Genomic DNA, 144,179 nt, shown 5'->3' with positions numbered 1-144,179 from the left:
TTTTAATATGACTACAAGTTGGGTTTTTGCGTATGGCTATTTTGTTCGCCAAATGCCAAGTTAGTCATCAATGTTGACAATGCTACATTTAAAATGTCGCTTAAGTTATCAAACTGCTCAAGAAATAAATAACATGTTTCTATGTTAACTTCGTTGTTTTATCAAGTAATTAGCACGCTGTTAAAAACAAGCGGTTTAGCTTAGCATCGTCCAAACAGGCCTTTCCACCGGCACCGCCTTGCTAACACTGTTAGCTAAGCTGCCAACGTTAGCCTCTGAGCAACAGAGCAATACCATGTGGAAGGGTAATAAAAAGAAACAGTTTCAAATACAACTCGCTGTTAGGTATCGCCAACATAACGTGTGGCTGTTGAATAAATGAACACGTATTGGTTTTTTTGAGGCGGATTTACCTTCGAGATTTGACTCTCTCTTCTCTCTTTTGTCGGTCTTTTTTTATGAATGCCAGAGGAAACTTCAAAGAAGGGTTTTAAGGGCCACATTGAGTGAAAACCTGACTGCGACACGGCAGCGCCTTCAGCAGGCCGGGGGAGGAACCGAAACAAATACAGTGGTTTTCAGACTCAATATATTTAAATTTGACTACCATAGGCAGGCGACAACAAATACAAATGAATCCGCCAACATTATATTGACTATGTTACACTTTAAAGTTTGGACAATTACATGTTCTGGTAAACTCTTAAAATGTCCCTTCTTGTATGCAGATACAGCTTTATCTGATACCAACTCTTGTCAAGTCTAAGGATGTAAAGTAATAACTAAAATAAAAGAGTGATAGTATTTGACTTAAAGTCACATAAGTTTAAGAGTCTTTCTAGATATGATAAGATAGGTCTTGAATCAAACCACACTTTTGCATTCCAGACAAATGGAGTCAATAATTATCATTTAGTAAGCTGGCAGAGACATCCACATAAAGTTGTGTTTTTATAAATAGTTTCAGCGGATATGAATATGTGATATAATAGTGCAAAGTGAAGTATCACAAAAATCTGTAATGAAAAATCTGTAATCAGAAATAAAGTGTATATTCTGAAATCTTAGTATATTTCATCCGTCTCATCAAGTATGAAGTTTCACTGTGAGGCTTCAAACACTATATACTTTTTTTTTTGCATTCCCTTGCATTTTTTGCATAAGAGAAAGATGGAAATACATTTCCATCTTTCCCCCAAACCAAGAAAGATTAACTATATATTTCATAATAAAAAAGACAATCAAATAACTTAACGGTATTTTTAATTTATTTACTTATTGTTCACAGCTTTTCACAACAAATTGTGCCTTCTGTTAGATAGTTGATGGGTTATTTAAAAAATGTTACTGTGTGCCGAGATACTGCACCCTCCATCGAAAATAAAGCAAATCATTAGAGATCTTTTTCCAAAACTCTTACCATTTGAACTGGTCCAGTGCCAGAGACACTTCAGCTCAATGTTCACATCCCCACAGATCAGAGAAATTGCCTGTAAACAATATATTTTGTAACTTGAGCAAAGTGCATGTATGTAAAGACTAAGTCAATAAATAAAAAGGAAAGCATTTTAAAGAAAGAGATGAAGACTGTAGCTTTTACATAGAAGGTAGACATTTTTATTTTTCACCTACTTTATACTTTTACGCCACAACATTTCATGGGCAAAAATCATACTTTTTACTAATTTAATTACCACTGTTTACATTTAACATATAAAAAACATGATATGCTTATATTTGAATACAGCCTATAAATAAACCCAGTGTTTTTACAAATATAAAGACAATCCCTGAACTACGATGGCATCTCTTCTGCAAACACAGGGCAGAGAGTGACAAGCTCCCTCCAACACTTGGAGCTCTGAAGCAGCATATCTTGAGGGTCCATGTCCAAACCAGGGTATGGGCACAGGCAGCCATTGCTCTGCAGGATCCGCAGCTGGACCCCCTGCACAATGGGTACTTCAGAGACTCAGATGGCAGGGTTGCCAACTTTGGGTACCTGGCTGGAGTGAGATTGTGATATCATGGGTTTAATTCGGTTTAATTACACATATGCGCACGACATGACTGCTATCGTGTCAGCAGCGGGACCTTAGCATATATATAGGATATATATACAATATATACAAATACACAATAATGGACACAGACTATAAAGGGCACACAGTTTCATTCACTAATGAAAGTCAAACATGTTTGTTTCCACTGTTGTATTGTGTGCCTGTCGCGATAAGCAATTAATTGACTTATCGTACGATAAATAAAAATGAACTCGATAACTTTTCTGACCTCGATAAATTTCCATTTACATGAGGATGTGACTAGCAGTTTGAAAGGATGTACTTGAATTATTATTATATATTATCATTATGTCAGTGGTCTAAAATGGTCATACAACGGTGCCGACAATATTATCGTTTATCGCAATAATTTCCGGGAAAATGTATCCAACAAAATTAATTATCGTGAGAGGCCTATACATGAAACACACACACACAAACAAATCTACAGACTTACTCCAAACTGCCAAATATATTAATTAACACACTCTCACTCTCATATACTGTACTCTTTGACTCTATGTTGGCCTAGTAGAACAATAAGCAGCAGACTTTTACTTTTTTATCATTTCTACTGGATCTTAGATCTGCGCATGCGCTCCAGAGTATTTTTGTTGGGTAATCTATGGTAGGGCTAACCCATACAGTGGTGGGGCTTAAATCAGTATTTGCAATGTAATTACATACACGCTCCCCCCGACAGTGAAACGCCATGCGTGAGGTTTAGATTATTTCCCTGTCTCAATCCAAATTGAACTGTATGAAATAAAAAGGCACATTTGTCTTGTAGTAAATAAAAAGGGCGACCTGGAGCCAATCCTGCAACAGGTGAAAGAGTTGACATGCTGAAAACCCAACCCCTGCAGGGGGGTCTGGGGGGATTCTCCCCCAGGAGATTTTTTAAAATCCTAACATAAAATAAACATTCTGGTACTCTCTTGAGAAGAAAAATAAATAAATCTATTACTACACATTTAAAAAAATGAATGCCATATTATTTTTTTGTTACTTTGTTCTGAAAGCTGAACCTGCTGCTCCTCACAGAGAGAAGAGGGAAGAGGCTGTGTGAATTACTTTACATTGTGGATATGGGTGGATAGCCCCCATTGTTCTGTGTGTCAAAATGAAAGACAGCCCACACACCTATCAATCATCAAACCGTGGGGTCTTATTTCATTACGTGTTGATTTCTATCAACACGTAATGTTGTATCGATGTATAGAGATGTACTACCACAAAAGTATTCTCCGTCGGGACTTCCTGCAACAACACCACGCCGTTATCGTGATTCTGATTGGCCAGAAGACATTATCAAAGATGTTCTATTGAGAAGACGATCACTACGTGACAAAAGTTTTCAAAACCGTTTCTAGTCTTCGTATTCTTGTTTTTGGCGTGAGAATAGTTTGGGCAGCGTGAGAGCGTGAGATTGAGAGTGAAAGCGTGTGTCACACGCCAGATGCGTGAGAGTTGGCAACCCTGCAGATGGCATGAAACCAACAACCACAGAGGTCCTCCCAGCCCCAAAGGCCATCATTGAGATGGTCCAATGCAGATGTAAATCTAACTGTTCTTCTGTAAGATGTTCCTGCAGACCTAATGACTTAGCCTGTACTGATGTGTCAGTGCAGTAGCCAGTGCCAGAACGACGATGATTCCCATGCCGTGATGGATGAAAGTGTTGATGATGATAGTGATGATGCATAGATGTGTATACATTTAGATGTCTAATGAAGAAGGTTGCTTCTTTTCTGTGGTCACAAAATGTGCATGTCATGATGATACTGAAGTTCACAATTTTAAACTCAGTTTAATCAGTTAATGTCAATTATCTGTTAAGTCCTCAATAAAAGTTATGTTAACATGCAATTTAGTGAGTTATACCTAATTATTGTTGGCACCATTGGATTCCTTGATCCTGAAAATGTGGGTTTAGCAGTTCAAATCAATGTTCAAGTCAAGATATTACAAAACCTACATTTTACGGCAGCCATTTTGGAAATTCCAATATGGCCGCCATATAAACACCTGGGCAAATGGAAACATGGATTTTCTGAATCCTTATACAATATCCTTTCCAAAAATGTATAGTATTGCAAATCCCCACAAAAATCCCACAAAAGTATATAGTGAACCTGACTCTTAAATGTTCTCCACATTGACAAACTACAACAATAAAAACCTCTTGTATGTATTTTTTTGTGACAAAAACAGGATAATATAATATTCTATAATAATAAAACACTGCAAAAAGAGCCAATCTGCATACTTCTTAATTAACTGCCACGGGCCGAGGCAGATAATTGGTCTAGCTTTTTACAGCGCCACGGCTTCCACAGATGAAATATTTGTATATATTTATTGTCAAAGCATTTAATGTATTCATTGCTATCGGGATGTTAAGAGCATTCCATGGAATATAACAAAAAGTGTTTCTGAAGTGAATTACCTACCCTACCTTTAACTTGCTGGGGGAAATTGAAAGCATAGTAGAGGCACACAATCCAAATATGAACCTGAAAATGAGCATAATGTTTTTTAAATGCAACTCCTAACTTATATAGGTTATAGAACTGGTAATTGACTTTGAAAGAGAAACAGTGCACACAATCCAAACACAGTTTCATCACTTTATTACAGTAAATGAGTCCATATCATACATACACAGAACAGAGACGGACAGGTTTGTGTTTCTTTCTCTCTCTTTCTCCATCCCTCCCTCCATCCCTGCAACACATCAGACCACCAGGGCAGAAAGACACCAACGTGAACAGCATTGGAGTAAAAACCATGAACTGAATGTGACATTTACACACAACTGAGAATCTGAAAACAAACAAAAAGTAAAATGTCTGAGATTCAGTCAACATTTCTGCCCATTGACAACTGATAGGTCCACACACGTCTCTGTAGCTCATCAAGTTCTGAATGCCATATGGCACGTAATACAAAATGCCCAAGTTGAGTACAAGCTGGATATCAAACTGTACATTTCTAGTCCAACTAACACTTTAACGATCAGGTCAGGCATGACAAAGCACTTTTTCTGAAAATGCCAGTGACCTGTTAGCTTAATCTATATCCTGTTAGCTTTTTTCTCAATACTGCACAGTAATTATATATTGCAATCTGTCACAACAAACATAGTTCTGTTCCAAAATGAGGCTTTTTCATTACGATAGCTGCTGTTTTAAGACGTTTTAGAGCTTAAGAGTATCAATTAAATCAGCAAAATGTAAGATTTTTGTCAGCTTGAACACATTTTCAGGAGTGACGGTTACAGTGACTGGGTGTGGTCTATTTACTGTAGAGAGACAAAAGGAGGGTTTTTTTACAAAACAAGGGGAGAAGGTGACCAAGGCCAAATGAAAATAATAAAACTAAGTGGGAAATCTTGAATTTGTTTAATTAGAATTAGCATTCGCCTAACAGCTCCCTCATGTAGAATCTGCAGCTTGTCAAATGTTATTTCTTTTTCAGGTATAACATGATTTACAACAATATGAGAGTAATACGAACATCATCATTTTATACCTTTTGCATTTATTACACTGTATGGATCAACAGTAGAAGTATAGTTTTGGAGAGAGATGCTGCCAACATGTCACGCCTCAGTACTTTTGATTTTGAAGAGGTCGAGCTGATGTTAAGGTGAATATATGATCCCCCAAAGTGAACACAAAGAGAGCATTTTGGAACAGAAACCCCTTAAAATGTTCATTCCACATCGAGGTGCTCCCACAGAGGACAGCGTTAGCAGCTACGTTACAATTTCCACTGGAATTCTACTAAGAAAGAGAGAGAAAGATCATCAACAAACATGAGGAGTAGGCTGAGTTTTTCTTCTTTGCTATATTTACATTTTCAATTGTGAAAGAAAAACAAATTATTTACAAAAATGCACAAACTAAGACTGCTTCATCGACAGGATGAGGGGGGGCGGGGGAGAAGATATAAACAACTCTGTAATAAAAAGTAAAAAGAGGAAAATAAAAATCAGTGATATTTACACGTGCGATAAGAGAAGGAGAGTGAGGGAGGGGGGAATGGCTTCTGAGATCGGAGGAAGAGACGAAGCAGACATGTTTGATTCCTCTGCGGGGGGGGGGTTACACTTTTTCATGGCCGCTGACAGCTCTGAGTGTGTCGCGCCCGCAGAGATAAACACGATGCTCCTGCTCTTTACAGCAAAGGAAACGGGAGGAAGGGGAAGAGAATGATGTATGCTCTCCACTCTCCTCATACAAAATCATTGTGAGTGTGGTGGAATCCAAAAAAAGCATTAAAAAAACCAAACATTGCTGCAGTTTTGAAGGTGGAGGCATGGAAGGATAGTATCAAATATACTATACTACAAGTGGTCTGCACTGCTTACTAAAGATCTGTACTGTTGACGGCTCTAAACCCTACAACACTGGCTGTTCAGACTGCACGTTGGAGAATGGTCACACACATCTGGACTTCAATATTTGAGAGACTCTGATAATACATCCTCCTTAACCTGTATATGCTGCTTTTTCTCACTCCTAATTGGTCCTCACAAAGATAAAAGTACAAGGAGCACACAAACACAGTCACCAAACAGGAAGTCCTCTGCTTCCAATTCATGTTTAACTATATTCACATTAAGCCTTCCACTCTCCTGTGTTTTTGTTTTGAAATTGTTCACATATTTCCAGTGATGGGAGTAAAGTAGCTGCGACATTATAATGCCCTCCTCGGCTGAAATGAACTGACTCCATCACAAAAACAAATAGATGAATTTACATGAAGTACCCCACCCTGTCGAGTTTTAATAAAACATTGAATCCTCCATCCCAGCATTATTCAGTTGCATTTAAATCAACATTCACCCAGCTCCTACATAGGCATTTCTTTCCTACACTAACATCAGGACAAGAAGTCTTTTTATTTGAGCTAAAATGGGAATTTCCTCAAATTGACCTTTTGATTAGAGAGCATTTTTCTTAAATCTGACAATACAGTTTAAGGGATCTTTAGGCTTAGTACACCTTTATACCGTGTCAAGTATTATATTGTGAAATTAAAACACATTTAAAAACAAGCCTATTGTTTTTTATGTATAAATACATGTCAACAGGGAGCCAACAAGTAAATATATTTACCACATTTAATTATTTTCGAAAGCTTTAAAATGTTTAAATGTAAAACAAATCAGACTTTTTAAAAGCAGTTGCCATATTTCAAAATGTTTGACTTATTAAAAACATTTTGACCACATGGAAGTTACATTTCTTTGTTTTGTAGAAATGTTTTTCTTTCTAAATTTAGTTTCATTCAAATGATTACATTAAAGCAGATTTGAATGGAACACACCTTTAAAGACTTTCTGAACCCAGAGGTGGACTCGGTTTTCTTTCTTGGCGGTTGGAAGAGCCGTACATTTGGTTATTGTCTTTAGCAAATAAATTCTGGAGCAATTTCTATAAGAAGCATTGATGTTGCGATACAGAATCTACTTAAATAGACAAGCTTCAATATCAATTTATGTTTTTTTATTTCAATTATTTAGGACAGTTTGCATCTAATCCTCAATTGAAAACCAATGTCTGTAAGACAGAACAAGCAGCGCACCTAACAGCGTCCAGTAATGTCCCACTACTCACATTATGACCTTTTTTATGTTGTTTGCTTCTTTTCTAAATCTGCACATCCACACTTTCTTCACAACAGGTCTAAACTAATGTATTGCTGATGAACAGAGGCAGGGTTAAGGAATATTTATCTGGATATAATTATATCCCAAAATAATATAATAACACATCTGCCCTAATGGAAGTACGATTGATCTTTTAAAAGACAACTGTGAATATGAAGGGGAACTAAATCTTTGGAGAATATCGGTAGATTGGAAATCTGGGAGAAAAATTAAATTAAAATCCGATAACATTTGCCAAAACTACCCGTTAACTGTTAATTAGGTACTGGCTACAAGTTGTTTTATTTAGTATTTTACACTGGAATCTTTTTAATGGCGCCCACCAATCAAAAACGCTGCTAAAAGTTCTGTGTGAAAAAATCTGAGTCCGATTTTGGGCTAATAGTATTTTTTAGGGAAGTAGAATATGCTTCTCCCACTTAGGGCGTGATGTTTTTTAAATGCCAGGTTAAGCAAAGTGAATCCATACAAACGTATTATTAACATACTACATGTTTAAGAGAGGGACAAACTTAGTATTGGAACGGTTAGACAATAGGAAGTGGTATTAGACCATTTTGAACCAAACAATGTGAAACATGGTGACACCAGTCCAGTCTGTTCAGAGTAATGCAGCCACTGAACACATTCACCTCCAACCAAACACTGCGACCTGCTACTGATGAGGTCTCCTACCCTACCTGCCACTTCATTCAAGAAGACTTCAGACCTAACATCAGGCTGGGCTGGTAAAATAATGTGGCTGGAGGATTAAGGGATTTATTATTCCCTGCATCCACTCTCCTGCCCTGAGTTGAATAAAACATCCTTTACCCTGATGACCTGTGGGGGCCAGTTCTGATCTCGGTCAGGCGGTGTACAGTTCAGATGCAGAGAAACTGAAGCGTATAAAAAAATAATCTGAATAATAAAACAAAAAAAACCTTATATAGACCAACTGTTGTGTGACCACATGACGCTTTCAATTTGCCAAATAAATAAAAACACAAATATTAAGAAAAAAAAAAAGTGAATTTAAAAAAACGTTTATATTACAGAGGACCAGCCCCCACTATTGAACCTTCACAGACCACCCGAGCAGCAGCGAGATGACTGTGTTTGTGTGTTTAACAAACACCTGCCATGGTTTGGACCCTGGCAGCTAAATAACTAATGTTTGTTTGTTCAATGCATTTACTGTACAAAAACAGATCATCTAAGAGGAGAGCAAGCAGCATGGAGGAAAGCAGGAGTGTGTATGTGTGTGTGTGTGTGTGTGTGTGTGTGTGTGTGTGTGTGTGTGTGTGGTTGTGTGAGAGCGTCTGAGATAAGGGTGAGGCTGGCAGGCAGGTGGGAAGCTGCTTCAGATGCTGTTCAGAGATCCTGGTACTGAGCTGTGTTGAGAAGAATCTGAACCAGTACCATCTGAAAAAGAGGAAACAAAGACAGTCAGTGTCACGGTTCAGTTGACAAAGGACCTGACAGCAACTTTTTTTTATATCTCTAAGCCTAATTTAAGACAGATGTAACTAAAAACATAGTTTGAAAAGATACATAAATGTGTTATTTAAGTTACTTTTTAATATCATTTTTATGAGAGGAAAGGCTTTAAATAGGACAACCCTTTTATGGTTGGAATAAAGGACTGTAAAGGTATTTGGAATCTTGAAAAAGTATTTGTTCACATTGGTTGAAGAGAGTGGTCGATTATAATCAGTGTCTCCTTATTTTAGAACCAATAAGGTATTTAACCGACAATGTGTGCATTCAGAAATCTCTTATTTCTGAACCAGTATTTCATGTCTATTCAGTTCATGACAAGTATTTCATATGGAATACTGCCATCTTGTGTTAGAAAACACCATCAATCTGGTTACATCAAGACATATATAGTTACAGAGCCGCTGACTACAGTGGTTGCCTCTGGGGCGAGCCAAGCCCCCAGACCCAATCAAAGAACAAAACTAAATTGTTTATTTACCTAATTGTGCACTGTTTAATTTCAGCACAGTGTTATAGTCTCCACTATGATTGCGGTCATTTAGAGTTGGGCTAGTTTCTCTCCTCTCCTTTTCCCTCTCATATGCTTTACAGAGGGTGGAGCTTTTCACAGGAGCTCTGTTTAAACAATGTGAGGTTAAAGTGCATGCAGAAGGAAATTAAACTGTGGCGATATAATTAAATGTGTTAAATCAATTTAATTATACATTGTCACTCGTCTTGATTTTTCTTGCAATAGTTTTCAATTTCCACCAAATCTTAACACTTTTTGTTCATCCGCTAGATAACAATGATATTTCAGTTCAATTATAAAAACATTAACAGAATAGTTTCTCACCGTGGGCGGAGGCAGCTGAATGGGAGCGAGCGTGAGGAGGAATGAGGGTCGAGTTCAGCTGGGGCTGGATGGACAGCTCTGCAGGGAATAAAGAGAGTTTGATATTTAATGATGAGTCATATCAGGAGGAGAGCTTCACACAACAATAGGGTAGTGTATTTATTTCACCTCCACTGAGTTTCAGCATTGCCCAAAGCAAAGCAGCAGGCACCACCTGATTGTATTTCTCTGAACAGATGGTGAGGATTTTGACAGTCAACACAGACCGTCATTGTGACATGATTAAAACGAAGACCTCTTCTGTGTATTTCAATGTGTTACTATTCAATCACAGAGGCGGCTACAGGGTCGCAAAACGTTGAAGGCTCTCGTTGTTTGAAAAGCAGAAGTGTTTTGCAAGTTGAACCAGCTGCGAACCGAACTAGCCCCAGCAAAGAGAGAGAATGGAACCAATTTCAGTGGAAATGGGTAACAATGTACCTGTGGTGCTGAAGTTGAACAGCATGGGCAGGTCTCGACCGCTGGGCAGTCGTGTGTTGGGCTGGCGCAGCTCGTCGAAGAAGGCGTGAGAGCAGGCCTCTAGAGGGGAGAACCGCGAGGCTGGCGTGTACTCCAGCAGCCGGGAGCACAGAGCGATGGCCTCGGGGGGGGTGCGGGGTTTAAACACCTGAACGACAACAAGAGTTTAAAATGATTTCCACAAGAGACAACATCAAGCCTCAAATTAAATAAACAAGTATTATTTTTCAGTTTAATTTGAGCAAATTGTAGAACCCCAGAAAGAAAAAACTAAAAAGCCCTTACAGAAGAGTTCTGAATATACAAAAAGAATAAGCAGGTATTAAAGTAGAAAGCTATCTGCTCTGTAGTAAATGTTTAAGGGCCACTTCTCTTGGTTTTACGTTGCTGCTACTCTTGAGGTGTCAAAGGGTTAATCGACTTTCAGAAGGAGGGCACTAAAGCCCTTCAACTCACAGATTTAAATAGACTGAGTGGGCAACAACACGGCCACAGGTACTCTCAACATTTGTTCTGATACACTGCTGTTTGACACACACTTTTGGAATAAAGACCTTTGTATATATACAGAAGAGAAGAATTCCTCTACCTATAACAGCACCGAATATGCCAAAAATATACAAAATATTGCTCTGTTTACCGATTTTCTTTCTCAATTTCCATACTTCCATGCATGGATTCATTCTACATGTCAGACATAAGGGGCCTGGTGAATACTGAGAGACTCTCCTGCTGGTTTGTCCTCAGGTGTTGTTCTTACCTTGGTCCATGGATGAGCTTTGATCTGAGGAAACTTGAACTCTGTGTAGTTTGGATTCATCTCTCGGATTTGTTCCCTAGTTGGGGTTCCTAGCACCTGAGAATAGAAGAGTATCAGCAGAGTTTCTATAGACACATATAGATGTGATTCACTGTGATTATTCTAGCAGTCTTTCATGATACCAATTCTTCAAAACAAAAATAATAAGCTATCACAATCTGGAATAATATCGTTCCGTGACACTCACTGCAAACAGGAATTACAAGTGGCACTATGATCAATTCAGCAGAGAGATATCTAATAATAAAACTACTAACTCACTACTGCATATATTGAAATATAGAAGTTATATATTGTAGTACAATGTGAACATTTTGATTTTAACCTCTTGTGTTTATTAAAATAATGTTATTTGATCTCTTTTGGATATCCTTAATGTCACTTTATATGTTTATGTAAATATTCATATTCTATTTTATATCCCACATTACTTCAACTTCTTATGTTTTTAAACACACTCACCTTGATAATCTCTACGAGCTGGTCCACCCCGCTGTCCCCGGGGAATATGGGCTGTCCGAGCAGCAGCTCAGCCAGCACGCAGCCTGCTGACCAGATGTCGATGTTTGCAGTGTAGTCCGTGGCACCAAAGATGAGCTCAGGTGCACGATAATACCGCGAGCAGATATACGACACGTTGGGTTCACCGCGGATCAGCTGCTTGGCGCTAAGGAAACACAAGAAATCAAGGTGTTGAAAATGTGATCTATTGTGGAGGGAATCAAGAGTTGTGAAGTTTTTTTAACTTAACAATTTGATATGGTCAAACTTGTTCAAGTCAAAGAAGATAAAGAAATAAATATTGCTGTGAGATACAAAGATGGCAACAAGCAGACCCTGTGATCTGTATCAGACAATAATGCTTACAGTGATCAGCCCTTTAAATCCTTATTACCCTTTTTAAGAAGTAGGTCTGCCTCTTTTTATACAATCCCATCATGCCCTTGGGCTGTTTGAAGTCCTAGACGTGAATGAACCTATTCATACGTTATATGTCGATTAGATACATTAGGCAATAGATACAGATCAGTTTAATTTAGGGCTGTCAGTCGATTAAAATATTTAATCGCGATTAATCGCATGATGTCCATAGTTAATCGCGATTAATCGCACATTTTTTATCTGTTCTAAATGTACCTTAGAGGAATATTTTTCAAGTTTTTAATACTCTTATCAACATACGAGTGGACAAATATCAGGGTTCTTACACCTTTTCCAAAGTCAAATTCAAGCACTTTTCAAGCATTTTCAAGGTGCATTTTCAAGCTTTTCAAGCATCTTACAGCAGTTGTAAATTACATATTTATATACACATACTTATACTCAAATGATTATTTCCCTACCTCACATTAAATCAGATGTTCTTTATGCTATAAACAACCAAATGTGTGTTTCATAATAGCATTCTACATGAGGATGAAAAATGTAAAATGTTAGAAAAGAAAACTAAGTTTAATATTTCAAAATGTGTGACCTATCTGTACGTAGACTGGGCATCCCATATAACCTGGCTGAGCCAATATAAAACAATCAGCCAAATAACCTTTCAATACATTATTGATTACTATTTTTGAGGTACTTTTAGGTTGGCAGTAAACACAAGTCAGAGGTAAATGGTGTACTTTGACTCCACTACATGTATTTAATACCTTTAGTTACTTGACAGATGTGGATGAATGATGTGAAATATAATCAAGTGTTAAATCAGACTTTAGTTCCACCTGGAGTAAATTCACAAGCTACCCTGCAGTATACAAAGTCATTCAAACTAGCTGCACCTTTACCAGCTTTGAGAACACTTTCATGATCAATCATTATAAAACATATCATATATAATATTTAGGGATGCTCCGATCGCCAATTTTGGAGCCGATCGCCGGAATCAGTATCGGCCGATACCGATATCGCTCTCTTTTCCTCTCTCCCCCTCTCTCTCTCTCTCTCCTGACAGCCCGTCAGTATCTCCTGCAGCTCACTGATCCAGTAATGAGCGACCCGACAGTAAAGAATAAATATATTTATAACTAGTTTAGCTTGTTCCAGAGGTAGATAAAATAGCTAAGTGTGTTAGGTCTAACTCTTAATGTGTGTTCTGCTCCGCTCACCGGTCCGTCACAGCGGGTGGAGCTGCAGGATTTCTGCTTCACACACACGTTGCATACCGCTATTTTATTGTCATTTTCGGACACTTAAAATACTGCCAGACTAGTGAAGCCATTTTGGCGAGCTTGTTTTGCCGCGCACAGAGAAAAGTGTCATGTATTTTACATGCAACGATAGCCTAATCTAAAATGCTCTACTATGGCGTACCTTTCGTGTGGTGTGTGGCTCGTCAGCGCAGACTCTCGCATCGTTATTGTTGCACACTTTGCAGGAGGCTACTCTTGGGCTTCGCTTGACCCTCGTCTTAGCCATGGCTTGTATTTGTCTTCTGCTAGCCAACGCTCGTTGAAACGGCAACCTCCTGGCATACTGTCATCTATCACTCTCATCAGAATGCCCAGGTCATACACGTAACAAAAACACTTGCCGGTCACGCGCATTGCGCGGGAAGGCCGGAGCGGAGCTGTTTTATGTAAAAGCGAAGCAATTAAGCGCGCTCCGACTTCTTTATTTTCTTTTAATCTAAAAAGCGAGGTAAAGCATTTACAATTTCAAGCACTTTATCCCAAATTCAAGCACCATTCCCAAAATTCAAGCACTTTTCAAACCTTGAAAACACCTCGTACAATTTCAAGCATTTTCAAGGATTTCCAGCACCCGTACGCACCCTGAAATATGCTTTATGCAAATGTTTGTTTATTATCATTGGAACAATGACACATATTCTCCTGAATATTCTCAACACAACAACCTGGAACCTCTCTCTCTCTCTCTCTTACACTCTCTCCCAACCCTGTGTACTTCTCTGCACTGAGCCAGTTGCTCAAACAGACAAGCCTGTTTACAGTTGTCGGCGAAATGCCGCTCCTCTGTCTTCATCTTCAGTCAAAGCATGAGACTGAAGTTCCCACTGTGGGTCAAAATAATGCGCTGTGATGTGCAGTCGACAAGTTGGATGCGATCCGAATGATCTAACGCAGCCCCTCGTCCTCCACAATGTTAAGCTGTAGCCACCCATTTAGTTATCGCTGTTGTTGTCCAGGTGTCTCCCCGGCAAACTTTCAAGCGTGGTCTGCCGCAAGCGGCTGTCAGCATCAGCTGTGTGCTTGGCTTGCTGTTTAAAACACCTTTTTTTGTATCCATATCTCTCGCTAGAATCTTCCACCATCCAACTAACAACAACGACGTCGTCAAGCTTTTGGGCTCTGAAACTACGGGGCGGGCCAAGGACAAATACACATGCGTTAATCGCACGTTAAAATAATTAGTGGCGTTAAAAATGTTTTGCGTTAATGCGTAACATGACAGCCCTAGTTTAATTACGTTTTTTTTTTACAAACAGAAACATCTTTATTTTTGCTGCTGTTAAAAAATATTTTACATCTGGTAATGCATCTCACCTGCCAAAGTCACACAGCTTGAGGATGGCAGTTTCTGGGTCTACAAGCAAATTTTGGGGCTTGATGTCTCTGTGACACACGCCTTGGGAATGGATGTAAGCCAGACTGCGGAACAACTGGTACATGTACACCTGCGGAGGTCACAACATAAGGAAAAAAACAGTTATAATTAAAAAAAATACAAAACAACAATTTGTTGCCGATTTTACAAGAGTTTAAAAATAGTATATAAAAGTTGCACGCCAACAACAAATTCCTAGACTTACACAAACATTTCACATTACTTAGACAACACAGAATGTCTTTGTAGTAAAAGCAGATAATTACCTTCACATATATGATAGGAATGATGCTCTTGGCCTTGTTAAAATGCCTGGCAACCCTGTAGACCGTCTCAGGTACAAAGTCCAGCACCAGGTTGAGATACACTTCATCTTTCTGTACAGCACAGGGCAGAGAGAGGTCATTTTGGATTTAAGAAGCCCTGCTCATAGTTTTAAGTTGACAGTGATTTTATAGTGCAAAGCATTGGGTGCCTCATATGGAACTATCCAATAGGGCTGTGCAATTAATCGTTTTTTGTTTTTTTTAAATCGCAATTACGATTTTGGCCTGCCACAATTACAAAAACAACATAATCGAAAAAAACAATTATTTTGCTTTGCTAGGTTGTGACAGTGCACTGCAACATATTTGATCTAATTTATTTTATAGTCTAATTTATTTATCATATTTATTAGCTTGTTGAAGTGCGCTCCAAAATATTTGTTGATCTTTTTTTTTTAAATTGGTATTTATTATTTTTGATATTAATTTAAATGTATCATTTATTTTATTTATTGGTTTTTCAGTGCAAGAGATCCAAAATGGATTTGTATGACCACCTATATTAATACGTTAAAAAAGTAGCGGCCACTGTGCTGTGTGTGTCTTTCACGACGAGGAGGGGTAGAGAGCTGCTGTTTATTTCTGTAAGTACACTTTATTGCAGATAGAAAATATGCTCAAAAATCCACCCTCCTGTGTGAAACAAATGCACCTTCATTGTATGTATTTTTGTTGGCTGTTAAGTTTGCCAGTGTCCGTGTTGTTATGGTCATGATTTGGACTCTGTCATCGACTAGAATAGCAACAATATTTAAAACGATATATTTATAGTTGTTGTTCTTGTTTTTGACAGGCCTCAACTGTGCAGGCCACATTTATGCTGTCTAGTTAAGTATGTTTGTAATGCACTTGAGTATGTTTGCCTGCATGTGCGCCCACTTGGTCCCTGAATATGACCATGCTATTTGATTTTCTTGCACAAAACAAAAAAAAACATGAGCTGTACCTTCTCTCCACTGGAGTAGAAGAAGAAACGTAGTCTGACAATGTTGCAGTGGTCCAGCTTCCTCATGATCTGAAGTTCCCGATTCTACAAAGACAAGAAAACACATTAGTGAGGGGGAAATCCAGAGAACAGACAGAGCATGGGAAGATTTCTTTAAAAAAAGAGACATTTTAGATACATAGAACAAACTGCCAACACGTTTAAATCAGCTTTAATAATTAATATAAAATATTTGGGTTTTATCATTATTGTACATTTTACTTTAATTGCAGTCTTACATTAACTTATTTTTACATTATTTTAATTTGAGTTCATTCTAAAATGGAGCAACTCTCACAAAAAATGTCCCCAGGAAAATACAAGTGTTCTGTTTGTGAATCAGCTTTAATAGTTGATTATAAATCTTAAAAATAAATCTTTATTGGTCGTTTTTACGTAACCTTTTTTTGGTTTACATATTTTTTTTCTTCTATTTTAACCATTTTTAAACTAATAAAACTAAAACACCTTCCTTTCATCTGTCCAAAAAACAGATGAAAGGAAGGTGTTTTAAACAAGCTTAGGTCATGAACAAGAGAACATGTGGATGAATATTACCTTGAACCTCTTATCCTGCAGGACTTTCTTAATGGCCACCATCTCTTGGCTGTCGATGAGGCGAGCTTGGTACACCACACCAAACGACCCATTGCCAATCACCTGCAATGTTTTCACAAAAGAGGGAACAGTCATATGCTGGACTGGAGAAATCAATGAACGTGATTTATAAGGCTATTGTTATTAACTTCTATATATACAATTAAAGTGTGTTTTGTCAGTGCCGCTTTGACAACAGAATTAAAAACTTAATTTAGTTTTTGTTAGTTGTCAATGTCTAAAGTGATGCAACCAGTTTAAAGTAGGACACTAGCAAATTGTGATATTGGTTTAAGAAGAGTGCCATGTTCACCATGTCACATTTTCAGGTCAGACGCAAGATAACATCAGCAGTGAAAGCCATAAATGTCAGCGCGTGGCGAAGTGATTATGGAGCCACTGGTATTGATCAACAACCTTATCATCTTCAGCCAGATAGATTGCAGTCACGTTGTGTAATGAGGTCATAAAGGTCTTCGTTACAGCAGCAGATTATGTTATAACATTGTACTTAGTCATAAAAACGTTCTTCTTCTTCTGATGACACTGGTCCTTGCTCACCTTGATGTCAGTGTAAGAGACTTCCTGTGGGCGGTCCGGTCCCTGACCTGGTGTGGCCACGACTGTCGTCACCTTCCCACTGTCTCCTGGAAAACAAACAGGAAACAGTAATTAATATGAGGCCATGGGATATATAGTGGTGCAGTGATAACATATGTGACCTGCTCTATCGAAATCAGTCGCATTGACCCGAAGACACATTTTGAGTTGTATACACTGTTGGAAAGAGGAGATTCCTAGCTTTCTAATGATATCAAGATTTTTGTTGTACTCCAAATATTAAGCAAAATACGTCACATTATATAATGACTGTCACCGAGTCATCATTTTGAGAAAAAGGCCTTCAAAGTTTCCTCTTCTCTGGAATCCATCGATCTGATTGATTATTAGCGGAGCAAATGATCAAAATAGTCCGGAGGGAAAATATTTCCGTTTGGATTACTGGTCTGGGGGAAGCTCGCGAGTGTGTGAGTGTATGTGTTTGTGTATTTTTGCGTTTGTGTATATTGTGTTCGTTTCCCGGGGAAAAGACTCACGAGAAACACCGGCTGTTGTTATGCTTGCTGTGACGTTAAGTTACTCCGTTTTCCGCTTGTAAATATGCCGTTACAAGCTTCATAGTCAGGTGTGCACATAACTTTTTGAGTGAGTTACTCAGATGAGTACCAGGAGACAGCGTTTGGTACTCACCCCACATGAAGCGTGGTGTTAATAAGTGCAGTCTTCCTCACTGTCCTCCTCAGTGTCTCCTTCACTGTCCTCTATTTACACTTCTTGCATGCTAGATGATGAAGATGATGAAGATGCATCTCCCTGTCTCTTTGTAAGCCTCCAATTTGCTTTCTCCAAAACTTGTTGCCAAAACTGTGAAGTCCTTGCATTTCCTGAGGCCAAGTTGAAGGATCAAATACTAAGAAATTATCACATGACTTGAAGTCATATCTGATTTCAGAGGTGGGAAGTAACAAAGTACACTTAATCAAGTACTGTACTTAGGTACAATTTAAGATACTTGTAGTTTACTTGAGTATTTCTATTTTATGCTACTTTGTACTTCTACTCCACTACAGTTCAGAGGTAAATCATGTACTTTTCTTCCACTACATTTATTTAATACCTTTAGTTACTTTACAGATGTGGATGAATGATGTGAAAATATAATCAAGTGTTAAATCAGACTTTAGTTCCACCTGGAGTAAATCCACAAGCTACCCTGCAGTATACAAAGTCATTCAAACTAATTTTTAAACACTTTAATGATCAATAATTATAAAACATACCATATACATTATTATGAAATGGACCAATCTGCAAAATGACTACTTTTACTGTCGCTACTTTAACTAGATTTTGATGATAATACTTTTCTAATTTTACTTGAGTAACACTTCTTCCACCTCTGTCTGATTTCAAACTCTTCCATTAACAGCCTGAGTAAGTTTGCAGCTGTGTGTTTTACTCCACTTTGTTGTAAATAAAACTGCAGCAGCTTGACCACAGAGCGTGAACGTTGTGATCAGCTGATTTTGCGCAGTTCTCCAGTGTGTGCGCGGGGCACAGAATGTGCACAGGGGAGTCTCCCACCGCAGCCAGTTGACGTAGTTTTGGTACAATTCTGTTGTACACACCGACGTTAACAGCAGCTCCGTCTGTGCACACGGCGACCAACTCTGTCGTCCAGTGATCTAAGCCTCTGCCTCCTGTGAAGCTTCACAGGTCCGTCGGTTATGTCCTGCGCGGCACGGCCAGCACCCAGTTCAATCAGTCATAGAAAGTCTGAAGATTTTAGCAGGGAGCGAAACGGCAAAGTGGCTGCTTAATGTCTTTGTTTTTTTTGGACATGTCTAATAATTTACTCCACTGAGTATTGACAAGAAACATGTGTAGGCGAAATATGTGTTTTGTTTTGATGACCTATCAGGTACGCAAAGGCGCGTTGTGACACAAGTGACGTTACGCATTTCAGATTGTTGCCGCGCATGCGTACCTGCGTACCAGTTATGTGCACCCCTGTTCATAGTTGTATTTATCATCTAAATTTGCCGAAACAAGTTTAATATTCTGAAAGCCAAGACTTTGTTTAATTGAAATCAGATGAAAACAAACTGTAACGGACCCTGCCGTGTTATCTATGATTACTATACCTTACATTCATAATTTCAGCCGGAGGGAGGGGGAGCTACGCTACGGAACAGCAGATTGCGATTGAGAGGTGCCTGTCATCTTCCCTTTACAAGCTTCACAAATGTATTTATCGTGTGATTTTGGAAATAAAAGTTTCATATTCTGAAAGCCAAGACTTTGTTTATTTAAAATCAAACAAAACACCCGAACCCCGAAAAAATAGTTTTTTCCGCAAATCCACGTTTATTTTGAAATGAGCCGTTGCGACTTCCGACTGATTTCGATAGAGCGGGTCACATATATTAGTAGGCCGACACGGAATTTAGCTTCACATAGGCTACCCTGACCAAAAGCACTGGGATTTCTTCATTGGATTTTGGAATATTGCAGTAAATAAGATCTCTGGCAAACACACATTTATGGTTGAAACATACATTTCCCACATACGTTTCCCACAGAATTTGATTCCATTTGTGGGGGCACTGCAACCCCCCCCCCCCGGCAAGAAAAGCCAAAGGCCCCTTAACCTATTCGGGTGGCCCACGCATCCATCCCCCCTTCAAATAACAAAATACATGCGAGTTCATGGCTACTGTAGCAGACAACGTTGCGCTGTTAATGAGTGAGACACACCGGAGTTGAGGATCTGTGGGGTTTATTCTCCCAAAAATATTATTTAGGCATTTAGCAGACGCCTTATTCTAAAGCGACTTACAATGACCAATTCCAGGGACATTCTCCCTGGAGTAACTGAGGGCTAAGTGCCTTACTCAAGGGCACACTAGTGGTGGTGTTGCAGGCGGGATTTGAACTCGCAACCTTCATCATCAGCCCACCTAACTATCCATTAGACCAGGGGTTCCCAACCCCCGGTCCGCAGACCGGTACCGGTCCGCGGAGGTGTTACTGCCGGGCCGCGAAATAGCTGTGAGTTTATCGTAATATTTGCAGAATTATAAATATATAAAAATATTTTATCATAATATTTTTTTCAAAAAGTGTTTAATTTTCGCACCTATGCCACCAGTCATATTATTTCATCCAGTAGCTAGTTAATCTTTCACCAGAAAATCGTTGAAAATGGCTTTTATGATGTTCCGAGGGATTCGGTGGCTCAGCCTAGGTCTCTGCCTCTTGTGCGCACGAGCATGTTACCGGTGCGCCAAGTAGGAAGAGGAGCACACAGGAGACAACCGTTTGATTGCAGACTGTTATGTTTATGTGGGGAAATGGTGGTGCATACATTATTTGAGATATATTTCAAACTCGGACTTCATTTTAAGGACATGTCGGCCAGGGGTGTAGACTAGAGGGAGCTATTTGTTTAAGCACCGGATTGGCAAAACAGGAGAGTAAACCAGTCTGCCTTGATCTATGAATTAATGTCCGGGACTCTCACGGTATCTGCTGCCCGCAGCTGTTTATAGAAGGAAACCCTCCTTCACTTCATGAAATGGCTGCAGCATCAGGAGGCAGCGGGACGTACTCGGTAAAGAGCTGTGCCTTTTTACGCACCGCCTTCGCTGTGTTTAACTTAATCAGAACAGTTTAAGAGTGACTGCAGGCTGCTACGTGTTAACCACACACACATCTACACACATCGAACTGCCCGATTACTCCCCCTTTTATTAGTTTTATGAAGGAGATGTCCAGTCAGTCACCAAGGCGCATGATGTGTGTGTGTATGTGCTCTGCTCAGCTCTGTGTGTTCGTGTCTGTCCGACACCGGCATATATGCGGCTGTTCCCAAAATAAATTAGTTTAATCTTAATCTCGATGTAGTGCTAAATGCTGTCGGGAGTGCACCGGAACGAACGACACTATCATAATATCTTCTGAAAACACACACACACCAGAGCACCACACACAACACACACCACACAACACACACCACACACACACACACACACACACACACACACACACACACACACACACACACACACACACACACACACACACACACACACACACACACACACACACACACACACACACACACACACACACACACACACACACACACACACCACACACACACACACACACACACACACACACACACACACACACACACACACACACACACCACACACACACACACACACACACACACACACACACACCACACACACACACCACACACACACACACACACACACACACACACACACACACACACACACACACACACACACACACACACACACACACACACACACACACACACACCAACACACCACACACACACACACACAATTTATCTGTTTTCCCGTTTTGGTTTAAAAACTGAATAACGTCGGTTTTTTGGTTTTCCGAAAAACCAAAAAACAACACCGGTTCTTTTTTAAACTTGTTAATATGTTTTGGATGCATATTGTTCTAGTATTTGTTCAGGCTGTTACATACAATTAGCCTCTGTTGCTACCTGCTGGTGGTGAGTAAATATTAAAATCAGTTAAAATTGACAACCGGTCCGCGATTTTTTTTTAATGTATCTACCGGTCCTTGGCACAATAAAGGTTGGGAACCCCTGCATTAGACCACCCAAAGACAAATTAAATACAAAAAAAAAATTAATAATTAAAACAATTTTTTTACGAGATCTATTTGTGGCGGACGATATTTAATTGTGGCGGCCCGCAACAAATGAATCAATGTATGGGAAACCCTGCATTTTATGAAAGCTGAACCATAAATACAATTGGCAGAGATGAAAAGCTAACGTTAGGCTATAAAAAAAAAACGACATGATGGCCACATGACTTCACGTCAGCACCACTAAGCCGTGGATCAAGCCCCCAGGAAGTGCGCCGGACTCTGTGCCCAACATTCGTTGTGTCCAAACGGCGGTACTGCAACATCCGTATCAGTCCGTGACGTCACCCAAAACAACTTTTTCCCCATTGACTAACATGGGGAAAGAGACGTCTGTAAATCGGTGGATATTTTTTTTTTTAACTAAATAAACTATTATTAAACTATTTTATAGCCCTTTTTTAGTTTTAAAATGCACTAAAAGCCGAATCTAGATTTATTTTCTCTCTCCATTCATTCTAGTGAGCCAAAAGTTGGGCCATTTTGACTTCATGCTCCAATGAGCAGCTCTCATAGGAAAGAACGAGACCCCGCCTCCCACGCTGTATCCAGTTCTTATTATACATCCATGCCGTGGACTCACTCGGCAGACTCATGTTTGCCCTGGTGACATTTAGTAGTCTAATTTAGCCACTTGGCAACCACCGTTTTCAAGATTTGTTAAAGTTCCAGACGTTCAACACTGGGGAATTTTTATACTTATTAAATTTCGTAGAACATAGTGATCATTTCGTAAACTTGTATTAACCACAGACATAATTTGGGGAATCTAACCAAGAAAACATTTTCTTTGAGCCATGGGAGCACTAAATCGCCAACTAATTTCCGGGTTTAGGACCGATTCCCGCACCACTTTATAAGAATTAGATGTTATGATTCAGAGCTTGTAATAGCAGGTAGTCTGTGAATTGCTTTATTGTGCTAATACTTGAAGTTATAGAGTGGCGAAGTCCCTCCCCTTCCGGTGGACCTCCATGGGACCTTATTTCGGAAAAATTATGTATTGAAGTCAATGGAGAGAGAAAGATTATCTTTCGATCCCGTTTGAATTGTGCCACGAATTACACATATGATGTTTGTCAATTTAAAAGATAATTTTGCAAGTCAAAAAAATAAAAATGTGTCGTAAAACTGTGAAGTAACACATTTGTTTGTGTGAAACGCTCAATGAACTACATCTCTGGTCTCACAGAACAACACACGTCACCAAGATGGCCGTCACTACTGTGAACAAAACGATTGGCTACCCTCACTATCACCACAATGAAACACATCCTGAAGAATGTCATGCAAAGCTGCCTGCCTTCGATTCTCTCTGAACTGCCTGGTCGTTTTAATGTTTAATGTCAACCATTTGTGCAGATAGCATGAAGTAGAGAAGATCGCTAGTGTTAGCGTTAGCATTTCTCCCCCGGGCTTAAATGGTGTATTATAGAATGATCACACCGGTGACAGTACTATTTAAAGGGTTCACGAAATATGACTACTACTCTTACTGTTTAACATGTTGGGTTACTTCATGTTACTTCATGTTAAGGCTAATAAAAATGACACGGCTGTAATGCTAACTAACGTGCTAGCTACTAGCTAGCTTGATCCAGACACTCCTGGTCCTTTCATCAGACGGGAAGCGAAAGAACGAGCAAGACCCATTGCTGGTATGATAACAACCTGGTACTAAGCACACAGGCATCTTGTTAAAGTTATCTTATCTTAGCCAGCGCCATATAGATAGATTCTATCTATATGGCGCTGATCTTAGCTATTGTGACATCACTTACGCGACTCTGGGATTTGTAGTCTTTCTAGTTGCGTATTTTTCATAGTCTTATATATTTCAACAGTTTTACGACAAACTGTGACTTTTTTGACATGGAAATGATTTTTTAAGATTGACAAACATCATATGTGTAATTCGTGGCACAATTCAAACGGGATCGAAAGATACGTTTTCTCTCTCCATTGACTTCAATACATTATTTTTCCGAAATAAGGTCCCATGGGGCGGAAGTAGATGGGCGTGACTTCGCCACTCTATAAAAAGTATTAAAATGGCCTCTAATCCCTCTAGCTCCTTATTACAAGAGGTAATGATATGAAACAGCTTTACAATGTAACCAAAGCCTTACATCCAACCCAGGACACTTTCCAGCCTTAACATGTGGGCTGTCTCTCCTCTGGCCGTCTGAATATGTAGGTTAATGACAGCCTAGTGAATGGATGGTAACTTTACAAAGCCCCCAAGGAAGTAGAAGAATAATGGCAGAGTTCATATCCAAGACACTGTGACTAATTAAACTGGGAACAAATCCAAGAATAGACGCTTCTTCTGTCCCGGTACACCGTTTTAAGTGACTACAGCCTTCCATACAAGGAAGCACACATATCATGACAATTCAGGGTGTACCTTTGTAGCATTTTTTATTATTTACCTTTTAAAAAAAAGGAAGATGTATGCCATGAAAGTTAAAAAAGTAAAAAAATACTGCCTCAAGATTTTAAAAAAGACATCAGGGTTCATATGTCGTCATCTAAAGTGTGGCTAAAACTCTCTCGGGTCAAGGGTTGTACTGAATGTGTTTTGTTTGTTTGTTTTTCTTTTACATTCAGGGCTTCTTTTGGAGTTTTCCAGTCAAGTTATGAATGTCTAACTCTTGATTTCTGGTTACTGTGGTTATATCAATGTAATGTAGACCCTACCTTGATACAGATGTGTGCTTTTTGTTTTTGAAACAAACAAACAAATATGGATTTAACCAGAATATTTTTTCACATAAAAACATAGTCATTCATCTTTTATATCAATACATTTTTTTACTTTGGACTTAACAGTACATTTGAAATGTTTTGATTAGTCTAAAACAATCTTATGCACTTGAATCTTAGTTTGCAAATAGTATAATATTCAGTGATATTCTCTTTGTACACAGCTTTAGCAGAAGAAGTGTAAACTCTATCATACTGATAAAACACTCTTCATCCCTGGACTCCAACTCCCCACAAGAATCTTATATGTTATCATTAAACAATTCCATAGCTTTAAAAGTCACATTTTAGGTTATTGTGAGTTTCCTAATCAAAAGAAAATTGGGATTACGCAACACACATCTAACTTCATAGAAAAAGACAGCACAGAGTCGACCTAGCAGTTTAAGGTGCAGAGACACTGTGATAAGCAACATCCCCGGTTGCAGTCTGGCCTTGGACTTCAGTTGCATATTTAAAACTCACATGTCCTAAAGATCAAATACAAGTAGAACTGACAGTTAATGTTTTGGTTGCTGACCTAGGAGGGTTGGCAGTCTCAAAGCACAAACAAATTGAAAGGAGAAAAGGTAAAGCTGAGGAGAATCGTTTAAATGTCATTTCACTTTTAATAAGAGATACAATTTTTTTTAATTCTGCTGGAGTTTTTTCGGCTCAACTTAAACTATAACAATTTATAGATGTAGTACAAACATAATTTATATGTAAAGCCAGTTGATGGTTATTAGATTTTTCTCTGCTGATCCATGCAACTATAATAATAGAGGAGCCTTTTATTCAGGTATTTGAATATGAGTTTTTTTTTTTTTTTTTGGGAGGGGTGCCTAAGTTGATTACATATTATCAAATGGAATAATTCAATGTATACGACAGTGCCATAGCTAAGTGTGTTAGGTCTAAAGGTGATGTGTGTTTTGCTCCGCTCACCGGCCCCTCACAGCGGGCAGAGCTGCAGGTGCTGATCTCTCTCTCGCATCCGGTTATACTTCACTCAAGTTTATGTCCAAATCCATCAGAAAACCAAGTTATGTTTTAAGCATGAAAGCTGTAGGCCTATCAACTGTTCAAACTGTGATCACCAGTTCAATACATTTGACAAATTCGACTTGGTTTCTATACTTATTTGAACATGTATTTATTATTTCTTTTTTTTGTAAAAAAAATTCCCATAGGATATGTACATTTCGGTTAATTGGTTAACTGTTTTTTTGGGGGTCGAATATTCAAATATACATTTGCTTTCAAATTCCCATCCCTAGTACATACTTAATGCTTTGTCTACCACTGAACAATGCACTTATTGATATGGCACTATTGCAGCCTGGACTGTACGTCCCGGTTTTCTTGTATTGTCTATATCCACGCACACACACATGCACTCACAGTAAACTGTCCTCAGAAAGTGTTCTGGTCACCCAATAGGCACACTGGTTGTATCTGTTACAGCTGAAACTGTGAGGCCTGCAGAGTGACCGGGTCACTGGGTTTTCCTAACTCAGTGACTGGGTTCATAATACACTCCCACACAGGGCTCCAGGTTAAAAGTAGGACAGATGGTTAAGGGATACGTTTGTGTCAACTGTCGAAGTTGCTGCTCCTCTTACATTTTTCTTGATGCATCAGCAGCCTGTACAGCGGGAGAGAAAGCAGGGCTCTTTTCCTGCTGCCATTCATTTTTCTCAGCATGAAAAACTACTTCCACAGGCTTTAAACTTCCCTGAGGTCGATAATCTATCATAATAAAGACGACGTCATACTCTGGCTCTGTCTGTTTTATTATTGTCTCATTGTATGCGAGTTTGGCGTTTGTGTCACACTCTGCTTCCTGTCATTCACCTGACATTCACAGAAGGAAACTCAAGTCTCACTGAGGAAATAATCCTTTACAAAACATGCAATTTTACAAACCCTGTCACATCCATACCCATTTTTATAAAATAGGTACATATAATTGAATTTGTTTTATAATACAAAACATTTATATCTACACAAACTATTCTGTTGCCGATGTTCTATTGTAATGTCTTCTCTTCATTCACAAAAACTCACTGTGCTTAAATGAATTTCACGTCTTAAAGCAAAGTAGTTTCAGCAGAAATAAGTTGACCTTATAAATATGCAGTTTAATGCAGCAAGATCTTCCAAAAATCAAACCAGGCCATCCACTCAGTAGGGAGAACCTCTGGTGTAAGCTTTACGTTTTTACAAACTATCTTTTGTTTTAAAGTTATTGTGGTCATGCGACAGTCTACCACAAAAACAGAATCAAAACATTGTCTACTTCCCAGTGGATCATGATAATGTCTTTCAGTAGATGAGCGTCACATTTACATAAAGCAACAGTGGACGAAATCTTGTGTTACCACCACTTTGTTGGTCATATGATTTTCTTATAAATAAAGGGAATCATTCACACTTAAGTAAATGTGTTTCTGAAATGTTTTACAGTTCAATTTAATTTGGGAATTCTACACACTTGTGCAAGTAGCTTTTTATTATTACTATGTGGGCAATGTATGCAAATGAACAACGCAACTTCCTTTTGTGTTATCATGCCAGCACTGAGAGCTCCCCTCTAAGTTAGCCAGCTTTAGGGCTCTTCTGAACTACAGATTGTAATTATGTGTATATTTCATTTTCCTACCAATCTTAATGTTGTAATGCTGAAATCAGACGTTATGGGCTGCTTATTAGCCATCATTTGGAGGAGGGGGCCGCCATAGCCGAGAGTCAAGCATCGCAAGCTGGAGAGGAAAGTGGTGCGATAAGCCCAATGCATGCTGGTTGTTGTATGTTTTTCACCTTTTAAGCAAATGGTCATTCCACCCCTCTTTAAGTCTTTTTTTTTGGGGTCATGTACAGCCCAGTATCAGGAAATCTTTCAGCGCTGAAATGCTTTAACCCGGACAACAACAAGAGTGTGATGATGATGTCAACCAGAGACAAATCCTGGAGCTGCTCCACCGACAGTGAATAATGGAACAACTGTCTGGATGCTGTCACAGCAGCCGTGGTAATTATACTGAGATGAGGGAAAGTTTTCTGGTTTACAGCTCTGAGCCCTATTTTTAAATCTCCCTGGGTGTAATATCTCAACAGTATACAAAACCTCTTTAACAAAAGGTCAAGTCATTCAATCCTCAGTTGTGCTCCTTAGTTGATATGAAATTCAAATTAGCAAATATTTTAGTGGAATAGAAATGTATTCATATCAGGACAAATGCCATCACATTAAAATAGTTCATTAAGAGTCATTCAAGTGCAGTACCACCTCTTCCTTTCACTGACAAGACATGTCTGGGCTTGTCAGTTGCTCCTTGTGACATTTACACCAGCTGCTATAATGTTTCAGATTCTGTATATCTACTGGGTCTACTCATCGCCGCAAACCACCTCAACACCAAGCAGCTGGTTAACAAACATTTTACGTAATCTGCCGGCCGCTCCTAGCCCATGAAGAGGCTGATCAGTAGTTTTACTTTGTGTAACCAAAGAAAAAATGAATAAGGTTGATCCACAAAGTTCACTTAAGAACTACATGTAACAAGATGCCACGTTGTGGAAAAATGGTATGAAGAGCTGTTAATAACAACAGAGGGACTTAATGATAACCCTTTTAATTTCATCCTCAAACATCCTCCACTCTACATAATGAGATCAATGGTTGGTGTGGCAACTATACATCTCTAATGCTCTATGTCCAATTTTGATTGACCAGTCATTCTAAATATCAAATTATTCTCTTTCATAAACAATTAACTAACTAGGTTAATCCATCCCCTTGAAATAGCCTCAACAAGGTCTCCCAACATTGACAATGTATCCATCATTCATCTTTACCAGTTAAAGGCAACATTTTTTACTTTAAGGGCCTAGGGCAGTGATGCTGAGGGTGAGGGTGAGCGAAAACAAGGCTACCCTGTTTTGAACTGGAGATGACCTCCCATTTGGGCTCTTATATCAAAGTTACACACCACTGCCTGCTAATGGATGATAAGGGTTGGATTAACACATGCAAACACACATACATATCTCCATTACACCTGTCACTATGGTGATAAAGAGGCATAGCTCCTTGGCATCCCAGTAGACAGCACAGCTCTTGTGCTGGACATGCATCACTTGCATCCTCCAGGCGTGGGCCACCTGCTGCTAAGCCTTGCCCCACAGGTGACCTTGGTGAACAGGCAACTTTACGTCCTGACCCTTCTGCAGACAAGCCAAGCTGATAGCCTAAGCCCCACTCTCAAACAACATCATCAAAAACATAACTGAATGCAGCATTCAAGCTAGTATATTTGAGAAGAGCTTGGCCACAAAGAACAACAGAGCCCCGTTTTAATGCTCACTCGCATTGACCACAGTGAAGTCAAAAATACCCGTAGCTTGTCATTTATCATAAATAACAAGATTCTTTGATAACATGTCCAACGTTTCAGTGGGTTATATTGATGGCCACCAAGCTGCTTAGTTTGACACCAGTAGGGGAACTAGTAAGATACAAAACAAGTGGCTAACATTAGCATGCTAACAAGTTAGCATGTTAGCAAGTTGGCTAACACCACTACACAAGAGCAATAACGACTTTACTCCGGGTTGCGAAAATTAACACTTGAGGGTATGTCTGAGGCAAAAGCACATAGCATAATATATCGAATACACATAGTCTGATAAAACCCGGTTGGATAATAAGAACTTACTGGCAAGCTTTAGGTTGGAGCATCCCGACGAGCTGCTGCCGGAGGCCTGCGCGACCCCGGACTTTCCTGTGCTGCTCCCCACGGCAGCGGCTGATCCGGTGGACGCAGCGGCGGTTCCTTGAACACCTGGCGGCTCAGCAAACGAGCTGGTCCTGGGCCGCCCGCTGCCGCTCATATCTCTGTGCAGGGGTCAGGGTTGTTCTTTCACTATTTTCAGCCTAGCGACTATTAATAATATACACCCGGCAGCGAATAATCGTGGAAAGACACCGAGAAATACCGCTCCCGTTGCCGCCGGCTGTCTGGGCTGATAGCTGTTGCTAGACACCTAGAAACAGACCGCTCGCAATGCCACATGGGAGATGAAGTTCGATGTAGCTGTTGCTCCGGTTTGCTGCACAGGCTTTAACAAGTCAAAGCAACTACACATTTAAAATGACTTAACAGTGGATATAGGCCGGGAATAGAGCTATAGTAACAGTATATATAAAAACATAACAATGATAGGCTTAACATTTTAGTGTTACGTCAAAATTCATCAGATACATAAATGAAGTTAACCCTTTAGTGGAATGATGCTCTCCACTTTATATTTTTTGACATTAGAGATTAGTGTAGCTCATCCATAAAGTACTTTGCAACCTTACTTTGAAATCTGTGAATAAGTACTTCTACTGCTTGGAATCCTATTAATGAAAATGGAAATACTTTCAGATATTTAGAAGGTTCAGCATCGTGATGTCTTCAACTAAATTTGCTTTTCAAATCGTATTCAATATAATCAGTGATATTATAATATGTTTTGCTTGGTTTAAACACCATTCTTATGCCAATATGACCTCAATCTAAAAGGCTACTTAATAAGCACTATTAACACTGTGATGCTTGATAAAGGTCAGTGTACAGTACACACTGTACGTTCCAGGGATTTGTTGGACTTGACTGGTGGGTCAAGTGACTGCATCTGGTAATCCTCTTCATTTGTCAAAATATATTATTTTTTTCGTCTCCACTGCCTTTTGGGGTGAAATAAATAATAAGCACATATTGCAATACATCAGAAAATAGGGAGGCTGTGGCTCAGTGGATAGTGTGCTGGACTTTCGAATCAGGAAACCGGAGAAGAAACACAGAGCCACAAGAGCAAGTTCGAGTCCCACTGCAGTCAGCATGTCGTTGTGTCCCTGGGCAAGACACTGCACCCCAAATTGCTCCTGTGGGGATTGTCCACAGTACTGAATGTATGTAAGTCGCTTTGGATAAAAGCATCTAACAAGTGACATGTAATGTAAAATAGTATCAAACTCAATGGTCACCTTCTGTGTGTTTTAAATAAGATATACATTTGTGTGTGAAACATTCAACACTGAATTGAAGTTCAAAGACATGAACAAATCCAAGGGCACAAGACATTGTGTTAGAACTTTAATATTTTCAATATTTAGTTTTTTTGTTGTTGTTTAGAAATATTGCACATGGTCAACATGCCTGCTTATGAGATAACACTCACATCGCTCATCCTAAAATTCCTTCTCCAAAGTAAGGACAGTTTATTTTTAAGCACAATCATACAGTGTACACACATACATGTGTGTGTATGCACATATGTCTTGGTGGGTGTGTGCATGTGTGCATGGGATTTCACATGCATGCAGATGGACACTTTAAAGCCCTAACCCCCAAATTGATAGTCCTCTATTACCTGTGTGTATTTATATATATTTATTTATAGTATCCTGAATATATATTTTATATATATCCTGAATCAACTGGGTTTGATAACAGTCAAGATGGCGGACAAAATAGTCATGGTGACTATAAAAATACTGTCTCTATTGTAGAATATATAATGAAGAATACAATGAAAAATATACTTTTGATGATTTTGCAGTGTGGAGAAAGAACAAGAGGTCGGTTGTGTTAACACACTACCCGCATGTGCCAAAACACACATACACACACACACACACACCCAAACACAGACCTAAATGCACATATATGGAAATACCGGTATATATATTTTTTCACACATCCAACTGTATACAGAGAAATAAAAGAGATACCCATGATAATAACTACCCCCACTCTTCACGAGGAAGCAAAGAGCCAAAAAGTGCTATTCAAAAATTGTCTTTGACTTTTAGTAAGTTATACTCTATCTCTTTGACAATAACAACAATTGCGTGATTCTTTTTTTGTTTTATACCATAGTTAAAGACAGTATCACAACAGCTCTTTCCTCTCACTGACTGACTGCACTGGTTTTAATATCTATGGCACAGAGCCTTTCCCCAAACAAAATAACGCACCCATTTCCAAAAAAATAAATGTCCTATTGCACCATTTGACGGGAAAGGATAAAGTGTTGAGAAGAGAGGGAAGAGGGGAGGGCTCCAGAGACTGCCCTCCAGGGCTGGTCTAGGATCTGCTTTCCCTGAACTAACCCTAACCAGAACCATCCTGAGCTACATAGCGCTTGACCCGGGACCAGTGCTTAAGGGCACTTTCTAACAACACTTGAGGGGTCAAGGGAGGTAAAATGGGGAGGAGAGGAAGGGAAAAAGAGTAAGGAGGAATAAGGTGGTTGATAACATACGGAACAAGGTTATTATTTTAACTACTAAAACAATCTCTAAAAACAATACTTTCCTGATTTAACTTGCGGCTAGAAGGGCCACACGAATTGTGCAAACACCTGATTTCAACGTTTTTACAAAACGACAAACGCCCCCTGCTCCCCCACTTCTTTGTCTGGTGAGAAATCGAAGAGAAGAGATATTGGGAAAGGAGGGGGGGGGGGGTGAGAACCGCCCCAGGTACAATTAAAATTGTGGGGGCGCAGACTGATTATGTCCCCCGTCTTTGTCCAGAGTTTTTTTTTTTTGTGATTTTTTTATGCCGGAGAAGAAACACAATAGAGCCACAAGAGAAAAACAGGCCACGGTAAAACTGGTTATTTCCACGGCAACGATAACAAGAGAAAGCAACATTATATCCACTGGGAGATTCAGAGAAGTTTGGTTACATTTCTACTTTTTTCTCTCTGTTGGAAAGCTTGTCATGTCCTTATTCACTATTAATATCTGTCTTCCTATAGGTGGAATATGAATCTTCCGTCCAATGAGCATCATCCAGGTTCTTCTTCATCTTCTGTCTTTTTCTCTGCGCTCTGTCGGGAGCCGGTCCAACTTAACGTGGATTCTTCAAAGCCTCACAACCAATAGTCTTTACATAATCTCTTTACGGTGCCTGTTCACACAGGCTGTTGGGGAAGGGAACCCCAACAGACATACAGACATATATATATATATATAATCAGCTCCTGCCAACGAGGACTGTGTCTTTCATAATGGCAATAACTGAAGGTGCAAAGATTGGTCACACTACATCGCAACTCCCGCCTTCTCTTTGTTTTCCAGGAGCAAAAAGATTTCATGCTGTCAGTTTCTCTTCTCACTACAATCACAAAAAACTGTGCAGGCCGATGGCTTGGTCAGACCAGGGTTGACGATTTCTTGTACGAGTGCTCACACTGCACATATGTGTCCATGCACTGCGCGCGCGTGTGTGTGTGTGTGTGTGTGTGTGTGTGTGTGTGTGTGTGTGTGTGTGTGTGTGTGTGTGTGTGTGTGTGTGTGTGTGTGTGTGTGTGTGTGTGTGTGTACTGTATATGTGTGTGTGCTGTCTGTCTTGCAGCATCGAGGGGCTGTGGAATATCAGTGGAGGTCGTTGGGGTTGTGTTTGCGTCCCAACCACTGTGCTGAGGAGTGGAAGGGCGAGAAGGAGGTCGAGTCAATGGCATCTGAGGGCTGGCTGGCTGTCTGGCTGGCAACAGCAAACTGCATCTGCACGATAAGTGACAAAGTGCCTTTGTGTGTCATGGTCCTTGGTGGCTGCTCCCGGGGACTGCCGACCAAGAGTAACAGTCTGATTTGGTAAGGGTGTGTGTGCATGTGTGTGTATGTGGGATCATGTGCATGCTGGAGATTACATATGCACCAGTGTTTGTGTGAGTTTCATACTAAAAACTACTGTACAAATGTGCTGAGAGCAGACCTGGGCCAACTGAATATATTCTGGATACTTAGGGGGAAAAAAGGAAACTACAAGAAGCATTTGACTCGTCAGGACTTGCAAATGATTTGTCCCCTTTTGAGGCTTTTTAAAAATTATAAAAAGTCTAATAAGGCGAATCAAGCGCACCTTGAGTAGTTTGAATATTTGTGACCATAGTAAAATGTATTCGTTCCCAGGTCTGGTGGAGATAAGTGCCAAAAGAACGGATCCCGCTGGAGCCATTAACAGTACTCAACACATACAAGAACATTCTGCGGGGATGACACACTCCTCTCTCTTCTTCTTTTCCTGGATTTTTCCACTTTGTCATCCTCTACCGCTTTACGATCCTTCGCTTTTCGGCCCCTCTGGATTCCGGCCTTTGTCTCGGTGCTGCTCCGTCCCTCCCTCCTCCCGCGCTGATTGATTGAAAGAGGAGCTGTGGGGCGGGGTGGGGCTCACTTCAGCTAACCCCGCTAACACTCCGGGCTCCAGGGTCCCGGGCGTGGCCGTCTGCATGATCTTCTGACGGACCTCGCGGATCTTCAGCTGCAGACACACCTTGGAGGGGAAGGTGTCCGAGTAACGTGCCTGGAAGGCAGCTGTGGCCTGAGCTGGAAGGAGATAGAGCAGGTGATATAAACAGTGTAGGATATCAAGTAATATATATTTGACATAATGCATGCGTGTTAAGAGTCCCATTTCTTTTTAATTGCATCATCTTCCTTATCTTTTATAAACATATTTAATTAGTATTGTTTCCTGGAGCCTGAGACTTTTTTATTGCCTACAACTGCTCTCTGTTGATATGATCAATTAAAAAAGTGTACCTGTGTAACCATATATCCTGTAAGTCACTGATAAAGGCAGTAATTGCTACAGATTGCATGTGCAATATAATTTATTTGAGCAGTTTTGCGTATCATTAAAAAATGAACGATTCAGGTATATCTGAGTTTTAAAATAGTATAAATAACAAAATACACTATACAAAATAACAACAATATCGTGTTCATTTAAATACTGTCAGTCCTGCACAACCCTCTGAACTTTTTTCACATTTGTACACAAAGCTACCTCTTCTTATATCTGCACAGCTCCCCACTTACCAATACTGCACATATTTTGTAATAACACACAGTTTTTTGGTATATTTATATTTCATTTAAATATTTCTCTATATTTTAATGTTATAATAGTTTTTTTAATAGATTTTTATAATCATTTTATATTTTTGTACTTTTATGACATTGTATCTTCTTTAACTTTGTTTATGTATGCACCATATACACCAAGGCAAATTCCTTGTATGTGTTTCCCTAGTTGGGAATAAACCAGTTTCTAATTCTGGTTATCCTGATCAAATGAGGTGGGAAAAAATGCTTATTTGTAGCAAATGTACTTGCAGGTTTCTTGCTGTTCAGAGTTAGTATTTTTCATGGTTAATTACACTTTTGGGTAAAAGCTTCAGCTAAATAAAATGTTATGTAATTATTGTGAAGTGTCTTTTAATTCCAACCTGCATTAGTAGGTTGTTTGGAAGTTTTGATATAATGGATGTTCTCCAATTAGAAAGTCGTAAAGCTGTTTTTGTAATAATTTGGAAAGTGTTTTTCTTGCATTATGTAAGTGTGACTGTTTCAGCAGGAATAAAGGAACAGACCCTATATAAAGGTACATCTTGGCTGCATAGTTTTAAACATTCACAATATTAAATCTCCATCTCAGTTTTTACCATGACGTCCTGTCCTATCTATGTTTACCTGAGGGAAAGAAGCCATGTTCCTGAAACAGCTGCATGACCAGGGCCCGGCGCTGATCCAGAGTTCTGCGCAGAGACGAGTAGGGGACCCGGTCCAGATCTCCAAGCAGATCCTCTCCTTCTGTACCTGCATGAAGAAGGAACACACCATGTCACTCTCAATGCACCGTGTGATGCAGGTGTGCAGCTGCTGCCCCTGATGTGCTTGCCGTACCTGCTCTGTCGAAGGTGAAGAACTCTCCCTCACACTTGGCGGCGCTCTTGGGGGTGCTGGGCTCCGAGCTGCAGCTGGAGAGACGGCGGGTCTTCCTCCTCGGGGAGCTGGGCTCTTCTGCTGTCACCTCCAGCTCTGAACACATGACATGTGGAGGGTGGAGAAGGGGAATATGGAGGAAAAGAAGAATTCAGAATAAAGCAGGGTACAAATAAGGAATAGGAGGAATGAACGTGGAAGAAGCAGACATGCAATGCGATACAAATATTCTTAATTTCAAATTATATGTAAAAAAGGCTGTTGAAAATGTTACTTATTTGTTATGTATTTATTATTAACTTAAGTACTGAACTTGAGCAGAAAATAAAAATTAGATGTACTTTACTTGAGTATTTCCATTTAATGCAATAGTATAATTAATACTCCACTACAGTTTACACTACAAGTACATTTTAGATTATACATATACAGAACTTCTACATCTACAGCATTTAAACACAGCATACACATGCAGTCGTTTGGCTGTGGCTCAGGTTGTAAATGGGCCTATACCAAGCAGAGGGTCGGTGGTTCGAACCAAAACCAGTGCACACAGCATGCCAAAGTGTCCCTAAAATAACTAACCCTAACTGGTTCTGTAGGCATGTCTATGGTATTGAAGTGTATGCAAGTCACTTTGGAAACAAGTGCCAGCTTAATGACATGTACTGCAATGTAATATTAATCCAGAAGCATCATAAATAATAGTTAAGCCCTTATAAGGAACATTTTACAGCTCAATGACTACTTTTACCTTTGATACTTAAAGTTAATGTTGCTGATCATACCTACAAACTTTTACTTCCAAAAGGTTTGGAATGTAGGACTATTACTGAAAGAGTATTTTTGCTCTGGTATTAGCACTTTTACTTAAAGATCTATGTATTTCCTCCACCACTGGATCAAAGAGAGCCTCTCTTTTTCGGCTTCTCACCGGTGGAGTTGCGTCTCTTCCTGCGGTAGCTCCCCAGGATGGCTCTCGGCGAGGTGGCCAGGCTCTGCAGAGTGGGCGAAGGCAGGACTTCCTCTGGGTTAAACTCTGGGAGCTCAGCAAAACGCTCCTCGAAGTACGTCTCTGACAAGACCCTGCACACAGAGAACACAGAGATGGTGTCAGTCCCCAGCCCGGGCCTTTGCTGTTTAAAACATTCCTCAAGCCTCAGGGCTAAATCCGCCAGAGCTCTCTCTTCTTTGTGGCTTCCCGAACCACTTTCCAAGTGTCTAAATAAAGAATATAAAGAGTGAGCACTCTGCCCACTCACATTCAGTACACAAAGAGTTTCCACCATCATTTTGTGGAGTTGGAGGTTTGGTCAAAAGACTAGATGCCACAATGTGTGAAATCTGAGTCATGTCCAGGGTGCTTGTCATGTCATCCTCAAGCTGCTTCACACACTAAGATATGCTACTGTTATATGCTTGAGAAAGTGAAAACTGTTAAAATAGAGAGAACAAAGTCTTACCACGAGCAGAAAGACAGAAGGAGCAGGCAGACTTTGTTGTATTTTGCATTTGGCACGGATTACACAAGAGCAATAACTTGAGTCTGATAAGAGAGGATGGCTCCGGACTTTAATAAAAGCTTGTCTTACAGTCAAAGACGAGGCTGGGTTTGAGTGATAACAAAGCACTTAACTTCTCAATTCCTCATTTACGAGCACTCACTGTATATTTGATTCAATAAAAAGAGGAAGGACTCATTCCCTCAGACCTGCGCCCTGCTAGTGCCACTTCTTTTCCCACTTACTTTTCGTGAGAGTCAGGTGTCTTTTTGAGCGGCGGGGGTCTGAACTTGGTCTTCTTTGAGGAAGAGGGGGGCTCTCTTTCCGCAGGGGGAGGGGGAGGGGGGTCCAAACCAGGGGGTGGAGGAGGAGGGGTGCGAGGTCCAGCCTGGAGGGAGAGGGAGAGAGTTTAAAGAGGCCCTATCATGCTTTTTCAGGGTTTGACCTTTCCTGTAGTGTGTTATATATGTTTGTGTGCATGCAAATGGTCTGCAAAGTTTATTTGAAAAAACGGATAAAAACCACCAAGAAAAAGACATTCTAGTGTATTCTTGTACAGTTGTGTAAGTGTACGATCCACAGTAGTTCTTCGACTTCCTTAGAGAGGTTTCTAGAGAAGGTTATCTAATCTTGATTTCTCACCTCTTTGCTGAGGTACTCTTCTTTGATGTACAGACCGACGTCCTCCTCTTTTTTAACTGGAACAAATACAGATCATTTCAGACTATGATATTCAAATACTGCACATTTGTTTACATTCAATGTAAGGAAAAATGTATTCCCATAATTGACAATTTTGACAATATTTAATCTTCCATATGTTTTGCAATCTTGATGATGTGAAAACCGATACCTATATTTCACAAGGTTCCAATACAGACTCTAATAGCTACAAATCCGTATAGTTAATGATATTGTCTTACAGGTAGAAGAATGTAGTGTCGTATACAGCTCCTTAATTAAACCCTATTGGGGCTTGGTGATATTGAGAAAATCAAATGTCACTGTATTTTTAAACAATATCTTGATATCTTATTTCGACAATTAGGGCTGCACAGTTAATGTACATTTTATGGAAATCGCCACTAGTACAATATTTGGTAAAAGCTAAATATGTAAAACAAAAATGGTATTCTACAGACAAATCCATGTTTGGTACAGAGCCTTATTATAATATATTTTTCTCTGATAAAGTGATTAATGTTTGAAAAATGGTAATTCCCTGTAATATTGTGATTCAGATCAGTTGACATTTTTTATTTTTGAACACTGAACCCTAAACCAACCAGTGGAGTGTTACCTGCTGTTTCATGAATAGTCAATAAAGAGCTGGCAGCTGAGCTTGATAACTCCTGTCCTCCATCTTCAGGCGGGCCATCCAGCAGGTTCTCCTTCTTCACCTCCACCTTCACCTTCACCGCCTCGTAAGGCTGAAGGGCCGCCGCCGCTGAACCCTGCACCCCCGTCTGTAACGGGGAGGAAGGGTCCATCACGTCCTGGGCCGCAGGGGCCACTGCAGGCGGTGCGGGGGCTACAGAGACCACCCTAGCAGGCAGAGCAGCGGGTGGTGCAGGGTAGATGGCAGTTAGTACCTGATGGAGAGGAAGCATGTCAGTAAACAACACATTGTGTGTTACCTTCAAAAAGGGGTGTAACAGGCCAACAGTGAACGTGTCATTAGAAGGTAATCTAAAGCAGTGGGATAAGTGGAAATAGAGTCAAATATATAAATTACTTCTTTGGTAAACATTTATTTTTTCTTAGAAATAGTAAACTTATTTTTATGGTTGAATATTCCATCTTTCTGTTTTGTAAAAACATAGAAGTTAGTGTAGAGGTCAAAGGTCACAGCCGTATTTCCTTAGTTGCTTAGAGTAATTTTCTTAATGTTTCAAAAGTAATGTATTTATGACTTTATAATATTAATCCTGCTGCCCTTTGGAGCTGCATGTGCTAATGACAACATTCAAAATCTTTGAAGCTAAATATTTGAATAAGGATTTGTTTACACTACTGGTAAACTAAGAAAAAGAAGAAAGAAAACAAAATACCTCAGCCTTTGGACTGAAAAGAAAAACTCAAATATAAAGTATAATAAAAGTATCTAATGTAACACACTATTATCTTCTTTTGACACTAATACACTCTGTGATTCGCTCCTCTTTACCTGACGACCAGCAGTTGCTGAGGCCTGAGCTGGAGGGGTCTGTGATTGACAGCTGAGGGGCGGGGCTTGAGCTAACAGTGGAGGCTGAACCAGAGTTTGCCCGACCGGGGCGATGGCGGTGAAGCCCAGGGTCGCCAGGGATGATTGGAGATACGCAGAGCCAAGAGGGGGAGTGGCCTGTTGGGGTGTTGCCGGGGTTACTCCTGGACCAGACTGGACATATGTGATCCTAAAGGAGAGAGGAACAATGAGTGTGGAGCTGGATAAAGCTGAGTATAATACAGAGTTCATAACGTTTATGTAGAGACACATTTAAGCACTTTGAAGTTAGCTTAACCACACATTTTCATTTCCAAATTATTTTTTTATGTTACAGGATAGGAACATGAGGGATCAAATATATACTTGCATATATGCAAGTTGAAAAAATGTTCTCGATTGATCCATAGTTTGGTTTAAAGATTTGGTGGCAGAAAATAATTTAAAACATTTTATACAATTTTCTTATGAACTAGCTCAATTTTTTATGAATTGCTCTATAATTTTTTGTATTTATTTCTAACAAACTAAGGAAACTAATAAACATATATAAGAAGATGAATCAGATCAGTTTTGGGCATTTTTGTTAAAAAATATTACTAAAGGCTACTATAGAAATTGTTGTTGATTAAAATCTGCCCAGTTTAATCTATTATCTATAATCCCATTTTCAATTTCAACAGTGTGACCAAATGGCTATATATATTTTTCCCCACCTTTCTTTACTTTGAAAAGGTTTTTACATTATGTCTTATATGTCACATTGCTCAAAGGGAGTGTGAAATGAGTCCAAAGTGTTACCTTTCTTTACCTACATTCACTTTACATTTAGTATAACAACCTTAATGACCTGGCAGAGATGGAATCTCACAGCATCTTTAAATGCTGTTAAACCAGCTCCAAGCCCTAGGTAAGGGAAATAAAAGCATATAAGTTGTTGTGTTTCAGGTGTTAGTGACCTGGTGGGTGGAGAGGTCAGAAGCACCGTCTGTGGGGGCGCTGCACCGGGAGCCATCACCGTCGCCACAGAAACAGGAAAAGGGCTCCCTGAGTGCACAGCTGCTGCGCCGCCAGGGTGAACGCTGGTCTGCACCACTGGCATGGGAGCGATCTGGATGATCTGTAGGGGGGAACACACAAACAAAAGGGTTTTCTCACCAACTCATCTCAAAATAGACCCTGAATCTTCAGAGGAAAAACATCTGATATTTAATCATGAATGTGTTATGTATCCAGTGAGACAAACTTATAAATATCAAATGTGCTTTTATCTCTTCAGAACAAGTGTAGCACTTTGTTGTAGAAACGGGTCCCTCCTGAATAAAACGCAGCACAGCAGCAGCGCTGCAACTACCAAATACTTTAATTTCACACCTCATTTCATTAATTGGTTTGATTAATAGATTCATTATTAAGGATAAGAGGAAAAAAAGAGTGGTTCAGAGAGATAGATAGTCTTTTTTGATCCCTAGAGTGGAGTTCAGGTGTTGCAGCAAACAAACTGAAATAAAAGGCCAAAAAAAGCCAGTGGCGCTCAGAAAAAGGAGCCATGTGGACACGAGCCCTATGATAGAAACTATACAAGTAATAACTATTCCAGACCAAGTAAGTCAAGTGACATGTTATGAGATAACGTGACATAGTATGATTAATAGCAGCGCTCTATATGCTGTGCTATATCTAATATCAAGTATATCAATTAAGGATATAAAATGCATTAATCAGGATATTAAAGTCATTAAATGCTTGGGTTTATCTGTCTAACATTCAAAAAGTCACAATTATTCAATTTATATTTATATATAAGATGAGATTTAAAGCAAATCATTATATTGAATAAGCTCTTACCAGCAAATATTTTGTATTTTTGGTTCAATAATTTCAATTCCAAATCTGACCAATGAGAAGTAGGTAAAGAGTGCAGCAGGTGGCAGTAAAACATGAGCATAAATCCACTTAGTTCCCATCATGCCTACTGCCTAGTTTAAATGCTGCTGATGCCGTTGTGGATTTAGCAAACAAGGTGGCGTCTATTTATATTTTACGCTGTTGACACTTGTTTCAATGGACCTGTTGACATCCTCACCTTGTTTCCTGTGGCGGCGCCGTTCTGCACAGGAAGAGGCGGAGCGACCAGGGAAATGGAGGGATGAGGAGGAGTAGATCCTGATCTCACTGTTGCCATGGGAACCAACATCTTGCTCGGCAAACCCGGCGACTGGGTTTGAACTAATGAGTGAGAAGGAGAGAGGGAATTAAAACACTCAGCGTGAGAAACGGATGAATCGAGCCAAAAGGGGTGAGGTGAGGACAGCACAGGAGGGACGGGTGGGCGGCGGCATTTCAGAGGCTGATAATAGTGAAATTCCTCTCTGATAACGAGGGGGAACAATGTGCTTCAGTATGAATAGAGAGTGATTAAGGCACGGGTGGGCGGCAGGCACTCATACTCATGTCAACAGTATTTCTCCTGTCAATCATTTATCTCCCGTTTATGTAAGCCAATCAAATCCATTTTGAGAGCTTCCGGAGGAGATGATTAACTACAGCTAAAAGAACATTTGTCAGTGGACCCGTTAAACTGTATATAAAGATGGATGACATCTTAAAAGTGAAGCCAAAGCATCTCAATCCCCCCCTGGCTGCTGCAGTCTTTATTCCCTCCATGTTAGCTGACGTGAGCTAAACGAATAAGTCAGAATGTACAGGTCAAAAATGTTTTTCCGCAAATACTGCTTTTTAGGTCGTTTTTATCACATTTGTATGTTCAAGTGTTAATTTCATTTTAATTAGTTATTTAATGCTATATAAATGGCTTGAGTATTGACAGCTAATCTTAAGAATTAAGATTCTTAGGAAATCTATATAAGAATTGCAACAGGAGAAGTAAGTTATCCTACCAAGGCCGTGACTGTTTCTAACACAATAATCTGTTCATGATCTTGTCGTCTTGTGGTATCACTGATCATGTCGCTACCTTCTATTTACAGAAAGGTTAGCCAGTGCTTTGTGGCAATATCAGTGATAACAGACAGTGATATGACGTTTCTCAGACACCAATGCTGATATTTGTACAGTATATAATAAGACATCCTGCAATTTGGTCGTAACTGTATTGATAACGATACAGTTAGTTTGAGCGTCTTTTAAGCCAACCAGCTAACATGTTGCTAATATAGCAGCTAGTTTGCTCACACTAAAAAAGCAGCAGTAGTGCTAAGCTAGCGATGAGTTTGGGCAGGACCCTGATTCCGTGGCTCCATGCCCTCCATTCATTACTGCGTAAACTCTGGCTCCATATTACGTCAGAACAAGACTTTGTACCGTGGGACGAAGACCATCTTTATATACAGTTTATGGTAAAAACACAAAGTCAAAACTCTGCTTTTTAGTTTTTTTGTCCGCCTATCGTTGCTCTCTGTCTCACCTCTGCTTCCGGGGCTGACTGATGCAACTCTGAGTCCCGCCCCTGAGTGCATGCCATTGGCCAGGGAGGCATTGGTGGGCAGGGAGAGGATTTGCTGGTGGGTGAGTTGAGGGGAGGAGGGGTTCTCGGTAGGCAGGATGTAGGGGACCTGTGCTATCGGCTTGGGGCCGGCGGGGGGTGTCAGGGAGGAGGTGGCGGCAGAGGGGTGGAGCTGGGGCTGCGGGGCGGGGAGGGGGGTTTGTGCGTGCGGCTGCTCAGTGGCGAGGAGGTGAACTGGTTGGGCGACGGGAAAGGACCCTCCCAGAACTAGACTAGTGACCAGACCCCCCATAGGAGTGACACTGACTGGACCAGGGGAGGAGGATGAGGACAGGTACCCACCCCCTGCGGTGATTGGCAGCAGCTGAGGTCCTCCTCCTCCAATCAGGAGAGTGGATTTCTTGTCCTGAGGCACTGAGCTGAGGGTGGCGGATCCTTCCACTTGCTTGCTGGTGATGGGGATGGGCGTGCTGGCGATGGGTCGTACCACGTTGGTAACCGTAGTGGGAGCCACACGGACGGCGCCTAGGACCTGGGTCACACCCTGATGGGCCAAAGCCTTGGGGCTGGATGTTGGGTCTGCTATGGACAGAGTCCTGTTGTTGGGTCCTGCTGCTGTTTCCTCTCTCTTGGCTCTTCCTTCGCTCCCCTCCTCTCCTCCGTCTGTACCTCTCTTTCTGTTCCTCTCAGACCCCTCTTCACCACCTCCTCCTCCTTCTCCATTCCCTTTTGCTGAGGCGGAGGTTAGGATGGGGGGAGAGGAAGAAGGGAGAGAGGAGCGAACCACTGGCTGGAAGTTATGCTGGAGGGAGGAGAGACAGAGAGATCAAAGATAGGAAAGTTACTACGGAGTGTTTTTCTCTTCTTCATAAAAAACATGAAGTTACTAGCTCAATTGTTTAAAGTGGGGTTATATGAGGTACTTATTCATGCTAAGTGTGACCAGCACACCCACAGTTTGGAGAAAAAGAGATAGTTATAACACTAAAGCAAGGCAACGGAGCTACATTAAAGGGGCCCTATTATGCTTTTTGGGGTTTCCCCTTTCCTGTAGTGTGTAATATGGCTTTTTGGGCATATAAATGGTCTGCAAAGGCTAAAATCCCAAAGTTCTGTCCCAAACACTGCCTAAAACGCCTCTATTGAACTCCTTTGTTCATCTCCATAACATAGTGAGCAGACCAAAAACTATTGAAAATCTAGCTCAAATTGAGGTCCAGTGTGGACAGTAACTCGAGTTATATGATGATCTCTGCAGCTACCTGTCCATCTGGTTCGTCTTCATCGCTGTCTGTCACTCTCTCTTTACACTTGAGATCAATGGAGCCTTCAGGACAGGAGTCATCTGAGGATGGGACACAGATATCAGAAGTTAGTGTTAATACATTTTAGAAAAGACGACTTAACACACAATATAATTTCAACTGTTTCTTTGAACTGATTTCATTTGCAATCAGTGCCCTCAAACCGCCAGTATCACCACCAAATTGCCAATTATGTGCTATTGTTATGCTTTATTCTAACACTAGCGATTTAATAGCCCAGGGCTGAGGCTCAGCAGACAGTCATTCTGACTCAGGCTGATGTTCATTGTCTTTTTCTAAGTCACACTGATCGCTGTGGGAACTGAAACTATGACTTTGTGGTTATGCAACAGTCTCTCTAACCACCACGAGACCACCGTGCTGATCATCTCACTCACCCATGACATCATCGTCTCCTTCTTCCTCACAGATGACCATACGCTCATCGTCGCTAGGCACGTCCTCGCCGTGGTACATGGACTGAGCGAGGGGTCGGTGCCGAAAAGAACTTGCACCCTCCTGATAACAAATGAATACAAAAAGAAAATGTTAACAGTCTTACAATTGAACAAAATAGTAACTTTTTCAACCTGGAACCCCTTTCTTTTACAATGTCTTCTGGTCTTAGTCACTAATGGGGACAACACTTTATGAAATTGGTCCAGTATTGAGTAAGAGCGCTGCATTGTTCTCACTCAGGGCACTTCTGGACGCCGTTATAAAGGGTTTTATGCCACCGTCAGGCTCAGGCTGTTATTATAGGTGTCTCAAAATTAAATAAATGTTTTAGTTACTGTGTCAAACAGAGTCTTTAATTTGCATTGCATCCAAACAGCTACAAATACAACAATGACTTTGAAAATGTTTCAGATAACACCAAGCTACACTTTCTGTACCTGTAAAGAAACCAGCACTCTTCCCTCCAATTCTCACCACCATTGTCTTCTGGCAAAAAGTCACATGACCAAAGAACAAACAGACCTGATCAAGCGAAAGGTAAAACATTATGTTTTATTTCTCTTCAGGGGCCTTTCCATAAGGTTTCAGACACTTGGAATACAAATCTGAGCCTGTCAGTGGAAAAAACAAGCACTTTCTGTGCAGAATTGTCCTAAGCCATTACATCGGAGACTGTTTACATAGTTCTCTCTAAATACTTAAGGAGGCCCTAATATGCTTTGGGGTTTTCCCTTTCCTGTCGTGTTATATAGGTTTGTGTGCATGTAAATGGTCTGCAAAGGCTTAAATCCCAAAGTTCCCTTCAGAGGGAGTTTCTCTCCCACACTATCACCCCCTGCCTGAAACGCCTCCATTTGACATTCATTTGTTAAGGGGTGGAACATCTCTAAGCGGTTGACCAATCACAACAGAGCTGGCCAGCTAACCAATCATAGCAGACTGGGCTCTGGTTTCAGACAGAGGGTGAAAAGAGGTGCTGCAACACAGGCAGTATGAGAAAAGTAAAGAGCTTTTTGAACATAAAAGCATGGAGACATGTCAGAATAGAGGCACTAAATACAAGTATGAACCCCTATGGTCCCTATTAGTGACTAATAGACAAACACATAGAAAACTTTAAGTTAGCCTTCAAGTACATCAGAAAAAATACATCAGACAGAAGCAATATTATCAAAGCATGCATACAGCCACGCCACCAGCATTAAACGAATGCCTTCAAAACAAAAGAGCTAGCATGCAGGCCTATCCCTCCGTGATTAGGAGCGCAGCAGCAAACACCACAGAGCCTTCAAAGGCTCTAAAAAAGTAGAAAGTGGAACCTTTGAAGTTGGAGGCTGAGCTCCCCCAGAGCTTCAGCAGCATAAACTCGAGCCCTCACACAAAGAATTCAGAGTCCAATTGAACTCTTTCTGTGAGTTCAACCAGAAGGCTTTGCAGTGTGAAGGACACACGTCTGCTTTCAATAAACACACTCACACACACATGTCTGTGTGTTTTTGGGGATTGCTGGGTGTTGCTTTTCATTTCTGCATTTTTTCTTTAATGTAATAAACTAGTTTTAAGTGCTTGAATGAAACTCGACTAATCTTAAAGCAAAATATTTTTTATTTCTCTAGCTTTAAGGTTAAATTAAAACCCGTTCTCCAAAATGTTGCTGCACATTGTAAAATCTCCCGAGTCTCTCTGCTGCCTTTGAGCTACAGATTAACAACCGCCTACCTTCTCCAGTTCTCTCTCTCTCTCCTTCTGCTCCAGGGTGTGCACGGCACTCTGGGAAAAGGCTCGGGGACGGGAGTGCTGCCCCCCGAACATTCCCCCTCGACGCTCTGATCCCCCTTGCCAGCCCGAGCCTCCCCCCTTCCCCTCCAGCAGCACCTGAGGGTCTGGATGGGGATCTGGAGAAGAGAAAGACTCTGATCAAAGATAAAATATCGTTGTGTGTCATCCATAGACTGTATATATAAAGGTGTCATCGCATTATAATCAATAAAACAGAATATCTATACTTTAAAATCTAAAACAACACTTCATCAGCCTGCAATCTTCAATTCAATCAGCATAATGTTTTATAATACAGTAGATTTTGTTAGACTTGATAACTGACAAAACATTCAAAGCAGTTGGTGTTTCATTGATCTCATTTTCCTTGTAAATGGCATATTTTACATTAGCTTGTAAATGTTAATCAATGCTAATAAACACACACCTATGCTCTCCGACATGCTCCTCTCCCGTGACTCCTTTGGCGTCCCGCGGCCCTCTGACAGCGACTTCCTGCGGTCCTTGTTGCACCACTTCCAGTCTGGGTGGGCTCTGAAGTGGGCCTCTTTCACCTGGAGGAGGATAAAGAGGTGCAGTGGGTCTTTATTTGTTGTGGATGCAAGACAAGCTGCTGTTTATAAACCTGGATGTCTCAAATTAAAAAGCTCTGATATGATGGCTCAAGATTGACTAATCTGGCATGGCAATAGAGTGGTGCAGGGATGACGTATTTACCCGGAAGTAAACTGCGCATGGGTTCCCTCAACAAAAAAGCAATGGGATTTCTCCATAGGATTTTGGAAAATAGCTCGAAATAAGGTCTGTGGAAAACGAACCTGTTTGATAAATGCACGTTTTGTTCAGCCGGATAATATCCACATGTCTACCCTACTTTTATCATTTTCTAATCATAAATCTAATCGCCAGAAGCAAAATGCTAACGTTATGCTATAAACGAACTACAGCAGGGTCGCTGCTTCAACGTCACGCCAACTTAAGATCCATATTCAAACATACAGATTCAAAATGGTACAAGTTGAAGCGTTTGTTTGAACAGTTTGCAAGAGGCAGGTACTTGCTTTCAAGCAGAACAGGGCAAACAAACTTAGAGGGAGTGTTTTACGTGTTCGGTGTAATGACGTAAAACGGCCTGGACAATTTCTGTAGTGCTATTCAGCCACTTGTTAACAACCATCGTTTTTCAGACACGTAAACTCTTCAAAAATCACCAGTGGGGTCACTGCTGATGTATTTAATGTCGTAGAACAAAACGTGATCCGTCTCTTAAATTTGTGTCAACCACAGACCTTATTTCCAGCTATTTTCCCAAATCCTATGGAGAAATCCCAATGACTCTGAGACGAGGGAACCCGTAGTGGTAAAATGCTAACTCACTTCCGGGTTTTAGGACTCGTCACTGCACCACTCTATAAGAAGTAACCAACAGAAAAAAGAGACACTTAAATCATTTTACAGCGTGTTTACCTGGAAGGCCAGATCGTGGTACTGCTGCTTCTCGTTGGGCCCCAGAGCGTACCACCACTCCCCCAGGATCTTGCTGACGGTGCGGTTGTCCTGGTTGGGATGCCGCTGGTGCACCAGGGCCCGGTGGCGTTTACTGAAGATCATGAATGCGTTCATGGGTCGGCGGATGTGGTCCTTCTCCCTCTGATTGGGGTTTGTAGAGGACAAAGAGTTTGGTATTATGGTAAGCATTCAGCTTCATTTGTGAACCTCCGCATAGGGATGGGCAATACATCGTATCGTATCGATACTGTGATATAGGACTAGATATCCTCTTTAAATATTGCATATGTGCTGTGTTTTCCTGGTTTACTGCAATACAGTAGCAATGTCATTTTATTATTTGTATTTATTTTTTACACACTATATGTCAATACATCCACATAACTGATGATTGTTAAACAAATAAATAACTGGTAATATGTTATAAAAGCACCAATAGTAAACCCCCATATATTGTTGCAAAATAAATATCAAGGTGTTTCGATACAAATATTGTGATAATTGATATTCTAATATATCATATATTTAGAAGAAAATATTCAAATGAAGGTTATAAAGTTGAATATACTGTAAACAATTTGATTAAGCTGGAAAAAACATTACTCAAGTGTATATTTGCTAAAGCATCTAAAAATAAATGGTAACACACTTATAAGTGAAACTAATTCAAGTTATTTGCCTTGATCAGTGTGCTTTTTTTGGCATGCATGTGTGAAAAGCATTGCAAAATTATCACAACGACTTAAGGAGTCTTACCGAATACATGTGATGATGTCACTTTTGGTCACCATAAGCCAAGCTCTTATCAATTTTTTTTTTCTGTACCTTTTTGCCTTTTCTACCATCTGTCTGCATGGTGGACTGACCTTCCTGTCTAAATCCTTTGGCAGGGCGCTGAGGGACTGTGTGCGTCTCTTCAAGGGGCCAGAGGAGGGCGTTGCCTCGTTGGCCACACCCGGGGAAAACCTGCATTCACACACAGAGACAAAAGTTAAACTATGGGTCCCCAAGAGACGGGAAATCAAGGGGAATTACTCAGTGAGAGGGAAAAACAATTCATGTGAAGGATTTAGGGCGGTATTCAAGACACACTATTCCTTATTTATTAAAGGGGCCCATATTATGCAAATGTTCAGGTTCATATATATTTGTTTGCCTCTACTGTGACATGTTTACATGCTTTAATGTTCAAAAAGCTATTTTTTCTCTCATACTGCCTGTGCTGCAGCACCTCTTTTCACCCTCTGTCTGAGGGTGCATCTACACGGAGACGAAATGAAGAACGAACCGAATTCGATATCAAAAAAGTCTTCCGTCCACACGGTATCGGCTCAAGAAACGTGTCCGTCCACACGAGACCGCTCGACCCGCTGGAGTACATATGCCGGGCCTGTAAGTGGTGCTGTACTTCCGCCACAAAATACACCAAAAGCAGCGAATAAGACCTCCCGAGCATGGTTGCCATGGTTGCCTGGTTGCCCTTCTGTTTATTCTCGGCGGTGGATTCAGCGGTGACGCGGGGGTGAGCAGCAGAGGTGGGGAGAGGCAGGGCTCTGGCTGTTTCGGCGGCCTCTGTTTCTCTTTTTCTCCCTCGCCGAGGCGAGCGTGTGCTCCTGCTGTAAAAGGCAGGTGCACCGCACCCACTGCCACTAACTCTGAGCCTGGCTCCCGAGCAGGACGTTCTCCCCGGCACCAGCAGATGAAAAACACCCACCTCTCCGCCTCTTCCAAGGGACGAGGGAACCGTGCGGGGGGGGGGTTCTGCTGGAGGCTCCTGCTGGGTGCACTGTCCTGCGAGATACCGGGACCTGGCTCGAAACACTCGGAACACTGTTGTTGTTGTTGGCGAAACACATCAGCGGGTGACGCGGGGGTGAGCAGGGGAGAGGCGGGGCTATGGCGTATAGGGCGTACACACCAGCGACGTGCAGTCAGTGGAGGCAGAGCCTCACCTGTCATACTCCAATGTAACGGAAAAACAATTAAAGAAAAACTAAATAATAATAATAATAAAATGTCTCCACTGATCTTGTGTAAATGTGATTTCTGTATGATTCCAATCGCATTTTATAGTCAAAATCAGCAAATTTGCCGAGCTCCGCTACGGGAGCGATGAGAAGTGAGGCAAGCACGAGCACTGCCTCACGTAAACCCACAGTAACTTGCTGGAGCGCGGGCACTAATTTAGCGCGGCCACTTATTTTGTGAGCGCGCTCAAGCCATTTACTGTGGGGTGACGCATTCTGAGGTGAGGCACAGATGAGCCCTGCCTCAATTCAGAATGCGTCACCCCACAGAAACTGGCTGGAAAGCGGGCCCTAAGCGCATGCCTGTTACCATCTCACTGTATGTCACCAATGTAATGTTTGTAGATCCCTTTATTACATTTATCCTCGCCATCCATAGTCTCTAAATAACTTATTTCACGTATATATGATATTTAGGTTCGCTGGTCTCTCGAACAACGGCAATGAAAAAATCACCAGGGGAGGCAGCCATAACCTCTGCCGCACTGAAGGGGGCGCACGTGAGCCCACAGGTTCTTGTTGCTACTGTTATTCTACCGCAAACAACAAAGAAACTAGACTTTTGAAACTAGAGGAAGATAAGGAGGACTTTTACAAAACAGTAATAGAGATTGTTGTCCAGAAGGATAGCATGCAAGTCAAGGTAAGACCACAACTGTAATGAAAATGGGATCTTACTTAGAAAGAACAATCCAATATTTAGATTTTGGGTATCCTTTTGTTGAACGGTCTGTTTAAAATTAATCATAGCATCAGACTAAAAAAGCTTTTGAAAATAACAGAATATTTCGATTAAGGTCAAAATAGGCTATAATATTTGTAAATCTGACTCTGAAAGAGTCAGTGCCTCACCAGCCATGAACCTCACCGCACGTCACTGGTACACACGGAGCCGTTTGCCCCCCCAGAGCGTTATGTCCGCAGACCTACCCACCTTGGGACCCGTTACCGTTTGAGGGCTCCGTTTCCCCGGTTCCGTTACGGCCTCGTGTGAACGAACCGTCCATTCGATAGAGAACTGTAGCAGATACAACCCGTTTCGTGTCCGTGTGGACGGGGCCTGAAACCAGAGCCCAGCCTGCTCTGATTGGTTAGCTGGCCAGCACTGTTGTGATTGGTCAACCACTTAGAGACGTCCCACCCCTTAGCCTATCACACAATGTGTTGGAGGGCTAGCCAACAGAAGGCAAGTGTTACATAGTGACGTCACTATGTATGTGGGTGGAGTCTACTCTTGAGAGTAAAGAGTAAATTAGAAAGACATGTGATGGGTTGTAAACCAGAACAAAGTCACATGTCAGCAAACCAGGTCAGTTTTTCCCTTCTGTCTTCCTGAATTTCTTTTCCTTTCATTTCTCACACTTTTCTATATCTGTTCAGCCTTGGTTAGTGTTAAACTAGCATGTGAAGTATTTATTCAGGTAATTCCAAAGAAACTCCTGTTTTCTACAACTAAATTGCAGTCTTCTTGCAAGCCATTTGATTGTATTAAGGAAAAAGCAACCAGACAGCGAACTTACATAAAGGGAACCAATTAAATGATGTCACAAACTGGGTTAAGATTACTATTGTGTTACAGCAGTCTGAGAAACACAGCAGTAGACTAATGTACCAATGGTGAAACATAGATTAAGGTTTCTTGTCTCAAATGAAAAGGAAACTGTTCAAATTGATAGCATAAAAGTTATGACCATTAGAAAAATCTTTTGAAACCGTGAGGCGGCAGACAGAACGTCTGAACCTTTCAGCTAATAGACATTGAACTCTTTGTCAAGGTGGACTACATAAATACAGCGTTCTTTAGCCTTCTGGTCTACTTTTAAAATGCATTTTCATTATATAAGGCAAGTTACATTATTCATCAAAGATTCAATAAGCAAAAAGGGCAAAATAGTGATACACAAAGGGGTGAAAATAATGTCAACAGTCATAAAAATGTCTGTCTTTTTTTGAATAAATTGTTCTATAAATCACACTATTAACGATCTATGAAATAAGCCCTCAATAAAACCCTTTATAATAAGGATAGGAATAAAACTGGAAAGTGCCATGTATGTAAGTGCTACTGATATGAAGGTTTGAGATTTTGAGAAAATGGCTTTTGAAGAAATGTGTAGTAAAGCTCCATACATTTTTGCAAATAATTAAACTAATAATATAAATAAATAATTTTTGAAAATAATTTATCTAATAAATAAATATAACTTCACCAGTTAATTACTTAAATTAAGACAATACATTATTTGTGTCTGAGGTTTTCTGAAATGTTATTCTTTAAAATGCAAATAAGGCATTATGTAATGCTAACTTTAGTGAATTAAGGGACAACTCAACAAACAGATATACATATAAAAGGCTGTTATAAAATAAAAAGCTACATGTGTATTTTTTATATTTTCTTTCCACAAGATTGAAGAAATACAAAATTAGCCCAAATCTCAAAATTGTCAAGTGAATGAAAAACAATATTTCTGCCTGAGGTGTCTCTTTAAATTACAAAAAATCAAGTGATCCCAAACCGAGAACTGACAGATAAAAATCAGTACAACAAACAAACACACATTTTGTGTGTATAGGTCCTTTCTGTGCATGTGTTCATGCGTGGAATATAAAATATACAAACAGAGTGAAGAACTTAATAATTAAAAGTTTGTGTTCTTCTTGTAAGCATGCCCATAGTGTTGATGTATAGGTAAAGCAGAGTAAAACAGCTAATAAATTGAGCTCACGTCTAAATTGTTCGACCTTATTTTAATTTCGACGTAGCAGTGTAACCACTGCAGCATTGGGGGGATTGCTGATGCTCTTCTTTTGGTGATGGAGGCCTTTGTGAGCACAGTGACCCTGAGACATTCAAAACCACACCACCATCCAGACAGCCACGCAGCGTCTGAGTCACTCTGAAAGAGCAGACGCAGCCCGAGACTGAGAGGAATGAACAGGCACAGACTGTACAACTCCTGCCAGACACACACACTGATACAGCTGGTAGAAGTAGAGTTGTTTGTTGGTGTTTGTTTCTTCAGAATTTAGCTGTCAGAGGTGAATTTCAGTGCACCTGTTCTGAGCGTAGCGTCCTTGAGAGTCTGCAATTCAAACAACAGACAAACTGCGTCTAATATAGTTTACAGTTACTATCGGTTGTCTCTGTGAGTCATACCAGGAGACATTTAAATGTAGCACCAACACTTTTTAAAGGACAGAAGGTTAGTTTTTGTTTTTGTTTTGTTTCTCCATATTGAAAGTTTAAGGAAAATTACATTTAGCTACAGAGTTTCCTTTTTTTTCTTCTCAAAATTGATACATATCATTTCGGAAATATACATAAGGACTCTGAAGAGAGGCTCCAAAAATCCTTGGAGAAGTCAAAGTAGGGATCAGATTGGATTTTGACGATATCCATATGAACAAATGACTAGATATAATGTTAATGAACTAGAATCTTTAATCCAAAATAAAATGAAAAAAAGTGTGGCCAATTCAATAGGTCAGTGTATATGTGACTCGCAGACAGATTTAAAATACTGCAACTGCATGTGAACATGATTTATTGTTTGATATAAGAGGCCTTTTTATGCTTTTATGCTCACAACAGAGCCGGCCAGCTAACCAATCAGAGCAGACTGAGCTCTGGTTTCAGACGAAGGGTGGAAAGAGGTGATGCAGCACAGGCAGCAAAAATAAAGAGCTTTTTGAACATTAAAGCACCAATATTAATTAGCCTCGTGATTAATAAACTGTGATATTCTGCTACTAAGATTAAGACGTGTTTGCTTATGTGCCAAAAAAGTCATTTGCAAAAAACATCCTAAAATTAAAAACAGCATTATAACTCCAGAGGAGATAAAACCCTCCTCTTTGTACTCACGGGTCGTCAGTATCGCTCTCCGTCTCGCTGTCAGCCCCGCCCCTCAGTGTAGGAGGATTGTCATTGGTTGGGGGAAGGCAGGACGTGGATCCCCTCTCTATGTCTGGAGGGCCGGACCGCTCGACACTCACCGGGGCCACACCGCAACGAGGCTCTGAAAGAAAAAACATTGATATGTCAGTTAGAGAAAATATACTCTAAAGTAAGAAGTAACAGAGCCATGTGTGAAAACGCGGGGACACCCAGCATGCAGCGCGTTGATGGGCAGATTCATTCCAAACTGTGGGAGGTGTGAGAAGCTCTGACTGACTTCATCAATGTTTCAATATATACTGGGAACACTTAAAGGAGATTTTCCATCAACGGTTTAGTGAGTGCATTTGTACATTTCAGAATTATTTTTGTAATTAAATCTATCAATCTTAGTTAAAGCAGCATTTATTTTATTTCATACTGCATGTGTATTGTTAACAAAGATTATTTGTAGCCTATTAGTGAGCTTGCTTACTTTCAGTCAATTCAAGTTCATTATAAAGCATGTTTAATAATAACAGAAGGTGACAAAAGTGCAGTGCAAGTCAAAAGTGAGCACCAGAAAATATTAGAATCAAAAGCAAAAAAAACATCAATTTGTATAATATGAAAAGTACAAGGAAATATTATTATAAATCTAAAAGTAAGAAAATAATATTGAAACAACTAAGAGCAACTATTTATCATTATTTACATTATAGTTTTGATGTTTTTGTTAAAAGTAATAATGGAGGGGGAACATATGATAGATAGAGGAAGGCTAATGCAAAGCTTAGCCAAGTATTTTTGAGGCATTTCCAATTTCTTTTATTTGATTGTATTTTTAGTTATTTTATTCCTCTATTCCTTCTTTTCAAATTGATAATGTGACACAGCCATGAATAACAGGCCATGGAGTATAATCATTTTGTACAGTCTACAGCTGAGATGATTAGTCAATAGAAAATAAAATGCATTGCCAAATATTTCATAACCAATTATTCCTTCATTTTCCATGCGAAAATGTTGAATACTAGCTTGCTGATTTTGCTGCTCTTTATTGTCATATTTTCAAATATGAAAGTCTCGGTTTCAAACAACAGACAAACTGCGTCTAATATAATCTACAGTTACTATCGGTTGTCTCTGTGAGTCATACCAGGAGTCGCAGAGAGGAAACACAGTTTATAAAGTTTATGCTCAAATTGATATCATTTTGGAAATAAATACAAGGACTCTGAAAAGAGGCCCCACAAATCCTTGTAGAAGTCAAAGTATGGATCAGATTTTTTTATTTTATGCACGTTTTTTCCTCTATTCTTTCTTTTCAAATTGAATATGTGACACAGTCATGAATAACACAGTCTGTGAAAAAGTGAGCTTTTGCTGCTCTTTTTAGTCATATTTGAGTGAATCAAATATATTTGTGAGTTAGATTGATGATGTGACCTTGGGCTCTGAGAAATTGTATCCACTATTTGCTAACACAGCATAGACTAAACGATTAAACAATAGTTGGAGCCCTAAAACCGATAGTAAAAAATGATCTTACAGAAGCTCTGCGGAAGATTTCTGTCTCGCCAAAATGAGTCTCTGAATACACTTTAGGCAGTCCAGTCAGTAAATAGTGTTAACAACAATGTTGCTGGAACTGTATTGGTGTGAACACCAACTGTGCTGATTTGCAGTTCCGTGGCAACTGTTTTGGGAAACACTGACTTGGCCGCTGGTGTGTCCGGAAAACATTTGTACTCAAGTGTTTTGGCAGAAACACAGCTCTGCATACTATTTGAAGTTATAAATATTATATGGAAGAAAAATGTGTTTTTATCAGATGCTTTTATGTAGATATTTGTTCAGAAGCAGTTGGATTCAGAGAAAAGGAATTGGGTGTTACCTTTGCTCTGATTGACAAGCTGCTGGCCATCAGCAGGCTGAGCGGCCTCTCCTGATTGGCTGGGCTCCAGGAAAGGGACGAGTGAATGCCAAGGGAACACTGGCACCGAGCGAGGCTCCACGTTGGTCCAAACTGTGGGAAGGCAGAGAGAGAGAAAGCTAAATGTCATCATTTCAGTATCACGGACTGCAGACAGAAGGTGGCGTTTTGCCCTCTGGCAGCATGAGAAATCCTACGCTATCATAAGCCAGTGATGACCTAAAGTGTTACTAAAAACTACACCTTCGTAGAAAACAGAGGACCATGAATGGAGTTGTGTTTTCAGCCAGCTACTCTACTCCCCCTTCCAATACACACTCACAGAGACCATCCCTCAGCATTATGGGAGCTGAGGGGCCATGTGGTGTGATGTGATGAGATGAGGGAACCTGTTATTTTATCCACAGAGACTCCAGACTCCTGGCCGTCTAGACCGCTGCTGCAGAGCCTCAGTCTCTGAACTCTCTCTGCAGAACCATTTCCAGCCAAGAACGACTACAGAGGACAAGTTAAATTAGCACACAAATCTCTATTTGACTCACTTTTCCAATATAGCATCACTTATTTTAACTTTATTGTCATTACATAATTGAATTGTGCTTGTTTAGTATCATCCTTTTAGTGTTTTTTCATGCATTTGGATATATTAAGCATTGCAATATGTTTTAATTTCAAGAGTTTGTTATTTGTATGGCTTCCTAACTCCCTAATAAGATTCCCTCCTAAATGTGCACCTTGTATGAGGAGCTTCTTTCACCTGCTCTATTCTTTTTGTAAGGGCTGGGCTTTGTGGGGGGGGGGATCCTAATTTCTTTAGCAACCCATTTTTCCTCTAACCTCATTAGGGCAACATTTTAATGTGTCCACTATTTTAGTTTACGAATACAAGCGGTACTCAAATGGTGAATATGGTAAACAATATACCTGCTGTACTTTAGGAGGTTAGCATTGTCGTGGTGTGCATGAAAGCATTCTAATTTTAGCATTTAGCTAAAAGCATCACTGTTCCTAAATATTACACTCTTAGAGTAGCTAGCATGGCTGTACACCCTAAAGTAAACTTCATATACTACAACTACATATAAATCATATAAAACACATGTTGATGAATTGTCACAAAGCAGAAAAAGGGCCATTTGTTTAGCTAATAAAAAGCTGACATTTTGGAGATACATAGAATTTCTCAGAAAAGCAAAAATGCGTAAAACAAGACTGAAATAACACATTTTGTTAGTTTACAATGAACATTTTTTTCACAATCATAACAGATAACATGTTCATACCATCAGATTACAATACAGCTGAAAGCCTCTACTTCTATGAGTACTAACACTACTACTGTGTTCCTACTACATTGTTACTACTACCATAACTGCTGTTACGACAAGTACCAATACTCTAAATACTTCAACAAACAACACAAGTACTACAAAAACCTAGAACTGCTAATGCCATCACTACTGCATTTTTGGATACATCTGCTTTGGGAATCAGCGTATTAGCTCATGGTTCATTCTAGGTTTCATTTATATGTATAATTATAAACTGTTATATAATAAAGATGTCCTCCTCCCCTGACTGCGGTATTTCACATAAAGGTCTATCCTGGTTGCATTAAACTGGCCAGACTCTGCTGCAGCAATGTCCAGTTTCCGTTTCCATTTATACTTTTATTATTAAGTATTAACGAGGTCTATTTATAGCTAACCATTCACCAGCTATGGCTCATTTCAAATGGAGATGTTGGAGAGCTCGACAGTGAAGGAAATGTAAACATATCCTGGATGTGATGTTCACACTGTTGCAGATGGTCTATTGAGTGCAGCTTTCAGTGTCACATGACCATCACCAACCTTTGCACTTCTTACTACTGGCAGCTTCTGTTGCTGTTTGCATGGGGAACTTAAAGAGGAAGTGAGACTTTTTCAAATCTTTTACACACCAGAAGTTGCTTACTTAAGACGGGCAGGACCAGAAATAGCCCTATGATGTGCTCTATCGTAAAAGGCATAAATACACCATTTTGCTTAAATCCTTATTTGACCATCAGATATACTGGCACAACTCAAGGACACACCAGCAGTCGAGTCCAGACTTTTAAGACAGATAATGAGATCAATGTTGATCAATATATTTGACGACTTCTTACCCAAAGAGATAAACTAGAAGGACACTTGGAGAATGCAGATTTCTACCAAGGTCATTTCCACAAGTGAATAACAGGTTGTTTTCTGATTTCATTAACATTTCCAGATGTTTTTAGGTAATCCTAGCGACAAAAAGTCATACAAAAGACTCCATTTTAAAATATATGTATTTTGAAAGAAGAAGACACGTGACATTTTGAGCCGCTGTTTCTTAATAACCCTAAAACTAGTTTTGCATTTCTTTACTGCAATTTGTTGTTACTCATCAGCTGACATATTCCGCAATACTGGTATATCCGCAAAGCATTTTTATCGTGAGGGAAAGTACATAGTAGGAAATAGTGCTTATAAAAAAAAAACTAAATGCACAAAACCAGAAATGTATATAAAAACAGTTTGAATGTATAAGTGTTATTAAAACAAAGTGGTTGGTGCAACTCTAAAAAAAAGAAATATTTGCCAGTGTTTTCTTGAATTGGACAAAAAGTCAAAATGAATGATAAAAAACAATACTCTACGTAACACATGAAGGTTCAGGGCCTGATTTGAACAAAAACAGGAAATGTATTTATAGGGTCATGGCTGTATTTAACCTGCATTATGTTAATGTAATAGTGAAGATACATGAGTCAGAATGTCACACAGTGGGAGTGCAGAATTAACGCTCTTCACAGCTTCCACCCACATCTGCGGTCAAATACATAATTACTATTTGATCTGCTTTACTTTCCAACTCTGCCTCAGACAAAGATCACTGTGTAAGGGTTGAAATCAAAATTAAAATAAACCGTTAAACCGGTCGTCGGTATATCTTGGCATTGTTTACAAGTATGTTTTTCTCATTGTCAAGGACGGTGCTGGACTGGACGGCATTTTATATTCTCCATTATTTTTCTACAACACATCTAACCTAATCGTAGGGATTTGTTTGGACCAAACAGGAGTCTTTTATTGTAGGAACAGTGTTTAGGTTTTTGTTAAGTTGAAATGAAATGTGTTTACAGTGAGTTAACAAGGACATTAATCCCATGTAGTTCAGTGAAAGGGGAGAAACTTGATTCAGATGGCGTAAGGGTCTATCTTTCAGTTTAATAAGAAAAATAAGATCCTTTCCTGACATATTCTGAGTTTGTTTCTTTTAATTTATTATGCTTAAAAGCTTAGAGAGCTTGTGGAACAAAGCGAACTTGTGTGTTCGAGCACATGTCCCAGCTAAATCGGCACACAAACACCCTCGCAAAAACATTGAATCAATTGCTAGTTGAAAAAAAGTCGCCCTTCTGTAATGGTGACAACGTTTTATAGATATGTACTTCAGAATAAGCAAATGGAATACAACAGATAGGAAGTTGGAAAGACAGACATATATAGTTAGATTTTGATTTCCCATGATTTGTTGACAGTGAGAAATAAACAAAATACAGTATATAGCCTAAAGCCATTTAAATTGCTAAACAACTCGTTTAAAACATCTGAAGAACCTGCTGAAACCCTGAAGAGGCGAGGCATGAATATTCCAGAGGAAGCACAGACAGTGGTGAGTTGTGAAAAATATCAGAGACACTACGCAGATAACCATCTGTTGGTTTGCTCAAAGCGCTGACAGTCATGATGACTAGCAAGAGACAGCAGTGAGGAAGAAAATACACCTGATGAGGTGAACAGCTGTCTTGGGCTACTCAACTGTAGATATCCACCTGTCCTATGACGACACATTACCACAACTTTTCAAAAATAATGTTCCTGTGTGTGCAACAGCAGTTCCTGAGCTGTGTAAGGAGAGGGGACCTCGGCAACATCTGAGCACTTATCTCTCCCTCACTGAAGGCTGCAGACGTACTCAAAGTGAGCAGTAATGAAACTTGTGATGCTAATGCAGCTGCACTTGAGCTGTGCTATATTTAGGGAGAGATCTCAGCAGCCGGGGGGGGGGGCTCCACTGCCTTCTGCCTGTGTTTGTTTCTGGGCTTGCTGTGGCTCTAGGTGTTTTAAAAAATGTATGGCGGAGAAAAGCGTACCGCTACGCAGGCAGGTGGCTGTTAGCAGCAGTGTGAAGGATGTGAGAGGGAGAAAAAAACGCACTCCGGTGATCAGCTCAGGCCTCAACGCTTTACTGCACTAATTCTACTGGTGGAAACGTGTATCCATGACAACACGCCGGCAATATGATTACTCTTTTTTCTGCTGAGACTGATGCAACACATTCACATCGCGCTGGACATGCCCTTGATGCCCTGTCTCTTGATTGTCTGGAGCAGCGAGTGCATGTCTGTGTTCCTGTTCCTTTGTTTGTGTGTGTGTGTGTGTGTGTGTGTGTGTGTGTGTGTGTGTGTGTGTGTGTGTGTGTGTGTGTGTGTGTGTGTGTGTGTGTGTGTGTGTGTGTGTGTGTGTGTGTGTGTGTGTGTGTGTGTGTGTGTGTGGAGGAGGAGTAGTGAGTGTCCTTGTTGCTCTCTGCACTCCTGCTCTCATTCTGGCATGTCTAGACATGTCAATATGCTTTTTAAAGTTTCAGCGTAACACCCTTGAAATCTCCCTAGCACACACTTAGATATGAAAAGGGCAACACACACACACACACACACACACACACACACACACACACACACACACACACACACACACACACACACACACACACACACACACACACACACACACACACACACACACACACACACACACACACACACACACACACACACACACACACACACACACACACACACACACACACACACACACACACACACACACACACACACACACACACACACACACACACACACACACACACACACACACACACACACACACACACACACACACACACACACACACACACACACACACACACACACACACACACACAATGAGCAACAAGTCTGCCTGAGCGACTTGTATAATAAACCTCTCCTGATCTTCACGCCTCAATGAACCTGAACCGTCCGAACCAAGTTTAAATATTATAATTAAATCAGAAAACGGCTGTGAAATAATGTATATACATTTAGAAATTCACAGATCTTCATGATAAAATCTGCTACTTTTGTCACAAATACTCTGTAGCTGCAACCATGCCGTGTTTCCTGAAAGCACTGTATAATTAATATAACCTGTGCAATAACAGTGTAATAGAGTTGTAATAGAGTTGTATTAATGTGTGATATGGGTGTAATAACAGTGAAATATAGAAAATGGTAATCAATTAATTTTCCAAAACGTTTAAATATGATTGCCCATATAAGAGTTTAGAAAGAGTTAAAATTACACAAATTGAGAACGAGTGCATCTCAAATGGCAACTATTCTCACCCCTACATTCAAAGTAACATCTCTGAGTTTGGGCTGCTATATCGCATGGTTGGCATGGAAACAAGCACACAGTATATGATTAACCCAAACACCTCTATTTTCTCAGCGGCCAATTTTCTATATCCAACCGAGTGCACACAAAGCTGACAAAATATTTTCACAACACATTTTTTCCCAAATGCATACTTTTCAAGAGGATGCATAAAAACGTCTACTTGGGTAACTTCAAACTCTTTTCATCCTCCCTCAAACAACGCTCTGATCCTACCGACATTCACAGTGCACTTCGTATTTGAGAGTTAGCTGATGGTGTGATATAATAAGATAATGAGTGCCATTCTATGTTTTCCTAGAACACAACATTTGGTACTAAAGCGCGGGGCAAAAATGTACATCCATCCATTTTGTTTTAGCTTTTTTGCCGTTAGTATAATGCATGAGTGCTATTCATTTGTCCACTGGGGCTGCATTTAAGGGAACTATTGATAAAGCAATTGTTAACGGTATGCTATTGGCAAAAGAAGAAAGCAGCCCAAAGCAGCTAGCATTTATGATACGTTATCCATCTATGTCTATTTTGAATTAAAACACCTCTTAGTGAGAATGTCTAATATGCAACAAACAAGCCTAATAAAGATATACATTAATAACCCTATTTAAAAAATAAAGAAAAAGGCAAATTCAGGGGGCACATTTCTTTTTTTAATATGTGTTCTTTCTAACAAAAGCAAACAACAGTAACTCATATATGAGTCATAGCCATAGCAGTCTGATGGCACTCCTGTAACTGTATAGAGATAATGAAAGTGAGAATAACTGTGCTAGGGTACGCAAGCTTCAGCCTGCACATCCCATAATACCTTACAATATGGCAGAAGTGTGCCTGAGCAGACTTTTTATCAGACGTGAACAAAGGTCAAAGCCACAGTGCCATAATGATAATCACTTTTTCCCGCGCCCTGCCTTACTCACCAGTGCCGGGCCGTCCCATGATGATCTGCTTGCGTGGAGCAGGGTGAGGAGAATCAGCTGGCAGTATGAGCGGCAGCAGGGCAGTTGGAGTGGGGTGGCACGCTACCGGCTGCGGCAGCCCCCACTCAGAGGCATCCTGGTGTCCCTCAGGTTTCCTCTCCCGCTCCCTGCCTCCAGAGCCAGAGGAGGACAGGATGGAGCCCGATGAGGTGGGCATGGTGGAGGGGCTGGACAGGGCAGCGTGGCCCATTGAGGCTGGAGTCAGAGACTGGGAGGAGACATCAAAACATGTTTTTTGTGTTAATTAAGATTGCAACCTTTCATTTTTTCTTTTTTGGAGGTGATAATTGTTGGGTTTTCTTATTTAAGAACAGAGGAAACAGGAAGAGGAGGAAAGGCTAAGAAAACAAGGTGACATACAGAACTTTACATGATACATAACAACACCTGACATACAGTCTTTAAACAGCAGCTAATAATGACACTACTTCCATATATCACTATTGACTTAAGAGCAAGATTGGTTTCAAAAAAGTAAATTTTATGATGACAAATCTCTGGTGTGAATCCAAGCTGCAACAAAGGATTTTGAGGGCCACCTTCAAGGTCTATCACAGTTGGTATTTGACACAAAAGAATATCTATAGATTTTTAGAGTATATTTTCTTATTCATTCTCAAGGTGGAGTTTCTCAGTCACTAAATCCTGGATATGAATCATCCTAAATATCAAAACAACATTCTCACATACAGTGATTTTCCTATCATGTTACTATATTTAGTCATTGCAACACCAAGGTAGCTATGACATAAAATTGCAATGACAAAGATTATAATATAGAAAAAACATTCTTACCGAGCTGGAGGTGACCAGGACCAGTGTGGATGTGGGGTTTCCCAGCAGAACTGCCCCGTTGGTGGTGGCCCCGTTGATGGGGACGGGGACCTGCAGGCCGGGTGTAGCTGTGTGTTGGGGCTGACTGTGCTCTCTGGACCTGCTCCTCTCCCTCCTCCCTAACGGTCCATCCGAGAACTTGGCCAGGGGGACATCAGGGTTTCGAACGATGACTGGGGAATCACGGAGGGGCACGATGCGGCGTGGGGACGGTTCCTGGGGCAGCGGTGAGGGAGGAGTGGGAGAAACAAGCATGGGTGGAGGGGTAGAGGCAGTGGAGGACGGTGGCCTGCTGGTGGCGCTACGAGGCCGGGGGAAGGAAAGTGAGGAAGGGGTCGTGGGCTGACTCTGGGGGGAGAGGACTCTGAAGGCGGCAGGGCTGTGTCCCAGGGTTGGGTCTCCCACCATAACTCCCCCTAACAGCTGCTGATGCTCAGGTTTGATCAGATAGTCCTGGATTGCAGGCAGCGGGGGGGGCGGGTGGTTATCGAGCTTCCTCTTGCTGGGGCTCATGGGTACTGTGAAAGTGAGATTGGTCTGAAACGTGGGCACGATCCCCGACAGGTGGCGCTCTCGCTCGACACCTGGTGTGCCCATCTTAGTGCCGCTAAGATGGCGGTGGCGGCGTGGAGTAAGCAAGGCAGGAGCCGTGATGGGGCTGAAATTAGCAGGGCGGAAGCCGAAGAGCGGAGAGGGTGAGGGTGATGGGGTAGGGGAGAAGGGTGACTGGTTGGAGATAGGGGAGTATGAGGGTGTACCTGAGCGGGAGCCCCCCAGAGAGACCAGCATGGTCGCTGCCTCACACTCGTCAAAGTCAAATCGAGAGAGGTCTTGGGGGAGCAGAGAGGGAAGGACCAGGCGGGGGCGGGAGTCTCCCCCGCGGCTGCTTGCCTCGCTGCTCTCGCGTGACGTCTCGTCCCAGTCGAACTCTGAGCTTGCTCTCCCACCACTCATTCGGAGGTCAGACGGCGTCAGGGTCCCCGTGCTGCTGGCTCCGCCCCGTTCCCGGCCACCTCCGCTGGCCTCCATCTCCTTGGTCCTCATGGAGAGGTGTCTGGAGCAGTATCCCCGGCGCTGAGACTCTTTGGAGCAGCCCTCCCTGGAGCACAGCCTCCTCCATTGCTTTCCGTTGAACTTCTTACGGATGCCCGTTGGCGTGCACACCACATCTCCCTTCTTGTACTTTTGCTGGGCAGCTGTCAGAGGGGTGCGAGAACGTGAGGAAGAGGAGGATGTTGAACCCGATCCGGATCCACCGCCTCCTCCTCCACCGGAAGCACCTCCTCCTGAGGCCTTCTCTACTCTGGAGGATGCAGTGGAAGAAGAGATTGGAGGGAGCTGAGGGGAGTTAATGACTGCTGCAGTTGTTGGGTCAAGGCCTATTAGGACAGGTGATGGAGGGCAATGGGGGTTCAAAGCCAGGTGGGCAGTGGGTATCCCGATACCCCGCACCACAGACAGGTGGTTGAGGTAGCCAGGCGGGGGCTTAGAGACAATGTGGCGGTGTTGGGGAAGTGCCATTGGTTTTGCCCCAGGTAGGATGGCCCCCATTGGGAGCATGTTAAACAGGGACACCTCCATGTCTTCTTCAGGGGTGAGTGGCATGTACGGGTGGTGTTGCTGCTGTTGTTGGCGATGCTGCATTGCAGAGTGCTCCCTTTCTCGCTCTCTTTCCCTCTCTCTTTCCTGTTGTCTCTGGAGGTCCCTCTCCCTCTCTAAGTCTTGCTCTATTTCCCACTCTCTGCTTGGTGCCAGGCTGAGCACGGACACCGGGGTTACTGGGGTGGGGATGTTGTGGCCTGACGTGGAGGAAACAGGGACGGTGCCAGGGTAGGGGATTCCTCTCCCCACGCTGGGTGTCATTCCCCGGCTCAGACGACACACCTCCTGCTCCACATCTATCTCCTCCCTGTCCTCCCGCTCCCTTTCCTTGTCTCTGACCTCCTCGTCTCCATCTTGTCCTCCTCCAGGAGGCAGATCCAGGTCCCAAGGTGGCACCAGGAGCCTGAGTGTCTGTCGGGACACCCACACTGCCTGGGGGCCCACAGCTGTCCCTCTGCCTTCTTCTTCCTCGTCCACAGAGTCAGCTCTTTCCTCGGACAGCAGGACACGGTAGCGGTTGGCAACAGCAGGGTGTGTGTCCACCTGGGTCACCACACCTTCCCGGTACCACTGCCACTGGCCCTCGCTGCCCTCCTCGTTGCCAAATGGCACGCATACACGAGTGCCAATAGCTATTGGATGTACACCAGGAGGCTGGGCATCTAGTATAATGTCTACCACCCCTGGTGGGCTGTCATGTCGATACGGATAACGGCACAGCGTCTTCTCACCATTCAGCTGCACCTCCAGGCTTCCAAATTCACCGCTGACCTTACGGACGACTCCAGCCCGGAACACCAGATCTGAGAATCCTTCATCCCTCCTTTCACCTCCTCCATCCTCGTCCTCTCTTCGTCTGAGCTGGCGGGCAAGGATACGCTGATTCTTCAGCCCTTTGGCCAGGGCATCAGACAGAGCATCAGGGAGACTGGGTGGAGCATGTGAAGACATCTGCGTGGGGGCGTGTGACTCGCCGACTACCTCCAGGTCAGCTGAGTGCTCGCTTGCAGTGTCTGTAGAGGAGCAGCGAGGCAAGGGGCTGGGCAACACTCGCTCTACATCCCTCACCCCTTCACATCCTGGTGGTCTATCCCTGTCCCCTCCCAGCGTCAGGGTAGGGGGTCCTGGGGAGCTGCACTGAGGCCCCTCCCTGCCAGTGGTCCTGCTGTGGAAGTCGTCCATCAGGCTCCGGCTCTGACTGATGCCATCAGAGTGCGAGACACAGATGTCGCTTCCTGAACCCGTTGACCCGTGGTTGATGACACCACCACTAAGAGAAAGTGGAGGAGGCGTGCTGGAGGAAAGGTTGCTATGGTTACCAGTAGCAGACAAGCAGTGTTCAGAAGTGTACTTCTTCTTGGGAACGCGGGCTTTAAAGGTGGCAGTTTTTCGGCTGGAGGCGGGGTTTGGGCTGTTGTTGGCGCTGGGCGTACTACTGTTACTACAACTGCTACCCGCACTGTCAATGCTCACAGCTGACCTCCCTGATCTGTCGTCTGAAGATGTCAAAATCTTCCCAGAATCCATCACAAGCGACACTGTCGTTTCTGACAGTCCTTCTCTGTGAAGCCCCTCCCCCTCTGAAGTGTCCCGTGCTCTAAGTAGATCCGTCGTTATGGACTCTGAATGTGAATTAGAAGAAAATGCAGAGGAGGGTTTTCGGTTTTGTGGGGATCTGCTTCTGTCTCTGCTCTCGTCTGAGTCTCTCTTCTCCCCTCCTTCTGGGGCATCCCCCGCTCCGCGACGCTTTCCCCCTTTGGCCCGGGTGGAGGGAGGAGAGCGCCGGCCCTGCTTTTTTATCGGCTTCATCTTTTCATCTAGCTCGCCTTTTCCTCCAAACAAGTATTTTATTTATTTATCCCAGAGATTTTCTTTGGCGTTCCTGTGTTGCTCTGCCTCGTTTTTATCTTCTTCTTCTTCCCCCTCCTTTCTAGTCTCTCTATTTTTCTCCTCTGCCGGGGCCTCCCTCTCTCATCCTGTCTTGTCTTGGTTGTGCGACTTCGGCACTTGCCCACCTTATTCCAGAGACTCTGAAAGAAAGGCAACAGGGAGTGTGAGTTACTCATGAAACAAACACATTCAGACATGCACAAAAGCCCATTCACCACCAACGATAGCTACTAACTGCACGGCTATGAGAGTAAAACTGACTGATTTAATCAAAATTACACATCTTCGAAAACATTTATGTGACATGAAAGAAATTCAAAATAAAAGCAAAGCAAACAGGGAGTTTATGATTACAGGCATCATCAAAATAGTACATTTAAAATAATCCTGAAAAATGTATTCCCTGCTAAATGATGCATCACCGTACTATAGTAGGAATACAAATGACTCATCTACAAATTCATTGCACATTATTTTATTACATAACAAGCTCTACTCACATTACACACGGCCTGCATCCATACCAGGTACACATTGAAAACAGGAGGCCATGTTGTAGGGTAAACACAATGTAGGCTTACAACACAGTATGGAAATAGTGAGGAGCAATTTGCCCAGACAAGCCTTTCTGCATGCACACGCACTCTCTCACACACACACTACTTCTTGGCCGGGGCAGTAGAGGCGGGGGAATTCCTTCTTCGCTCGCATACTGAAACCCTCCCTTCTCTCTCTCCGTCTCTCTGTCTGTGGCGACCTTTATCTATGTATTTCAAAGCAGAGTCAATCCGCCCCTACAAACTCCATTTCCTGTGGAAGACCATTACCTAACTTCCCCTTACTTTATTCCTCCCTCTCTTTGCTACTATTACACTTTCATTCTTATCCCCTGCTTGCCTTTTTCTCTCTTCTCTCTGATATCGATTTCCTTCTCTCTTTTTCTCTCCTCTTCTTTCACGTCGTCTCTATCCTCATTTTGTGCTGCAGTCATCCAGAGTTGTTCCGAAATAAATAGTTATTCCACACCAGAGTCATTCGGTATTGCTGTTAGCCACGGGCCAGTCATTCAAAAGATCTCCCCATCGGACTCATTCACAGTTCTGCCTCCGCTTTAGAAACTAAAACAGATTGATTTTGCTGACTTGTTGAAGGGGAGGCTGTTGTCATTTTCCTGGTTTGTTTGCTGTGTGGCTGATACGCGCGGGACTCGCCTCAGGTCCTAGCTGATGTGTACTCTACCTCATTTCTTCCAATACAAGTTGAGTCTCCACAGAGCTACGAGCACCAGAAAGATGTTGACAACCAGTGGGACTAACAGAACACCATATGCTTCACTATGTTTCAAAAATCTAATTTAAATGTATTTTGTAGCCAGGTAAAACATATAACACAGGTGGGAATAAAGTGACAAACCTAGATGTATTCATGTATTTTATTATTTAGTTATTTCACCGTCACTGTCAAACTGTTCTAGATTTGATGCCCATCACCCACCACTCTGCATGTATACTGTCAGTGACTGTTTGTCTGTCTGCAAACTTCCATGTCTGCCTGTCTGTCCCTGTTTCTACATCCGTCCTCCCACAGGTCTCTTTCTCTCTGTCTGCTTGTTTCTTTTCTCTTCTGCAGCCTTCCTGTTTGTCTGCGAGAGAGCCCACATTCATTCAGGTCCTTTTAATATCTGCCACATCATATCGGCGAGAGAGAAATCAATTTTCAGAGATGAGTGCGGCCTGTCTCAAGGCCACACACACACAGCAAACATCTATGTGATGATAGTTGATCGTTCACACAGAGGGCTAGTGATCTAATAGCATCACTGTGCTCTATGTAAATCCCTATTTAGGACAGAGCAGCCGTAAGAGCAGCCGCAATAAAATAATTTGGCAGCCATCCTTACTTGGTCACGATAGAGGTATGCTACGTGTGTTTACTCAGTAGTGCAATGTGTACAACAGCTGGTGTCAGAGTCATGGCCCTAATGATAAGAGCTTAAAGAGAAACTGACGCAACTCACGCTTCCCTCCGTGAAACATGGAGTAAGGAAGTCCATATGGAAGCTATAGAAAAACTCCTATGTTTAATGTTCAGTGATCAAAGCACAGCACTTTCTGTTCATTGAATATAGATAGCGCACGAGGTTACCAAGTTCAGTCATATTTTATTTGCAGAACAGCTTTTAACTTATAGTGGAGGTAGCAGCAAATACAAAGTAAACATGATTGCAGGCAATATCGAGCTGATATAAGTCATGTGCAGTGACAAAAACATGACTGCCACTCTAGATGCATAATTTAGATTTGCTAAGCGTGGGTCCAGGTTAAAGTAATGGTTAAGGCACTTTTTCAACCGCAACTGGGCTACAACAAACTAATAACAACTTGAAAACGCAACTGATTCTATTATGAGGTATACTATACATTGAGTGAACTTTATATTGTGTATGCAATATTATATAGGCTATACAATTACATAGACCATCTACATTTGAACATTATTGCCTTACATACATTATGATTAACCTGGGCATGCAGAGCCTCACTTTTACAGAACTTTAAGTGCCTTATGGTATGGTAGGTAAAAGTTGCTAAATCCTTTTTAATGGCATTTCTAACACTAACTTCTAATATTGAAAAGTGTTGTCATTGGCAGAGAATATCTTTTAAAGGTGTATAACAGGATTACTACGGTGCATTATTGACATGCAAGGGTGTTAAAATACATTGGCATACATAATTATATAGCAGGGCATTTAACATCTAATCAGTTTATAAGGGCCAAAGCACTAAATGCAAACTACGGGAGGTGATGTCATGTAGTTTAGCTGGATAGTACCGTGTATGTGTCAAGCCCTCGTAGTACAGCGATTACTACCAGTTTTACTCCACAACACAGCAGGCCGTAGTGTGCCGCCACACAGGCCTCGAATACACACAAGGCCGCTAGGAAATCCTCAACTCCCAGTTACCGGGAAATAACCGGTTTAACGTGCATATTAACCCGTAATAACATGTAATACGGCCCGTATTCCCCGTGCTGCATGACGGTGTGAAATGTCCCAAACCGATAAACACGTTAACTTTGTTAATCCACTCCACAACGTTCACACAGCACACCGACTAAGAAACAGCAGACAAAGTCGGCTTGTTTGGCCCATCCGAAAGTGACAGTCGTCGGGAAATATAGCTAAAGCTACCCGGGTAACTTTGTAATGACACTCGTCGTCATTTGCATTATGGCAACCGAGATACAAGAAGGAGAAAGTGTCAATATGTCTGGCCACAAACTATCCAAGGAGAAGGCCCTCGAGCCCCCCTCAAAAACACATGAATTCAAACAGCCACGTTGATTCATGAAAAAGAGGAAGAAGAAGAGAGAGTAGGAGGAATGACAAGCTAGTTTTCGGGGTTTTTATACAGCACAGGGGAAATGATAGTTGTTGTAGGAAGTCCAACGGCAGTTATGGCGTTGAATTTATTTCTAGTGGAAAAGTTTCAAGCTCACTATCCGCACCGCTCCCTTTTTTTCTCGCAGAAGACACCCAATCCGCCCTCTACTACTGCTCTCCGTAGGCCAGCCAGATATCGGAAAATCATCAGCTCAACTGCTAATACTGTTTATGGCCACAGTAAACATGAACAACGCTAGCAGCTCGGCAAAAAGCACAACAAGCCCCACTGCAGTGCTGCAGGAGAAAGATTTGTGGGCAGCTTATACTCACCAGAGCTAATATAGTACCCCGGCGTGGTTCTCTGCTGCGTCCGCCGGGTGAGATAGGGCAGGGTGGCCGGTCGTCCGCAGCTGCCAATTAGCGGCCGTTCATGTTTCTCCGGCAAAGCAACTTAAAAGGAGGAAAAACTACTGCCCTGTACATTCTACTCTACAGTCGCAAAATGGTGAATGAAGCCCCAAAGCCTTGACAACCAGCCCGCGCGGCCAATCGCCGAGCACGAACGCGTACAGTAGCCAACAGAATTCCGAGGAAGAGGAGCAGGGGCGGGGCCACGCGTCAAAGTAAATTTGACGGACGGCACGAAGAAGCCAATCACCGTGTGGGAAAACACAGAACAGCTGTTGGGAGCGAGGCTGAGGCGGCCAATGGGCCTCCTCTGTGGGCATGTCTGTGACTTTATACAGACACGCAGGACGGGGTTGAAATCTTTCTTTCTGTCTCCTTTTCATCCCCTCATCATTTGTCTGTAAATGTGAAAACGGGCGTAGACACAGCGGGGGCCGTCTGCCTTTTTAAAACATCTTATTTCAGTAGACAAAAAAAATGACATTACTATCATAACAATTATTAATCAATATGTAATGTCCCAAGCTGTCTCATTATTACAACTTTAACTCACACTAACAGAAACAGCTTAAATACGTTTGTTATTGCGTCTTACTCTGTTCGCTATTAATTAATTTATTTATTTGTACCATGCAGGTTCTTAACTATGATCCATGTGATCCACAGGTTGAGTTCAGTTTCAGAGGAACCGCAAGAGAACACCAACTCCCATATTCTCATGCTTCCTTTCTCTCCATCTCCTCTCACAAACTCTCTCACACCCTCCCAACTAATCAGAGTAGCTCAGCATCTCTAAGTCCCGCCTTCACAGCCAATCAGGACAGCCGCTGGAGGGTATACGTCACCATAGCCGCGTGTGATTGGTTGAGAGGCCTGGGGTCTGCAGGCCAATGACCGAATGCTGCGGTGAGGTCATTATGCTTGTTGCCATCAGCTTGGCCAAACAGGAAGAGTGAAACCCCAGTGAGTAAATTGGTCCAAACGTAGGATTATGGCTCCTAAGAGAGTGACCCATATACACTGTGTGCCTCGCCTCCCCCCACACACACACACACAACACACACACACACACACAACAACCACACACACACACACACACACACACACACCACACACACACCACACACACACACACACACACACACACACACACACACACACACACACACACACACACACACACACACACACACACACACACAGAGCGGGCAGGGAGATGTGCATGTGTAAGAGCAGGTACACACTGTTATACACTGATGAATACAAGACAACATGCTAACAGGCTTATTGGAAAAACATGCATGAGTGCACGCATGCAAAAATACTTAAAAATAAATACGTGCCCGTGCGACACACACACACGAAAAACCACACACAATGAAAAAAACACACACTGACACAGTGGCATCCTGCTGCGATTTAATAAGACACTAATGGTGTGTGGATTGCTGTGTAGCAGTGCGACTCGCTGTTTCTATACTATGCTTACAGGCACAGATGGCGAGTTTGGTCAATGATGATACAGAGCTGGCTGATTGCGGCATTGCAGTCTGACTGGAACACACACACACACACACACACACACACACACACACACACACACACACACACACACACACACACACACACACACACACACACACACACACACACACACACACACACACACACACACACACACACACACACACACACACACACACACACACACACACACACACACACACACACACACACACACACACACAGGCGGGTTTACTTGCCAGTTACACACTACTGGGTGCACGCATACGAGCAGGCACCTACACACACAGACTAGTAGCAGGCGCAGTGGAGTTATAACATGCCTGGGTGTTACATAAGATGTACGTGTATTGGAGCACAAACACACACACACACTGCACCCAGGCGTGTGCAATCAAATACACACACGTTTGTGTATATTATGCAGACTTTACAGCTTCTTTGAGCATGCAAACATACAGACATGCACTGTTGCACACATGAAAAAGTCACCACTCACACACAAACTCAGCTTTGACATATTTACTGTACACATATCATGTCTGTAACATGTACAACGTGTGACTCATACATCTGTGAAAAAAGCACCACAACACATACAGACACATGTAAGTGCAGAGTGAGTGGGATCTCCAGACATCTCCCACACCCCTGAAAGTGTAGCACTGCAGTCTCTGTCTCCGTCAAACTGACTGCTCATTCAGCGCAGACAAGTGTGTATTCAGAAATGTAGGGCGAGTGCAGCGAGCACGCAACTTTGAGGGGTGGCTGGTTTCGTAAGGCGCCGTCGAGAGAGACATTAAATATACCCGATATTGAAGTCTCAGAGAAGCTTTAGGGTGAGACTGGAAATGAAAGAGAGTAGGAAGACTCTAATGGATAAAGGTAGACATGAGACAGACAGTGAAAATAGTTATAAGACATGAATCATGCCAGCGACAGGAAGAGGGAGAGAGAAGCAGAGAGAAATGGGCCAGAGAGGTAGACTGAGAGGAACTCTTTGCTGCAGAAGTCAAGCAGTTTGTGAATGAGCGCCATAAATCTGGCTAGTATTAGCGCCTCTGAGCACTTTCTAAGAATGAGGCAGAGAGCTGCAGCTAAGCCCCCCAATCCCGGTCACTTACACTAAATACATTATGGCCACTTAACTGCTAAACAGCTCCCGGGACCCTGCACTGCCTGACCCAACACTCTAACACTCTCTATTTCAAGAGTGTGTGTGTTTTAAAAAAAGATCAAATGGAGAGTGAGAGATAGACCAGATGAGTCCAACTCTACTGTTCTCCATCCTGCCTGAAGTTTTGAGGTCGAGTAGATGTACGGTATATTAAACATCCTACAACTGTGCTGAATAATGAAATCTGAGATGAGTGTGCAGTCCGTGTAGCCACTATCAGTAGAATTAGTGGTTTGTAAATTAAATGTCTTTCTGAATGAGTATTCAGAATATTGTATTGGTTGTGTCCCAAATCCTTTTTCTAAACTGTGAAATGTATACTGTGTAGTAACATTGACCGGTAAATGAAAGGCATGTCCGGTATCAGTTTTGAATTGCACAATTGAGGGGTTGACATGCTCGAAAGCTACAGCCAGTAAGTGGATGTTTAAGGTGACACTGGACGGCTGTTTCCAAGGTCAAGAATGAACTGTCAGGCTAAACGTTTGGATCGAGGCCTTGAAAGGCGCTCATGAATAAAGAAAAGCTTGAACATCTAAAGTGTAACAGCAAGCTAACCCAATGTACTGATGAGGGACGCGGTCTAGAGTTTAAGAACAATTAAACAGTGGTGAAAGGCGTGCTCAGATTCTTACCTTAAAAGTAGTAATAACACTGCAACATACTCGGTTACAAGCAAAACTTTGGCATCTCAAAAGTATAAAAGTATTATCAGCAGAAACAATCTGTAAACCAAACATTGACATACCATCCTTTACATCTTGGCCTGGTAACATCTGAGATGCCAGACAGAGTTAGCTTGTTTTTATAATGACCCAACAAACAAACATGTCCAATGTTGCTTCTCTTTTACAATGAACGTAGCTAGCAGAACTAGTTCCAAAAGTTGGTTAATGTAGAGAGAAAGTCGTCATGTTGACAACACTGACAGCTCGTCTCTTTAGCGCCTCCCTCCAAAGGAACTCCCAAAATGTTTCAAAATGAACGTAGAAAGATGGATAGTGAATACTCACAAAGGTCAAGCTAGCTGGTTGAAATGTTGATTGATGCGCAATGATTGCACAGTATGCATAGATCCCCCCTAGCCTTAAGTTGATTTAGCAAACAGGTTAGTTAAAGGTGGGGGAGGTCATTTTGGAGAAACCAGCTCGAGTGCGCTAGAATTTGAAAGTACGCAACCGGAAAAAATCTGCCCCTTCCTTCAGACTTCCTCACAGAGCCCCTCCTCCAACACACAGGAACGCGCACATGACCAATGAGGGCACGAGATAAGTTTGTGCACAGATGGAAGGCTGACAGGCAGGTAGGCCATCCAGTTATTTTAGCCGGGCCGGTGAAAATGATTGGTCGTGCTTTTTACAGCGCCACGGCTTCCACAGATTTTTTTATGTATTTATTGTCAAAGCATTTAATATATTCATTGCTATCGGGATGTTAAGAGCATTCCATGGAATATAACAAAAAGTGTTTCTGAAATAAATTACATACCCCACCTTTAACAGTTCCTTATTTATATATCCAGCAGTAACAGCAACATGATCATTTATTTATTGTGAGCCGTGATTATGTCTAACCATTATTGAATCTAATACAGTGTACAGTATGTACCCATTTTTAGCCAAGTTTGTGGTCTGCTAGTCTCTATTCTGTCTGCTTTTTACAGCTGTTTCCCTGAAATCAGCTGTCTGCTGAAAACAAGGGCTAGCCTGGACAGAAAAACAAAGAATTGAAACACATCATAAAGATCTGTCAAATGGAATGTAGATTCAGCTGACAATTATTTTTAAGTTCATCACTACAAGCGACACCTTTCGCACTGATTTCATTTGTGATTTCCTCACAGTTTTTTTCACACCACAGACGTACGAGTTGTTTGTAATAGTCTAGTGTGGAGATACAGCAAGACACACAACATATATTTGGTTTGAAATAGCAGACTAACATTAAATGTTTGTTTACTTGCCTCCCTTCCATTATGGATACCTGTAACTATTTGTCATTTTTGAAAAACAAATGCCTTCCTGTGCCTGATGTTAATTCTTCAAAGTGACTGGCTAGTAAATCAAGTTATCGCACACATGTATTTGGTTTAGTATCATATTTCTCTCAACTATTGTTTTAAAATTTGTGTTGTCCTCTTACAACATGACTAACACGTTTGCATTTAAAGCATTTTCTTTACTTTCCTGTTTTATTGCGTTTTATGAGTTTCTATAATATTCTACTCAAACAGTGCTACTGTTCATATTTGCACAGTTTTTTATACATTTTACAATACCTGTGCCATCTACTGTTGCTCAGTAGATGGCGCTGTATCCTAAAACTAAATTGCACTGGGCTGTGCAGCTGAGAACTATTATGTTCTATTTTTCTACAAAGGATTGTTTGAAACTACCTCTTCGCTCATACATGTATTCAGTTACAGTAAGAAACGTACATGAATGAACTAATTGTAAACCACATGATAAAGATCTGGTATGATGTGAAAATATATTTAAAAGAATCACATTATCACCATGCAGTCCAGAATGGGTAATCGTTGCTTTGTGACAGGCAGAGCAGACGCAACTTTCAAATTATTGGAGTCAAAGGGACTAAAAATGATCCAAGACCTTTATTTGGCAGGCTCAAATGTCCTTTGATGGGATGAGGTCTAATTTCAATCTTGATAAAAAAACATTGCTTTAAATACCTCAAGCTTAGAACCTTTGTTAAAGTGAATCAAAATGATGCATTTTCGAGACCCCAACACTCATCTTTGGAGAAAATGATGATAAAGTTTTACAATATACTCTCATCTTTCTCATTTGAGAATTCACATTGTAGGTTTAATGCATGGAAGGACAACCTGCAGGCTGAGGTTTCAGATGAAGATTGGAAAAAAGCTTGCGTTGCTGCTCATGCCAGGTCTATTAATACACGACTGTAACTAATACAGTATAAATGGTTGATGCGAACATATGTGACCCTGGTGGATTTAATAATAATACATTTTAAATCAATACAACAAAAATATACCAGATATATGCACAAAATTGTTGCGACGGATGTTGTCAGGCCTCCCATTGGAGAAGATATCCTGTACATTAAGGTCCAGACAGCATGTGTTTGAGAACTTATTGAGACCCTTCATTGATTATGTAAAGGATCGGAACTTATCTAATGGTCAAGAGGACGAATTGGTGCAGTTCACGAGACTGTGAAATTGTGTCTTTTCTTTTTCTGCATAATGTTTTCATATGATTGCCTTGTGTTATACAGATGAAGCATGTTTGTTTTTGCCCTGACCAATAAGCCAATATTCTGATGCTCCTGACTTTTGTTGGTTATTGGAATAATCTTCCAGCTGTTCTACAGAGCTCCCATAGTTGAGTACATATCGACGAGGAAATAGAAAGAGCAGCAGCTAATGGACGTGGTCTGGTCGTGACTCCCACTGAAAATGAATGCTTAACACTGAGGAGGCTGAGGACAATCTGCCTCCAGAAATACACTCACACGCCTGCTGCTGCCGCACAGGTACCGTCAGCCTGTAATCCTCCACGCATGATGACCCACTGACTACGCTCAAAGTTTAGCTGTATTCACTTAGATCTATGATTCAAGAAACTTTCATTTCTTATTTTTGCATTATTGACGTGCTTACTGGGTTCATAACCTTCATCTATTGTGTATTAACAGTTGTTGGTGTATAGTGGGACATCTGATCATCAAGGAAAAATAAATGATAATTGAGAAAAAAGGTGAGTTTCTTATTGAAATAAATCCAATTGACATTTAGCATCACAATAGGGGACACAAGAGAAAACAACTAATTTATTTAAAATAAGTGATTACAGTATGGGTACTAGTGAGATGATCCTTAATATTACAAACGTTTTGGTTTAAATAAGAGTACAAATGTTTTGTTTCAGAAATATATTTTCAAAAAGATATCGATATATATGTGCATAGGGCAGGCACATATTAAGATTAGAATTCTCTGAAGAATAATGATAATTATGAATAATAAATATGTATATACATACATTATTAACATGTTATATCATTATATTATATTATAATAATATACTTTTTTATATAAATACATATTGTAAATATATCATATTTAAATATATATATGTATTATGAAAAAACATTCTTATTATAAATATATAATACATTTTATTTGCAATTATATTTAAAATATTGGAGTACTTGTGAGCTGATTAAATACTTACAATATTATATTATTTTTTAGGCCCTATAATAGTTAAATAGACTATCCTGGATTTTAAGCAAAGCAACCACTCTCACATAAATCCCAGAATAAGTAATGTAACATTAGTTACGTATCTCACCAGGGAGGTGTAGAGTTCTCAGTGTGACCTGCTGGTGAAAGTGAAGGCGGAGTCCCAGCAGGAGCCCGGCCACAATGCAGGATAATTAGCCTTCTGTTGTGATCTGGTTTCTGTCTCGGCCTCTCCGGACCGTGACCCTTGACCTCGTCCCACAGCCAGACAACAATCCCTCCCGGCTGGAGGCCCAACAGCCCGTCAATCAGCCTCCCATTAATACGGGCCCTCCCCTGTAGAGATCAGCAGCCGATGAATGCTTCAAATCAGACTGCAGGGGGAGAGGGGTGACACCCAGAGGTGCAGGGGGGAGAGATGAAAGAAATACCGCAATGATTAACCAGACTTTAAAAGTAAGAACACAAAGAGGCTGTGAAAGTGAAGAAAGTTTAGAAAATGACATGTGTAGGTTCAGAGAGAAGAAGAAGAAGAAGAAGAAGAAGAAGAAGAAGAAGAAGACAACTTACTTATTTAGGTATTCCTTAGAGGTGATGCTGCTGTCCGTCACATAGCTGCTACATGAATACTATTCAGCAAGAGGGGGAATATAACCAAATACATTACGTTTTTCTTCAGGAAAATGTATTTAAAGTATCAATAGAATTATGCCACGTTTTTTTTATATCATTAATTTATTATTAATCATGCATTATGGTGGAAGCAGAATGTTATATTTGTTTAGAGCTGGAGCTAATTTTTAAACTATTTTGTATTGAACTGCAACTGAAAATTATTTTCAAAATAGCAGGCAGTTTATTTTTCCGTCAATCAGTTTAGAAAGTAATTGTTCTCAATCAAAGCTTATTTTTATGTTTTGGTTCTAGCTGTAAATATGTAAATATTCTTATGTGCTGGGTGGAAGAATCTTGATTTGTAAAGGAACAAAAGCTTTCAGATAGATCTAATGTAGTAAAAAGTACTATATTTCCCTCTGAACTGTAGTTGAGCATAAGAAGAACATTAAAAGTACCTAAAAAGTGTATTTAAATACAACAATTGAGCAAATACCAATGTTTAGTTCATGTGGAAATTAAACAGAAATTGTGTAAAAAGTGAATTAGTGAGCTTTATAGGTGCTGGCATGTTCTTAGCATAAATCAGACCAAAGCTAGCTGTTTAGCTGCATGTAGCTTCTTGTTTAGCCTACATGAGAGTTGTTTTATGCATCAGTCCAATTCCTGTCCTCCAATGGACTCTTTCTGTGCAGTATATTATGAAGTTGGTAAATAAATTTATAATTTCAGTGTTGTTTTTTCCTGAAATATATATGTTATGCTCGGTTGACAAGCCAAACTCTGGTGTTTTTGCTAATTAAACAGCTAAAGTGCACACTATTAAGACACTGTTATATTTCCATTACCTGCCGCCATGTAGACTTTTCCCTCATTACAAGTTTCCAGACGGGATGAATTAGTCTAGACAGAAATGTGTGTTTACGTTTTATGTAAACAAACTTAAGGCAACAGTCAATTATGAAGCCATTATGGTTTCACATGCGACCTGACGAGTCCATGACAAGTCTCGCGAGAATTTCCAGAGCAGAAGCGGGAAAGGACAGAAAGGGGCAGCAGGGGGCGCCAGAGCGTCATTGAGACACCAGGAGAGTGATACACTGGAGGCTTCTGCTCCAGCAGTCTTTAGAGAATTTCTAGTTCATATAATACAGAAACAGGACCAGAAAAAACATAAAGAGGCTTTGTTTTAGTTGTTCAGTACGACAAGGTTCATTGTTTGTCCATGTAACTGCAGAAGTTTAAGTGAGATTAGGTAAAAAGCGGAGAAAAGTTAAGAATACAGAACACTATGTACATAACCTAATTGTCCTGGGTCATTAAAATGTACTTTCAAATTTTAACTTGCAGCCAAAGACCCCTCCCTCTGAAAAAACATGTGATGTTTTTGTAAGACCTAGCAGTTTTTTCTAAATGTATTTTTTTCTTTACAACACATTTATTAAAGTAATTTTATAGATTAAGAAATATTTTCTCAGTCTCTTAAATGTGAAGATTTGTTGGTTTTCTTACTCTTCTGTAATTGAAATCTGAATGTCTTAGGGGGGGTTTGTGTGTTGGTTGGACACAACAACAACATAAAGCTATTTTTAGACATCTTCTTGCCTTCTGGGAAGTTGTGATGCTTTCTGACATTTTATAGACCAAATGATAAGTTGATTTTATTGATTAAGAAATGAAGCCAAACTGCCGCGCTCATAAAAAGTTTTAAAGATATAAAATAAAAAAACGTCATCAGCATTATCAGAAAAATCTAAATACAAGCCTGAAAAGACAAACCCTAGAGCACAACTAGTGACGTTCTAATGGGACCCAGACCAGCAGCACCCAGAGAGGGGCCCAGTCATGAGTCAGACCATGAGATGAAGCAGATAAACCCACATCATGTGCGGAAGACATTTGCCAGTCTAGTGAGTAATTAAAACTTCCATTTGGGCAGAAGTAAAAACATTAGGTAGGCGGATCGCTGAGGTGTCATCTGGGAGACAATTAGAATCATAATTATAAAAATTCTCGAGGCAATCATGACTAATGCTGACGAACGAAACCAAATTGATTCTGCTGCTGTATTCAGGAACATCAGCTAGATGCTTAAAATATGGAGTAAACATAAAAGAAAATCAATTAAACCGGGCATTTAAGTATTATTTTATATCTAATTTACTAACCCAGTGCTAGACTATGATTAAATGATTGTTCTCATCAAAAGGCATCCACTAGTAAACTGAAAGTAAAATGAAAAATGTTGAACAAAGACCAGAAATCTCTTCCATTTACTTTTCTGCACCTGAACTGAGAGTCACAAGGCTGGCCTCTCACAAACATCTGTACTTCCTCCTGAAACATCCCTCATTGTCATAACCAAATCCCTCACAGCACGCTGCTTTTTGTTGCAGCTGTCTCCCAGACAAGGACAAAAACAAAAAATCCATCACAGGCCTATTGTGAGCATTTAGAATGCTTATCCCCGATTGGCTTTTCTTTCATAAATGTGCTAGCACTTTGACAAATACAGAGTATTTGACTTGCTGTTGACATGACTTGAGTCATAAAGCGTTTAGAAAGAGAGGCGAGGATTCAGGTTGTTAAATACAAAACCACCAGCAGAAAGGAGATCTGACGGTTATACAGGATGGTGAATGTGTGGGTAAAACGTATTACTTTTCACCAAGAAATATGTCAATCGAAACCCAATTTCACCTTTGGGTGACTCTTTAGTTATATTAACAACTACTGTCATTGTTTAGTCATAATACTAATTGTTTAGTCTGTGGTGTCTAAGAAAGTTAGGACAAATAAATCCATTACATCTTAAACTTGCCCACATGAATTTACTATCACATACAATGTGGAAAAGTAGAGTCTGGCATTTTGAGCTTGAGAAAAGAATGAATATTCTTCATGAGTCATTACAATGTTTTAAAGGGGCCCTATTATGCAAATGTTCAGGTTCATATTTGTATTGTGTCTCTACTGTGACATGTTTCCAGGCTTTTATGTTCAAAAAGCTCTTTATTTTTCTCATTCTGGGTGTTTCTCAATGTCGAGTAAAGCTGCTCCAGAGCCACTATTTCAAGCATACTACGTCATCGAGTGCCGCCAAAGTACTGTTCCAATCTCCAGCATACTTGGAAATCTACCGAGCCCGGCGTACTCCGTTTGGAGAAATATCGAGGCTGCACATGAGTAGACTCCGCGGTCTTAAAATCCCCACAATGCTTTGCGCACGGACCAATTTCCCCAAATCTGTGGCGGAAGATGTAAGGCGGGGCCTCTCATATGACGCACACCTGCACACTTGCTAGCCTGTTCCACTCTTTGTTTTCTGAATGCCAGGAAGTATTCTTGACTCGCTTCTGAAGCAAGATGCTCGGCAGACATGTGCTACCAAGCAAGCGTACTCGCGATTGAGAAACACCCAGTGTCTGTGCTGCAGCACCTCTTTTCACCCTCTGTCTGAAACCAGAGCCCAGTCTGCTCTGATTGGTTAGCTGGCCGGCTATGTTGTGATTGGTCAACAGCTTAGAGATGTCCCACCCCTTAACCAATTGCATACAATGTGTCAGAGCGCTAGCCAATAGAAGCACAAGTGTTACATAGTGATGTCATTATGTTACAGAAGTGAACAAAGGAGTCCAATCGAAAAGCAATAAGCAAAATAGGACCACTTTAATACTCAAAGCAGCAAAACTAAATCATACATTTTAAAATGTCCCCTAAATATTTCTTGTTAAAATGATTGAAGGACTGAAGTTAAAGTGGCAATACAGAAAATATAAACTATTACAAGTCTTGCATACAAAATATTTAGTAAAAGTACAAAGTATTAATTGCATTAAATTACACTTAAAGTACCATAGGTTAAGATCATTGCTATGCAGAATTGACCATAAGAAAAGTTATGTGTTATTTGACTCGATTATATTAAGTTAATATTAAAGGTCCCATGACATGGCCATTTCTACTGATCATGATTCCATTGTTGAGGTCTACTAGAATAGATGTACATTGTTCAATGTTCCAAACTCACATTGGTTTCTCATACAGCATCTCTGTATAGTATGTGTATTCACTCTCTGTCCTAAACGGCTTGTTGGAGCTCCTGCCCCCCCCTCCCTATGAGCCCACTGTGCTCTGATGTGTGTTTATGTTTTACAATGGCGTTTGTTAGCAACCAGAAAATGACACCAGTAATGACAAACAGATGAGAATGCTGCGTGGGGTCTGGGTGCCATGTTGGCGGGACGTCGCGGGGCTCGCTGCTCCGCCCTTTGAGTCTCGAGGAGCGGACAGTGTGAGCTGTATTACTGGTGTCGTTTCCTGGTTGCTGCGTGGGGTCTGCGAGACAGCGAGACATCGCGGAACTCAGCCTGAGCACACACACATGAGTGTGTGGCGAACTGTCCATTTGGAACTGGGTATCGTTAAGTCACCATACTCAGGAAGAAAACAATGGAAAAAGAAAAATCTCCAACGAGGCGTTCTGGGCATAGACTGTATATATAAATGGATGTAGTGTCCGTGACGTCACCCATAGGATTCTGCAGACTTGCCGAGAAGCCCTTAGTAGGCGGAGTCGGCCACTAACGGCTCAACAGCGACGTCAGAGTCTAACTCCCGCCTGCTCCAAATAAGGGCAAAGAGGCGGAGCCGAGGCGGGACCTGCTGCCTCCGAACTGGAAGTAAACAGAGCTAGCTCAGGCTAAGAAGCTAAGCTAACATGAAATACATGCATACCAAGTTACTGCGTGGCACTTTGGTTTTGATAAAACAATGTAGTTCCCCTATATAAACGTTACATTCATAATCAAACGAGACACTCTGCAAGAGAATTAGCTATTTTTTGTTATTCTTAATGCTTGTCATCACGTTAATAAAATAAAATAAGTACCGATACATAGCAGAACAATTGTGGCGATGTTCAGCTTAATAAGCCTTGTTCAACATAATTTATTTAGCTAATACTACAGCGGGTTGAAGGCGAACCAAGTCCGCGTTTCGCTGCATTCCTTGATCTCCACTGCCCGGAGCTAGCCCCCTGCGGCTGCGTTAGCCCAGGCGGCCACCACTGGGATAATTGGGTCCCCTTTTAACATTTGCTCCTGTTTAGCATTATGGGCGTCATAGCCATATACTATAAAAGTCTTACCCAAGGCTGAATCATAAACTAAACTGTATATATATATGTATACATGTATAAAGGGTTACGTTCTTAGCTGGCTAATAAGCTACATAACAAGCTAAGCTAACAAGCACACAAACACCTGCTAACGGGGTTAACATGTATAATATTATCATTTTAGACTTCTTGGAAGTTCTGTTAGTACATTCAAGCGCACATCACGACATTTTAATTGTCTGGTATTTGTAACAATATTCCCTAAAAGGCACAATCACCATTAACACGGCTAAAGGGTCAAGTACAGTAACTACAACTAACTAACGTTGTAGCCTAGCAGAGTGGACAAGTTGCTGTTGTACTATATCTATAATAATATTTATTGCATCCAGATGTAGAAACATGTTTTTTTCTGCTGTAAAATTGGGCATTTTAACATGGGGGTCTATGGAAATTGCTCCTTTCTGCAGTCATCGCCTATCGGCCAATATATGAACTGCAGTTTGTGGCACTTCCGTATTGGCGTCCCGGCTCTTCCCCAGAGTTTGCCGCTTGGTTCTGGGGCAGCATAGACAGGTCTTTTCTGTGTTAGAGTTTTACTCGCTACAGGGTGTACTTTGAGGGTTTGTGACTTTGCAGACCGTTTACATGCAGAAGAAGCTACATAACACACAAGGGGACGGGTAATAACCAGAAAAGCACGACATGGGACCTTTAAGTAAATTACATTTCAAGTACCCCAAAATCATACTCAAGTAGAGCACCTCCAATAAATATACTAACTTTCATTCCACGGCTTGTAGAAGGTGAATAAATGAAAGAAAGACAGGAAAACTGACATCCATTTTTACCTTTTTTAATGAACCCTGATTATTGTTTAATTACAAATGAAGATGAACAGAGTAGAGAAACTAGTACAGGTGGTTCCTCCGGGATGAAAACAAAAAGTCTCCATCTCTCCTCTGGAGTGACAGCTCACAGTCGGGTTGGACGTGAGAGGAGAGACGGAGAAGGGCGCCAAAATACAATGGTTAAACAGTACAAAGCTTTTTTTCTTACACAATGCTCCAAAATGGAAAAAATATATATACAACATAAAAACAAAATGTTTCTTCCCCTGCTCTATATCATGTGGGGATTAAGTGACCCTCCTCTTGTCCATGTTAATATGGTTATAAAAAAAGACTGCACTTAAACTAGTTGAAGTTAATGTGAAAGAGTGGAACAAAAAACTTACAGAATTCATGAGAAGAGACCGGGCCATGGGCAAGAGGGTACAAAATAATCAAAAATATTCATGTTAATAATATAATAATTACAAGAGTAACAGTAATATGTCTGAAAAAATACAGAAAAAAATAAGAACAGCATTGAGGAAATTAAGGGGAATTTTGGGGGAAAAGTTGTTCTCTTTTTTGTTCGAGACCATGAAAGGTAAGGCAGCACAGGTGCAGCAGTGCGGGTACGACTCGCTTTTTATCTTTACCAGACACACTTTTAAACTGCTACATTCTATATAGCTAAAATATATTTCTTTATCTGGCACTTAAAGCGATTTTTATTGAAAGTAAATGACATAAAAAAAAAAGGAGGTTTGACACTTTTAATGCTGACTTTGTCGACAATTAAAAGGATAGATTTAGTGTTTTTGTGCCTGGTAAAGAAAAATGTCAAAATAAAGTGGGACTGTATAGGGTGATAGGGTGTGGGTGTGTGTAGACGGCATAACCATAGAAACCACACATACACAAGTGCACGTACACACAGCGCAAAATGAGCGAGTCAGGTTATGGGAAGTCCCTTTCTCTCCACTCCGCTCTGAGGTTTTGTGATGCCATTTCCTGTGTGTGTGTGTGTGCGCGTGTGTAAATGTGTCTTTGGTTTGCAGTCTACTCCAGAGAGACTGCGGGGGCGTCTGATGTCACGTGTGATGTCATGTTTCTCTTTTATTCTAGCCACAGTAAAGCCTTACTGTAACCAGGGCAGGGTTCACACACACCCGGTTGACACAAAGCCGCTAGAGTCCACGCTCCAACCAAAGTCCAGTCGTATCAGCAGCTGCGGTCCTGTGAGGTAACGCAAACCTGAACACCTGCTGCCGGCCAATCAGAATCCTCGCATTTAATCAGAACAAGCAAGTCCGTAACCCTCTCTAAGTTTGGACCAGCGCCACTTTTTTATTTTGATCAGAAGTACTCTGGTGTTTATTTTTGGTGGGGTTCTCCTATCTGTGTCACGTTGTAAACCCCGGCAAATCTGCTACTCCAGGTATGGTATAACAAACACTCCGACTAACAAAGTAAATAAAATTCGACCCAGGTGTGGTTAAAATTCTGCTCACCCATTTATCCTCGTCCCCTGAATACACAATAACTGTCTTTTTTAATATTTGTACAATATAAATATATAACTCTGACACCGGTGGTCACTGCAGCTCAACGGTCAAGAGAAGGCAAGGGTGAGAAGGCATAGGCTGAATTATACTGGTAATAATATGCCCCGTTAGAATATATACATATCTTTTACCGTTTAAAAATAGTAGGATTTTCCCGATTTGTATCAAATGACCATATTGAAATATAATATTTGAATTCAATATATATTTGAATAAAATATATATGTGTAGATTTACTTATTCTGTATCTCTCTTTTACAAAAAACAGAAGGCATGGTGGTAGTGTGTGTGTGATAAAACATTTTGCTGGGGGTAGCGTGATAAAACTCTTTGTTGGCTTTAAAAAAAAGGCACAATCTTATTTGGGATAGTTTGTTCGTTAAAATGGGTCTTCTTACTTAATAAAATGTCATAAAAATATGTTTCTCGCTATCTCAGTGAGGGGTTTAGCCCGAGTTAACCTTGATGCTCGACATTCATTACATGCTTTCTCTCACCTAGACCAATCAGATCTCTTCAATCATCGCTTCTCAGAGCATCACGTGAACAGATACCACTGTTATCACCAAAATACAGAAAGTCCTCAGATCACTGCAAATGCCCTAAAATACTGTCCGTGTCCTTTGACAGAAAGAATACAGTCTTTTCAAAATAAAACAAATAGGGGGAATGCAGAAGAGAGCTGCAGATCTGTGTGTTCGAGGGAGACAACACGACGAATGCCCTCAAAACCCTTCAAAGATTGTACAAAGTCACAAAACGCTGTATCCTCGAGGCATAGGGTTTCTTTTTGACACCAGCTCTCTGCGCACACACATTCAGGAACAAGTGTGTCTGTAATTACAGCCTTTCAAGTAGCTGCTTCCTCATTTCCTCAATGAGAAAAAAAGGAGATAGAACCGGCTTTTTCTTTAAAGACCCAGGTGTGTTTTCTCTGTACACGTCCATTCGCTGGCTAACAAACGTCTCATGTGGCAGGTCAGTTCATCACAACCTCCATCTTCCATCGTGCCTAGTTTGACTGTCTTCAACATGTACAACTCCAGCCTCATTTCATGTCTTTATACACTGTAGTGAATGAGGAACGTGGCCTTGGTGCAGCCTCATAGTGTCCGAGGTTTCTTCCTGGAGAAAAGGCGGTGATTGGAGAGCGTTTTCTAATCACCCTCTTCAGTCTGTGAGGCCCACCGGAGCAAGGTCTTTTCTTCCCCCTCTGGCTGCTCTTCATCTTGTAAACGACTGCTGGGTGATGGGTGCGGACAGAGAGGCACTTCTGTAATCTCTATAGGGGCTGATGAAAGTTTTTAGTAACGTTAGGATCTGTCTGTACAAGGCAAGAAGTTCTACTGCTGTACGATGCCGCCTGCCTTTAGGATGATTTATTCCACTGCCCCGGATAAACAAATAGACCAGTTGTGAATACATTATCTGGGCACAGGTGTGATTTAACTGGCACTATGAGGGCGAAGAAAAGGCAACTTGCAAGTCCTAAGAGATAAAGACCCCCTCTTTGTAGGACTCTTTAGTTAAAAGTTAGTCAGAATAAAGTTGGATTATCTCTCAATGTTGTCAGTCACAGCAAGAACACGGTCTGCTGGTCATGTTTGATGGGGCTTGGCTTGCAGTACATTAGAGGCTACACACACAGGTTGTATGGCCCGACACAGGCCATAATGTCTGGTAGCTGACAGTACTGACGGGGCTAAGGGAAAGTGTGTTGATGCTGCTAAAACAGTGACGAAACTTAAGTAACTATGGAAACATCTTGTTTTTACTATATTGTGAACATGTATATGTGTCATATGTAGGAGCATTTCCTACATATGACACATGTACAAATTCAGACAAAATATAAGTGTGTTTCTATAATCACCTTTCAGTCACTATCTCCATTTTGCAGCTTTATGCACACTACTGCTGTCAAGTTACCACGAGGCATTATGGTCTAAAACTATAGAGTGCTGCAGGGATGATGGATTTCAAAGATGATGAAAAGGTGAAAGGTCCCAGACAAACTCTGTAGTCTCATTTAGCCACTTGTTAGGAACCCGCTTTGAAGGTTTAAAGTTTTAAGACATGTAAAACCTTCCAGTTCACTAATGAGGTATTTTGCTGAAGTATTTTACGTCGTAAATGAAATGTGAAAATCTCTTAAGCTTGTGTTAACCACAGGCCTTATTTAAGGCTTCTGAATAGCACAGTCAAAAGGGCATGGGACCTGAAGGACAAGAATGCTTTCCAGGGTTTAGGACTCATTCCTGCAGCACTCTATTAAGTGTGTGGACTAGACTAAGGGTGTGTGTGTTTTGACTCCCCTGTGTGTGTGTATGTGTGTGTGTGTGTTCAGCAGCCATTGTTTTCCAGTGACAGCTGCGCCGTGGCCCTCTGCAGCTCCGAGCTCGCTCTGCGCTGGGTGGGAGGCGGTGGCAGCATCAACCCCAAAATAACACCTCCCGCTCCTCCTCTTCCTCCCCCGTTCTCTGCCTGCCCTACTCTCTTTTCCTCCTCCTCTCTGTCAGCTCTCACTTTCTTATCCTCTGCCTCGCCCCTCTCTCCGTCCGCCTCCATCTTCTGGTCTTCACTCCAGCGGCGTTTGAAGCGCAGTTTGAGCGGGATGCAGGGGCTGATGGGAGCCACGTGGCCTGGCTCGCTCTTCAGGTTGATCAGGGGGAAGGCCTGGCTGCTGCTGCTGCTGCTGCTGCTGCTGCCGATGGGGGGTGTGGCAGGGGTCTTGAAGACATCGTCGTCGGGGTCTTCTTCAGGGTGACTGTGTGGAGGCGCGGAGAGGCTGCTCATGTTTCCGTTGGCCCGGAGATGGCTGTTGAGCTGATGGTGATAGTGATGAGCTGTCGGTGTGAAAATGCCACCTTGTTCCTCCTCGTCACTGTGATTGAGCTCATCATCCTCGCTGATGTCGGTCACCTGCACCTCCTCTTCCGAGTCGATGTCTGATATGGGCTCCACCTGGAGAGGAAGAATATTTCACAGCATGACATTTTATTTATGACTCGGGCAAGATGTTATTCATGCTTGAAATGTTTGAGAGGCATTTCCAAAACCATAACTAAGTAGAAACACCACATCCTCTGTGTGTGTGTGTGTGTGTGTGTGTGTGTGTGTGTGTGTGTGTGTGTGTGTGTGTGTGTGTGTGTGCAGACCCACCTTGATCTTAGGAGGCCCCGTAGCCAAAGAGGAGTTGATTATCTGACTTGACCCTGTGAATGAGGAGGACTGGCTGGAGGAAGAGGAGGACGAGGCAGCAGCCAATGAGCTCCCAGAGTCCCTCTGCTTGCGCCCGAGCGGCGGCGGCTGCAGCTTGAACTTGAACGGTGACGGGTGCTGATCCCTCTCGTCGCCGCCTGCTGACTGCTGGCTGAGCGGATGAGAAAGCGGCAGGGGCGGGCAGTGGAGGTGATGGGCGGCCGGCTTCTCCGGGGTGGGGCGGTGGGGCTGGGGGATGATAATGTTTGGGTAGTGGAGGAAGGCCCGGGGGCTGAGGTGGTAGTTGTAGACAGACTGGGTGTGGGCCTGCAGGTAGTGTTTCATGTCCTCCTGGTTGAAGGAGAAGTGGGAGCCCAACATCGGAGAGGACATGGAGGGAGATGGGGTGTAGGACATGTGGGGGGTGGGGGTCATGGAGAGGGCTGGGGACAGATTTGGGCCCAGGAGCCCACCAGGGCCGGGCAGGGGGGAGACGGGGAAAGGAGACAGGGAATCTGGGTGCACCCTGGGGCCGTGCCTGCCGAGGACTGCTGGGTAGATCCTGAATAGAGAGTCGTGCGGCAGGCGGGGGGGCAGCAGACCCCTGTAGGCCCGGTCCGGCCCCGCGCCTCGCTCCTCGGCCCCCATGGCCTCCTCCAGCTCAGAGTTGGTGGATGTGCCGTCGCTGCAGTCGCTCACAGAGCCGCGGGCCATGCGGCGAGCCACGCTGCTGAACATGCCGGGGCTGCGCAGCTCCTCATTGGAGGAGAGCACATCTGAGGGTGTGGAGGGGGGGAAACGGAAGTGGCTGCTTCCGGTTGGCACTGGAGGGGCACTCTGAGGGACCCTACCTGTGAGGAGGAACAAGAGAGAAGGGATAGTTAGTTAAAGTAATACTTTGTGTACAGAATAGAATCAGATCACAGTTTATAACGAGATGGGAAAAGACAATCATTGCCTAACTTTTCTGCTCACTGAATTATTGGACGTGTAGTGTTTAACCATATTTGCTGTAAATAGGGTGTCAGAAAATCCGTCAAAAGGGGACGGAAATCTTAAGGGTTTTCACCCAGAAAAGAAAAGCAATGTGAATTGAAAACAGGCTCATCACCTTAAAGAGAGACAAAGTAAAACTTCATTTGAAGTCTTTCAAGTATTTTATTAATTCAAATGTCCAAGTAAGCTCGCTACAGCACTCCTTATTTCTTCAGAAAGAGAGATAATAGAAACCCCTCGATAAGAGACTGTATTCAGTCACAGGAGCTAGTTGAAAGAAGGCAGGCTCAAAGGTGACGTTATTACTCCTGTTCTTAGGAATTTACTAAAAGGAATACACAGTATTTTGTCCCTCATGTCTAATGGCGGCTGTGTATGAGGTTAGTTTTGCTTTGTGAGGTACCAGTCTCAAAGTTTTCTGCATCGACCCGAAGGAAATGAAGAAGTAATGGATGGTATTTATGCTGCTCACAGTAGGGATGTCAAAACAGAAGTCAAGTCCATGTTAATTTAATAATCAGTTATGATAGCGTGGTTTAAGAATAACCCAGAACATTGCTTCTGGTAGGAGACGCTACTGTTCGAAGAATTCCATTGAAACTCACAGAGAGATATCCAAAACATGGACAAATACAAGTAAAATATCTGCAAGAATAGATGCAACTGAGGCTAAGTGAGAACATTTTTAAAATAGGTCACATATGTCCCATAACTCCAACTATTTTCCCCATAGGGTCACAGGCACACAGAAAGAAAACACTGCGTTAGAGAAAGCCACAAGTTCCCTTCTCTTTCAACCCCTCCTCCCTCTTTCTCTCCTGCCAAGGAGACTGTGGCAATGCAATAAATTCTTGGCATCCGCGCACGTGCCAGAATTAAATATTGGAAAAGTCGCTCTTACTGCCATCACAAACATGGGTTGGGTTCCTCTGTTTTTTCCAGTACTGCTGACTGTGTGTGGGTCTCTCCGTCTAAGAAACTCACATTTCACAGCCGTGTGTGTGTCAGAGAGGATGAGCAGAAAACTGCGTGTGTGTTTATATAATGTGTATGTTTGTGAGCGCCTATCGATCCAGATTGACGTGGGCATGTGTGCGTGTGTAACCGTCGTATGAAACCCTCATATCACAACATGTCAGTGTGTGGGCCACATCACACGGAGGCTATAATTAAAGTTTCGTGCTGCACTTATGTCACCCAGTATCCAACGCTCCATATGGGCTGTGTTTACACTGGGTGGCCGGGATCGGGACGAGAGAAGACTTCAGAGGAGAGGGATAAACTGGGACGTGGCACACTGATGTCTTAAAGGGGCCCCATTATGCACATTTTCAGATTCATGTTTGTATTTTGTGCTTCTTATGTCATGTTTCCATGCTTTAATGTTCAAAAAGGTCTCTATTTTTCTCAGAATGCCTGTGCTGCCCATTATTACTTTAGCTAACTATGCCCTCTTTTCACCCTCTGTCTGAAACCAGAGCCCAGTCTGCTTTCATTGGTTAGATTGATAGATCACATACAATGTGTTGGAGCGCTGGCCAATAGAAGCGTGAGTGTTACATAGTGATGTCATTATGTTACAGAAGTAAATAAAGGAGTCCAATGGAGGTGTTTCAGGCAGGGGGAGGGGGAGTGTGTGGGAGATAAACTCTCTCTAGAGAGAACGTTTGCAGACCATTTACAAAAACCTATATAATAACACACTACAGAAGAGGGAAACCCCAAAAAGTGTAATATAGTGCACACACTACACCCTTAATCCTTAGTGTTTCTTATTGAGTTTGTACTTGATATGAATGTTTACATTATAAGAAATGCAGTATTTAGATTGATAGATAGATATTACTGACCAAGGACGACTACCGAACTTTACCTAAGATTGATCTTCGGTAAGTAAACTTGTGAGTTACCCACCACAATCTCTGGGAGAATTCTCAGAAAATACCATTTGAATGTCTCAGGTATATACAATATTTGAGGAATAAACAAGCCTGTTTCTTAAAAGCTGCCCTCATTTCAAATCAGAGCAAAATATCATATGATTGGCTCTCTGTAACACTAGATAAAGTAGGTGTAGTAGTATCAAAACATCTGTTGTTGGCCAAAAAGTATTCAGCGTCAAAATAGGGAACATCTACTACCAAACAAACTGTGTTTAGCAATTCTTTTGGCATTTTATAAATGTATTTCACAATGTTTTTGTCACAGCTGTCATCAATTCAATCTGAAAGTCAAGTTCAGAAATTCAAACCCAACAACCCGAAATTCATAGACGCCTGAAGGCCAAAAACTTTTTGTCAGTCCTCCAGCCTACGCTCCTTGAACAAGTCCTTGTTGTCAAGTGAAAATAACCATGAACTTCAGTTGCTAAGGGATGTCTCCAGGGCAGAAAAAGAAAGAAATTGGTACAAAAACTAAATAAATGATGCTCTCCGTGACTTAAAAAAAAGTGTGCATGGTTTAAAAAAAAATGATAACACATACATATTAAAAACATTTTCCAGTTAGTTATCTGTTTTCTCAGTAGATACAAGTGTACATACCAGAGCCCATGTCGATGAAGGGGTAGTTGACCAGCACTAGTTTGTTGAAGTTGAACTTGTAGGTGAACCTCTTCCCTTTGGTCTTGTGGAGGATCCTTTTGTTGTAGTAGTATCTAAAGAGAGACAAACAGAGTGAGTTACCATTTTTAATTCATCTCATAGAAGTTGAACATTTAAAAAACATGTGCAAACAAGGTGAAGCCCATTTTTTAAACATTACACCAGCTGAAACCACAAACCAGTCAGATTTCTCATGCCACAAAATGACTCAGTTGCACAGCGAGCAAGCGATTATTCAGTGTAACCGAAATTATCAACAAATCAACAGTCTATTATTTCCCCATAGACCAGAATAAACTGACATTTGGCTCACATGTTGGACATTTAGTAATGTTGGCTGGGCCAGCTACAGCAATAAGGGTCACTAGTCATCAACAGCCAATCAGATGGGCACGTTCTTGCAACCATACGACTGTGAAGTCATTACTGAACGTGAGCAGTTCTGCAGAGTCGTGTAAAAATGATAAAAAAAGATAATGAGAACCATTAGAGAAAAACGTTAAGTTGGAGCCCTGCTCCAGTACAATGTTGGGGATAACGATGGCTGTTCAGTGGGTGTTCATTGCTGGAGAACTTAAACACAGCAATGCAGGAATCACATTTACTGAAGCAAGAGTGCCCATAGGAATACAGACGTACTCTGCCAAGCTTTATCAGGGCTTTATGTATTTTTAAGAGACTGCATATCTAGATGGGATTAGATGTTACCGTGTGCTAAGAGAATGCGACTTGGCTAGCGTCAGCAACAAAATCTGTTTGAATATTTTCCATTGGAATAGAAGGCTAGAGAGGCACTGCTCCATTTAGAGCTGGTCTTTCTTTCTGAAATGGCCACACTGGATAATGAAGGGCTGATAAGTGTCCCCCAGATTTCCAGGAAACAGCTTTGTCCGCCCCAAACTGATTTTCTATCGTCACAGGGACGGATGCACAAGTTTATATTTTGGGCCACCAAAGTTGCACCACATTTCAGCGGTGGGCAGCCATCGTGGCCAGCGCTAGAAAACGTTTTTATCTCTGAATGCATTCCTCAGTGTTGTTCAAGCATCAAAGCAGTATGAGACTAAATATAGTGCCCACTTTTCCTTTTATTGAATACAAAATTGTTTTGAATCTTTTTATAATTCCCCTATTCTGTTTATATTCCCATGTCCTACATGGCACTTTAAATTGCTCCCAAGGGATACATTTGTTTTAGAAATTCATTGAAATGTTGTGTTATATTTAAATGGAGTTGTGAGATTGACAAAGATACCAACCCCTACCTGAGATTTTATGTTCAATGTTCCTTTTTTGGTGTTAGCTAGTTGGTTACAGATAATACAAAACAACGTTATATTTGAGAAACCACAATGAAGCCGTTTAAAGCACTACCTGCATGGTAATTCTACATTACTCAGTGCATCATTAAACAAGCTGTTCACAATGGGAACACATGGTTAGATGAAAATCTCCATGTGATTACTTAAGGAAGTGAGACAGCCGTTCTGATTTAGCCTCAGCGAGGCGGCTCCATTAGTAAGAGTGCATTAGTCATCATGGATACACAGAGCGATGTAGAGGAGTGAATGGCTGCTACTGACAGCGCAACTAAAAGATAAAATGGCTCCCTGTGACTCACCGACAGCCTCAGGACCAAATCACATTCATATTTCTTTATATGAAAACACTATAAATCAGTGTCTCATTCAGCGGAGACTGGCCACTTCATTCTTGGAAATGTAATACTTTATTAATCACTGCCAGTAAATGTACAAAAGATATGGATTGTTCTTGAATCCGAAGTTGTAAACGTGTCTCATTTGGACCTTTTAATTGTGATAGTTTTGAAGCTATAACTGAGCTCTTCTCAAGCAGCAGAGAAGGCTTCATCACTTGGGAAATTAAGCACCTCATAGATATGTGCGTTATATATTTAGCCAAAAAAACACAATAACCTAAAATGAAATCCCATCTTTTTCTTGATGAATCATGTAAATAATATAATATTTTAATGACAGTGTTGTTAAATATTAGTTTCCCCAAATCCACCACTCCAGTAGCGACACAATAATTACAGATATAATATTTTTCACACTGACGAGGCTATGCCCAGCTGTATCCCTCATTGTGATCCGAGTATTAGTCACTGGATTTTGGTACGCAACAGAACAAAGTAGAGCAGGAGTGTGTGTGTGTGTGTGTGTGTGTGTGTGTATGAGCCATCCAGACCCTCAATGACTCAATGAGTGAAGGGCCTCTTCTGATAGACGACTACTACGCACGCCCACACCCTCACATGTTATACAGACACACACAAACACACAAAAGGAGCAGGCGGGTATACAGAAGACACACAGGCTTTTAGAAAAATGAATGCAGCAAACATCCAAGTAATGAAAAAAGACTGAGCACGTGTTCACGCTACACTTCTTAAAAGTTTTAAGCTTTACATTTAACAACCATATTTTGCAAAGTAATATTAAGATGAGGAAGAACTTCATTTATGACGTAAAGTTAGCCGGTGTTTACCAGACTTTGACCGGAATGATCAGTTGAAGTCTGCTAAAAGTAAATCTCTCCGTTCATTATATTCTTTGTGTTAAGAATAAGGGCTTGAATTAACCTTTTTACATTTTTCTTTAGTTATATAAGAGACTATTAGTGAGACTTGTTTTATTTGTAAGAGCCCATTTACCATTTAATGATGTCATTCTTTATGAAGCCTTCCAATCAATCGTTTTATATATTGATAATAAACAAAGATTATATTTGCCAAGAATTTCTCCCATTTGTCCAGACCACTGAAATCTTCCCGGACGTGTTAACCTTTAACCAGTTTTTCTAACCGTAACGCTGCTACACACACTCTCGGAGGAAACCGGCAGTGTTAGTGAGTGGGTGTTCACAACAACAGGTCTTTATGTGCAGTAAAAGCTGGAAGGACATAATGTTCACAGACGTGTGGATAGATGGATAGCACTTTGTATTAGTCCGGGAGGAAAAGGCCACGCACATACATGTGAATGGAACGTACACACACACACACACAGTACTGAGTCAATATGGGACAGCCTGTCTCACACACCCAGGCTCGCTGCTGGCCTCCTGCTCTTTGAAGACCATTTGAACTTCCTTCAAATGAACTAGAAAGGACTTTGACTGTATAGACTCGGCCTCTATGCATCAAACACACACAGATGTGTATGAGGTGCAAACTCACAAGCACAAACATTTCTCTACACACATGGACTGTTGACACACACACACACACACACACACACACACACACACACACACACACACACACACACACACACACACACACACACACACACACACACACACACACACACACACACACACACACACACACACACACACACACACACACACACACACACACACACACACACACACACACACACACACACACACACACACACACACACACACACACACACACACACACACACACACACACACACACCCCCTCTAACAGAAAGAGGACTTTCTTCTTAAGACGTCAGAATTAATTTAACAGGTCATATAAAAGCTTTACAAACCACAAAAAAGACATCCATGATAAAAGTTTGGCACCAGCTGTTCATTGATGTCACTGAGACGAGACACACAGTTACTGCTCCTGTATCAAATGAACTGTTAGATCTTTGTGGGCTTAACTCTTAATCAAGCATACGAGCCATTTGGGCCATTTCTGTGTAACCAATGATTACCAATTAACTTAAATGTAAAAATAATGTATCCCGTTTGTTACTACTGTTAACGTCACCCTCTCTGCTGTGGATGTGGGGGGGATTGAGTGAGTGTTTGTTGTTTGTACTGCTTTGTAATACAATGCAAATTCTGAATGAAGATATACATTCATAAATAAATGATATATTTATTATACATGAGAATTTGGTTTATTATGAAAACTGCAAACTATATGGTGACTTAACAGACATTTGTTTTAAATTAAAATATTTGAGATTATCACTTAAACAAATAGAATATTAACCAAAAACCAAACTATACTTCGGATGCCTACGCAGACTCAATACATCTCTTTCTGCCTATCACTATGTTTTGCTATCCGTATTGTCAATGTTAAATTAACTAACTAATTAATAAGCAATACAGCAAAATCAAAGTGTAATGTCAGCACCATATAACTAAAACCATTTGATTACAAATATTTCAATACGAGGTGTGTGTCTTTAAATACGGTTACATATGAGGCTCAGTCAGACAAAAAAAGGTTCAAGCAACAAAACAAGACGCAGATGGGCTGGAGGAGGGCTGACATATAACAAAGTGATAAGTGTATGTGTGTGCACGTGGGTGTGTGCCGATGAGGCAGTGTAACTTGTCATCACCATGGCAAACTATAACCCACACCAACCTACAAAACAGGAGGCGACATCGATGACTAGCAGCATGTGTATGTGCCAGCGTGTGTGTGTGTGTGTTTATGTACAGGAACAGACTGGCGGCTAAATAAAACTCGGCAGCATCCCACATGTGCTCCATGGAGGGTGAAGGTGTGCGTTTCTAAATCTGCCGTCACCTTGGAGTTCCAGCACGAAGCGAGGATCACGACAAAACACCATTATTATTTTCACGTTAATTTGACGCCGATGTAATTGAGAACAAATGTACCCGAGAAATAGGCGGGGAAAGGAAACTGCCTTCTACTTCGAGATCATTAACATACAACCAATACTACATGGTAGAAATCAATTGTCTTCAAATGTTCATTATCATTCTGCGACAATTGTACCAAAACCTTTTCCTAAGACTAAATCAACAGCATCTTTATAAATAAATAGATGTCAGCTTACATCACCACATTACCTCTCTTGCGTGCACTATTTGAAATGCCATTTAGTGTGAAGATTATTCAAAACTGAGACACATTTTTGAAAGCAAGTCTTGTTCGCGTTCTGATGGTTGTGAAAGGACACACTGTTATCCTTAACCCTACTGTACAGAGATCCTAGCCCTTACAAATTGGATGTATTTTTTTGTAATCAGTCTTGTATGCTTCGCTGAGTTTATCTCAGTTCATCTGGAGTTCAAAACAACATGACTCCAGTTCCTGTAACTTGAAATTGACCCGTCCGGGCTCTTTGCCATTATGTGACTCCTGTGGTGTGGATACTATTACCTATGCAGAAAATATGACCTAAACATAAAGATGAAACAGTCCAGACCCGTCTCACTCAGGATGGGTATTACCTTTCAATCTGAAGCCAGAACCAAAGGAAGCCCAATGTTTGTTTTTAGCTGTTAATATACCAACAAGTATCATCAGACCAAGCTAGAGGTAAAGGGGCCCCAATTATCTTTTAACATTCTGTGGTTTTCCACACACCAATCTGACACCAAAGAACTGACACAGACGGACCCCCGACTGTTTTGTCGCCTCACGTCTCCTGCGTCTTGGCCATGTTTCACACTGGAACACACCGCAAAGACTTCAGCCGACGGCCAAGAAGCACGTACGAACTGCACATGCGTGAGTGGCAATAACTGTCCTTACCAGCAGGCGGCGGTAGTGTGTATTCGTCATTCAAAAGAGGCAACAACCGGAAGACAGACTGCGTGATAACCGAGAGAAGAAGAACAGACTGCGTGATATAAACAAACAACAAATAGCGTGTGCGTTCCATTTTCACTCTACAACGAGAAGCTCATGGGGCTTTCCCCAACCTGTGTCGAGAGCTGGAGTTAAATGAAATCTCAGATTTGCCTTCTTAATAGTTTGTTTGGGTCCCTCACTTCAGTATCGCTTCTCATGCACTGATTCGCTAGCTGAACAGCCAATCAGAGTGATTTCTTTTCCCGACAGCCTTTGGCCGACTGCCCACCAATTCGACATGTTGAATCGGTGGGTTTTCGGCCGAAAAGGTGTCGGCACGGCTGAAAAGACACGACGGTGCGGGACACACCAATCTGAGTAGGGCGCGTCGACGCTCATCGTCGGCCTGACGCCCATCGACGGCCAATATCGGCTTGGTGTGTTCGGGCCTTTAGTCTCACCTCAGAGCTCGGCTGAGCTTGTCGTAGTTCATCTGCGGTTTAGCCTTCCTGGCCCCCCACAAGCGGGCCACCTCGTCCGGGTCCTTGATGACAAACTCTCCGTAGTCTCCCTGCCAGGCGATGACATCGTGGTACTCCTCCTTCCTCAGCAGCTCCAGGATGAAGTGCCAGAGCTGGATCTGTCTGGAGCCCGGGCTCGACTCGGGCTTGTAGGCCCAATCCGGAAAGGCAAACCCTGGGGGACAGAGGAGAGAGGTGTTAAAGCTGGATGATCATAAACAGGGGCAAATTTAAAGTAAAACTTGGTTTTCCCAATTCCTTAACCCTGTCCTTTTTCTTAGTTTCTGCATATAATCCATTATCCTTCTTGAGTTATTAATCATCTCCTTTACTGCTCTTCTTCTGGTTCCAGGGTCAACACCATAGGGAAATAACTGCTTGTGTTTACAGGTTATAATAGTCAGGAATTCATAAAATGTGTTTGGCTCTAAAAGGCATGTTACATTTAGCAAGAAACCAGTTGACTCGCATCCATTCTTTGAGCTTGAAGGCTGTGTTTTGTGTCAGTGGAGATACAAGTGAAGCAAAAGATTGTAAACAGGTTCCGATTTCAGTAAAAAAGAATATATAATACAGCAATGACTTAGTAAAGAAGAGTATTAAAGGTTATAATATATGAGACTGTTGGGAATCACAGAATCAAGAATGAAAACGTTTAAGTAGAAATACTAGCTTCCCTCTATGGCTTTTGTGCTCGTTATAAGGATTGGGAATAAATCCGTTCCCAGAGACCGCAGTCATATCAAACGTCACTGCTATTGCCATCAAAGTTAGAAAATCAGCACTGTTTTAACAGATAACCAGGCCTTGAGATATGTGCAGACAAAATATAAGCTTTCGTTTTATAACTACTATCAGAATACACGCTTACACAAGCACGCGCACTATTATCCAAGAGTTAAAAGTATAGTCTTTGAGTTATAAAGCAGTGGGTGGCAGTAAAAGACTCAACACAACTACAACACAAGGCCAGGCTGAGGGGCTGCATAGCAAAGGGAGAGACACACACACACCTCATTAGGACCAGATGTGTCTTGGCAATCAGGCTGAGAAAGCAGAGGGTGGGAAACATGTGGGCACAATATAACAATGCTGAATTTGGTGTGTGCTTATGTAAGTGTAAAGTAACACACTATCCTAAATACCGAGGTTACAATCAGTTTCCCACACTCTACAAAGTCTATCATATCTATATAGCAGTGACAGTGAACTTTTAACAATGATATGCTCAAGGCTGACAGACTATGACACCGGTTTGATGTGGCGTATTAACCCGAGTATCATAGGCAGCGCATGACACAGTTTTGCTGATATAAAAAGGAAAGTCGTTGCATCACACTGGATGTAATCAGGGTCGATACAGGCCCACTAATCTGACATATTAAACAGGGATTTATTTTACATTTCTTCAGTACTTTTATTGACTCGTCAACATATTGATAGGAAACTGCTGTGGGGCAGGTCTATAAAAGCAGAAAATAACACCCTAACACAACTTAACTAAAGAACAAAAGAAGAGCAGATGACTGGACATAAAAAAACAGAGGGGAAAAAATAGGTTGTAAAAGAATTACAAACAAAGAAGACACACCTGGCAACTAAATCCCAGAGTAAAGTGAACGGCATCTGGATATGGTGCGCAGATGGTAATTAAATCAATTACGACTTTTCCATTTACTCAATGTGTGCCTTCGTTTTCTGCACTGTGTGTTCTTTTAAAGATAGGTTGGGGAAAAGAGTAGACCAAAAAAGGCAGGTGTCGGATCATTAAAAATGTACAGCGTGGTTGATATTTACTTTTCAAAATGGGTGAAAAGAGTCATTTTAGAGCTTTTTTAAAAACGTCAAAAGCTCACAACTGCCACCAGAGGATTTTTGATTCTTTAGTTTGTAGCTGCTGGAATGCACAGTTACTTCTTCACAGTGGATCAGTTAAAGCAGCAACAACTGGTGGTAGCAATCAGTCTTTTTGTGAAGAGACTACAAATGAGTCATGACATTCCTACCTACATGGGTTTTTTTCTCCCAAAAAAACATTTTCAAAAATCGGACTCTACTTATCTGGATTGTAATGCACTGATATGTTCGATCAGGTTTGGACCAAAAACGTGCCTTTACAGCCGTCCTGAACACGTGTTTACCCTTAATCAGATACAGATGACATTTTAATAGCAGGTGTAAATGGAGTCAAGTAAAGTGAGTCATGGAAAACCTAACCAAGTCGGACACGGAGTAACAAAAGTACATTATCAGGTGTACAAAGTGCAGCAATGTGTCTGTTACGTCAATCAATACTAATAGTAGCCGTAGTAGGCTATACAAAGTAGTGTTTGAAGTAGCAGTAATAGTAGTTGGTGTAGTAGAAATGCACTTAAAGTTGGAAATGGTACCTCATCAAATGAAATGTTGTACACCAAGACGTATGAGAACATTGCTCCTAGAGAGAGCACTTGCAAATGTAATACCTTGTATTAACAATGCAGTGTTGCCATATTACAACCAAATGTGGAGTACAACTCGAGTGATGCAGGCATATTATTATTTATTAGTGCATAAAGGAGTCTGCGTATTGGCACAAAGGTCTTAACTTTCAGTCAACTTAACTCTTGTTGCTCCATTGTGATTAACGTCTTGCTGAACACACACAAGTTGAGTAACTGAAATCTGCTTCCCCTGTGAGGAGAGATTTTCGAGATTCAAGCTGTGACCTTTTTCTTTTCAACAGACACCCAGTTTTGTAAGATTCACAGTGGGTCAGAGTTGAATAAGTTATATTTTCAACTTTCTTAAGTCCCCGATGGAAAAGGAATCACCCTTTTTTTGTGCTGATGGTGGCCAGTTAAACGATTTTCTAAACATATTCCAACCCTGCTGACCAGTGAGCGATGTGACTTGTCACTTTTCTATTCTTTGAGCAGGATATTGGTGATACCAGAATATAAAAGAAAGTGATGCGCGACTCTGCCAATTGGCAAATAAGGTGGCTTTTAGTATCACATCTAGGGCCTGTTTTTTCTGAATGCCACACTCAAAGAAATCTTACAAAAGGCATTAAGGAGGAGAACAAAACATCCTGAAAAACAAAACCGAGTCCCGGTGACTAATAAATCACATGCTGCTATCTGATCTCAGAGAGTGAGCCAAAAGACATCCAAGCTGGGCTGTGATAGTTGATGATAGCCATTTGAAGGCCGACTACTAATGGGGTACGAGCATATGATTCATGCACCAGACAATAAGGCTCTTGTCAGTGGGGACAGGTTAGGCGTTGTGACACAGACACAACACACTGCTGTATAATGGGGTACACACTGGTGAATGCTGGGGAAATGTGCACAGTACGTTGAAGGCACACGCACAGACTGACGCATACAACGCACGACGGGAGTGGATTAGATCTAAGTGGGCGGGTTAATATCTCCCTCACACACACAACACAGGTTAGTGGGGAGAGGTAAGTGGGTTCATGCGTGGGTGCACAGAGCAAACAGACAAAGAACACAGGAATAGCAACCGTGCCCACTGCATGTGTGTGTTGCAGATGTCCCTACTGACTCATAGCTCGTTCGTCGCTCGGCTTTCACAGATTCCGCTTTTCTCCCCCTCAACAACACTGCCATCTCTTTCTTTCCTTTCTCTTTCATTCTGTCCCTCCTTCGGTCAGCCTCTCCTAAGACATACTGTCTCCTAGCAACAAAAGCTTTTAGCGCTAAAAATAAAAGGCAGAGTCACGACGGACAAGACAAAATATGATTCAATAACAGAAAGTTGCCAAAAGAGTTTAGAGTTTGGGCGCAGATCCAGAGAGCTGCAGTGTGAGGGTGTGATCTGTCTAAGGCTGCCTGACCAGCAGAGACCTGGGGCCACAGTGCTGTCACAATGTGTTCACAACAGGAAGGACACTGTGACCGCTCCTGTAAGCACTGGAAAAGCTTTGTTTTACAACTATCCTGGGCTGGGTGATTCATCAAATTCAATTTTTAATTCACTGGTGAGGTAACCAAGTTATTTAGCTTTGAGACCATTTATTCACATTTAGGGTGTTTCTTTTCATGTGATTCAGAGGCAACAGATGTATAGAAACAGCAGAGACAGATAGCGAAAAAACCACACAACACAGCTGATGGTGTGACAGATGCACAACTGAGGGTCCAGCTGTCGGAGGTGCATCTGCTACAGCTGGTGGTTTATGAGCTGTGAGATTAACAGATAAGTATGACACAGAAAGCAAGACACAGCGGGAGAGGGATAAGGATAGATAAAAGCAGTAGGATTTACAAAACAGACACATTTTGTACTTGTGAATAAACTATTAGAACTAGAAGAGAGCTTCAATCAGCGTTTCCAGCAGGGGGGCGTCTTGCCGTCATTTGACGCCCTTATTCAGCTTGGAACGCCTTGAACTCGAGCAGAGGGTGCCCAAAGAAATTAATAATTAGAGAGAAGATCGAGTCGTTTCCCCGACATCGGCGGTGCCTGCCACAGGACTTCTCGGAACGTGCACGATTTGGACGTGATGAGCAGGGGGGTGCTAATGGAGCACGCTCGTGAACTGCGAGTGCCGGAGCCTCGCAGCAGCGAAACTGAGGCTCCGTGGTAAACTGTGGTAACATGAAGAGCCATTTGGGAGCCGAAAAAGCCGGCGCTTCTTAGAGAGCCGAGCCAAATGATCCGTCTCACCAACGTAAAGAGATAGTATCTATAAGGGTAGGCTCAATTCAAAATTCAAGCCCCCCCCCCCCCCCCGCTCTCGGGGTGGGCGCCCTCTTAGCCCTGGTCTGGCGGAAACACTGGCTTCAATGTTTGGATTTCTCAGCCCTTAGGCAAGGGGAAAGGGACACCAGTCTAGTTAAGAGTATATTTTATTATGACTATACACTGTGAGTAAGTGTTTTTTTTTGGCACAAACTCCCTTTCAGGTAGTGAAAATGACAGAAAGAGTGCATCAAATTGAGCATGTGATGAGGTAACAGGAATGTAGATGTGATGTATGACTCAAGAGATTGATGACTTGTTATCTTGTCCTCACTATGGACAAAAAGCAGTCCTTTAGTTTTGGGTCAGACCAACTTTCACCTATTATGACAATTTCTATGACTAGATATAGACGTGCGACTTCAAAGAAAGAAATTGAGATTCAAGCAAACTCTACCTGTTGTTACTAGCTTCTAGCTACAGTGCGTGTCACCTGAATAGGTCCTTATTAAAAACCAGTGATATGTTAGTGGTGATCATTGTGAGCTACATTACACTGCTTGTTTTACACCCGCTTTAAATTAACCAACGGCATTGATCGACAGCAGCAAATATCTAGGTGCAGAAATCTTAGCTAGGCAAAGCTGAAGTAGACAAACAAACCCAAAGCCCTTTGTGCGATCTGGCAAGTCCCCACTCCAAACAGGAAGAATTTCTGATTGCGAGGCGGAGGTGAAACACACCATTTCAGGCCATTGGATTCTATATATAGCCAAGTACGGCGTAGGAAAACGAATTTGCCATTAGCCAGCGGTCCACAGCCACCTGCATTCTCCTTTCCAAGAAAAACACTGGATCTGTGCAGCCACAGTGGAGGGGTGAGGGGCTTCAACACACAGGTCTGCTTCTCTCAGGGACACTGACGTCAACACAGTTTTAATAGTGCTTTTAATAACAGATAGCCATCATTGGGGTATTGTCCAGAAGGCCACAAGACTAAACACAAATGGCCCCTTACTCTACGTGCTTTCCCCAACAACTTCTTTAACATGCTGTTCCATTTATCCATCTATCCCACGTTTATTTCCCTCCCTTCCTTCTATTCTTTGGTGGGACTATATTTAGCGAAGCAAAGGTCAGTGTGTCTTTCTGCAGGGTAATGATTCAAGGGCACGGAGAGCGACGGACAGAGGTAACAGGCCAGGCTAATGGCCGGGGGCTGGCTGACTGCTGAAATCTGGATGGGGTTTTATCAGGGATGAGATCAGGACAACACAGAAAGGCAGGAAATAAATGGGTACAGTGCAGGAAAAAGGGAATCTCCGTTGGGCGTTTACGCAGAAAGTTCCACATTTTCAGGAAAAACAAAAACAAACAAATAAAAACAATTGTAGGAAAAATAGGAAAAGGTTCCAATCCAACCTAAACATTTGATTGCAAAGATGTTTAAAAACTCAAAATGACATAATCATTTGGTCTTGAATTCCCTCCGGTAGAAATTCTGTACTTTAAACAATCTGTAAAAAATGGAAGGACAATTTTAAGTCCAAGATTATGAACCTATGGACCTGGTTGTCTGGGCTACCAGTATTACTTTGCTGCGTAAACAACCTGTCTACAACAGACAATCTAATACTGCCTCATTGAGGAGTCCTGAGCCTCAAAGTACTGTTTTAAAACCTTCTGCTCCTCATTGAGTTGATCTGATAATTACCCTTAAAGGATGGAGTTTAGATCCTAGGAGCCAGTGGCTTAGTGCCAGGGAGGAGTCAGAGAGGAGCAGACGGGACGGGGAGGAAATCAGGTGGAAAGACAGCGAAGAAAAGGAAGAAGAAAAGTGGAAGAAAAAGGGCAAAAGGACAAAAAAAAAACACAATTCAGCAGAGATCAAAGGAAAAAGGAGGATGGCCTTCTGCAGGTGCATGGCGTGAACCCTCACCTCGCTCTCACATGATCCCCCGTTACATTAAGCTCGCAGTGAGACAGACAGAAACAGACTGGGAGAGGAAGGGGGGCAGACAGGGTCAGAGCCAGGGAGGAGAGATAAAAACTGAAATATGTGTCTTGCTAAAAAGAAAACCATATACTAGAGATATGAGATGTTGGCTGAAATGTGTGCTTGCATGTTTATTTCCAACTCAAGGAGTAAAGACCCTGAATGAGTACTATGACGCCAGAGTAAAAGATAAAAGCTTTGCAGAAACAGACAGAAGATAAGGGGAAACAAGACAAAGGTATGTGTGAATTAGGGCTGTCCCGAATACCATTTTTCGGGCTCCGGATATTCGGTAGTAATCAGCAGCGATTATACAACACGTGTATTTCGGTTTTATTCACGGCATTCATTTTGTTATTCTACAGTATTGTTGTTTTATAGTTATTTGTTAATGTATATAACCCAATTTGTGTTCTTTGAAATTGAAAAGGATATTGCATTGTGTTTGTTACTTTCGTTGCAGTTGTATACGTCTTAAGTGTAATTTGGCTTGGCTTCCTATTTTTTATGGACATGCTTTTATTTTGAAGGAGAGTTAGCGCTGTTGACAGGAAGTTGTTGTTGCTATGGAAACAAAGTAGGAGATTAACGGAGAAAAGTCATATCTACATATAAAGACGGAGAAAGTAAACGATAAAGTTTATGGTTAAGTCTTAGCACCCCCCGAAGAGGCACAAGCTCTTACGTTGATATTGGAGATTTCAATAAATTCAATTTGTACGAAACAAAGATAAATAAATAAATACGAATAACGAAATTGAAACACGAATAGTACTCCAACGAACGAATATTCGGGTACAGCCCTAGTGTGAATGAGTGCTTTCAATGGAGGATCTGAAAGAGAGACAAAAACATAAAGCTGCCCGAAAATCTATCAAATATGAAACAACTAGCTCAAGATAAAATGTGTGCAGATAATGATGAGTAACAGTTTGTTGGAAGACTTGCTAACACTTCAAGTAGCTATCATTGAATTGTATGGCGTAACACCAGCCCACTGGGTCTAAGGGATCATGTGGTTATTTTCCATCTCAGTAATAAATCTTCCAAATAGCTTGTGCTGTGTTTCCCGTAGACTGTGAGGAACCCAAACTAAACAAAGCCTCAGCATTTAGGATGAGTGTTGATGAGTGCCCTGCTGTGTTCTCAAGTCTGCAGGAAAAGACAAAGCCGAAAGTTTGACTGTCTGTCATAGCAGTAACGGCACAGCGAAGCTTTTACGTGTATAAACCACCTCAGCTCCAACTGAGACAGCTGAATAGTCCAATCTGTGACACAGCGGACGCCTGAACCTCACAAGACAGAAACCTGGTGCTTCCTGAAGAACTCTGCAGCACCTCGGAGGCAGCCAAGGCTGTGATTCAGATAGCCCTGTGTGTTTCCGTGCATTCAAGACTCACTTATTAAACTCAGATATGAGGAGAAGCTAATGTTGCATTCAGCAGGGCCCTCAGAGCTGATTTTTGGATTTCAAAGTCATTGTTTTTGTTGTGAATCGCTCTTATGAAACTGCTGCACTTTCCATCTCATTAAATTGTTTGACTTAAGTATTGGCCGCCCCAAGGAGAACACAAAAATGCAGTAAAGCAGGAAATATTCACGGTTAAGAATGATCACTGATGTGTTAGTGACAAACTAACAACAATCAGGATATATATGTTCTAATCTGCAGCACCTGAGCTCAGCTTCTAGGCTTATCAGATTCAGGTCCAGCGAGGAAGAAAGACATGTACACATGCTTTGAAACCCGTCTGAGCATGCTCTCCTTCCAGACAATGAAAACCCTGTAATACATTCAACTCTAATGAGCTCCTGGCTACCTGACAGCCTCACTGGAGATGTGTGTGTGTGCACTCGTCTGAATTATAATTAGTAGGAAATAGAGACAGACTGACAGAAATATAGACGAGAGAAAAAAGTGAGATATGACAATAGTCTCCATGCAAAGGGGCACTGATTCTGTGTTCAGCAACAAACACACTGTCCTACATGTGCACACACACAGAGACACCTAAGTTGTGCATGTTTGTGACACATGTCTAATGCTTCCTGAAAAGTCAGAAAGCAAGACATCGAAGCCATTGTTTCAGATGAAAGGGAAAGACCAATATATTTAGAAAGAGGAAATATGAAGTGAAGTGAAACTCTCTTCACTTACCGAGCAGATTCAAATCTATCACAAAGACCTTTGCTATAGATTATTTGCATGGCGACTAAATGACATAGTCAGATAAAGGGAGCTGTGCTGGCACCATTGTGAGTTAAGAGATTCTGAAAGACATACTTTAAAACACGATAGACAAACTTAACTCTTATACGACCTAAATAAATAATCAGAAACTGATGGATGCCGTTATGAAGCTGGTGTGACTAGAGATGGATTGATAGAGGAGACTTCAGAGCAGCAAAGCGAAGAAAAGATAAATATCTGCATTTAAATCTGGCTTCTGTGTTGTGGTTTGGTTGCCAGATGACTTTAATTTTCCTCCAACACACACATGCACGCAAACACACACACGAGCCGTGACGAGGCCAACAACCAAGATATGGTAACTTTAGTTGTTGGAATGGGCCATGTGAACACTTGTGTGTACAAGGACACACACACACACACACACACACCCCAGAATAGGCCCGTTGCTCCAAATCCAGAGAGCTGGTTGAGTGACTCATTCTCGTACTCCCTGCCAATCAAATTTCATCCCCTTTTCTCGTCTCCCCCTCCTTCTTTCCCAGAATGCCGATTTCCTTTAAGCATTTTCCACACAGACAAAGAGACTCCACTGTTGATTACGACTAGCAGGACGACCAGCACGAGTTGTGACTGATTTGACAAAACAAGAAGTAGAGAATCAAACAAATCAATACTTTCTGCGTTTACATTTAAAATAAGTGCATCTAAATTCTCCTGAAGCCGTTAATCTTAAATCATAGCCAGAAGGGTAACCAAGAGCAAATATCAGACAGGTATGTGCATATTTGTGCACTGATTTAAGCCCCGGACACACCAAGCCGATTTTGGCTGTCGATGGATGTCAGGCCGACGATGACCGTCCTGTCACCCTACTCAGATTGGTGTGTCCCGCACCGTTGGGTCTTTTCGGCCGTGCCGACACCTTTTCGGCCGAAAACCCACCGATTCAACATGTCGAATCGGTGGGCAGTCGGCCAAAGGCTGTCGGCAAAAGAAATCACTCTGATTGGCTGTTCAGCTAGCGAATCAGTACATGAGAAGCGATACGGAAGTGAGGGACCCAAACAAACTATTAAGAAGGCAAATCTGAGATTTTATTTAACTCCAGCTCTCGACACAGGTTCGGGAAAGCCCCACGAGCTTCTCGTTGTAGAGTGAAAATGGAACGCACATGCTATTTGTTGTTTGTTTATATCACGCAGTCTGTTCTTCTTCTCTCGGTGTATCACGCAGTCTGTCTTCCGGTTGTTGCCTCTTTTGAATGACGAATACACACTACCGCCGCCTGCTGGTATGGAGAGTTATTGCCATTCACGCATGCGCAGTTTGTACGTGCAACTTGGCCGTCGGCTGAAGTCTTTGCGGTGTGTTCCAGTGCGACACATGGCCAAGACGCAGGAGACGTGAGGCGACACAACTGTCGGGTCCGTCTGTGTGAGTTCTTTGGTGTCAGCTTGGTGTGTCCCTACCTTAACACTCTTGGCTAATGCTGCGTTCACACCGGACGCGATGCGCTGTTTGGGGGCAGCGCGATTACATGTAAAGTCAATGCAGAGACGTGGACAGACGCGAATTCGCTCCGACGGCGCGCATGAAGCGGTGGACTCGGCGCGAATCACACGATTGAGGCGATTGAACGGTGCCGCGTTAAACTCGAGAGTTCAATTTTTTCAACTCGAGCGTCAAATTCACGTGACGCGTTCTCGCGGAAGCCAATCAGCGGTGAGAATCTCAGCCGCCGTCACTGACGTTCAACCACACAACATCAGCCGTTAGCTGTTAGCAGTTAGCACACAGAGCTCACAGCTCCTCATATCTGTTCAGAAACTGGACAAAAGTTAAACAAGTACAAACCACAGACTGTCTGTGTCATGGTGAATACAGTCGCTGCTTTATTTATGTCTGTAGGCCGTTGTTATGAGTGTGGAATGAGCATAGACAACGTTAGCTTAGCCTGGTCGATCCGATCTTCATTCAGAAAACAAGCATTTTAAAAGGTTTTTCGCCTGCCGTCTTGTCTGCAGACTTGTCAAGGCCTTAATTCATGGTTGTTACTAACCGGTATCAGTATGTTGTTACTTCGGCATCATTTAGAAACGTGTATTACAATTTAATCACGGTAAAATATGTTCATTTGTTGTAGTTGTAGCTCCCGAGCCAGCGGGTCTTGTTTGAATGATGCGAGTAAACACAGCTGGCAGCCGCGGTGAACCTCCAGCGTTTAGAGCGATGCGATAGGAGCGATTAGAGCGAAGCGAATAGTCGCATCGCGTCCGGTGTGAACGCAGCCTAAGAGAAGTCAAGTCAATTTTTATTTATAGCGTTTGCTTTGTGCCTCAGAGGGATTAATCAACATATGATCCTCAAAAGAATATGATAGGAAGAAACAGAAGTTGTACTTAGAAGTACAACTTCTAACTTTTTGTCGGTTTATACCAATATAACATGTGTTTATCTCAATGCTTGAAAACACAGGAATATTTTAAACATTAGGTGATAAAAGGTCAGGCATAGCTTTGACTATTAGTAACTCTATTCAATGTGGGTTGCCAATGTTAAGTATAGATCAATGCTCTAGGTAAAACCTGTTAGTTGATTGGTAAGTTATGTGCCCTTTTCAGTCAATGAAAGTGTTCTTTATCATGCCTGACACTTTAAATACATGCCTGACACTTTAAATACATGCCTGACACTTTAAATACATGCCTGACACTTTAAATGCATGCCAGATTAACCTCCTTAACTTTGTTGGGAATTGCTGTTGATTAGATCAACTTGGACATTCAAACTGGAGGAAACCAAAACCAATTTACCTCGCACTGCTACTGAACAGGGCAAGTATTTCATTGTACAAACCATGCAGCGAATGCTGAAGTGTGTCACTGAATAAAAATAATATCCGTCAACATTTGAGTTCTATGGTTCTACGCTGCCACTCTTCCACATTGGTTTATGATGCTGTTTGTGTACCACTTGTAGCTTATAGTACAATCACAGTGATTTCGCTCTGGATGACTGAGTCCCTGAAAATATAGAACCAGTGAGGGACTTTCTGCATGTGTGATGTCTGGGTGAGTTAGTCAGCCTTTCCTCATTGGCAGAGCCACCGCAGTCTTAATTCCTCAGTCTATTGCATTAAAGCTGGATGTTTCAGTCTCTAGACTGAGTGGCTCGCTCCCTGTGTTAAAACATTAAAGACAGAGGCACGACGGCGTCACCGCAGGGAGATGGCAGCCCAAATGAGCAAGCCACGCTTGCTAGCTTTAGTGAGAAAATTAAAAGTGTGTGTGTGATAATGCAAGACAGACATCACCCGTTTTCATGGCATGTGGGGGGTCCGGGCCCCCTAATAAAGTGTGCATGCTGTGAGTGGGCGAGATGAGTGAGTGTCTGTCTGAGGCACTCACTGACTTTCACGTTTCAACAAAAAACAGAGACTTGACTCATTCATCACCGCGGCTGGCCGGGGGGGGGGGGGTTTCAAACTACCAACAGGGAGAGCAAATGGGTCATATTTCTACTTCTTATGGAGTTAAGAAATAAACAAGGGCTTTTCACTTAATAAATACAACATGTGGAGTCAGACAAGGGTTAATGATTCAGCATGCTTTCTCAGTCAGATCATTTGATTCTATTAGTTCAATCATCATATAATTAAAGCATATGAACTCCTAAAGCATCAAGATTGCCAAGATTTTTTGAAGAATCCCACTTTAAGTTGTAATGAGGAACATTTACTGAGATTGTGTGCTGTGGGTGATAAGGAAAGGACAGACTAGGAGAAGGAACAAACTTAGCTTTACGGCCGACTGGTGGTGCCATTCTTATCACTAATGTAATTGATGGCATACCTTTGAAGTAGCCAATAAGACAAGCCCAGCCCCTGCATTCCCCGTAACATTCTTGGCAGCTGTTTCAAGTTATTCTCTTCCATAGAAGCATATACCTTGAGTAAATTAAAAACTAAATTTCATCCCCTCCCAATTTTTTTACACCATTTTGGTTTCCATGTTTTTTTTTCTCTAAATTTGACTATTGGAAGTGAGAGATATAATAGGGAATACATAACATAATCTGGCAAAAAGCTGCTGTTTTATCAGATTTTTTAAAACCAAACAATGTTTTGCAAGCAACTGGTTTACTATGTCATGTGGCTGATGACTGTGGCTGTTATGTCATCATACTGAGGCCTGTAAACACCCCTCCCCCTGAATGTCATCAAGTCTTCAATCTTTTTCTCATTGACCCATGTCAGCAATGAGCTGTATCTATGTGCTGCAGATAAAGAGAAGATGCAAGTGTATGTGAATCTAAATTATTATGGGGATAAGGCGGTTCATGCTTGTCTGAAGTGTGTGAGAAGGTGAAGGCTTGTGTGAGAAAGAGAGAGGGTGTGTGTGCTGCCTGTATGCACTTGTGTGAAAAAGTTTTTAGGCAATTAGTCTTTAGCTAACTTTATGTATTTTGGGTAACAAGCACTGTCACACGCAGTCACATCTATCATAAACACGCCACACACATAGCCACTGAGTCCCAGGACAAGTTGTGACAGCCATAAAAGACCACAAGGTTCCCAAAAGACCAATGAGTGGAGCAAACACAGACAAAAAAGACGGTACTGCTGAAGCCATCTCTTTCATTTGCTCGCTATTTTCTCTCCCTAGACTTCGACAGGTTATCTTTTCACTCTGAAGGTCCCAGACAAGACAACAACTGCCAGAAAATGTGTTCTTCTGCCCATTTTTTACTTATCAAGTCAAAACATTGGAAGATTTGTTTTTTATTTTATTTCATACGAGGCATTTTAACTGCAAAGAACTTAAAAGTCAGGGTTTGAGTAAAGCCTTTTGAACTGATGTTACGGAGTAGAACCTTTTTGTGAGATCAAGGCAACTCTTCTTGTTTTGTGGTACTTTAGGAATAACTAAAAATCAGCTGGAGGAAACTGTCTGTTTTATATGTAATAAATATGTCTTTCATGCTGGCAAGAGCGAGCCCCACATGTGGCTCTGCTTTTGATTTAATTGCTTGGGATTAAAGGACACTTTAACAATTAATATCTTCTTTGAACCTGCAGACTGCTACCACACGGACACTGGAGTCTCTTTGTCATGCGCATGCATTTTTTAAAGATCTTCCGAATAAAATGAATTTAAGCATGTGCATGTCCAATAAAGGAAGTTACTGCAGCATTTATCTGCTGTCATCTGAATCAGTGTCAGCCCCATTTTGGGCAGTACTTATGATTGAGCTCAGCAAAGCCACACACAGAACGGAGACACATTGAATCATTTATATTTGGTCTCAATAAAGTTGTAGCTTTGCCTACCCTGCCTTTACATAAGAAGTGGGGTTTGTAGAGATAAGTATTTAGAAAAGTATCAAGCCTCGTATTTGTGAGATTATGAATAAAAACGGTCCTTGGTGTTTCTGAAAGCTGGACATCTCACATTTTCAATCAAGCAGTGTGGTCTAAAATGCAGGTGCAGCGCCAACAAGTGTATGGGCCGGAAAAATCTGGGTTGGATCAACTCAGTCCAAACAACCACAAAATCCCCACTGTGCCTCTTTTTCTCTCTGCAACCGGCTGGCAGCACTCTCCCTCAGTGGCTCTTGGTGGTCCCTTTTGAAAACACATATCCAATTTATTTTCTAAATCAACTCAGCTGAAGACTTTCCACTGGTATCGCAATGAATGTCATGGTTGGCTTTAAGTGTGTGTCAATGCTTCCATTTCTTTGTAAAACAGCTTATAAACGACATCTTGCCACCTACTTTAAGTCTCTAATTGACTGAACATAACCTTGCGTACTACATCTTACTGCGGCTCTAAGCTAAAACTCCCTACAACATATGGCATTTGGTGAATGTTATGCTTTGACAGAAACTTGGTTGTAAGTTCTCAGCACTGGCAATGACCGTAGCAATGTGGCCAGCATTACACCGAGCCATACAGGACCACGCCTAGTCTGTCCCTTCATCCTTTCTGCTGTGTGTAGACGGCAGACTCAGGCCTACCTCAATCCTACTGCCATTAACAACGCCAAAACCAACCAACTCCTTCTCCACGAACCACAGATGATAGCCATAACACAGCACACCTCTTCAGTTAGGCTGACTTTAGCCAAAACAGCCTCAGACAAAGCACAAACCTACCTCTTCACTTTCTGTCTCTCTCAGCCTTGGTTTGATTCGAAAACCTTCAAAGAGCTCCAAGGGCACTTAAAAACTGCAGTTTTTGACGAACTATGGCTTTCAGGCTTTCAAGGCCTACTTGTAAATCTACGAGTCTGATGGGCAAATGGTAGACAGCTTTAACCTTTAGATGTAATATTGATTAAACGGCATAAGAAGAGTTTATGCAAAATGGATTTGAAAGTGTGTGTTCGACCATTACTGAAGCCGGAAACCCTGTATCCTGTCAGGTGTTTCAGAGATATCTTACATGTTGCAGAAGCCTTGCTTATCTGCTCGGTGAAGTGTGTCGTTGGTTCCACTTGACCTGCTCTGTGCTTTCATCTGCCCTGCTGGGGGTCCACGGTCACAGAGCCAACACAGATTCACTCAATCATAAACACTCACAGATACCAAAGCAAGCGGGACGGCTAACAGAGACATTTAAGATGATGAGGACATTCTTTGCTAGGGCTGTGCGATTATGGCAAAAATCATAATCACGATTATTTGGGTCAATAATTGATATCACGATTATTAAATACGATTATTCATTGATTCAAAAATCCATTTATTGAACTTTAAAACAAATACAAATAATAATTTGAACAGTATCTTTTTAACTGTTGATTACCCTGAACGTATAATTCAACTGAAAAACCAGTACAAAAATAAATAAAATTATACATTTAAATAAATAATATCAAAATAATAAATACCAATAAACAAGATCAACAAATATTTTGGAGCGCACTTCCACAAGCTACTAAACATATATAAATATGATAAATGCAAATAAATGTGATCAAATATGTTGCAGTGCACTGTCACAACCTAGCAAAGCAAAATAATTGTTTTTTTCGATTATGTTGTTTTCGTAATTGTGGCAGGCCAAAATTGTAATTGCGATTAAAATACGATTAATTGCACAGCCCTATTCTTTGCACTAAAAAGTGGTTCCAGGTGTGTCTTCTTCTGAAAAATATAGCTTCAGAAAATCAATAACTGTAAGAAACACAGCCATTTGTGGTATGCCCTTCTTTTAAAAAGGTGTACTTTTATCATTCTTACAAATTACGGGTCAAATTTAGAGCAATGTGGCACCACAATAACATGAATTCAGAACATAACATATCAACATAAATGTCTGGCATGGTGGCAGACAATATAGGAGCAACAGCTTCTTCTCTAAACTTTATTTAGGTTTTCTAAATCAGAAATTACCACACTTAACAACAAAGGTAACTACTGTGGTGTAACATTACAAATGTTTGAAAAGCACTGGTTTCACACTAAAAGAAGCTGGATTATGCATGATGTATCTGTTCAGCTACCAAACAACCACCACAGTGCCCATAGGCCAGGCACTTAGGCCAGCTGAAATATGCAGTTGAATAAACTAGCCTCATGGTTGAGTTTGAAACAATCAAAACTGATAGCAATCAGATTGTCATATTGGTTAAAATGACTTACAAAATATATTTGTATACCATTACCAAGTACCTGAAGATAGACAAAATATTGGATGGGTATTTAAAAAAACATTCCAAAAGTTGGATCTTATAGAACCTAATATAAAATAAAACGGCAGGCATGGATGTCCATCAACACTCACCTTTCAGAGCGACTGCCATGCTTTCCTGTGTTAGAGGCCCCAGTGTTTGTTTGGCCAGCATGCCCGGGCTCATGCAACCTGTTGTCTATTCTCTTGCTTTGTATGGGTCACCAAAGCCACTGTACATACACACTTCCAGGAAAAAGGCCTGCAGTAACGTCGAGAGATGATCGTAGCAACGCTGACCCGGGCCACCACTTGACAACACGCCAGAGAAATGCTGACGTCACTGTGCTGTGTTTTCCAGGGTCTGCTTGTACGGACTCGGCTCGGTAGCAATCGGGAATGTGATCAGGTCAACCTTTTGCTTTGACCTGGTCCCTCACAGTAACTACATAATGGCAGGAAAACCAGGGAAAAGGGTACATCCTGTGAGGAACACTGGTATTTAGGGGCTTTTTGGTTTGGGTATTTTCCTCCTAAATGGATTCTGTCATGATGAATGTCTATTGGAAAGCAATGCAACACTGGCATGTACCTGAGTATTAATGGTACAGGGAACAATTAGATCAGATTTCAAGTATTCTTATTTTTAAGATGAAATGGTCTTGCCAGAAATAACTAAATGAAACCAATATATAATCTATTTGCCTTATGGGGATGGGACTATAGCCTTTTATTGTGGATAAAACACTAACAAAAAGTGAATCGTGCTGAACTTCCATTATCATTCTGAATATCATCGCTGATTGAATTGAAATGTCTCTGTCTCACTCACTTTCATTGTAAAGATGTGGAAAGAAATGCTTGACTGAGGAAATACAGGCATTATCATTAAAAAAAACATTATGTTACTATTTGATTTTTCCTCCATTAATGAAGGGAGACCATATGATTTATGATTACCGTATCTGGAAGTTCTGATTTCATAAAAAATGCTGTGATGTAATAAAATAACTTTTGTTTCTTCAAAAAATGTAAGGTTAAGTGATTCCAGTGATTCATTTTAAGAGTTTACGCATATTTTGATGACTATAATTAGGCATAATATAGTGAACAATTTATTTGTGCATTATTATATAAAATTGACCCATTGCCTCCACCTGACACTACAGCAAATCTCCACTAAAACCCAGGGAGACAGGGTGTCCAGAATTGCAGACCACACAGCCACATCCCTATACACTTAAGTCTCCAGCACCTCCTCTCAAACTTTCCCTGAGACAAACAGCTCGGCCTCAACCTGTAGTGTAATTGGGCCGTCTTTGCTGCTGCCAACAGCATAATTCAGTATAAAACTGAGACAGTAACACAACAGAGTTCTTCCCAAAGGAAACGAACAGCGTCATTCTTCTGTCAAAATGAGCCTGTGGTTCATTAGCTTTGGTCTAACCAGTGTTATTAGAGCTATTTGAATCTGCATAAAGACGTCTAGTTGTTCTTCCTGTAATTATAATGGGCTGACTCAACTGCCCACAGCCAAATGGTCTTCCTCAAGAGCAATTTGGTCTTGCTGGTAATGGTCAAACACTCACTTTATTGTGACCACACCAATGTCAGGTAAAGCCACACATTGACAGACATATGGGCTCGCACACATTTACACTCACAAACACATACATATACTCACAGTCATAAACAGGAGCCCAGCCCTCACCAGACTTAACACCAGCTAATTGCTCATGTATGGCTCCTTTCACTCCACACACACTCACACAGTGCAACAAAGCGTGCTGGCTCGCTGGCCGTCTACAGCTGTGACGTCTCACATGTGGGGCTGTGTTGATATAAGGAGTAACACAAGTGGAAAATTGGAGCTGGTGGGGCCAGACTGCTGACTTCCTGATAGGAATAGTGGAGTGGAGGTTGACCCATATATACATAAAGTAGTCAACAGGCTCAATCACTGAAGGGAAGACAGACAAAGGGTCTGTGTAGCTCAATGCATAATGTAATGTGGCTACTGAACAGGGTTTACCAGCGGGATTCTTTGATATTAGCATGGACCTACTTATACACCTTATAAGATAAGATAAAAAGTACTTTATTGATCCCAATTTGGGAAGTTTTTGTAAAAAAATAGTCAAAGTTAATAGCCAACACCACACTGATGTCACTATAAATGTTACACAGCTCCATTAAAGGATGTGGCTCACTTTCTCTCAATCCCCAGAAATTAAAAGGAAGTCACAAAACTAAAATAGGAACTACTGAGAACTTACCACCACGCTGACTTTCATTTAGCACACACCCCAACAACCCTTAGAACACCTTTAAGCTTAGTGGTGGTCAGAATATGAACAGTTAATTTTGCATATGCAGAATACTTTCATTTGTAAAAATAAAAATGCAATGAAACTGCTACAGTTAAGAACCTTTATTATTATTATTATTATTATTATTATTATTATTATTATTATTATTATTATTATTATTCTTTCTAATATTGGGTGCACATGACAAATGTTTGATTAGTAATTGCCTGCCAATAATGTTCTGCTTGATGTGATATATGATCGAAAGTGGCATTCAGTTCAAGTATTTTGGGGCTGTGCAACCCATAAGGAACTTCAAATCATAAAAATGGTAATTTAAGCTTATTTTAAGCACTTTATTGCATACCCATGTGGCTTTAGAAGATCTTACAAAGTTCTCTCTGTGAAAAAGCTGCTTGAGTTTTCACACAATTGTATTGTGATATAAAAAGTTATCTGAAGCAGTGCAGAGACCCAAAAGTTCCTAATTATGATGTTGTGTTGTGGTGTGGCATTCCCCTCTTAAACAGCCATTATGTTTATTGGATCTCTTTCCCAAGATTACCATACACAACTTTGGACTAAACTGTCTTGAAGAGCACACTGTAGGAGAATCCATGAGTTATGGAAAGAAAATCATAATAATTTTAAATCACATTAAAAACGGCTGAAAACATTGGAAGAATTTTGAATAGTAAATCTTTTTGAATTTCTGAAGCAGCTTAGTAAAACATTTTACTACGCTGGTAAAACAATCCACCAGGATACAATTATCGCATGTGTAGCAGGTTTACAGACAAACAACCTCACAGGAAGTATACAAAACACACAATAGCGTAAACAAAGGCACAAACTATGTTCCCTGATTTAATTTTAGTACCTCACATTAGCAATGGAGGCAGCCTGTTATCCAAGAGCGCAGATAACCCAGGCTACTACTGAGACGTATCAGCGGTGAATTCCCTATCCAATATGTATCTAATACCTAATATATATATATCATTCCAATAACTTGTATATAGACTTGTACTGCACTATTCCACATCATCACTTTATTTTATAACTATTTTTCTTTTTGTATTGCTCTTGCTCTTATTATTATTATGTTGCATTGTTGGAGAAGCCTGTGACATAAGATTTTCAACTACATAATTACTCTGTAGCTATGTCAGATTGACAATAAAGAACCTTGAACCAATCATTCAGTCCCATTACTACACTTCACTGTATGATGGGATGCAGTGATAAATAAGGGTCCCCATTATACACACACATGTGGTGCTGGTTACAAGTGAAGCTTTTTCTTCACTGGATTTTAGTGGTCTCGACTAAAACATCAACTAAATGCAACAATATCGCAGTGAGGGTTGGTGCACTTTGGCCCTGACTCCTTACTACTGATCCGGGAAATTATGCTAACCCCACTGTACTCACTGTAAATAGCTCAGCATAGTTTAAAGTAAGATATAGTGGAAAGGTTTAACATAGCCATTATGGTTGAATGTATCAAATATATTCGTTCTACGACGTGGTAGTAAACATTATTTACTTTTATAGTTTTAATTAAACGACAACAAGAGGCTTTTATGGATCAACCCGAGCGCCATAATTCAGTCACTTTCCCCGTGGAGCGGAGAGTTTGTTAGCATGCTATCCGCTAGCTGCAGGAGTCAGGCGCTGTTGTTTTCATGTGAAGAACAAAAGCAGAGTCTAAACAAAGTGTTCTTGTGTAGGCCTTTAAACTTACCCGGGTCTGCCGACGTTTTCATCTTTGTTGTCGTCTTCGGCTTGTTGCTTCAGACACTTTCCCCGTCGACTCGTAACTTTAGACTTGGCTAGCGGCTAGCTAAGTTAGCTAGCGAAGTTAGCAGTGACACCCCACTCCTTCCTCCGGTGTTGTTCTCACAAGTGTTAGAGGAGAACCTGTCTTCACTACGGGCTCGCTCCGACTTCAAAGAACTAACCGCCAACTTCACACGCGGCTCGGCGTTTTAATTCGACACATTGACTTTTGTTGAAAAAGTTTTAGCCGGGGTATTTAAGTTTAAGTACAAGGAGTCTTGTGCGAAAAGTTGCCCCGAGCCTGGGGGGAAATCCAGTGTCCCGGGTCTGAATGGCGCAGAGTTTGTAGGAGCCGTGCTGCGGTCGGTCGGTGTGGAGCAGCGGAATGCAGAGTCTAAATGTTCATCCCGTTTGTTGCAACCGTGTCGCATGGTCGATTCCTCCTCCACATCATCATCCTTACAGACAGTCCAAACAACGACGCTTCTGAAAGCAACTAAAAAAGCAAAGCCAACTCTGTTCTCCTTTCTCTGCCCCTCTCTTTCTCCGGCACACACTTTTTCTTTTTCCACTCACTCACTCACTTCTTCGTGTTCTCTCAACAACCCCCCCCCCCTTTCTCTGTCGGGGTGTCGTGTTTCGCTCTCCTCCTGCCACACGGGGCCGCCCACGCTGACCCACGGAGGCAGGGAGGGGGTGAGGAACTCAACGCCCACTTGTTGCCAAAGATCGTCTATGTTTTTGGAAGAATCACTTTCCCTTTCAGTCCAGAAGTGGCCTTGAAGGAAAGTGTATTACACTTAGCATAATGTAGGCTATGTTAACTGAGTCCCATTTGCAAACACAATTGAACTTAATATTTGATTTGCTCAATATAAAACTAGTTGTCCGAGGTTTATTTTGATCGCATTACACATTCATTATGTATGCTATCAATATAAATTATAAGATCTGATCGTTTATTTTTGTAGCCTAATGAATATTTTGTTTTAACAAGAAACTTTATTTTTGATGCTTCTAATGATAATTTTCTTACTGATCTGTAACATTATTTAAGGCATGGACCTATAATATAATTATTCACATAACCTTGATATAAAGTGGTCTTAAAATGACTTCCAATTATCACAACAGCCCTATCCTTTCAATTAATAGTGTGTAGTTATGTTATCTATAAAGGAATTTAGGACATAGGCATACAATGTAAAGATATGCATAAGATAATAAGAAAACCTGGATCCATTCTCATTTAAAAACCTGGAAGCAGTGTCTGCTTCAAAAAGAGGAAATATAATTTGAAAGTGATTATCAAAATAGTTGTGTCAAACCACAAATTCAGTATCAAGTGAATATTTTCAACAACTTTGACGTGTGTGAACATGAAGCTGAAATGTAAACCCCCCAATTAAATCAATACATATTTGTGTAATAATGTTATAAATATCATAACATAAAAGTGAAAAGTATGTAATTGTATTTCTAGAGTGATCATGATGATTATCTCAATAGACGATCTTTAAGAGGACCGGTTGCGGGCTGCAGCCTCGAGCAGCTCCAGTTTGTTTGTCGCACCGCTCGCTCCCGGTTGGCGCGTGACGGCGTTGCTGTGGAGACCCGTTACCGCCGCGGGTGATGAGAGGCGCAGTGTTTACCGGTAAACTGCGAGCCGCCATCCGTCTTCTACACCCGGAGAAGGAAGGGAAGGCCAATCAACAGGTGTGTCTTCCCGCAGGAATGGACAGTGGCCGGTGAGACACACACACAGACTGCAATTATAAGAGGACCTCTGTAGACAGCCAGGGACTCTTTTCTTTTTAACCAATGTAGACACACACACACACACGCACACACACACACACACAGCACGCACGCACACACACACACACACACACACACACACACACACACACACACACACACACACACACACACACACACACACACACACACACTCCCTCTCTCTCCCACACACACATTCACATATTTTCTCCCACACTCCTTTCTTCCTTAATGAAGGGCCCTTCAGCACTTACATCAGCTGTGAGGAGGCAGCAGAGAGGTGGGGGGGGGGAGTGAAAGAAAGTAGCAGTAATTACTCAAGAGCTTCAACTGGAGAACGAGGCGCGGGCTGAGCTGAAGAGCGGAGGGAGAGGAAATGAAGTGGGGAAGAATAAGTGTGTGGATTCTGGTAGAGCCTTTTCTTCTTCTTTCTTACCCAATCAGTCATCCCACTGTTTCTCCCTCTTCCTCCCTCCCTCCTCTGCTCATTTACTTTGAGTGGCAGTGTGTGGGAGGTGAAGGCCAGCCGTGGGTGAAGCATTTCATGCGATTGTCACATTGTCTCAACCATACACACACAGAGGCAACATAACCATACAATAGCAAACATCATGGTTCTGCTGTCACATCGCTCCTGGCCTCCATACATCACACTCCTCCTCTTCCTCTGCTCTGCGTGGATCCTTCATCCTCCTCATTTTTGTAACTTCACTTCCTACTTTATTTTACGCCTACTCCTGCTTTCTCCACCTCCTCATGTTCTCCCTTCTCCTCGCCTACCTCACTTCCTCCTCTCGGCACCTAAGTTCTCCTCCTGTTCGCCTCCATTAGATGCTTCGCTAACACTTCCCCACACAACCTCCCACAAGCATGTCCACACATCACCATGACAAAAAAGACCCCCGGACATGCAAGAGACCCCAACAACTCTCCTATAGGAGCAGGACACATATCGTTTCTTATTGTTCTTGTCCTGTGTCTTTTTGTAGTCATACTCTGTCCAAGTGTCATCACATTGTGTCTCTTTGTAGTGTCGTGGATATTTTAACCTCGTCAATACTGTAAAGATACGACCTTGGCAGGAAGCTACCGTGGGATACAACAGGTTGAGCTGACCAAACGTTTTCTCAGCATAATATCATCATTTGGTTTTACCATAACTAGTAATATAAGAAATTGCCACTACAGTAGCAATATTTTTCCCTGTGTTTTGTCTCTTTTTAGTGTCTTGTGTTTATGTGTAATAGAATTTTGTGTCTCTTTGTAGTTGTTTAAACGCATCTCTGTAGTATTTTGTGTGTATTTGTTTTGTGTCTGTTTGTAGCTGGTTTTGCTTCTCTGTGTTGTTTTGTGTCACTTTGTTGTATTGCATCTTTGTGTAGTGTTTTGGACGCTTGCACTGCTTTGTCTCTTTTTGTGGTCATAATTGTGTCTCCCTTTAGTTGTTTTGTTCTCTTTGAAGCGGCTTTCTTTGTGTTTCTTTGTGTCACCTGGTGGCTGTTTTGCCTCATTTCATAGTCTCGTGAGTCCTTGAAGTCTTTTTTGTCTCTTCCTGGTTTGTCTGTCTCTTGAGTGACGCTTTGTAGATGAAGGCCAGACACTTTGGGTCTCAGTAATCTATATTTGTGTCTTCTGGTGTGTGTTTGTGTGTGTGCACTTTTGTTAACGATTTATTTAAGCGTTGATTATATAATAATAGTTGTACATTTCGGAATGTCTGTTCAATTGCTAGCAGCTGGTTAGCTAAGCTTAGCATAAAGACTGGAAGCAGATTAAAATAAACGCCTACTGACAAACTTATTCAGTAAAGCTTTGGTCCACTGACTAATTGCTTCAGCTCTGCGTTTGTGGAGTTGTTGCTTTTCTTCCTGTCCTGCTCTGCTGCTGACCTTTTGCTCCACCTGAGGACACGTCAGGACGGTCAGGACACACACTCTCAGAAAGTGAAGTGTGAACGATCCTCTTCTGTCTGGTCTGCTCAGCATGACGACATCAGAAGACTTGTTTGTTTCAACTTCACTCTTACAGTTTGGACCAAGAACTTTGCATTTAAGCATAGATCCAAACGAACATCAGAAGTGAATATAGACATAATGGAAACTCTTATTTTTGGGGGTTTTATTCTTTCTTATAACTTTTTTTTTGCATTATTAAGCTTACAATAGTGTTATTCCTTCAACTGCTTTCAACACTTTTAATCCATCAGGATGAGATCTAAATCCTTTTATTACACAACCATTGTTTTCCTGAATCCTTGCAAAATGTGAGTGTGAGTGAATGTTACTCTGGACTTTGCATAGTAGAAGTTGTGCCTAAACAGATGGCTGGTAGCATGTGTTGGTGCCAAAACGTAATAAATGTAAGACTAGTTTGAACAAGTCATTTACAGTAATATTTAAGTAAGCTCTCTAGATAACTATAAAGCCATTTGTTCACCATTGAAGGCAACAGAAGGAGGGAAATGTGAGGGCCTAATGGAACAAATATCTTGTTTTTGTAAAAATCATTTAAATTGTGATGTATCTTGTGCATAAGATATAGGTCAGTGTTTATTCCTTAGCTTTTTAGTGGGTTTTGTTTTAATATATATACAAAAAGGGTTGCATAAAGTACTTAAACACTGTTATATTCGAAACACAACCAAACACAGATCTGGAAAAATGTCACCCTTAATACTAAGCCTTATGTTTCACAGCAAGACTCTGAAGTGTGATGAGTGAGGAAGAAAATGTGCTGTGTTTGAAACTGGAAGTAATAGTTTGTTGATGAAACCGGGGGAGCGGAGCAGAGTGTCTGCAGGTTGGGGGGTGCAGACACTCTGCAGGCCGCATGTGAAAGCCACGACAACAAAAGCCCAGCAGGAGAGCTGAGGGCTGCATGCGTGAGAATCGGGGGGGTGATTGGGACTAATTGACGACCAGAGACACCTCCAGTTCATTACTGAGGTGGTAATGACCCTCATCAGTACACAGGAGCCATCCATCACCACTGATTGGTAAATAATGAAGAAATACAAGAATCGAAGGATTAATGAACAAGGAGAATTGAAAACGTGTGAGGGGATGATGTGATGCTGCTCGTGTTTGATTTCACTGCTGGTGCACATCCTATAGGGACAATATAGGACTGACACACATGACTCACTTTAAAGGTCCCATGTCATGGCCATTTCTACTGATCATAATTCCATTGTTGAGGTCTACTAGAATAGATTTATATTGTTCAATTTTCCAAACTCACATTGGTTTCTCATACAGCATCTCTGTAAAGTATGTGTATTCACTCTCTGTCCTAAACGGCTTGTTGGAGCTCCTGCCCCCCCCCCTCCCTGTGAGCCCAGTGTGCTCTGATTGGTCAGCTCGCCCACTCTGTTCTGATGAGTCTACCACCGTTACAGCGGAACATCAGTGATTATGTGTTACAATGGCGTTTGTTAGCAACCAGAAAATGACACCAGTAATGACAAACAGATAAGAATTCTGCGTGGGGTCTGGGTGCCGTGTTGGGGGACGTTGCGCGGCTCGCTGCTGCGAGGAGCGGACAGTGTGAGCTGGGTTCATTTCCTGGTTGCTGCGTGGGGTCTGCGAGACAGCGAGACATCGCGAAACTCAGCCTGAACTCAGCCTGAGCACCATGGATACGGGAAGGGGGGGTGCTGAGGGGGCTGCAGCACCCCCATCTGCGAGGCTCCACTAGCACCCGCACCCCCAAACGCAGCGCACCTACAGTGTAAGCGCGCCACAGTTTCGCCGCTGCGAGGCTCCACTAGCACCCCCCCCCAGCGCGTCACAGTTTCGCCGCTGAGAGAGTGTGTGTGTGTGAGGAGCTCCACGGATTGGTCCATGTGGACCAATCGGTCCATTTGGGTATGGGCACGTCACTGTACCCAGGAAGAAAAAGAGAAATCTCCAACGAGGCGTTCTGGGGCAGCATAGACAGGTCTTTTCTGTGTTAGAGGTTTACTCCCTACAGGGTGTACTTTGAGGGTTTGTGACTCTGCAGACAGTTTACATGCATTAAAAGCTACATAACACACAAGGGGACGGGTAATAACCTGAAAAGCAGGACATGGGACCTTTAACTCATATCAACTGGTTGTTTTGACACAGCTTTAGTGTTTTAAAAAAATATATATATGTAATGGATTATTTTCTACGTTTCAGACACAAAAACTTGGGAAAAAATCATATTTGCTACAAAAATATGTGAGGAATGACATTAAAACATGGAGTATTTGCTAAATATGTTCTAATATAGATGATTAGTTGACTTTACTATTACTCGTTTTACAGCAAAATTGTCATCCATTTTGATAATCGATATGTCATTAGTTTTCTAGAAAAACATATCAGAAAGCAGCCAGCCTTTCCATTATAGACATGTCCTGCCTTTCTCTGTTTCATATGATATTAGGGTGAAGATCTTGTCAAAACAAGACATTTAAAGATTTGGATTTTAAGGTAATTGGATGGACATTTTTCACTATTTTCTGACATGTTTTAGAACAAACCATCATCCATTAATCTACATAATAGTATGCATATTAATCAATTCTTAAAATCATCATTATTGAAGCACCATTCAGTAACAAAGGATGATGTAGAGTTTAAAGATCTGGAGTAGATTAAAACATTTCACAACTATGCCATATTTGAGTTTTGAACCCAACAGTCATATCATAATATAAAGCCAACTCATTGTTTAAGTGGTTTTAAACTCATTGGTAAAGTTAACTTTATATTGCGCAATAACTTTTGAGCAATAGATTTTCAGTGTGCGGGGAAAAACATTAAACTAAACTGTATCTTTGTAGTGTAAATAAAGCATTAAAATGCCTCCTTAATGGCCTAGAATGTAAGGTGTTTTTGTTTACGTTTGGCACCACTAGAACATCCCCAAACAGAGCTGCGTTCATGTCTTTGTTTTTTCCACAGGTAAGTGTTTTCGAGGAAATCTGGCATGTTTTTAAAATGGAAAATAAGCCTGAGGGGGCAAATGGTAAATGGGCCACACCCAGAGTGAGCGGTCTCCACAACAAAGCTGCAATGGGAGAGGCCTTTTCACACCAGCCCATCTGTATGCATAAGAAAACACACTCTCACACACACAGTAATGCGGCTCATGTGTTCGTGACAGCAGAAAACGTTTGAGTGGCTAGAGGGGAAAGTTTGTGCTGGTGTTCTGTGCTAAAGATGGAGTGATGAAGACATTTTCCATGTCCCTCCGCTCTGCACCATGAGCGTGTGTTTGTGGAATAAGGAGGCCCTTGTCTGTGTTTCTGTCTGTCTGCTGCTGGCTGGTCAGATGATGTCTGTCTGTCTGTCTGTCTGTCTGCTGCTCTTGTTTTTCACTCAAAGCCTTGGATCTGCAGATAAGATGGAAAACTGAGGGAAGAGACACGTGGAGAGGTTTTTAAAAAGAAAGGGAAAAATAGAGGTCAGGAGAGGAGAGCTGAGGAGAAAGTACAGAGGATCAGTAGAGGGGGAGGGGGGAGAGAAAGAAAGAAAGTGAGTGAATGGGCCCTTTGTGATCAAAAGGCTTGTTTATTTTCTTGGCGCTTGAACTCTTCAGGAGCCACATTGGGCCTGTCTCAACTGTCTAGCTGCCGTCCCCATCGCCTCCCCGACATCCAGCGACTGGCCCTGAATCACAAAGAGGGGCTGGGTCATTGCAGGACCAACACAAGCCCCCGATCACGGGAAATGACTATAAAACGCTTTGAGAAATGACACTTGAAAGGTGTCAGAGTAACAGAACATGCAGTCCAAATTGAGTTAAAAAAGTGCTTCTAATGTGTGACTAAAATGCTATTTTACCTCCTCAAAGTGTTACTCAAGTACTATCATTTCAAGATACTTTCTAGAGTATTTCTCATTTCTACCAGTGTATTCTTCTACTCCCGCCACATTTCAGAGGGAAATAGGATTATGCTTGTTGGGGTTTCCCTTTCCTGCAGTGTGTTTTTTTTTGCATGTTAATGGTATTCAAAAGCAAAAAGTCCTACACAATCCCCCCCCTGCACGAAATGCCTCCATTGGACTCCTTTGTTTACTCCCGGGACATAGTGACATCACTATGTAACACTCATGCTTTCCATTGGCTAGCACTCCAACACATTGTATGCAATAGGCTAAGGGGCGGGACATATCTAAGCAGTTGATCAATCACAACAGAGGAGGCCAGCTAACCAATCAGAGCATACTGGGCTCTGGTTTCAGACAGAGGGTGAAAAGAGGTGCTGCAGTACAGGCAGTATGAGAGAAAATACCTTTATGAAAATAAAGCATTTAAACATGTCACAGCAGAGGCGCAAAATAGAAATATGAACTTATTAATAAGTATCATGTTGTAAAAACTTGAACTTACATTATATTGGCCCATTTTAATAGCTGTAGGATGCTAACAAGTAAAGTTAAGTATATAAACATTAACAACCAACACTTGAATAATAGCTTGACGGCTATCAGAAGTTAAAGTACTCAGGCATAAGCATGACTCTTTTCATTGCAATGCCCCAATATCATATACGATTTTATTCAATTATTATGACCATAACATTACTATTCATATTTTTGCTTTTATAGCGGTGAACACTTGTTTTTTTATTTGAAAAATAAATTAGAATAAAATAAATGCTTTGGAGTAAGTATAAAGTTGCTTAAAATGGAAATACGCAGGTAAAAGTACCAGCTACAGTCTTTCATTTTATTTAAAAAATGTGGAAGTAAATTCTACCTACAGATTCTTGCAGCAGTTTCCAATAAGATGAATTCATGATGAAGTTCCCCTCCATACTAACTGAAAGTCCTCCTACATTACATAATTATAATGCATTACATTATGTTACCGTCATTACATAAGGGGATTTTGCATCTCGCAGACACAGCAGTAGAGTATGCAGTCAGTCCCACTCGGACAAAAACACTCTCTGTTCCCGTCTCCCCCTCTCCCCGTCTCCCCCTGTCCCCCTCTCCTCCCCCTCCTCTCCTCTCTCTGTCCCGCTCTCCTCCAGCTGGTATTCACACATGTGTAATGGGATTAACACGCTCCTGTGCCAGCGAGGAGAGAGGACAGAAATGGAAGGAAAGAGGGGAGGATGAGGCCATGGAAGAAATGGGGGAGGACCACGAGAAAGGAAGATAGAAAGAGAAGGGGCTAAAGAGGGGAAGGTTGAGGGGGAGGAGAGAGCGGGGTTCCTGAAAAGGAAAACAAATGCATAGAGGAAAGAAAGAGGGGCGGCAGAGCTCTTTCCATTAGCTTGTTATTAGGCTACAGGAGGTCACAGGGGACATTTCAGACTCATTTGAATTTCGGGGAGGACAGCCCCCCAGAAGCTCTATCTGCATACAGTCAGAGCAACAAGTGTCTGAATCATCTACTGCGGTTATCAATAAATAATCTTCTCATATACCAAGATTATCAATCATACAGAGGTAACCATTTGTGGCAGTTTTTTAAAGTCAAGATTGAGCCTATCCGTGTTTATAAGAGAGACAATACATTTAAGGAACAAGCAAGCATCGACTAGATGGCACTCTGGTGCTCAAAGTGCCAAAAAATTACATTTCAGAAACTCAACAGTAATGTCTCTTTTCAGAAAAGTTGACCCTGTTCTTTAAAGGGAACACCTTGTGCTCATGTTCAGGTTCATATTAGTATTGTGTGCCTCTACTGTGACATGTTTCCATGCTTTGATGTGCGAAAAGCTCTTTATTTTTCTCATACCACCTCTTTTCACCCTCTGTCGGAAACCAGAGCCCTGTCTGCCTTTTGATTGGTTTGCTTGCCGCCTCTGTTGTGGTTGGTGTACGTAGATCCGGCTGCTCAGCCTATCATGTAATATGTGTTAAAGCACTAGCCAATAGAAGCGTGAGTGTTACATAGTGATGTCACTATGTTATGGAAGTAAACAAAGGAGTTCAATGGAGGAGCTTCAGGCATATGTGTGGGAGAGAAACTCCCTCTGGTGTTAACTTTTGCTTTAGCATTTCAAGATCGTTTACATGCACACAAATCTATATAAAACACTACAGGAAAGGGAAAACCCAAAAAAGGGTAACGTGGCCTCTTGAGTACCTCAGGTGGGCTAAATACATGCAAGCCTCGGGGATGAGGTTGGCGTATGTGATTTGGTAGATAGAAAATAGTTCATATTAAACTGCTCATAACATGGGATGTAGGCTACCTTTTTTTTTGGAGTAGTTTTGAATTTGTCAAATGTATTTTTGCCGCTTTAAGCACCTCAAGCGAACACCATCTAGTTCCATTGTATTGGAGAGGACACAGACATTTGGCACCTCTCACTAAAACAATCAAGTTTCACAAGTATCACTAACGGTAAGAGGAAAATATGAGTTTTATGTTTGAGGGTGTCCCGTTAAAATGTATTTTGTGCTCATGATTTTGTCCTACGCACTCAAAATGATTACCACTTGAATATGTTTTGTGTTCACTCTCACAATAGTTTTGTCGCTAATGAACCACCAAAGATTATTACACTTCATAATAAATCGCACAGGAACACTCACCATGTGGCCGAGTAGTGGGACCATGAAAAAAGTGAGCATTTAATAAGCTGCAGGTCAACTCTTCTGCACAGAGACGAAGCGGTCACATTTTATAAAAGCTTAAGGGTGGAGAGAGATAGATAGAGGATGAGGGACTGCAGAGAAGAATGTGAGGGTATTTGACCTATTTGCATCCCTGTGCCAAGTCTGTAATAGAGAGAGGAGAAGAAGAAGAACATGAGTAAGGGAAACCCGAGAGGCCGAGCATGCAGACGACAGGGAGTGAAGGAGAGAAGTGTGAGTTGGCAAGATGGAGTAGGGGGGAGAAGGGTGGCCAGTCAGTCAGACAGACGGAGGTATGTGTGGAACGGTGTCAGTCTATATAGAGCTCAGTGTGTATGTGTTAACAGTCTCTTCTGTCTATCTCTGGAGGAACTCCCTCTTCCTATTCCTATTGGCACCATGCACCGCTTCCTCCGTAATACTCTCCCTGAATACCCAGACTGCTTTGTCAACTGTCGCAATATAGAAACATCCAAAGGCAAGGGAAAACGGCAACCTCTTGTAGTAATTAGAACATATCATAATTTGTATTGCTTCTTTCTACTTGATTAGGTCATATGCTACATCATGCATGCAGATTCACTTCAACAATCACAGGAACATGTCTGGACTTGTTACATCTAATCTGCTAGCTTACAGGGACTTGTACAGAATGTAAATAAAGCTGGTTTCATTGTTATCATGTTGCTTATTTAAAGCTGCGTCAACCCATTGTTGGAACTAAAAAGCGAAAGAACTTCAAACAAAGACACACAGACCTAACTTCATAAAGATGTTGAGCTAACATGTTAGCGCAAAAGTATTAGCTTAAATGTTGACTTGCCTTTTAGCTCGTAGACGTCTAGGTTCTGGGTCCACTCTTTCTCTGAACTAAACTATTTGTCCAGCACCAAGCAGTACAACGAATTAGGGAATAACACGTGAACATAGTGGAACATTTAGCATCTAAAGACACACTTTTGATCTCAGGGGTTGGTGGAGACCAAAAGCAGAGCTACAAAGAGAGTTCATATATGACCAACATTCACCAGGTAATAAATACTCCTCTAAAAGATTGCTAAAGATGCTCTGTGTGCTCACTGTGTGATTTTGTTGACCTAAATGTATCTGGTGGACACCTATGTGATAATGGGATGTTGTCATTTCTTGCTAATACAAGATTATGGACTCATACAGAGCTAGCTAAGTGTTGCTAACCTCTTCTATCAGACAAGTAAACCTGTTGGAACCCAAAAACATTTTGGACTCTTAGAAAAAACACAAGTTAACTTTCATCCACCGATCAATGGACGCTGACTTAACACATTAGCACAACTCAAAGTGCTTTTCAGGTGGCTGACTAGTAAGATGAAGACAGACAGTAAAACAGTAAACATTGAGTAACTAATGCACACAGAATGTAAAAAATAAAGATGTAGGATTAAACTGATATTGATAAACCAAGTGAAAAGGAGTATGAGAAGTAAAAAGACATAAGGCCAAAGTAACAAAATGAGACCTAAAAAACATTCAAATAAGTTACAACCTCTGGGGCTTTAACTTATTTTAGGCTAACTCTTTCCTCAGGATGCTTAGTCTACGTCCAAACTGACTCAAAATCCTTCTTAGCACACCGAATTAGATGTTAAAGTGAATTCACAAGTGATAGTGATGCTAACAGGCTATTAGCCTTCCAAAGACTCACAGTGCTTCATTCATACGTTTTAATATCTGTCGACGGCAGAGACGGAAAAGTGTGTAAAGTGGACAGCAGCAACACATACCAGGTGCTTAGATTTGGTTTAGCATAGATGTAAAATATGAGGTTTGGATGTAATGTGTCTACTTCGCTATCTTCATCATGTATTTCTCCTAATTTCCTTTTCAACATCTTCATCTCCTTTTTCCTTTTGACACTGGTCTTCGTCACTATGTCCTGTCTCTGCTTTGTTTCCTTTTCTGCACGTCTTGCTGACAAGAAAATCAGATCGTAGATTCAGCAGCCGTCTTCCCCTCATCCTCCCTGCTTTTCTTGTTTGAATATAATGTATATATTCAGCCTGACATGTATAGTCTACTGTCTTGTGTTATACAGCCATGCGAGGCCCTGTTGTATGTCCACACTTGTCTGTACCTGCGTCTCTCGTAGACAAATTATAGTGACTGTAGTGAGAGATGACGGTGACTGAGTCAGATTGCTGAGTGTTTTGTTGGCCGGTTCAACACTCAAGACTCTGTCCAACGAAACCTGAAATAAAAACTGAACAATTGCATCTCATAGACGATTTGGCTGCTGAGTTTTCCCTCTGCTCAAAGACTTAACCTATCTGTCATTTTCTAGTTATTTGGTTTTGGATTATTGTCTTTCACTCTTCTTTTTATTCTTGGATATATTTGTGATTCATGGTTTTGGCACCCAGCTAACACTCTTATCCGCAGTTACAGCAACACTCTGTGGTTGAGATTCTGACAGACGGATCAGTTGTCGATACGATCAAGTGTTTGACCTTTGAGATACGAGACGCCCCCCTCTACCCACAGGGTGATCCTGCCACCTACAATTATGATGATTTCTTCCACTGTTTTGCTGTGTGGGAGAGTGCTGGTGAAGAGATGTCTCATGGATTAAATATCAGATGTTGGGTTGGGGCAGGGTGGAGTGTGGTGGGCTCGGCTGCACACAGTTACGCTCGGTTGGATTTGGATTCAGACGGAGTTTGTCTGAGTTGGGTTGAGATTGGCTGGCACTGTGTTTGTGTAGGTTTGGCTTGGGGTGGGTGGGGTGGGCCGGGCGGGAATCAGCCTATAGACTCAGGAATACTCAGCTCCTCTCTGGCTGAAGTGAAGAGCGCGATGGCAACAGACATCACACCAGGGCTGCGGTGATCAGCCAGCAAGACAACGCGCCAACCAGCCAGCCGTGCAGCCCACCGCAGGCCGCCGGGCCACCAACACACACCCCACGGCTCACTGTTGTTTCTATGGCTACAGAGGGATGTCTGCATCACGGCGGTCGCAGGGGGACGCTGTGTCTGGAGGTGTCTGGAGTGTGGGAGACAGGCAAACGTCAGAAGCAGATGTGGTGTGCCGTTGGCTCGTGTGTTTACATTTTAGGCGTGTAGCCATGTGCTCTCATGCAGACGTAAAGCCTGGTGGAGGGGGTCAGGAGGCCCATCCTGACAGCCAGTAGGGGAATCCCTCTCTGAGGTGTAAAGACACTCACATTAGAGTCTGGGAGGCAGGGGTTAACAGGATGTCTACTAAACTATTGAACATCTGACAGTTTAACTCAACTACATTTTTATGTAAATCTCTAATTCCCTGAAACATGAGCAGTGGTGTATCCACGTACTGTATCCTACAAAGTCATTCCCCCTTTACGACATATTTTGTGTCTATATCTGCCGAGACTCTTTTTACATTGCTGTGTTCAGGACAAGTCCTCTACATAAATCTTCACAAAAACATAGCAGTCTGATCATAATTAAGTATCAAAGAGGACACTTAAGAACATGTGCAAACTGTGCGGAAAATGTGCAAATAAATCGAGGGGAAACACAAACGTAAAATCTTGTTCCGAACCCAGAGAGGATTGAGTGAATCCACTACGATTTATAAGGAAATATTACTTCACTACAATTATTTGAAATCTGTACGTTCTCTTTTGGAATTCAGATTTCACATAATAAGCACATGGTAAGATTCAAATATAACATAATCATTTTTACTTTTGACCTTTAGAGAAAAGTCCAAACACTGAATACTTTGCGTTACTTCGGGTTTCAGAACTTTGTCATATTTTTTCTCCCTTTTTAAAATCTCACGACCCCTCAGATTTATCTGGTGACCCTAAAGCAGGGGTGTCAAAATCAATTTCATCACGGGCCACATCAGCATTATGGTTTCACTCAAAGGGCCGGTTGTAGCTTTAAGACTATATAAATATACATATACAAATATATAATATACATAAAATAATGTATTATATTACATTATTGCCTCTGCATTGGATTATTATCGGATAGGGTAATAACTTCATAATTAACTACGTCTGAAAGCAGAAGTCTACGGCAAATAATTTCAAGTCTCTTCATTGCGCATGTCACAAAATGAGATGCATTGTAGGACATGTAGTTTATTGGCAACGTGCTTCTGTAAAGCGGCATGTAACCGTATAATAAAGGTATCATATTATTTGCAAGCTCTTGCGGGCCACATAAAATGAAGTCGCGGGCCGGATTTGGCCCACGGGCCTTGAGTTTGACACCCCTGCCCTAAAGGGTCCCAACCCATAAGTTGTAAACCACTTAACTGAGATAACTAACTGTCTTTAGAGAAGTCTGCCTCCAACTCTATGCATCAGTATTAAAAATGTATAATGTTCAATGAGTACTTTTACTTGGCATACTTTAAGTACATATTGCTGATAATTAAATGTACTTAAATACACCTGAGGAGTCAATAATTAGTCGAGTGCTTTAAATTAAGCATTATTAATTTGAGGGTTACCTTAAATACACATGATTAACTAGACACATTTAAAATCAACAGTCAAGGCTCACGAAAGCATTTAGCTTCAAGCTGTTTGCCCAGCTATTTTAATATTTATTCAAAATAACTCAAACCAGTGTGTCGTGTTTGCAGCGGTTTGACGACAGACAGTTTAACTGTTGAGGCAGAATTTACATGTGAAACGATGCGAAACACTTCATTTCCATGTATTATAACAGACAGAGGCAGTGAAGAGATTCTTTACACTTGTGCAGAGGTAAGCTTTAACACCAATGTGTCCTTTGACTTGAGTTCATTTCACTCATTCAATTATTTCTTTAGAGGCATTCAGCTGCAACGAAATATACAAGTTGACTTTTTCCAAGAAATATTACCAAATGTTCAAAATCAAGATGTATTTTCTTGAAATGACAACACTTCCGAGAAGCTCAAGAGCTGTATTTACCTCTTTTCTGTAATTTTCTTGGACATTTCTAATGATTGTGACAAAGGGTGAGATTTCAATTGAAGTTTCTAGCTATTAGAGGAGAATAATTGGTAGAATAGTAGTGCAAAGAATGTAATTCAATGTACATTAATATATATAATTGTTGTTCAGATGAGGTGTTATATTTGTTGAGGCAGTGGGGGGATAATATGCTAAACATCTATGGTTATCTAATCCTGACATCCTGTTTGTCTAAGCCCTGGCATTGTCATGAAATCCTGCTTCTAAAGAAACTATCATTTTAACGCCAATAATAAAAAAAAATGTTCCTTAGAGACAAACATTTGAATCAGATGACCTTCAGTGTAAAATAAAAAGAAGCAATTTCATCTTCCCGTAGAAATGTTTGAGTCTCTTCCGGATCTTTTATAGTGAACGGGCGACACCTAGTGGTGATTGAGACAAACAGCAACACACTGGTCCATGCCAGTTACTGCATAACAGCCAATTACAAACAACATTAGAACTATTGTAGTTTAAACCAAACGCTATGAAATCGCAAAATGTGCTAAAAAATTTCAAATATAAATTATGGCAACATTAAAAAGTCTGATAACTTTTATAGTAAAGGTTAGAATTAAATGTAAATATACATATACAAAATATGGCATTCTGTTGAGTGTGGCTTCAACAGAGTGAAATGTATTACAGTACGTTTTGGTATTTGGTTTCTTATGATACCCCCCCCCCTTTTTTTTTGAGGATGTTTAGTGTTGTTGATTCGTATTTGTTCAGTTAATATTGCAAATGTAATAGCGTATGAAACTTGATTAATTTGTGAATTTGTATTTTCTTTCTGTGGTGGGGGTGAATAAGTATCAAAGCATTAGGCTTGATACAAAATGTTGATTGAAGACGATACATTTTAAATATATATTTGTTTTCAAATAGTCAATATCAGGAAACAGATGGAGTTATTATAAATCCTATCTCTGCTGCGCTGTGCTTTCACGGCTGCCTCACACCTGGTATTCCACATTTCTGGTTCCCAAACATTCGGCTTTTTCACATCTGGCTCGCTGAGTGTGTAGAGGTGCAAACACAGAGGTTCATTCACGGTTACAGAGCAACAGAGCGAAGACGCAGTTGGAACGGAGTGAGGCTCTCCTGAGGGAGCTGTGGCTTACAACATGTTTGTTCCCCGAAGAGAGACTGGGACTGACTGGAAACACACACACACACACACACACACACACACACACACACACACACACACACACACACACACACACACACACACACACACACACACACACACACACACACACACACACACACACACATACACACACACACACACACACCAGGCCACCCAGATCTGAACCACCCAGGACCAATAGCAGCTTCAATATTTCATGAGATCAGTTCATGAGGGAGCGGCTGAATGTCAAAACTACACATCATCAGTTTCACACAGAAGCCTCATATCTGCCTTTAATTTCACCACAGCTGGCAGCCACTGGGCAAAATAAATTCTGGGACTAAGTCAAACTAAATACAGCGTAAAACATATGTGGTTTAACTTATTTGAGGGGGGAAAGTGACATTTAAAAGCAAAATGACAGCGTTGACTCTTGCTTTGATTTGAGTCCTCGGATTACCATGTGATTGGTGCGAATGGCGCTCACTCACGTTTGACTCTTCATCTCAGAGCGCAGTAATTTGCTGGACAGGGAACTGAGGGAACTAATTTGTACCCTGCAGATATCTGTGTGTGGAGCTGGATACACTGCTATGATTTACTGGAGATGGGAGGATCTGTGGGGGATTTTGGTTTGGCAGATGTGTGACATTACAAAGCTGCTAACCACTGCAACTCTTTAAAAAAAGAGCAAGGCGAAGATGGAGACGAGGGGGAGGAATAAGCATGTAGGAATGGGCTGAGAAGATGCCGTTTTTAGAGAGAAAACAAGTTGGATCTTCTCTCCTAAACAACAAAACAGAAGAGCACGGTGGTATTACTGGGCAGAAAGTCAGTTGTGTTTGTTTGCAGGTGCCTCGCCAGATAAAAGTGGATCCTCTGAGCTCCACAACATGAAATATCTATAATCCCTGGCAGGGAGCAGGGCCCCTGTCCTGCTCCAGGCCCCCTGAATCATTCAAGGGGGTCCCTCCCAGGCGGCACCCAAAACATGCTTAACTGCAGGAACGCAAAGAAAGTACGTCCAGCTGCTGTGTCAGCAACTCTCAACAAACCACAACTGTGAGAAAACAGTGCAGAGCAAAGCCTTTACTTATTTACTCGAGTATTCCCATTTCTGCTATACGGTACTTCACTACAATTCAGAGAGAAATATGGACTTACTTCACAAGGCCTGTATTTACCTTTTGTTACTTTGCAGAATATTAACAATATCATTTCAAAATGCCACGAGATAATAGGGGCACCAAATAAGCACAGCTCTTACAAACCTGCCGTAAAAGACCAACAATACATTTACCAATAAACACAAGAACACAGTAATTGTACATCTGATGCTAAGAAGTTTCATTTCTAATTTGAGAGTGAACGGATTCATTGTTCTACATACAAGCTTCTCTAAAACCCACATTACCTGGTCAGCACCATTTACTAATATATATAAATATACACCGATCAGCCATAACATAATGACCACCTGCCTAATATGAAGTCCCCCTTTTAAGGCCAAAACAGCCCTGACCCGTCGAGGCAGGGACTCTGGCTCCAAAAGGTTAGCAGCAGATCCTTTTAGACCTGTAAGTTACGAGGTGGGGCCTCCAGAGATGGGACTTGTTTATCCAGCACATCCCACAGATGTTCGTTAGGATTGAGATCAGGGGAATTCGGAGGCCAAGTCAACACCTTGAACTCTATGTCGTGTTCCTCAAACCGTTCCTGAACCCTTTCTGCAGTGTGGCAGGACGCGTTATCCTGCTGAAAGAGGCCACAGCCATTAGGGACTACGTCTCCATGAAGGGGTGTCCTCGGTCTGCTACAATGTTTGGGTAGGTGGTAAGGGTCAAATGAACATCCAAGTGAATCGCAGGACCCAAGGTATCCCAGCAGAATATTGCCCAGAGCGTCATACTGCCTTCACCAGCTTGCATTCTTCCCATAGTGCACCCTGGTGCCATGTCTTCCCCTGGTAAGCAACGCACACCCGGCCATCCATCAGACCAGGCCATCTTCTTCCATTGCTCTGTGGTCCAGCTCTGATGCTTACGTGCCCATTGGAGGCTCATTCAGCGGTGGACAGGGGTCAGCATGAGCCCCCTGACAGGTCAGCCGCTACGGAGCCCCATACGCAACAAGCTGCGAGGCTGTGTGTTCTGGCCCCTTTCTAATGGACCCAGAATGAACTGTTTCAGCAATTTGAGCTACAGTTGCTCTTCTGTTGGACACGGGCCAGCCTTCCTCCCCTCGCCCCTCAATGAGCCTCCGCCGCCCATGACCCTGTCGCAGGTTCACCAGTTTTCATTCCTTCGACCACTTTTGGTAGGTACTGACCACTGCAGACCGGGAACACCCCACAAGAGCTGCAGTTTTGGAGATGCTCTGACCCAGTCGTTTAGCCATCATAATTTGGCCCTTGTCAAAGTCGCTCACATCCTCACGCTTACCCATTTTTGCTGCTTCCAACACATCAACTTTGAGGACAAAGTGTTCACTTGCTGCCCAACATATACCCCCCTCTGACAGGTGCCAGTGTAATGAGATAATCAATGTTCTTCACTTCAACTGTCATAATGTTATAGCTGATTTGTGTATATGTGTATACATGTGAATCAACATGGCCAACAGCATGTTATGTCCTGTTTCCACTGGACACAGCTCTTCTGAACCTGTCAGTGACCATCTGAAGTGACATAAAAGATTAAAAACACACTTTGGACTAGAACTTAACGGACTGGGGTTTTGAAATCATATACCTTTTTTTTGCTTTCCAATTTACAAAAACATTCTTTAAACAGCCAAGGAGAAAACAAATATTAAAAGCTTTATTCTTTATTTAATTGAGAGTTTAAAAGGTTCATACCACAGACTACTTTCCATCTCATGGTGTATCCATCAGGGTCAAAGGCTTTTATTATACCTGTCTCTCTCCCTTCGAATGCCTGAAGGTCTCTTTTTTTTACCCTTTTAAAAAAACGTTATCTTCAAGAGCACCGTAACATTTCTCTGATTTACTGCTTGTGGAACAGCTAGAGTGCTTGGCCTTTGAACTCGTTTTATTATAGTGAGTTTGACTTTATTTCCATTAAAGTATGAACTGTTTCTCTGAGGTTATTTTCTAACAGATTTGAAGTGGCATTAGCATATTTATTTTTGGCCACCTGGGGGCAGCAGTAACACAAAATAGAAATATTATCACCGGAGATTAAATGGCAAGCAGGCTGGTAGACAGTCTATTAAAACATGCAGTTAACTGTTACACATATGTAGGAGCAGTTTTTTTGGCCAACCGATACATCTGTGGTCCAAAACAACATTTTGTATGATTACATTAAAGTGCCATCAGCTATCTAGTGGCAGCAGGAATTATTTTTTGAGCAAAGGTGAAAGTAAAGTGATGTTAAAAAGCGACAGAATCTGCATAGGAGGTCTGGAAGGATGTAAAGGTCAACAAAACATTGGATTATGATATTGAAAATTGTTGCATTCCCACGATTGCTCCAGTCTTTATACACTTTCATTTTGGCTATAGTTGGTCTGCAAACAGCAAAGTAACTAAAGCCGACAAATAAATGTAGTGGTGTAAAAGGACAATATTGGCTGAAGAAATGCATTGGAATAGACTTATCAAAAAAAGCACAAGCACCTTAAAGTTGTACTTAAAGGTGGGGTAGGTAAGTTTGAGAAACCGGCTCGAGATACACTTTTTGTTATATTCCATGGAATGCTCTTAACATCCCGATAGCAATGAATATTTTAAGTGCTTTGACAATAAATCCATAAAAAAATGTCATCTGTGGAAGCCTGTACTGTACTGTAAAAAGTACGACCAATCATTTTATCCGGCTCGGCTAAAGTAACTGGATGGCCTACCTGCCTGTCAGCCTTCCATCTATGCACAAACTTATCTCGTGCCCTCATTGGTCATGTGCGCGTTCGTGTGTGTTGGAGGAGGGGCTATGTAAGGAAGTGGCAGATTTTTTCCGGCTGTGTATTTTCAAATTCTACGCACTCAAGCTGGTTTCTCCAAAATTACCTACCCCACCTTTAAGTACTTACTCTTAAATAATATACATATAAGTTATATCCTTTTAAAATATTTTTGTTTTATATTTTTTCACCTATGTAAAACAACTTGCAAAACTTAAAGGGGACCTATCATGCAAAATGCACTTTTGTACGTCTTTTATACATGAATATGTGTCCCCGGTGTTCCAGGGAACTCACCAAGTGTCAGAAAACACAACCCTCTCTCTTTTCCTCCATACCGAAATCTCTAAAAACGGGGCTGCAACGGATCTGATACAGACTGATCCAGATTTGAACATTTTTCTGATGTCAGGACGGAGGAGCTGACCTATCAGGGGAATGAGAGGTTGCCATGGCATGGTAACAGCATGGTAACACGACGCTCGTAACTCGGCCCCCTCCTTTGCAGGGGGGCGTGGTCAGCTGCAGCGCATGCAAAGACAGGGTGGAGAGCAAAATAGAGCGAAATGAGGCATGGCTAAAATGCATGATCTGTTTGGTATTTTGAAAAAGAAAACGTATAAATATGCCTTATATAGGTATGGCCCTACAATATATTATTCAAATATAGCATGATAGGTCCACTTTAATTATGATCTTTCCTTTCACACTTTTGACATTTTCATTGTGGAATATGACACAGAAACAACAAAAGAACAACAAGGACACAGAGATGACTTTGGTCTAAATTCGCACTTTATTCCTAACACTTACAGGTTTGTTTTGTCCCCGTTTCCCTGGCCCCTTAAAACAACAGGCACACAGATAGCGATGAGTTCAGGGACAGTAGAGAACAGTTTCAAACCCAAACGTTTCCAACAGAATCAGGTTATAGAATCAACTCAGACAGAGAGAGCCTCGAGGTCAAAAAACAGCATATTGTAAGCATACTTCCAAAACAGAAAAAAGAACCCGAAAAACAGATACTAAAGCTTACAGAGCAGTGTTTGCTTCATCTTTTACGTCCATCGCCACCATCATCATTAGGCTATATCAAAGAATACTTTTGGAGTTTACAGCCATCGTAAAAAACATGGGACCTTGCGGAGAAAAAGTAAAATCAAGGTGAGGAGATACAGTGGAGCTCTTTGGTTTTCACTATTGAGGTTTTTTTTTCTTTAGCAGTAAAATCTATCTTTGCTGTCCTCTTAACCTTTGGATTTAAGCTGCATTGTAGAAAAAATAGAAAGGAAAACGTTTCTTTTAATTTTCTCCTAAATAAATAAATGGGGCAAACGATATCGACTGAAGTTACTCTCTCTTTTTTTTTTTTATCTCACTCCGATTTACATTTAGTTTTCCCAAGGCCAAAAAAAGAGACTTTTATGTGTCACGGTGACTTCCAAAGTTGAGCAGAGTAGTAAAATGAACATTCACAGCCACAGAACTACAGTAAAAAACTGTCAAGGCCTGAAGTGCTCTTATTATCTGACAGTGTTATTATATTAACAACAGGCGCTGGATAGCTTTTATTTTAGCAGTTACAGTCCCTAACAAGAATCCTGAATGTTTATATACACATGGAATGACTGTGAGTGTGTGTGTGTTGTGTTTGTAGTGTAGCGTCTCACTGCGGTAAGTTTTAACTTTGGTATCATTCTCTGTCCACCACAGCCGAGTCGGACTACACAGGCACACAAACAGAGCTGCACTGCTGTCGGAGACAAAAAACACAAATCTTAAAAATATACATTTGTATTTTCTTAAGTTTTACTTCGACATCCACACAGTCTTTGCCTCTGCAGTGGATGTTTAACAGCCCATGGGTCACATTAAAACATAAATTAGTATTTGATGTAAAAACCTGGAGTTTACATGTTCTCCTCCGACAACAGTGATAAGTATACACACACCTTCCTCTCCACAAAACACAGCCACATCCTCAGCACTTCATGGAGAACACAAGAGGACGCTGTGGTGTATTCTGTAGGTTAAAGCCATAAGAACAACTGAAAATCTTTGTTTCGCCATCATCAACTTGCTAGGGCCAGTTTCACATCCCTCACTCCTGAGTTCAGACAAGTCATGTCTCTTTTTAATTTTTTTTTTTAGTCATTAAAGCTTGAATGTCTATTTGGTTTTTTCATCAGAGTATCAGAGGTATGAGTTAAAAACCCCTCCTCCCTGAAGAAGGGTCGGAGGGAATCAGAAAGCTTTTTAGAGAGCAGAGGAGGAGACGTGAACGGAGGAAAGTCAATCAATTTGACAGAAATTATGTGTTTTTCAAACTTAGGGCTATCGTTAAGAAAAACATGTCCAACCAGTTTGTCCAACCATGTCCAACCAGTTTGGTGAGACTGAGCTTTCTGTATGCCATATATTAGTTTGCTTTACAATGACTGACAGCACAGCAGACTCACAACGTCAAATGCCCTAAAGCACGGCTAGGTTGCACAAGCTATTTGTTAAAACCATCATAAAGTTTGTGTTGGAAGCTATGGAAGCCCATTGCTGCCCGTAAAATAAATAAAAGCCCTACGATGGAAAGCAGACCCTCAATCAAATAGAAACTTTCTCCAAATATTGAATCTACTTTTGAAGAGACTCGTAATTTTGAGAACATTTCTCAAGAAACTTTTATTTGTCATCACTTTTGCTGAAATGGGCTTCCATACAAAGTTCTTAGCAACAACTAACTTGTTTTAGGAAAATCATTCTACTAAATAAGGCTGCACTAACAAGTGTAAAAAAAAAATCTTTGTGGGGAAGACTGTGGAAATAAAGACTGAGGAAACATGTGAATCATCATCTCATCAGGAAGTCTCCGTTAGCATCACAAGCTGTGACAGAGCCGACAAAATGACAAGCTTTGAGGGCTCTATCTTTATATAATACTAACCCCCAACCTGGTGTCTATTTATTTCATTATACTTGAAGAAATAGTTTGTAGTATTCATTTTCTATTATGCTAACCTAAACAACGCTATTTAGCTAGTTGTTATTAGCAAAGTGTTTTGTGGTAAGTAGTAGCTATATTGGTATTTTTGTGAACTAAAATGTAAAACTTCTAAGGTTACATTATTTTAAATCCTATTTTAATCTATGTTCATGTCAACCATTAGCTCTTTTACTATTACATCTTAACAGGTCACATGTTAGCAAGATAGCGTTAGCTTTGCTCGGTTAGTTTCGTTAGCAATGCAACGCCTACACCCGACATTTACTGGGTGTAAATATTTAGTAACATTAGTCTCTACCTAAGATTAACTTTGTGTGATCTAGTCAAATTAAATGTACTTATGTGTAAATCTTCAATTTGTAAACATGAACCAAAAGGTTAGTTGGAATTAGGAAATAGCTAGTGCAACACAGAACCATGTAACCACGTCTGATCCAAAATGAGAAACACAAGGTTTCAAAAGCTTTGAAAAAAAGAAATAGGGAAGTAAACATCACCGACTCTAAGTTAGAAAACCGTAACACACTCTGGGTTGATGGAACAGTGAACTAAGCTAATTAAAAAACATAGCTTTCCTCCGTCACAGTTTCCCGGCTACTTTCTTTCTCCGTCTCAGGTTACAAGACAACAGTCTTTAGGTTTGGTTTTGCTTTGAAACATTCGTTTGGCATCTTCTCTTCTTGTCTTGATCTCAAGAACACCCCTCTCTGCAGATACAAGCCTCACAACAACCCCTGAAAAACTATTACAAAGATCCAGAAAGACATAAATAGAATCCAATAAATACATAAATAAAGAGTCAATAAATAAAGGTGAGAGACAAGGAAGTTAATAAAATACAAACGGACCACTTCTCCCATCCCCCGAAAAAAGCACACACCTCCCTCATACAATAAATACAAATATTTTTTTCAACAAAGAGCCCGTGAGAGATAAAGTTTTAAAGCTTTTGGTCAAGTCATCGTCTTCGGTCGTCATCATCAAAGGATAATAATCCCAGCCTTTTTATACATCAGCAACAAGTAAGAGCAGTTGAACATAGATTATTTCCCCCTACAAAAACCTAGAAGAACTAATGGATACATTCCCTCTAAAAGTGGACGGCCTCAGCCTTTAATCCGTCTCAGACGTCAGTGCCCCCCCCCACTCCCCTCCCCATATCATCTTTGTCATTGGTTGCTTTCAATTCCCTGTGTGTTTGACATTCAAAACTTAAGTCTGTTTTCAACCTGGGCCTCGAGTTTTCCTTCCATCAAATTGACCAAGTAACATGAAGTGCTTCACTGTAGAGGTATTTAACGGAACATGTTTTTGCCCATTAACTTACATTTTAAACATACTTTATTAGTCATAATTTATTAAAGTATAAAACTAGTTTTTAGACATTTGACTACTGGTTTGCTTCAGCATTTCAATACATGAAAACGCCTGTTCTCACTATGGTGATGCATTCAAGGAAAATGTGCGATTTTAGATCTGAATGAAGATCACGAAGTGCTGCAAGATTCTAAGTTTGTTTTAGGGGTCACATAACTTGTGAACATGTAACCCATATTCCTACAATAACTTTGGGGAGAAACAAAGGACGTGATGTGATTTTCAATCATTCTGAAATGAACAAGAATACAAAATGTCGTGTACAATTGCTTACAATATGGTTTGCAGTTTGATAATAAATGTATGTTATTTCAAACCAACAGTGAAGTCTTTGGACTTTCTTTTTCACTCTCTAAAACTCAGCTATATGTGGCTAAAAGTGTTTTTTCAACATGTTTAAACTTTTAACATCTGTATCTGTTAAAAGATATGAATGACAGAG

The 144,179-nt window shown here is 41.3% G+C and overlaps 4 protein-coding genes across 7 annotated transcripts in view; all 4 read right to left on the bottom strand.

Moving 5' to 3' along the window:
* zgc:91910 (uncharacterized protein LOC445276 homolog) overlaps window positions 1–537 on the bottom strand; it is a 4,748-nt gene extending 4,211 nt beyond the window's left edge. Inside the window, exon 1 of the mRNA XM_034124597.1 lies at window positions 414–537. The gene's annotated coding sequence lies outside the window, so the exon portion shown is untranslated. The remainder of the gene's footprint in view (window positions 1–413) is intronic.
* Window positions 538–4,679: 4,142 nt separating this feature from the next.
* Window positions 4,680–29,948, bottom strand: gsk3aa (glycogen synthase kinase 3 alpha a). The gene is made up of 11 exons (XM_034124596.1): window positions 29,621–29,948; window positions 17,433–17,518; window positions 16,833–16,934; window positions 16,236–16,319; window positions 15,230–15,340; window positions 14,903–15,033; window positions 11,862–12,066; window positions 11,340–11,435; window positions 10,541–10,727; window positions 10,061–10,138; window positions 4,680–9,147 (listed from the first exon to the last, which is right to left on the bottom strand). Exons 1-11 carry the CDS (start codon window positions 29,793–29,795, stop codon window positions 9,086–9,088), a joined length of 1,317 nt encoding a protein of 438 aa, XP_033980487.1. The 5' UTR covers window positions 29,796–29,948; the 3' UTR covers window positions 4,680–9,085.
* Window positions 29,949–31,030: 1,082 nt separating this feature from the next.
* Window positions 31,031–78,871, bottom strand: cica (capicua transcriptional repressor a). 4 transcript variants are annotated; one of them, XM_034124592.1, is made up of 24 exons: window positions 78,770–78,871; window positions 77,877–77,935; window positions 77,416–77,680; window positions 63,045–66,715; window positions 62,190–62,457; window positions 55,721–55,852; window positions 53,812–53,965; window positions 48,783–48,882; window positions 47,875–48,057; window positions 46,835–46,961; window positions 46,348–46,523; window positions 44,568–44,688; window positions 44,128–44,210; window positions 42,827–43,667; window positions 41,486–41,628; window positions 40,359–40,519; window positions 39,361–39,589; window positions 38,494–38,785; window positions 37,836–37,891; window positions 37,439–37,581; window positions 36,626–36,777; window positions 35,653–35,787; window positions 35,440–35,565; window positions 31,031–34,290 (listed from the first exon to the last, which is right to left on the bottom strand). In XM_034124592.1, exons 4-24 carry the CDS (start codon window positions 66,492–66,494, stop codon window positions 34,019–34,021), a joined length of 7,344 nt encoding a protein of 2,447 aa, XP_033980483.1. In that variant the 5' UTR covers window positions 66,495–66,715; window positions 77,416–77,680; window positions 77,877–77,935; window positions 78,770–78,871; the 3' UTR covers window positions 31,031–34,018. The 4 variants fall into 4 exon arrangements, with proteins under 4 accessions (XP_033980483.1, XP_033980482.1, XP_033980484.1 ...); XM_034124591.1 differs by lacking the exons at window positions 77,416–77,680; window positions 77,877–77,935; window positions 78,770–78,871 and adding an exon at window positions 70,297–70,527; XM_034124593.1 differs by lacking the exons at window positions 77,416–77,680; window positions 77,877–77,935; window positions 78,770–78,871 and adding an exon at window positions 67,076–67,760.
* Window positions 78,872–83,880: 5,009 nt separating this feature from the next.
* Window positions 83,881–119,634, bottom strand: erf (Ets2 repressor factor). Its single transcript, XM_034124682.1, has 5 exons — window positions 118,936–119,634; window positions 98,260–98,494; window positions 92,176–92,288; window positions 88,598–89,487; window positions 83,881–88,399 (listed from the first exon to the last, which is right to left on the bottom strand). The coding sequence occupies exons 1-5, from the start codon at window positions 118,955–118,957 to the stop codon at window positions 87,779–87,781; spliced, it is 1,881 nt and encodes a 626-aa protein (XP_033980573.1). The 5' UTR covers window positions 118,958–119,634; the 3' UTR covers window positions 83,881–87,778.
* Window positions 119,635–144,179: the final 24,545 nt, after the last annotated feature.

Source organism: Trematomus bernacchii, unplaced genomic scaffold (assembly GCF_902827165.1).
Source record: "Trematomus bernacchii unplaced genomic scaffold, fTreBer1.1, whole genome shotgun sequence".
NCBI classification, from domain to species: Eukaryota; Metazoa; Chordata; class Actinopteri; order Perciformes; family Nototheniidae; genus Trematomus; species Trematomus bernacchii.
The sequence above is the reverse complement of the archived record's forward strand: the minus strand, read 5'-3'. Positions and strand labels throughout refer to the sequence as shown.

What these genes read in the sequence shown, in the direction of transcription:
- gsk3aa (XM_034124596.1), bottom strand. Translation starts at nt 29,795, where the DNA reads ATGAGCGGCAGCGGGCGGCCCAGGACCAGCTCGTTTGCTGAGCCGCCA. An exon ending in AAGCTCATCCATGGACCAAG is followed by an intron (nt 10,728 to 11,339) that starts GTAAGAACAACA and finishes GTTGTCGTTCAG; the next exon opens with GTGTTTAAACCCCGCACCCC. An exon ending in GTTCAACTTCAGCACCACAG is followed by an intron (nt 10,139 to 10,540) that starts GTACATTGTTAC and finishes TATTCCCTGCAG; the next exon opens with AGCTGTCCATCCAGCCCCAG.
- erf (XM_034124682.1), bottom strand. Translation starts at nt 118,957, where the DNA reads ATGAAAACGTCGGCAGACCCGG. An exon ending in GAAAACGTCGGCAGACCCGG is followed by an intron (nt 98,495 to 118,935) that starts GTAAGTTTAAAG and finishes TCTGTCCCCCAG; the next exon opens with GGTTTGCCTTTCCGGATTGG. An exon ending in CTTCATCGACATGGGCTCTG is followed by an intron (nt 89,488 to 92,175) that starts GTATGTACACTT and finishes TCCTCCTCACAG; the next exon opens with GTAGGGTCCCTCAGAGTGCC.
- cica (XM_034124592.1), bottom strand. Translation starts at nt 66,494, where the DNA reads ATGAAGCCGATAAAAAAGCAGGGCCGGCGCTCTCCTCCCTCCACCCGG. An exon ending in GCTTGTCAATCAGAGCAAAG is followed by an intron (nt 53,966 to 55,720) that starts GTAACACCCAAT and finishes TTTTTCTTTCAG; the next exon opens with AGCCTCGTTGCGGTGTGGCC. An exon ending in CAAAGGATTTAGACAGGAAG is followed by an intron (nt 48,058 to 48,782) that starts GTCAGTCCACCA and finishes AACCCCAATCAG; the next exon opens with AGGGAGAAGGACCACATCCG.